Source organism: Eptatretus burgeri, chromosome 15, assembly GCF_056783735.1.
Source record: "Eptatretus burgeri isolate ZD-2024b chromosome 15, Ebu_testis_v1, whole genome shotgun sequence".
NCBI classification, from domain to species: domain Eukaryota; kingdom Metazoa; phylum Chordata; class Myxini; order Myxiniformes; family Myxinidae; genus Eptatretus; species Eptatretus burgeri.
The window spans coordinates 13,917,320-14,039,819 of NC_140975.1; the positions used below are offsets into that span (position 1 = coordinate 13,917,320).

Genomic DNA, 122,500 nt, shown 5'->3' on the forward strand with positions numbered 1-122,500 from the left:
ATTTATTCAATTAGACGAGTGGGACACCCATGGGAAACATACGGGCATACATTTGTATGACATTTGGACCACCCCACCCAGGAGTAAGACAGCTCAGGGGTACTGCACCAGGACAGCACATGGCTACAGTTTCTTAAAAGGAATACATTTAATGAAAATAAATGAATACTTATAATGGACAAAAATTCCAAAGGTAATGAAAATAATAATAAAGTAAATAAATCCTACAGTCGAGACGCATCTCACACAGACTCAAATACAGACACAGGGAACACAAAATGAAAAGAAAAACCTTCCCATTTAACTATTCCTGAACTTAGCTTGGCCCAGAGCTGATCCTTATGGAAATGTAATTGAGGTGCTTCTCTCGTATCAGGACAAACACACGCCAGGCAATCCTGCACATCAAGGCTCAAAACCCCAGTGTAACGGCTTTGTGTGCTCCGATCGTCCTCACCGACCCGACCAAGAGCAAAAAGCCAGCGTCTTCCTTCACCACACGAGCCAAATAGCCTCAACACAAATTCAATGGCTGTGTCGTCCTCGGCATGCGCTCACCCTCCGCTCTCGCTTCTCAAAACCATGCACCTCCACTCTGATCATGGCTCTCCACAAAATACACAAGCCAACTCCTTTTTCCTCTTAAAATGTGCAACCTACCTTCCTTTGACTTTGATCATGTCGATATCTCTCCTCCGTCTCCGGAGGATATATATATATATATATATATATATATATATATATATATATATATATATATATATATATATATATATATATATATATATACAAATATATATATCCATCCACTGGGACCATACTCTGTGCAGAGCGTTGGTGCTGCCGAAGCAGTCTCCTTGGCTATTGGGTACAATCCTGGATGGGTCGCCACTCCGACACAGGATACCAGCATGCTGGCACTCATTTTGCCGACCTCGGAAGGATGACAGGCAGAGTCAACCCCACCTGGTATTAATTCAACAGCCGAGTGGGATTTGAACTCAGGATACTCGGATGCTAAGCCCACCACCCTAACCATTAAGCCAACACCAGGCATAAATATATGTGTATATATATATATATATATATATATATATATATATATATATATATATATATATATATATATATATATATATATATATATATATATACAAATATATATATATATATATATATATATATATATATATATATATATATATATATATATATATATATAATACAAATATACAAAATATATATATATATATATATATTTGTATATATATATATATATATATATATATATATATATATATATATATATATATATATATATATATATATATATATATATATATATATATATATATATATATATATATATATATATATATATATATATATATATATATATATATATATATATATATATATATATATATATATATATATATACAAATATATATATATATATATATATATTTTTGTATATTTGTATTATATATATATATATATATATATATATATATATATATATATATATATATATATATATATATATTTGTATATTTGTATTATATATATATATATATATATATATATATATATATATATATATATATATATATATATATATATAATTTCTGTTAACGTCTGTGTGTGTAATTTCTCGTAGCTCCTCCAAAACTGCCAGACAGATTGTCGCCACCTTCGGCATGTGGGTGCTCTGTGGTCTAATGAACACAATGGGGTATGTGAGATCGTGGCACACGGACAGGTTTGGGAATTTTGGGCGATTTTCTAATTTTTATATTCGTTTGCATGGCGACGTGTGACTTCACCGCTAAGAGGCGTAATTCCGTCATGACATCATCGGTCATTCGCTGATGTCATTAGGTCTGTTGGCGACAGACGGTCACCGCCGATAGGCGTAATGCCACTCCTAGAAAACAGCGTCTGCAATGTAAAACCCTCTTCTGCACATGCTGGCTACCTCAGAAGGTGAATTTGACACAAAAAATGTAACAAGAAACATTGTATTTAAAGTAAAGATTTATTTAATGAAATATTATTTCTGTTAACGTCTGCGTGTAATTTGCCATTTCTCCTCCGAAACCGCCGGAAGGAATGTGCTCATTTTCCACATACTGGGGTTTCTTAATGTGACGAAGACGATACACTAAATTTCCAAGCTGGAATTGGATGACAACGTGGCTTCAACAAGATTTTCAACCCATCGACGGCCGCATTTATTCCCGTTCGGTCACCATCGATGAACTGCTGTCCGGTAAGTGCTGCCATCGATCCAAAAATATGAACTCGAGTAAGGGAGTACTCATTGCATCAAACACTGCACATAAACACAACTGATAATATATAGTATAGCTCAGAACATCAGCAATGCTTGTCATGTTTTAAAAATCAGCATGGAAGGAGGGGAACGATGAGCGCCAGAGCTCTGCGAACATAATGCACCCCGATTGGTTCTTTTCCGTACTGAACACGCCCTCTTAGACTGTCAATTTGTGTCTGAAATCCAACGTACATTTTAAAAACACCCGAAAATAAGTTGCAATAGGCCTACGTCTAGATAACATCAGGGGCTATAATCTGAAGGTAGGCGGAACCAGGGAACGGGTATGAGGTCATCCCTTCATTGCCTGTATTCTCTTATTTTCTTTGTTCTTCGAAAGCGCGGTGTCCGACAATAGATTCTGTACCTTGAATGTGTGCGTGTTAACTGTTCAAATTAAAGAGGTGTTCGATTGTCGGATGCACCCAAACAACTGCCGTTCATTACATTAATTGTCAATATCAACTGCCATCGTTACCTGTGTTGTGTCTTGCGTGTGTGGTCTTCAAATTAAAGCGTCCAAGCGGTGTTCGATCGTCGGATGTGCGCCAAAAAGTGCCGTTCATTGAAATTGCCATCTGAATCTCGGTCACCCTCCACTGCTCCTGTTCAGTCTAGGGATAGGCCTACATCATGTTAAACTTGCCTGATCAGATGCCAACCTTCCAGTCACACTGCAGAGGATGCAATTTCCAGTCAGACTCACATACTCGATGACCATAAACAAATCCCAGGGCCAAACATTTGACAAACTCGGAATATTCCTCCCAGCCCCCGTATTCTCCCATGGCCAACTATATGTTACATTTTCGCATGCAAGAGGTTACTCCTATATATCTATCAAAGTGGACAATAATTCCTCACAAGGACTATTCAGCAACAAGACACTCACCCAAAATGTCATCTACAGGGAGGTCCTTTAGAAAACTAAGGACAGGTAGCCATAGTGCATCACATCTCTCATGACTCCCTCCCCAGCTTCCTGTAACATCAACTATTACGCCTCATCCACCTTTTGCCACCCATTCCACTCCGTGCGGAGCATGGGTATATGTATATATATATATATATATATATATATATATATATATATATATATATATATATATATATATATATATATATATATATATATATATATATATATATATATATATATATATATACATATATATATATATGCCTGGTCTTGGCTTTATGGTTAGGGTGGTGGGCTTGGGATCCAAGGGTCCTGAGTTCAAATCCCACTCTGCTGTTGAATTAATACCAGGTGTGGTTACCTTGGCCTGTCATCCTTCTGAGGTCAGCAAAATGAGTGCTGTCCAGAATTGTTCCCAATAGCCAAGGAGACTGCTTTGGCAGCACCAAAGCTCTGCACAGAGTATGGCGCAATCTCCTCTCCTATATAGATGGATATATATATATATATATATACATATATATATATATATATATATATATATATATATATATATATTTTTTTTTTTTTTTTACTGTATATATATATATATATATATATATATATATTTTTTTTACTGTATATATATATATATATATATATATATATATATATATATATATATATATATATATATATATATATATATATATATATATATATATCTACATATAGAATGGGAAAGTCAAAACCTGGTGAAGAGTAGAAAATTGTTTTCATTTTTTGTATTACAATGACTGACTGAACTGTGCGTGAACTGAGGATGAGATGTGTGTTTAAGAAGTGTGACTCAGTTATGAGTGCCTCATTGAAGATGTGGTAAGTTGGAATCGTTGTCTGACCCTGAACCTGTTCTGTCGACTGAGTTTTCCAACGACAATGACTTATTTACATTGTTGTATAAATGGCTCCTCGGAGTTAATGATGATCGATATAGTGGCAGTTATCTCATATATTATGTGCAGGATATCTCAAAAAGTTGTGAATGGATTCGGACGAAACTTAGTGGACAGGTTGGGTGTCTGATGCAGATGAAGTGATTCAATTTTGGTGCAGATCCAAATCCCGATTCAGATTCAAGAATTTTTTTTATTTCTATAGTGATCCTTCACCATTGAGAAATGCGCCAAAAATGATATATAGCATGATATTTTTTTGAATTTATTGGACCCGATATTTTCCACTGGATCAGGCAATGAGCTGCCAGACAGATTGTCGCCACTTTCAGCATGCGGGTGCTCTGTGGTCTAATGAACAGCATGGGCTATGTGAGATTGCGCCTCATGGACAGGTTTGGGAAAACAGGAATCTCCTGTTGCATGGCGGTGGTGTGCACTCTAACAAGTGCCCTTATAGTTAAATATACGTTGCTTTGCCCTTCTTTGAATTCTCCTGCCATTTTCCCATTTGAATTCTCCAACCGCTATTCCTCCCTCCATTTCCCGCTCAATTGCTGTATGTGCAATAAAGTGAATGAAAGTTTTTATATCATGTCTGGTCTGAGATAGCGCTTCTGAGAATAGTATCTCAAGTAACCAATTGACCCATTAGTTAATAGCAGTGTGAAGCATCGTGTTGGTTCGCTCGGCCAATTCGTAGCTGCAACACAGTCACAGGTACGGTTCCCCATCTGTATCGTTCATTTCAAAGGTATAGTAAAGCGACCCTGGGCACGAAGATCCGGCCAGAGGTGAGGGTTGCAGATGGCGTCCGTGGTCTTTTCATATACTTCTTGGGTTCGGAGTTATCTGACCCACGACTGTCACAGTTCTGATGCATGGAATTTGGATCACATAGGGCGTCTGTAACAATATATTTTGCAGTTTGAATGAAAGTAATTAAATCATGAAAATAATCTTTAATAATCACATGTCGCTGTCTCAAAGTTTCCTTCAAAGAGGAAACAATTTAGTTGGGGAGCTTCGTGTGACTGAGTCAATGAAGATGAACACTGTGACAACTCAGTCACCTCAACATCCCCCATTTGATTCCCTTCAGGGTCAGTCTTACTGAGGTCATAGATATCGGTCTCAGCAGTCACCATTTTGATTCCAGGTATCTCCGAAGATTTCCTGGAATGTTCTCCTATGAAATTAACATTACCCTGGCTATGCTCAACAGGAGTTGAACCCTCAGTTTCACACTCTTGTGGAGTGTTACTCACTCCCTCAATTGAAGAACCAGTAACATGATTTTGATATCAGCAAAGGAGCAATAAGGAAGTCTGAGTTAATTCCATTCTGCTCAGTCTCGGTAGCAAGCGACGGTGGCAGCTCATTTATGGTTCGAATATCATCTTTTGCATCACCAACCTACTTCGCCTATCAGATTAATGAACGGTGTCACACCATAACCTTTGAGATGTACTTTTTCATGAATAAAGCCTGAATCATTATCTTTGGTATCAATACAACTAATGGAAACCTTAGAGAAACATTATTGAGGTATATTTTCAACCGTGTTGGCTTTATCAAACACTATTTTCTTAAGAGTGATGTTGGAAATACCAGCTTCAAGTGATCTTCAATTCTTTGTTACAATAGGATACTTTGTTACACTTTTCTCAGTGAATGAAACGGTCGAATTATTGAGGGTTATCTTATTACGCGCCATAAGAACTGGGGTATTATCCTTTTTGTGAATAGAAACTGGGGTCTTCTCCATATTTGTGTTGCATGAGGGGACAGTTGAGTTGTTGGTCGTTGTTTCATTTTGTAGAATAGGAACTGGGGTATTATCCTTTTTACAATCCATATCAACGTGACTCGTTTCACTTCACTTTGAACACGATGCTTCAAGACAAAATATTTTTACATGTCCAAAGGCTCCACAAAGAAAACACCTACATTTGATACTCGCGATCATGGTCAAAGTAACTGTGAACAAAATGTTTAAACCCACGTCCTCTCCTTCATCAGGAAGAAGAACCACTTGTACTTGACTTCGATAACTCATAAGATGTTTTACGTGCTCATCTCGACACCTGGAGGAATCAATGAAATCTTTGAAGCAACTGTTTATCATGCAACAGACATCAGTTTATCATGCATTGTTTACAAAAGGAGACACATTTGAAATTACTATTTCACTAGGAGAAGGCAACATCAAAAAGCCATTACTTGTATGCTTGGTGTTGGCTTTATGGTTATAGTGGTGGGCTTGGGATCCTAGGGTCCTGAGTTCAAATCCTGCTGGGCTGTTGAATCAATACCAGGTGGGTTTGACTCAGTCTGCCATCCTTTTGAGGTTGGCAAAATTAGTATCAGCTTGCTGGGATGATTGTGCCATTTTAGTGTCCTTTGTGGGAGTGGTGACCTGTCCAGGATTGTGCCCAATAGCCCAGGAGACTGTTTTGGCAACAACAATGCTCTGTATAGAGTATGGTCTTGATGGATGGATGGATGGATCGACTTTCTGTGGTTAACCTGCACTTCCAAAATTGTGAAATGATTTTTAATTTGACACTAAAACAACAACTTTTTGATTAATACACGTTCACAACCTTATCTTCCCCATGGATTATGCAATGTCTTCGGTAAGGATTCCTTCAGGTGCAACGCACATGGATGTGTGCTTCCATGTTAGATAATTATCAAACTCCTCATAACAAGAGCATGTATTCACCATGTCAGCAATTAACCACTCTTTGTGGCCAAACCAGACAAAAATTGGTGAAAACTAAATGAATTCAACTAAATTATAAACAAGCCGGTCGGCGACGAGGGATTCGCTCGGATCGAAGCGCTGGATACGATGCTTTTCATTCTGACCGATCCACCGACGAAGATTCATTGCCAAGACGTATTGGTTCACATACAATTGTTCCTCCACCTGGCAAGGTTTTTCCTCTTGCGTATTTTGCCAACTGGCACTCCTCATAAAAAATAACGGTAAATAGACACCCTATTTTTGAAGGACTACCATTTGAAAAATAATCGGTTTGCTGGTTTGTGCTGTGGAGACTCGTGTTGCACACACACACACACACACACACACACACACACACACACACACACACACACACACACACACACACACACACACACACACACACACACACACACACACACACACACACACACACACACACAGAAAACCCGATAAACTTCTCTCAATGCTCTTGTTTGGCCACACCTCCTGAGCCCCACAATATTTTTCATAAGCAACGCCCACTTTCCATAAGCCAAGCCCACTTTCCTACGCCACTCCCACTTTCCTACGACACTCCCACTTTTCATCAACCACGTCCACTTTCTTTAAGCTCCGCCCACTTTCCTAAGCCCCTCATAAAAAATGACGGTAAATAGACACCCGATTTTTGAAGGACTACCATTTGAAAAATAAAACGTCAATCAAAAATCGGCTTGAGTAAAATTTTCTAAATATCTCGAAGTGTTTAATTCCGAAGTCTCGTTTCTCGACATTCAAAACTGAAGGAAAAGTATTGAAAATACTGTACGCGGTTTTTCGGCCGCTGCACAGCAACGGGTGGTTGCTAGGCAACGAAATTCAAACACGCTCATTCCTAGACCATATGGCACCTGTTGGCAAAGTTTCATCGACATCGGTTCGCTGGTTCATGCTGTGGAGCCTCGCGTTGCAGACACACATACACACACAGACAGACGGAAAACCCGACAATAAGGGATATCAAGCATATATAGCGAATCCAATCCAATAAGCAAAAAAGTGGCTTTCGAAGCAGTTTCACCACACCCAATGGGCCATCTTCCCCTCTCACCCTCTCTCTCTCCCACATCTATCTCTCTCCCCCTCCAATCTATCTCTCTCCCCCTCCAATCTCTCTCTCTCTCTCTCTCTCTCTCTCTCTCTCTCTCTCTCTCTCTCTCTCTCTCTCTCTCTCTCTCTCTCTCTCTCTCTCTCTCTCTCTCTCTCTCTCTCTCTCTCTCTCTCTCTCTCTCTCTCTCTCTCTCTCTCTCTCTCTCTCTCTCTCTCTCTCTCTCTCTCTCTCTCTCTCTCTCTCTCTCTCTCTCTCTCTCTCTCTCTCTCTCTCTCTCTCTCTCTCTCTCTCGCTCTCGCTCTCACTCTCGCTCTCTCTCTCCCCTCCCTCCTCTCTCTCCCCCTCCACTCTCTCCTACTCTCTCCCTCCTACCCTCTCTCTCCCTCTCCCTCCCTCTCCCTCCTTCCATCTCCCTCCCTCTCCCTCCTTCCATCTCCCTCCCTCTCCCTCCCCCTCCCTCCCTCTCTTTCCCTCTTTCTCTCTTTCTTCCTCTCTTTCTCCCTCTCTTGAAGTCAGTTCAAGCAGAAGAGAAACAAAAATATAATTAGAAGACAAGGGCATGGTGAAAATGAAAGAGGGAGGGGGTGAAATGAGAGAGAAAACACAATGACAATTTAACACAACCGAGATCAGCCCCACACAGCCCCCATGACACCACACCCAGAATACGAACAACCATAAGGGGGCAGGAGAGATAGAGACAGAGACAGACAGAGACAGACAGAGAGAGAGGGAGGGGGAGAGAGGAGAGGAAACCCATTGGAACAAAAAGTGTATTACACTTTTTGAGGAACTGAGCACTGTGTTGAGGTAAGCCTGGATTTGGCTTCGTGGCTCGGGTGGCTGGCTTAGGATCCGAAGGTCCTGAGTTTGATGCTCCATTCATCTATCCTTCCATCGGGACCATACTCTGTGCAGATCGTTGGTGCTGCCTAAGCAGCCACCTTGGCTATTCGGCACAATCTTGGACAGGTTGCCACTCTAACACAGTATACCAGCATGCTGGCACTCATTTTGCCGACCTCAGAAGGATGACAGGAACAATCAACACCACCTGGTATTAATTCAACACTAAGTGGGATTTGAACTCAGGACCCGTGTATCTCAAACCCAGCACAATAACCATTAAGCCAACACCAGGCATAGTTTGAGCCTTGTTGGCTGCTGAATTAACACCAGGCGGGGTTGACTCAACCTGTCATCCTCCTGAGGTTGGTGAAATGAGTACCAGTGTAGTGGTAGAGGGGCCCAGTATCAGTGGCACGGCTGTGCTTCCAAGAAATGATAGCTACCGGGCAGCCAAGCTGCCATATGCAGGCACAGCTGTGCTTCCAAGAAATGATAGCTACTCGGCAGCCAAGTTGCTATAAGCAAAAACAAAAACAGAACTGTGTTTCGAGGAACCGTCAAGTTTGGGCATTAATTTGGTTGGTAATGCACCTTGCTGAAAGTTTGTTATATTCATCATGCAGCCAGCAATTGCAGGTACGAATGATAATTTAAACGAACCTTGTGCTTGTCCATTTTAAGTAATAATCTCATTGTGTGTGTCGTTAATTGTCATCACCTTATGCAGGTTTCAGAAGATTGAGCAAAGCCCTTGTAGATCCCAAAGTATCCACCTCAATGTGTTAGTGTGTGTGCATGCATGCAACTTGCTGTTATTGTCTGCTATCTCCACATGTGAGTGTGTTTTAGAGGAGGGACGGAGACCTACCCAGTCTCAAAGTATCCACCTCTGTAGAGGTGTGTGTGTGTGTGTTTTTTTTTCTCACATCTAATTCACCTGTAATCCATTGTTTAAGATTCCTGAACCTGCATGATGAATAACTGCCTCTACTTTTCCTCTTTTGCTTAGTTTCATTAACTTACGTGAGCATCCCACAAATTTCCTGAACTAAAGCCTCTTTCCTGGAATTCAATATCGTTTTTGGAAACGAAATTTTCCATATCATGTGCTGCCGACTTGCATCACATGACTTCAGCGTTGCTGACATCGTTGTACGTTTTCCATATCCGCGCATCCCATCTGTCTGTCATGTTAAACTCCTCTATCAATCAATCCTCTCCGACGTTTGGAACCTGTTTGCACACTAAAGAAAGATACTATGCGTATGTCTGCGTACCAGCACTCGTACCTCCCGACAAGTTTTCGACAACTTAAATGATGAACAACTTTTTTGTTGTGCAATTCAGAAGTTTGTCTCAAAAGATGTCAGTCATTTTTCAACAGAGATTAAGACGCATGTAATATCATCTCCATGCATTGGCATTTGAAGACATCAGTGTATTTTCATGGGAATAAAGGCAAACATTTGGAGACAATGGAGAAATCTACACAGTGTCAGGAATTCCAACCTGAGATGACAGCTTTATGAGGAAACCGACCCGAACGTGAAACAAAATGACCAAAGGATCTTGATAAAAGGGTAAAACTTATCAACAAGCTCAAGTATTCTTTTCAAGGAGACAACATATGACTTATAAAGAAATGGAAATTCATAATTCAGATTTAAAGGAAGGTTCAGATTCATCTCATGCAAGACATTACCTTCTTCCTTTATTCTTGTTTAAAAAAATAGGTGTTATCGACTTCTCCTCACTGCTAAAGGTTGATGACTTTGTCCAGTCCGAGCAGTGTCTCATAAGCTGTTAAGCTGGATTGTATGTAAATAGTCATGAGTTCAGTAATTATAAATAATTAATGAACTAATTAATAATTACACTAACAGATTTATCTATGCTCACATTAAGTCTATTCTACTCACACATTCTGACACCCCCGCCACCCCTTGACCCACATCTTTACACTTTCCCCTTTGCACCTCACTGCGTTTCACCGCACTGCACTGCATCTACTTCCTAAAATCACACAACATAGACACCCCCCAGTTTTCCTCCCTCTTTCCCTCACCTAAGCCACCTGGTTTGTGCTGGTCTGTTGGCTGCGCCAGGTATTCTTTAGGTTGCAATCACTTTGAACTGTCTCTATCTTTCTTGCTACTCTAATTTCATCAGGAATGAATCTGATTTTTCCAGTCCTCATGTAAGATAAGGTTGTAGAAGCGTAGTATTAATATAATTTCATCTCTGTGTTCTTTATTGTGCTTTTGTAAACACCTGCATTTATTTATTTATTTTTGCCTCATTTGTGTAAATAAACTTGTATAAATGTACCCAGATCACTGTGTCATCTACCCATTGGTCCAGCATAGTCAGCAGGTAGTTTAGCTGGAAAGTTCTGCCCCCACGTGATTTGCTCTTGATTAGCCAGTGTGTACTTGGCAACTCCGCTTGGCTGCACCTGATACAGTAAGTTCCATGCAAGTACGCATCAAGGGCACGAGACCCCCCTTGGTGTGGCCATCCACAGGTAAGGTACCCACGAAGTAGTGAAACCCTGCCAGGATTGGCAGTACCAATCAGCATTCGTGGTTTATTAACACCTCACCAGAGCGTGGAGTTATCCATGCTTGGTGGCCTCAGGACCAGGTGCTCGGGAGGAATTTGAGCGCTTCCCCTCATGGCAAAACTCGAACCCCAGATCCGTAACAATATATCAAACAACAGAGAACACAAAATGTCAGTCTATGCTTTTCACAGCTCAAACCAACATGATGGAACTCTGAACATGAGGTCGATGGATGCTATTTTTTTTTTTTTTTTACAGATGTATCTATGTTGAAGTGATGGGAGAATAATGAAAGCAGATCACACAAAAAGGTTAAACAAAGTGGTATCGTCTAAAAATAAAATTGCACAACATTTTCAGTGGGCAAGGCACCACACTACACTACAGGGCCCAACACAGGTGGGTGGGGCCTGAACTGTTGATCGATGTGTTCAGAGTGACAGTGCAAGTACTGTTGCCGTGTTTCGCCATGGATTTGAAACGAACAACCAAGCAGCTTGTAGAGTGCTCGCCAAGTGGCTTAAGCACTGAAGCAAGCACTCCAACAAAACGGTTGATAAGGAACGGCTGGCTTGGCAAGCCATTAGCGATCAGTTATATCAAACTTCACTTGGAGATGCCCGGAATGTCAAACAATGTCTGAATTGGACAAATCAATACGTCTTTCGCGGTCGGAACTGCTGCTGAGGTCAATTACGCAGTTTAAATTTTGGAATTATGCTCAGGATAAGAGATTCTACAGGTCATGGCATGTGTGGAAATGAAATATAGCCATGAACACTGGCGTCTCCAGGCGTTTATAAGCATTTCTAGGTATCTATTAATTTGTAGGTATGAAGATGAGGCATTTGATGATATGAGTGAGGAAAGTGGAAAAATATTTTTGAGCTGATGCAGTTGCTTTATCGTTAAGAAAGTGTTGCGGCCTGTTACAAGTCAAGGCATTGTTGAGCAGGCCAAAACAAGTGGCAAATTAAGACTCCAGCGAGCGAGAGTGGGCTGAGAAAGAGGCTGACAAATGATGAAGTCTTGATATGATAAAGGGTAATTAAATATGGGTGTTAATTATCTTCAAAGGAGGTGTTTTAATTAACCCAAACACCCAATTTTCATCCATGCACTTCCTTGGAGTTCCATTAGTATGCATACAATGTTTGGGGCCACGAGGTATCATGGTTTTGGAGTTATGGAGGAGACGCACTGACTGACCTACACACTGTCATTTATTAGTATCGAAGATAGATACCATTTACTGAAGAAGATAAATCTCACGAGAATGTTTTTGAATAAAGTAATAATATGCACATATGCAGAAGTAAGCAATTGACCACAAACGTTTAAGGAAACTCTAAAATGCGTGTTTTGCACTCTTTGGTGCATTGTAATTATTTTCCACACTAGTTTAGTAACTTCCTCATATAATTCACAGGGCTGGCATGAGAGCTTCGAGGTTGCGTGCACTCACCTTTGAGCTGTCTAGCCTTGGCTTATAATCTCGACCCACCTGTAAGTTGTCACCCCGGTGTTTCGCAGCATTCTATATTGCAGAGTTTAGGCTGGTAGACCAGTCCATAAAAATTTTTAAACTTACATATGCTGTCCAAAGCAGTTTATTTGTTGGTGAAAGAGCACTGGTTATCAATACAATACATTAACTGGAGGGGCACTCAGTCGAGTGCATACCTCCACCAGGTAATGCCTGATCCACGAGAGCATATCATGCCCAATCCATTTTTGAAAAATGCTATACAGAACTATATCGTTTTTGGCCCTATCTCTCAATGGTGAAGAATCACTTTAAGAATTAAATAATTCTCGCATCCAGATCGGGATTCGGATCTTCACCAAAATCTAATCAATTCGTCCTTGTCACACACCCAACCTGTCCACCAAGTTTCTTCCGAATCCGTCCACAACTTTTTGAGATATCGTGCGATATATCATTTTTAGATCTCTCAATGGTGAAGAATCACTTTAAAATTCTCGGAGCTCGATCCGGATCCGGATCTTCACCAAAATCGAATCAGTTCGTCTCCTTGTCTCACACCGAACCTGTCCACAAAATTTCAATCCGGATCCGTCCACAACTTTTTGAGATATCCTGTACACAAACAAACAGACAAAGAAACAGAAATAAAGGGGTGAAAACATAACCTCCAACACCTTCGGTGGTGAAGGTGAATATCTGAACACCTGCCTCTTAATAACGGGCTGTGGGTAGACCAACAGATCTCTATTCACAAAATGGTGGTATATTTGTTAACCATTCTTCCTCCCACTCCCCAATACGGTACATGCAGTGCAAGCATCATCAAAATAACAGCTTTCTGTCCACTATAGCACCACAACTCCATCAGTAGGCTAAATTACTTATCGACGTTTTAGTCCACGAAGTTCGTTATTGTGCAAAGTATCCGACATACAGAATCTATTATTGGAGCCTTGTTAAAGGAAGAACAAGAAATATAACATTAATAGTGATCATTATCCTATTCCCTCCTGCAGTGCATTTGCAAGTGTGTGTGTGTGTGTGTGTGTGTGTGTGTGTGTGTGTGTGTGTGTGTGTGTGTGTGTGTGTGTGTGTCCACCTTCGTTTTGGTGAAGGATCTTGATGCATGGGCCAAGTTGTGAAGATGTGTTGTTCTCAGAGCTTTATTCCAAGGGCCCTTTTTAGGATCATCACTGAGCCCCGGACAACCTTCAACTCTCCAGCTGTAGTTCGTTTGTGGTAATGTTCCCAGGGATGGTTTGTAGGATCTTTGTTTTTTTTGTTGTTTTTTTTACGTTGAAGGCTCCAGTCGTGGACTATGAGTCCTCATTGAGGCCAGGCCTTAAATAAAATAATTGCATAGATAGAAAAGTGAAGAAAGAGAGAATAGTCTGAGACTTTTGAGGAAGGAAAACAATCTGCTTTTTTGAAAAGGGAAGGCCAGAGCTGTTTGGAAAGACATGAGAAGGTAAAGAGGTAGAGAGTTTGGCAGTGGATGAGAAGAAACAAACACACCATGAAGACCCCTCTTGAGTTCTATGTCCAGTCATAGTGGTTCGTTTTCTGAGTTCACACTCAATTGGATCATCAGGTCATATGTCAGCATTACTTCCTTGTTTTCAATGATTGGTTTAGGTTCATGTTTCCATGATTTTTCGAGAATTGTCTCATCTTCAGTTGTCGTACCCTTCCTCCTGCCCACGGTACACCCATGGTATAATCTTGTGGTGAGGCAGTTATCCTGAAACAACTTGCCTTCACCTCATGGAAGGCTAATTCGAACGAAGGCAATCTCAGTTCCTTCCACCAAGCTCGGAACAAGTGTGCGTCTTCCCTCAGGAGAACCAGAAAACATCTTTCTAATCTCAAGTCTGACCTCTGACCTAAAACTTTTAAAAACCACAGTTTGCCATGGATGCTCGCTTTCCATCAACCATTCTTTTTTTCCAACTTCAGTGCCAACTCACTCCCCTCACCCCTCACTCTCACTCTCAAAGCAACCATCCCACTCTTCTCCCTCCAAGCCTCCCTCTCACCTCTCTCAAAAATTCCCTCCTCACCTTTCTCCCACCTTTCATCCCCCTCACTCTTCCTTCTCAAAGTTGCCCCCTCTCTCATCCACCAACCTGCCTCCTTCCACTGCCCTCTCACCTCCATCTCTTCACTTCACCTCCTCAAATCCTCAACTGCCTTCTTCCTTGTCTCTTGTCCCCCCCTCTCCCCCAGCACCACAGAGCCTTTTCTCCTCCTCATTCGGCCCCCTCCCCTCGTTATTCTGCAATACCCCACACTCCTTCAGCAACCCTCCCTACCTGCCCCCCTCGTCCCTTGTCCTACCCTCCCCCTCCCCCTGCACCTCCTGCACCCAAAGCCTCCTCCCCTTCCTCTTCATTAAAAGTGTGGACCTCAAATATCCGGGGCCTTCACTCAAACCTTTCAGATCTTTCCATACAGGTTGCCACTGACAAACCAGACATTATCTGCCTAACAGAAACTTTCCTCTCCCAAGACGTGTCTGACTCCCAAGAATCTCTCCCTGGCTACTCCCTCTTACGGTATGACAGACCTGAGCCTCGTCCTGGTGGAGGTGTTGCTCTCTTCATCAAAGACTCTATTCCTCACTCTCCATGCACTGCTCTCACTCCCCCACACCCCCAGGAATACCTCTGGCTTCGGCTTCCCCTCCACTCCCACCTCATGTTTATATGTGTACTGTACCGTCCACCGAACAGTGATGACTCCATCTACACCTCACTATCCGAAAACATGGACCATCTTCTATCTTCTCATCCAAACTCTCTCTTCCTCTTATGTGGTGACTTCAATTGTCATCACGCCAGTTGGCTAGGTGTGGGTACCTCTCTCACCTACCATGGCACCTCAGCAAAAGCTTTCTGCGACTCATTGGGACTGACTCAATCGGTCAACTTCCCGACCCGGATCTCAACCAATGGTACTCCATCTCTTCTGGATCTGGTTTTGACAAATTTCCCTGACAATATCTGCTGCTCTTCCTTCGCTCCAATTGGTTCTTCTGACCACGTCCTTGTCAAAGTGGACATCTCTCTGGCTGTTATCAGAGAACCACCTCACCACCGTCGAGTCTGGCATTTCACTCAAGCTGACTGGCAGGGTCTACGAGCAGCCATCAAACTTACAGACTGGTCTCCTATCACTACTTTCTCAAACATCAACTCATCCTGGGAATTCTTTCAAAGAAACTTGCTCTCCCTCATGCACAGATTTATCCCCTCTCGTGTTCAGTTGTCTTACCCTTCCTCCCGCCCTTGGTTTACTGAAGCTTGTGGCGAGGCAGTTGTCCTGAAACAACTTGCCTTTGCCTCATGGAAAGCAAACCCAACTGAGGGCAATCTCAGTTCTTTTCAAATCAAATCTGTTTCTGGTGTATGTTCCCCCTCCATCCCCTCCCTTACCTCAAATGGCCGCACTGCTGATTCCACACGTGATAAAGCTGAATGTCTAAACTCGGTGTTTGCAGCTAAATCTTGTGTCCTAAACCCATCACTATCTCTACCCACTTTACCCAGTCGCACCCAACTGTCCCTGGACTATGTATCCTTTTTCTCCTGACAAGGTGGAGAGCTTGCTTTCAAACCTTGAGTCAAATTCTGCAACCGGTCCAGACGGCATCAGCCCACGTGTCCTCAAAGCCTGCTCTTCTGCTCTTGCTCACCCTCTCTCTGTTCTATTCACCCTCTCATTTGCCCAAGGTCATCTGCCATCTGCTTGGAAATCTGCTAACATCACTGCCCTGCATAAAAAAGGTGCAAAAACAGATCCCTATAACTACAGACCAATCAGCCTTCTCCCAATCATCAGCAAGGTGATGGAATCCATCATCGCTTCAGATATGAAATCCTTCCTCTTCTCCAATGGCTTGATTTCCAATCATCAATTTGGTTTCAGACCAGGTCACTCTACCCTGGATATGCTGCTTCTGCTCTCCCATCAATGGATGGAGGTCCTCAATGCCAGACAGGAAATCCGAGCCGTATCCCTGGACATATCACGTGCTTTTGACACAGTCTGGCACCCTGCCCTACTCACCAAACTCTCTTCCCATGGTATTCAAGGCCATCTCCACTCATGGCTCGCAGACTTCCTCTCCTGTCGCAGTCAACGTGTGGTCCTAAATGGAGTTCTTTCATCCCCTCTTCCTGTGCAGGCTGGAGTTCCTCAAGGTAGCGTTCTGGGCCGTGTTCTTTTTCTGGTTTTTATCAATGATCTCTTGGACTCTCTGGAAAATCCTCTATTTCTCTTTGCCGACGACTCCACCCTCTGCCGTACCATCTGTCATCCCTCAGACCGGCAAGCAGCAGCTTCTTCGCTCACTGCAGATCTGGATAAAATCACAAACTGGTCCAACACGTGGAACATGTCTTTCAATCCAGACAAATCTCACACTCTCACTATGTCTCTTCGAAAGGACTGTTTACAAAACCCCCCCATCCACTTTCTCAACAATCCTCTGGAAGAAGTCTTTTCTTTCAAGCTTCTAGGTCTCACTATCTGCCATGACCTTTCCTGGGAAAGTCACATTTCCAACCTCGTCTCAAAAGCCAGTCGCCGACTGGGAATCCTCCGTCGTGCTAAGTCCTTCCTCGGCCCTCTTGAGCTCCTGACCACTTACAAAGCTTTTGTCTGTAGCCTGATGGAATACTGCTCTCCCCTCTGGGCTGGTGCTCCTGCCTCCCACCTTTCTCGGCTTAACGCTGTCGAAACCAGGGCATTTAAGATCATCGGCATCTCCCGCAATGAAGCTGAGTCTTTGGGCCTCTCACTCAATCATCGCAGGTTGGTCGGTGGTCTTTCTGTCTTCTACCGACTCCTCTCCAGCCTTGCCCCCCCTGCTCTCTCTGCGATTTGTCCCCACCACATTTCCACAGGGCGCTCAAGGTCCGTCAACAAGCCCCTTCTGGTAAAACTACCAAAATCACGAATCACTGCTCATCTTCACTCTTTCATTCCTCTTTTTTCCCGCCTTTGGAATAAACTTCCTCACTCTATTCTTTCCCATTCTTCCCTCCAGGCTTTCAAAACAGCTGTTCACCACCACCTCTTATCTTCCCCCATCCAAATCCTCGATCTTTTCTACCCCCGATAATCCACCCAAGCCCACTTCCTTCATTTCTCCTGCTTTCCTTCCTGAAAGTCCCTGAAATGTCCATCTTCTCTTAGCCAAGTTCCCCGTCCCATCCCCATCCCTCTCCCTTCCACAGTTCACCTAATGTGTCTGTTCCCCACTGTTTTGTCCCTTCCACTCCCGCCCCTCTTGTCTCATGCCTCCTTGCTGTGAGTTGTGTGTTTGCTCTCATACGAGCCTCGACCAAGGTATACAAAAAAAAAAAAGTCTGAACTTTCAAACCTCTCTCCCTCCTCCAATTCCTGGTGGAGTCTAATCAAATCTGCTTCTGGTGTATGTTCCCCCTCCATCCCCTCCCTTACTTCAAATGGCCATACAGCTAACACTGCATGTAAAAAGGCTGAATGCCTAAACTCTGTGTTTGCTTCTAAGTTTGTGTCCCAAACGCATCGCTTTCTGTACCCACCTTAGCTCGTCGTACCCAGCTCTTTCTGGACTCTGTGTCCTTTTCTCCTGACAAGGTGGAGAGCTTGCTGTCAAACCTCGAATCAGATTCTGCAACCGGTCCAGACGGCATCAGCCCACGTGTCCTAAAAACCTGCTCTACTGATCTTGCTCACCCTCTCTCTCTGTTCTATTCACCCTCTCATTTGCTCAAGGTCATCTGCCATCTGCTTTGAAATCAGAAAACATTACCGCTCTGCATAAAAAGGGCCAAAAACAGATCCCTGCAACGACAGACCAATCAGCCTTCTCCCAATCATCAGCAAGGTTAGAGAATCAATCATCGCTTCAGATATTAAACCCTTCCTCTTCTCCCTGGCTTGATTTCTGATCATCAATTTGGATGAGGGGCAATGCGGGTACCTCCTCCAACACCTTCCTATCCCTCATCCCCCCTTCTTCTTCAAACCCCACCCCTCCCTCTGGACTCCCACCTCATCGCTTACCCATCCTCCCCCCACCCTCTATCCTTCCTCCCCCCACACTCTCCCCTTCCTCCCCCCACCCTCTCCCCTTTCTCCTCCCACCGTTTCCCGTCTCACCCTTTTCCCTCTGTCATCCCTCCCCTGCCTCCTCCCTTCCACCCACCCCTTTCCCTCCCTCATCCCACCAATCCCCTGCCTCTTCCCACCCCATCTCTCCTTCCAGACACACACCTCTTCCCCACAACAGGTAAGATATTAGATAACACAGGACCCACCTTCTGGGTAGGTCGATTTTGCACATTACTTGTTGCAAAAAGTATAGTCTTTGTTTTGCAAGAAGACTATACATTTTTCTGGTATATGCTTAAAATATTTCAGATGGTCAAAACTCGAAAGGATAGACTCACACACAACTCTCACACACTCTTCAATCCAACTCTTCCCTCCAGGTCTTCAAAACAGATGTTCACCACCATCTCTTATCTACCCCCATCCAAAGCCATGATTTTTTATATCCCCGTTAATCCACCCCAAACCCACCTCCTACAAATTCCATGTTTTCATTCTTGAAAGTCCCTGTAGTGTCCATCTTGTTTACCCCATGTACCGCGCCCGATCCCTCTCTCTCCCACACATCTCCTAATGTCTCTGTTCACCAGTGTTTTTTCCTTCCCTCTCCTGCCCCTCTTATCTCCTGCTCCCCTTGTTGTATGTTCTGTGTGTTTGCTCTCATGTGAGCCTCGACAGTGTATACAAAAAAATACTGGGATATTGAGATTTTTGCAGATGTGTCAGTGGATTACTCTTCATACCTTGTTGTGCCTTTTTGTGGACAGCGGTTATGACATGAGATTTTTTTTACATCCCGATAGGAGGTTGGTCATGCTTTTTGTTTCCACCTTGCAAAATCTACACTTGTCCGATTGGTTCAGTCCTGCCATTTTTTAAAGCCATACTTGCATTGTCCTTGGTCTTTGGCATTTATAATGATTCCTTCTCCGTGCCAATTGCGCTGACATCTTCTTAGCCATTCCATTGATTCATATTTGTCTATCCCCTATCTGTCCAACTCTTTATTATGTATTTCCCTGTTCTTTTGTCTTTCTCCAAGTTGTCACTATTTCTGTTGATATTTTGTCTTGTATTTTTATTTTGTCTTTTTTGCAATCATTGGGGATGTATTTTTTTATTTGGTAATTGTTTTGCGCAATTTTAATTTTTGACATATTTTGTGGCCCTCTTCTACTCCAAGGTATTTATATGGTTCATTGTCTAGCTCCTGTATTGTTGTATTATGGTCGATTTTTACGTTGTCCATTTTTGTTTGTCTCCCTTGCACGAATGTGCACTTGGCACATTTATCTCGACCAAATTCCATTTGGATGTCATCGGAGTTCTGTTTCATTAATTTCAGTTGTTCTGTCAATTTTTTGGCATTTGGTACAAAGAGTTTTAAATCATCCATGTAAAGTCGATATGTCACCTTTCTTGTTTCTTTGGATGTTCTTTTATTGGTTGTTAGGGGTGTATCCGTGTCCTTGCTCATTAATGAGGTTACTAAGTGAATCTAGGGCCAGGCAAATCAGGAGGGGGGGAAGGCTGTCTCCTTGGAAGACCCTGCATCATATCTTCACTCCTAGTATTTCGATCTTTCCTTCCGAGTGCTGCAGGATTAGTATTCCACAGATCCATGGCTTTCTCAATCAGCTTGATTATTTGGGGATTTATCTTGTACATTTGCATGCACTTTATCATCCATAAATGTGCGACACTATCAAAAGCTTTTTTTTTTATTGTCTATCCAGGTTGTGGACAATTTGGTGCTTCTCGTATTGCAGTTTTGGAGTATCATCTTGTTTTGTAGCAAGTGGTCTATTGTTCCGTAACAATCTTTCTTGCATTACTTCTGTTCTGCCTCTCGGCTTCCTTGTTGTGTTAGGTGGTGGTACATTGTTTCTGTGATGATTCCTGTTAATACTTCGTATGTTGTTGGTAGACAGGTTATTGGCTGGTATTTGTGAGGTAGTTGGCTTTCTTCAGATTTGGGATGAGGAAGGTGGTATGTTCTGTGAGCCATTCATGCATTTCTTGATCCCCTTGGAAAAGTTCAATGAATGCTCGAGCATAGTGAACGTGGAGAGAATCAAATTGCTTTGAACAGAAGTGCAGAATCCTCTCTGGGCTAGGTCTTTTGAACTTTGCCATCTTTGCAAGTTGTTGTCTTGTCTTTTCTCCAAAGATTATTGCTGGGCGAATTTCCTCGAGATGTTGCTTCTTCTCTTCCAGGTTTCGGATCCACTCCGCCTCCTCATTGTATTCTTTTCAATCTTAATAGATTATTTTCCAGAATTGTTCAAGTACATCTTCTTCAGGAGGGGATGATACAATCTGATTCCATTTCCCTAGTTCTTCGTAGAATCTTTTTGTGTTGTTGTCAAACATCTGACCTTGTTTTCTCCTGCTGTTAGCCATGTCAAAGGTTTTTTTTTCTTTTTTTTCCTTGTTATCATTTATATTTTGAGTTTTTCAGCAAACTTTACCTCTCGGTCTTTGTCTTCAAATATATATATATATATATATATATATATATATATATATATATATATATATATATATATATATATATATATATATATATATATATTTTGGATTCTCCTCTTTAGTTTTGGGCCTTGATTTCCTCTTTGGAATTTGTGAATCTGTCCTGTCTCTTTTTTGAACATCTCATTCCATCTCTCTCGTCTTTGCTTCCATGGTGGTACTTGGTTTTTATTTGTGGAATCTGTTCTGTTCTTATGGAGTTTTGTTGTTACATTTCCCTGAATGAGTAGTGCTGCTGCAAAATTCACGATGTTTATTTCTTTCAGGGAGGCTGAAGAAAACATTTGTTTGTTCTGTGTGATTGGTGTTTTGTTTATTATTACGTCGTCAAATTAATCGTTGACCTTCAGTTGGTGTCATTCTCACCTCCTGTATCTTATTAACCAGCTCCTCTTCCAGATTACGTTATCCCTCATCATTCTCCTCCTTATCCTCTCCCCGACCCCTCTGTTCCCCTTCGTCATTCTGCCCATTATAATTTGTCCTTTCTTCATCTGTTTCTGCTCTAGCCGTGAATCGGTTTCCTTCACCACCCATCGCCAAGCTTCACAAGTGTGTGTGTGTGTGTGTGTGTGTGTGTGTGTGTGTGTGTGTGTGTGTGTGTGTGTGTGTGTGTGTGTGTGTGTGTGTGTGTGTGTGTGTGTGTGTGTGTGTGTGTGTGTGTGATTGTTCAGGCCGGAAATGTTTTACCATCTGATCTTTTGTCATAAAATCTCAACAAATTTTTATTATGAAAATATGGAGAAAATAATTAAAAATTTGATCAAAATGTGAAAGGACAAAGTTATTGTGACTTTAAAATAGCCATTATTATCCCACAAGCAGTGTGCCAAACATGAGACACTTCGTTTTTAGCTCACCTTAAACGTAATTCCGGGGAACTTATGGGATGGTGCATCGTTCGTCCATCAGTCCGTCTTTCCAGAAACACTTGCAACTAACTTCTTCTCCGAAACTGTTATGATTAGGACCAAACTTGCCTAAAATGATACGCATTACGTTGCAACTCGTTTTTTCACGGCATTAAAAAAGAATCAGGGTCTCAGGGGTCTACCGGGGGTCAAAGTGGGTCCAGGTTTGACCCCACAAAATAGGTCTTTGCCACTTCCTCAGAAAATACACACAATTTCAATGAAACGTGACCACAACCTTCATCGCCCGTGTTGTGTCAAAGTTTGTTCATGGCATGAAAAAATAAAAATCAGGCTTTTCCTCATCCACATCTACCAACGGTTGCCTGGTTATCTTCTCCAGCCGCTACCAAGTGAGCGCCCAGGGGTATTGCCCCTATTTTTAAAAATCGCTTCCTTGCTTCTTTGTTTACCATTAAGCTTCAGTGTGGCTGTCTCGTCCTTAACATTTTTACCAATTGAGCTTTTGTCATCAAATCTTCAACAAACCTTGATTATGAGAATACGGAGAACACATTAATAAAATGTACATTTTTTAAAACTTTCTTTTCATCAAGTTTAAGAAGCGGATGCAGACATAATTATGTGCAAGTTCATTCTTTAGCAGTGGAAAGAAAAAAAAAATCAGAACATTGTTCTTTTACAACTTTCAACAAAAGCAATGATCATAATCCACTTGTAGTCCTCCTCGATGAGCCTGCATAGGAAGTCAGAATGAGATGCATTTGCTGGTGTCGTTTCAAGAAACAAATTTTTATTCCTGAATCAACAATAATTCCACACTTTTAACGAAATGATACATCAATATACAAAATAGTTTCTCCAAACTGATTCATTTTACGAATTTTTTTTTTTAATTTTCTATTGAATAATCAACTCCTTAAACCTTATATATTTTTTTTTATTTCAAATTGTTCATGCATGTTTCTCTCTGGGTTGGCTGGAGGGTCTCGACTCTGGAGGTATGTGCACTGGCTTTTGAGCTGTTTCCTCTGTGTTCGAATCTTGGCCCAGCTTTAAACTTCCACCCTGGCATTTCCCATGCAGGGCGAGCCATAAACACATATACCATTTCTCAGATGCATGTTAAGCCAGAGGACCTGTCTGCTAGCAGTTTTGGTTGGTTTGCATTAAGCATCCAATGGTGTCTTTCATGAAGAGTAGGTGAGTTATCACCGATACCCTGATGAAATGACAAATTCCTGCCCAAATCAAATTTGATCGCACGTCAGGACCGACCTGCCTGTTCATGAAAGACTTCGACTGAAAATGTTCCCCAGCCGACCCCACAAGAAGATAGGAACAATTGTGACCATTGTTTTAGTAGTAGTAGTATTAGTAGTAGTAGTATTAGTAGTAGTAGTAGTAGTAGTAGCAGCAGCAGTAGTATCAGTAGTAGTTGTCTATAACTCCTTCACCTTCCTCACTTCCAATAATAATAATGTTTGATTTTATTCCAGCTAAGTGCAAACAATATTTTTAAAGGATATCAGGCTCGTTGTGGAGCTGACACACACACACACACACACACACACACACACACACACACACACACACACACACACACACACACACACACACACACACACACACACAATGCAAAACTGTTAGGTGTCACAAAGTCACTGAGCTTGGGGGAAGTGCAGCCACTTCCCGAGGTACTCTGGGTACCAGTGACGTTACAACAATGGCATTGCCTTTCTCAATGCATTCAGTGGTGCATTTCCTAAGGAGGAATTTCCTCCTCCCCATGGATACCAACCTATGGGGATTGTCCATACTCTGTCTTTATAAATGTTGAACGTCAAGCAAGGAAGCAGTACGTACTATTTTAAAAGTCTGAAATCATCAAGGTGAGATGCAAATCAGAAAGACACTTTCAAAGACAAAAATTGATGGAAAAGAAAATCCATGTTGCAGTCATGAACAAAGGAAACAGCTCAAACGCAACATTATTCGATGAAAAAAAAAAGAAGCATAAAACAAAATTAATCTGTTATGCGATTGCAATAAACAGTTGTTGAAATACAAACATTTCGAAGTGCTCGTTCATTGTGCAGGCACAAAAGCGAATACAGTATGTACATCTTCCCTTCAGCAAATTGACCATGTGTCAACAATAAAAGCCATCATGCAGTTTTGGGAAGAATCCCAAACCACAAAGATTTAAAATTAAAGCAAAGTTCCTGTTTGACATGTGCAAGTCCTTCCTCCTCCATGTTAATCGTGGGCCCAATCTGGAAGTGGAACAAATGTGAAGACAAAGTTGGATTAAGCCGTGTCTCAAAGCCCCAATTCCTCACCATGTTTTCCAGCTCCCAATCCATCTTCACCGTGCAACCCAGCTGCTCCACCGCCTACACAATACCAGGCTTCATGTCCCCCAAATACCTGCCAAGCCTTTCAGCCCCAACTCCGACCATAGATCCCAGCCACAAATTTCCATCACCACACCTTGCATTTTCCTATCCCCTCCAATTCCCTCCTCCTCAACACTCGACTCATCCTCACCATCACGCACGTAACTGAATGATGTAAGATTGTTACTGCAGTTCTTGCCACACAATTTCTGCTTTTCCTACATCAACAGGAAGCCTGCCAAGTTGATAGCTCGACATTTGACCACTGTGTTAAAATAAACTTCTCAAAATGGAATGGGAAAGTATTTCTGAATTTTCATTTCGTCCTTTTATACGAAAACAAAGAGAAGATGTAAGACTCTGTTGCATTTCAACTCAGACGTACCATAAAACGACTTAAGACATTACATTTGACAACATATATTTTTCAATTCCAAGCGATGGGCATCAATGGCATTTGCTCGCAATTGTTGCAAATCCTTAAATGCACTAAGAATGGTGGTAGTGAGCTGTCTCCTTGAACCACCACAATTCATGCGGTGATCGTGCTCCCACAATGTTGTTAGGAAGGAAGTTCCAATATTTTGATCCAGCGATGAAGCAACAGTGATACATGTCCAAGTCCGGATGGTGTGTCACTTTTAGAGGAACATGGAGGAGGTGATGTTTCCATGCACCTGCTGTCCTTGTCCTTTAAGATGATAGAGGCTGCAGGCTTGGTGGATTCTGACAAAGTAGCCTTGGTGAGGTGTTGCTGTGTTTCCTGTAAATAAAGGTTCCGTCAACATCCGTGGGAAGCAAAACAAATCTGATGAAGGGCACAGCTGAAACGCCAGCGACATTTTGTTTTTCATGAAGTTATCACACATTTGTAAACTTATGCTTGATATAACCGATCATCTTGTAGCCAGGGTATGTCATGGTTTAATGATTAAACTCATGACATGCGCTTGTTCCAGGATCCATGATGTACTCATGGGTGACATGGATGGATGCTGAGACTAATGGGTGAGGATCCAATCAAGTGGACTCCTTTTTTCCTAGATGTGGTCAAGCTCCTTTTAAGATGACAGGGTAGTACAGAGGTACATAGTCTGTGTTAGATTCCCGTCACGATACAAGATAAACACCTAAATATATTCAGGTACAAGTGATGTACGGTGAGGAAGAATTCAATGAATGAATAAACAATTGCGTTTTTGCCAGCAGGCGAACTTCTTGGTGGTAAATCTTGATTTTTGAATGAGGTGCTGTTGGTGCAGATACCTGGATGTTTAACGTTTAATCACAGCGTAGACGCAGTCATCTTGCATTGAGTGAGGAGTGTCAACGGATCTTGCTGAGATTGGGGCTGGAGAATAGTAGTTGAGTCGATCGCTTAAGACGGCATACGTCACCTCCTCCTCTTCATTCTGCAAGAAACCAAAAGCCTGTGAAAATGATTAAAGTGAACTAATGAACATATTGTGAACACTATATTCTGAGCGAATGAGTGAAGGAACTGCAGAGAACAGATGAATGAATTTGATTGAAATTCTCTCTGTTGAATGGCAAACAATCCGAGTGATGATTATGAAGAAAAAAGAAAGAAAGTAAATAAGTAGGAAAATCTGGAAAATTAAGGAACGAAGAATATTTAATAGGAGATGGAATAAATGTTTATTCCCGATGAATTACTGAATGTGTTAAAAAAAAATCGAATGAATGGATAAAATGATGGGATGGATAAAAAGAGCGAGTAAATGAAACTCACAGCATTCTGATCAGAAAGACAACCTGAAAGAAAACAGCAGTTAGTCTGAACCTGGTCACTTGAGCTGAACGTTGGTAATGCATGATTGAAAGCAAGCTTAACAATAATAATGCCGAATAAACAGTAACCACAGCATATAGCAATTATGATAATAGTTTTCATGATAATATAGAGATAAAGCAAAATTGACATCATTTTGATGATTTCCTTTCAACAGGATAGCTAATCCCAGGTATGACGATGTTACTTACATAGACCGTAAAAACAAAGTGCCAATGATTCAAAAATGAAGGCACGACCAACTATAAAGTAACAAACTGTTTATGAGTGACTGCTGGGCAGTGTGGTGTGTTCAGTGCTTGGTTGTGATTCGATAAGGAAAAATTGTTTATTATAATATGACTGTATGCCTGCTGTTGGCTTAATGGTTAGTGTTAGGCTTGGGATCTTAGGATCCTGAGTTCACATTCCACTCGAATGTTGAATTAATGCCAGGTGGGGTTGACTCTGCTTGTCATCCTTCCGAGGTCAGCAAAATAAGTGCCAGCATGCTGGTATCCTGTGTCAGTGCGGCGACCCGTCCGGCATTGTGCCCAATAGCCAAAGAGACTGCTTACGCAGCACCAACACTCTACACAGAATATCATCTCAATGGATGGATATATGACTGCGTCTTGTTTGTTGAGGGCTATCAGGATGGCCTCGAGCCGAGGTCGGCAACCTGCGGCCCGCGGGCCAAATGCGGCCCGCGAGCTCCTCCCGTGCGGCCCGCGGCACCTTGTCCGGATTTCCATTAGGTGCGGCCCGCGAAACATTTTTCTGAACCGACGGCAAGTTTAACATATGTGGACATATGATTCTTCCACATATATTCCACATATATTCTTTTCTCCACTCCCTTTGATGTGGATTCTGTGGATGTGGCTGACGACCATCAGCTGGAGCTCATTGAGCTCCAGTGCTCAGAGAGCCACCGCGCAAAGTTTGCTCTTTTGTCGCCAATGAAGTTCTGGCACTCGCTCTCAGCCTCCCGTGCTTTCCCGGCTCTTGTTAGGGAGGCCCTGCGCTTAGCTTCATTGTTCGGGTCCACATACTCTTGCGAGGAGCTGTTCAGGTGCATGAATCTGACGAAGAACAAGACGAGAGCACAGCTTACAGACGCTCATCTTCAAGACGTCCTCCTCCTGGCCTCCTGCTCCATCAAGCCGGACATTGACTCTCTGTCTGCATCAAAGAATCACTAGCCTTCACATTCATTGTTTCACATTGTGATTACTGCAAGTCTTAAGGTTCAATTTACAATTACATTTATTATCATTGATTTTAGGTGTGTTTGTTATTTTTTCGGGTTGGGAGGGGGGTGCGGCCCGCGAGGTGGCCCGAACGTGGCCCAGTGGCCCGCGGCCTGATTTAGGTTGCCGACGCCCGGCCTAGAGGTATACACACTCACCTCTGAACTGTCTATAGCTCGGGTTTGAATGCCGATCCAGCTATACGCTATCAGCCTGTTGTTTCCCAGGCAGGGTGATTCATCAATGTGTGTGCTGTCCCCTTAATGGATGCTAAACTTGATGTCCTGTCTGCAAGAATTAGTTGTTAGTCATTAAAGATCCCATGGTGTCCTTTGTGAAGAGAAGGTGAGCTATCACTGGTGCCCTGAACAAATTATAAATTCCTGCCATAACTACTACTGAGAAGGTAATGACAAACCACCCAGTGTAACCCGTGCCAAGAAACTGCTTCTGCAGCACCACCCCTCTGGTAACAGAGTATGTTACATCAGAATCAGAAATGTTTGTTGGGGTGAGATGTTCATTGTAAAACATTTGGTATGATCATGAAAGTTAAGGGAATTTCTAGCGACATCCAGATCTTCAACCATCTCATATTGGGGAGAAATTTTTAATGGCATTTGGATGTAGAACCAGCTCGTTATTTCGAGTAGTTTCTAAAGGGATAGGTTTTTGCGAATGTTCTTGGACAGAGTGAGGACATAGATTATAGAGCAGAGTGAGAGCATGGAGGAGAGGAGAGAATACCCATTTCCGTTTGTTTTGCTGTGCACAGTGCCATGCCGGTGTGTTCATGTTGCATTGTGTTTATCCTTGTTATAAACTCAGTTTTTGACTCCACTCAACTGCTATTTTGACATGAACCGATCAAGAAACCTTGGATTTTGTAACATCTGATATCACTGTGATGATCAAAAGGATGTTAGGTCACATTATATGCTTATTGCAGTCATGTAAAGCCTCCTCTACATTGTGAGGATAATTACACCTGGCCCATGATACCTGCACAGGATGAAGGTCATATGGTTATCTTAAAGTCAGGCCTGAATTGTGTCTGCTCAGCACATATTGGTGGTGGTTCCTTCAATTTTGAAAAGAAATCTTCCCAACCACAACCATTTTTTTTACATTCCAATGGTTATCTTAAAGTCAGGCCTGAATTGTGTCTGCTCAACACATATTGGTGGTGGTTCCTTCAATTTTGAAAAGAAATCTTCCCAACCACAACCATTTTTTTTACATTCCAATGGTTATCTTAAAGTCAGGCCTGAATTGTGTCTGCTCAACACATATTGGTGGTGGTTCCTTCAATTTTGAAAAGAAATCTTCCCAACCACAACCATTTTCTTTACATTCCAATGGTTATCTTAAAGTCAGGCCTGAATTGTGTCTGCTCAACACATATTGGTGGTGGTTCCTTCAATTTTGAAAAGAAATCTTCCCAACCACAACCATTTTTTTTTACATTCCCAGTATTCTTTTGTGACTCCAGAGAAAATTAACAAAAATAATTCAATTCACTTTGGGATAGGCGAAGAAAATTTTAAATACTTATCCACAATCGTTCTTGGGTTTAAGTTGAGGAAGTTTTGGTTTGTAAATGGAGGTTTATGGAATAAACTCACATCTCACACACAAGTCATGAAAAAGGGAACTACACATGTGCAACTTCCTGAAATATTTTCTTCTGGTTTGTCTACTTTACACAGTTATAGCAAATGTTAGAAATGGCTAAAACTAAGAAAATAGAAAAAATGTATATATGTGTGTGTGTGTGTATATATATATATATATATATATATATATATATATATATATATATATATATATATATATATATATATATATATATACATATATATATATATATATATATATATATATATATATATATATATATATATATATATATATGTTAGTTAAGCAATTGGTTCACTCTGTTTTTATGATCGAGGAATGCGTAATTTCAATTAAATTTTATATTTTGAACACTGAATAAGACAAATTGGAACATGAATCGGAACACGAACCTGCAGTTTAGCAGTAGTGGCTTTGAATTTGGCAAATTGCATGGAGTCTCATCCTGGGAGTGTATACGCACATGCGGTAAAGCTATTGCTCAGTCTGTCAGTCTGTCTGGCAGTCAGACAAAATGGAAAATCATTCCAAGCAGGAAACTTGCTATTTTTGGGACGTCAAAGTGTACCGTACATAAACAACAGACACGAAGAACTAATTTAACCAGTTATAAATAAGGTGGTGTAAAAGTAGGTGCATTCTTGGTGGAAAATTTTATTTTTTCTTTCGTTTGTTTTTTTACGACAAAAATCTTTTTTCCTTTTTTTTTTGGACAGCATGTAAAAACTTTTCTTTTATTTCAATTGAATTATTTATTTGAACACTGTAGAGCACCAACTGCCTTGTTTCACTTCCAAAAACGACTAGTTAAGTCGTACCTGGGCAAAATTATACTTCGTCTCTACCAATCAAATGTGACGTGTGCTCTGAGGGCAGAATAACAGCAAGATTCAGACAAAATGACGGTGCCTAGCATGAAAAGACAGCGCTAACTTCTTCCAAAAGATCTGTTTGTTTAGCGCAACTTTTTTTCAAAAACGTTCCAAAATCGTCAGTTTCTCCGAGAACAGTCAGCCGAAGTTCAGCACTAGATTGCTCCATTTGACCCAAAGGCTTTGCATTGTTGCCATCATGCCTGGTATTTAAAGTTCATGAACAAAGCTAATATAGATCATGCTCAGAAACACAAAGCAAATGTTTAAAATACTTTTCCAGGTGATTTTCACAAGAATGCACGGGATGTTGAACTCTCTGGTTAGTCTTGCCTGGAAGAAGTTTAAAGCCGATTGTAATGCGTGTGTGTGTGTGTGTGTGTGTGTGTGTGTGTGTGTGTGTGTGTGTGTGTGTGTGTGTGTGTGTGTGTGTGTGCGCGCGTGTGTACATCTATATATTTTCACTGATTTTTTTTTTCTCAGGAACGACTTGTCCAGTCGATACAAAACTTCAAACTTATAATCTGTCAGCAAATGTAGAGAAAACATGTCCTGTGGGACCTTTAGTGGTACAGACATGGGAGTGTTGTCAAATTTTGTTAGATCATGCAGATCACAAATTTCAATGGTGCCTAACTCACAGCCTTGGCAGAGCGGAGTTATTAAAATAACAAAATAGTGTTCAGTGATTCAGTCTGCATACATGTTTATTTAATTTTTTCACATAAAATACGGGTTGTATGGTATCAAATGAAAGGTAATGTTGCTACAAAAGAATAATATAATGTGTTAAATGGTTTATCTTTACTATTATCACTGAAATTATGTATTTTTTATTTGTATGTATTATTTAATTTTAATTCATGCCATATTCTTTCCTAATCCCTATTCATTTTCTTATTACAGGAGGCAAGTAAGGAACAGACAATGATTCAATATCTGTTAAATGTGATGTTACGCACATCTACAAAGAGAAAACGACCAAATGAAGAGTTGTGCTTCATTTGTCAATATCAGTCTTCTGAACCGCATGTTTTAAATCCAACTCACAATATTTACAACAAACTTGTCGATTACATTGTGAAACATGCAAGATGGAGAGAATAAAAGTGTATTTCAATAAGAGACCAATTTGATGGTGATACAAGTGTAGAAGCATTCAAGGAACGTAATGCTTCACGGCATGTACAGTATTATGCAACAAATTACTTCTGGACAAGCGTAAATACGAAAGAGTGGAGAGGAACTTTAATGAAGCGCAGCAGCAACAATCCGATGGAAAGCCTTCCACAAGCCAACAAATAATTCCTGACACACTTAGTTGCTGAAGATAAAGTTTGTGTACATCTAAACGCTGCTATGAATCCACCCAATGCACATGTAGTCGATGTCATGTAGCATGCAAATTGCTGGACTAAGAATGTCAGTCATGTGCTCAGAAAGGAAGATAGTAAAGGTAAAATAACAATGATGGGTCATCCAAATATAGTTTCTGAGGCGCAGATGACGTGGAATTTTAAAATGTGTCATCTGAAGCTTTCTCTGAAGGACAAGTCTTAAGCATGGATACCTAAGAAGAAAAGTACAAGTCCATAGGTTTTGCAAGTGGTGTCGATGAGTCAGCCCTTATGACACGGAAGCAACTGAAAATATTCATTGAAATACAACTATCAGATGAAGGCATTGAATTTACCAGTCCAAAATGCCTTAATGAACGACAAGGAAGTGTCAATGAAGTCCATAAGAGATGCTCTTCTGTCTGATGCAGAGTCGAACAATGATCACATGACAAAGTCTAACTGTGAGCTCACGTCCTTATTCTGAGCTGCAAAGATCCTTCAATGGATAATGCTGAAGTTTAAGCATTGGGTGTTTGAAGGCTCACTCTGCAAAGGTGAAAGTGAAGTGATGCCAAGTGAACTTCAAATGTTCTTCAAATGGTGCATTTAAGGGAAGACCCAAATATCAACAGATCGAAAGAAGGTAGATATAGATGTGAGAGTAAAAGTACTGTCATAAACATTGATGTCAGCATGTCTAACGCAGAGGCAAGTTCAGAATAAAGTGTCCTTAGATCTTCATCACAAACATCAGTTACCTCTTCAGGTCACAGTTTGATTAACTCTTCACAGTTTTACACACAGCAGCAGGCTTGTACAACTATTCCCTGGTTTAGGTTGTTCTGTTGAGTACAATCATGTCTTGAGAAAGGAAACACAGATTGCTTCTTGTGTTATGCACAGGATACAAGAGAATAATGGTATCTACATCCCTCCTGACATCATTCCAATTAGGTTCATAGTTTGCGTGGCTAATAATTTAAACTTTTCAGAAGACATGGTCGATGAGAAAATAATTCTACATGGGACTGTTATGACATATACAAAGTTTGCTAAGATGTAATCACACCAATGTCTGTGAATGCCTCAAATGATCGATCGTTGTGAACCTTATGTGACGGTCTAACTGCAATACTGCCATGTCACATTCCCACAAATTGGAATAGATATTGTCTAACTCTCCAGATCAGTCCAGTATCTGCACACATAAGTACATCGTTAGATGATACAGAGATTCCTGATTTGGCTTGGATGGTTATAAGAGAGGCTTACATCTCATCTACTGGAAAACTAGATGAGGACAATATTGATATCCCTGAAGCCACTGAGTCTGACAATTTATAATGGTTAGCTTCTACTTGGTCAGCTTGTAATTCACTTGAAACCTGAAGAGAAATCTATCACAAAGAGTTTGTGTTGCCCATGATTCAAGTATCGCCTACTGATAGGTCAACATAACTTACTTTCATGCAACAGTTTGAAAGGCTGAACACTGTAGTAGTTGTAGCAGGTACAGCAGGTGTAGTGACACTCGATATGGCTCTATGCAAATCATTAAGACATCCAGAGATGGCTCGAGGAGACTGTCAACAAAAATGGTTTCTATAACCTGGTGCACTGCACATCAACTATCATTGCTCAATTTCGAACTATTGGTTCTTTAGAGAGGGAAGTGGTATTCCAGAATTGTGGGTAGAATGTCACCTTTTGGGACCAGCAACAACGAGACAGATCCTTGAAGGGAAACATATTCAAAGAGCTATAGAAGCCCACCTCACAGCAGTGTCAGCACTTGAAGTCTATTTCAAGAGGTCTATTTCAACTTTAAGTCTTTAAGTCTATTTATCCGAGAGAAGTCTGGCCAGGACACTGCAAAAATATAACAGCATTCAAATAACCAGAGAGTTGGTGTAAAAGCCACCCAATAATGCTCACCTGTTTATACATTTATCGTTTTAAAAAGACTAGTATAATAATTAATATATTTTTATAAAGATTTGCAGTGAAATCTGATCCAAATAATTTTAAAGCAATATATGTATTTGTATATTGTAATCAGTAACAAGAGCGCAAGTGAGCACAATACACGCCCGAAGAAGAAGGTATATACAGAATTGTGCTACTACATGGAAAACAGCATCCTAGTTGCCATGGCAACCACTCTAGATGACAAACTATGTGACGACACCGTCTCTGCAGTCTGTACCTATGTACCAGATATGAAACGTGAAAGTTTAAAACTTTGGGAGTTAGAGTGCGGACAGGAACGGATGGAAAACAGCATCCTGGTTGCCATGGCAACCACTTTAGATGACGAACGTATGTCACGACACACCGTCTCCACAGTCTGTACCTATGTACCAAATATGAAACATGAAAGTTGAAAACTTTGGGAGTTAGAGTGCGGACAGGAACGGACGGACGGACGGACGGACACATAGACGACACATAATATGCCCCAATATATATATATATATATATATATATATATATATATATATATATATATATATATATATATATATATATATATGTATATATATATATATATATATATATATATATATATATATATATATATAATACCAAGCTTGCACACTAAAACTCGGCTCGCCGTCACACGATCCCTATGAAATTGCTGTGGCACTTAGCGGACATGCCGATAATGTTTGGGAAGTCTTGGCGTTCCATAGTACAACTTGCATTTTGCACAATGCGTATTTTTGTCATTCCCCGTGTACGGTCTGTCATCTGCTACCAGCTATGTTGTAATGCTATCCCGTGCATGTGCACGGGTATCACTCGTGTATATATGAATATATATATATATATATATATATATATATATATATATATATATATATATATATATATATATATATATATATATATATATATATATCGGGCATATAAAAATAGTGTGGTAGATAAAAACATGAGAAAGGAAAAAATAACTTGCACCAAAAACTTTAACATTTTCACGCTCATGCTCACGCTGACGCTCACGCCGGGGGTATCACTATAGCTCTCTGTTCTTAGAACAGGCGAGCTAAAAATTGCAATAAGCTCTGGCTGTGGGTAAAGTTGGTGACATCAAGAAAGCACATTTCATTCTGTTATCCGCACTGCAGGAACATAATATTTTGGAAGGTATGAAGCACTTTGCTAAACAAAGGGAAGAAAATGAACCTGTATTCAGTAGCACGCACCTTCAGTACATGGATATGGTAGAAACAGTGCTTTTATTTCCATGATCAGTTCGGGTATCAGATTGAGAGCTTAATCTGACAGCTCTTCAAGCCTTTATCAAGTACAATTTTGGCCTTCGATTGACAGAACTATGCTCATATGATTATTGATTCGTCTGTACTTATCAGAAGTAAACAATCTATAATCTTCAGATCCAATTATATGGCAGCAGTACATATAAAGGAAATGGGTAGTAAACAAGAGCAAGATTCTATTCTGCGTCCTTGATGCTGATGAATCTGGAAATAAGAGACTGAAGGTCCAAGCCAGACTTGTCGGGATAACTCTCAATGAGAAAGCGAGGGCATAGTTCTCCCTCACGGACCCAGAACTAACAAGAATAGCTTTCACACCAGAGAAAATGATGGGAACATCCACTTCAACCAAAGAAACACACCGTGACCCATCTTTGCCAGTATGCAGGCAAGCTTTAGGATAGGAATGTAAAGAAGTTGAAGGAAGCATTTAAATCAACAACCAACCCATTTCAATGCAAGTGCAGTGCAATGCACATTATCACGAAGCGTGTTTTCCCTCATGATGTATAAAGAGATACAGTACGTATTGACTCAAGGAAGCTGGCAAAGAACAACTATCTGTATTCATCAAAGAACGCATTATGACAAACAATGTAAAATTCTGGTCACCGATGAAAAAATTTAAACTGAAAACTTGTAACTCAGCATGCCGAAAGGTGAGAGTTAATTTGAAAGACAAAGATGATAGAGATGAAGGCAGACTTGTCACTATCTTCCAGACTCATGATAGCTTCGAGATCCAGACCAGATATAGATCTTCAGTAGAGCTTTAGCCAAATTAGTTCTCTGTACTACCAAGTTCACTATTTACCGAGGATGGGCACATGCATCACTGTTTGGCTTAAATTGATGGAAATCTTGGAAACACTTCTCAGCAAGATTCTCCTGGAGGAGAGTAATATGGACATTATAGTTTCATCAACTGCAACAGAATAGTCAGGTACCCCAGTTGAAGCAGCAGTTATACAGTAAATGGTATGGCAGAATTGCACTGCATCGTAAAACCTGCTTCTCTAAGAAAATATGCCTGGTGTTGGTTTAATGGTGAGGATGGTGGGCTTTGGATCCTTGAGTCCTGAGTTCAAATCCCGCTCATCTGTTGAATTAATATCAGGTGGGGTTAACTCGGCCTGTTATCCTTCCGAGTTCAGCAAAATGAGTACCAGCATGCTGGTACACTGTGTCGGAGTGGCGACCCGTCCAGGATTGTGCCCAATAGCCACGGAGACTGCTTAAGCAGCACCAACGCTCTGCACAGAGTATGGTCCCAATCCTCTCTCCTCTTTAAGAACATGTCAGGAATTTGGAGCATTTTCTGTAAATTGGTGGATGAAAAATTCAAGACTTATGACGAAGTTCACCTGGTATTTGACACTTACAAGACTGGGTCATTAAAAACTGCAATAAGAGAACATCAGCAGAAAAAAAAATCAGATCCAGTTCAGTATAAGATACTTCTTTCAACAAACATAAGCAACATTTCCACTGGATTCAGGACTTGTCATTGGACATGGTAGAAAGAGGTGCGATATGAGACTTCATCTCATTTACGACGCACTTGGACATTTGAAGGGTTCTGCGTTGTTGGGCTTCTTTGTCACATTTATTTATGTGTATTTCATGTTTTGAATCATTTTTTAGCTCACGTGGACTTTGGTCAGGTGAGCTTATGCAATCGAGCAGTGTCCGTAGGTGAGTGAGTGAGTGAGTGAGTGAGTGAGTCGGTCAGTCAGTAAACAATTCAGTCATTATCATTTGAACCAAACGCATGATTTTGCTGAAACTTGGCCACAAGCTTCATATCTGATGCATAAAGAAGGTGTATTGACCGCATTAAATATGTGGATAATCAGGTGGTCTACGGGGTTTTTTGCCACCCCCCCCCCTCCCCAAGAAAAGGTATTTTCTCTCTTCTTGAAAACTACACACACGATTTCGATGCAAATTCACCACAATCTTCATTACCCGTAATGTACCAAAGTGTATCGACGACATCAAAATCAGCACTCATTGGGGATCCAATATATAGTGTGGAGTTGAACCCCCGCACAATAGATATTTGCTCTCTTCTCCGAAACTACAAACACAATTTTGATGAAACTTGACCACAACCTTCAACAACAGTGACGTATCAAAATGTATCGACCAAATCAAAATCTGCACTCAGTCAGGGAGTTTACAGAGGCGTTTTGACCCCTCAAAATAGGTATTTGTTCTCTTCTCCGAACTACAAGTAAGATTTTAATGAAACTTTACCACAACGTTCATCACCATGTCTGCACCAAATATCGTTCATGGTATTTAAAAAAAAAACAGGCCCGAAGGGGGTCTATGGAGGTTGCCTGCCTTAAGAGTATTTGCTTTCTTCTCAGAAACGACACACGTTTCCAATGAAACTTGACTACCACCTTCTTCACCATGATGCATCAAAGTTTGTTCATGACATGAGAAAAGTCTGGGTCTTAGAGGGTGTAAGTGGGGGGGGGTTGCCTCCCAAAAATGTGTTTTCATTCTTCTTCGAAACTACACACACAATTTCAATGAAACTTCACCACAACCTTCATCACTCATGATGTACCAAAGCTTGTTGACACCATTAAAAAAGAGGTCTTAGGGGTTCTATATGGGCATTGCTCCCTAAAAAGGTATTTGCTTTCTTCTTATAAATGACACACACAATTCCAATAAAACTTCACCACAACTTTCATCATTCATGATGTACCAAAACTTGGTCATACTATTAAAAAAAATTGGAGTCAAAAGGGGTCTGTGGGGGGTTGCCACCCAAAATATGTATTTGCTTTCTTCTCCAAAACCATACACACAATTTTGATGAAACTTGAGCACAAACTTTATCACCCGTGATGTACCAAAGTTTGGTCACAGCATTAAAAAAAATTCCATAGATACTTACTTTTTCTCTGCTTCATATTTTGTGGGTCATCCATGCCTATCATTGGTTCCTTGGTTATCTTATCCTGTCACTACCTGGTGAGGGCCCAATGGTATTGCCCCAATGTTTAGCATTTTAAATTTGTTTGTACCAAAAAACATTTATCACGTAATATTATTCTTTGTAACAACATTACCTTTCATTTTATACCAAACAACCCACATTTGGTGTGAATAATATATAATAAGCATGTATGCAGACTGAATCACTGGATGCCATTTTGCTTTTTAATAACTCTGCTCTGCCAAGGATGCGAGTTATGCACCATCGAAATTCGTGATCTGATCGATCTATCGAAAATATTGACACCATTCCAAAGTTTGCACCACTGAGGGTTCCACAGGATTATATTTGCTGACAGACTATTATGAAGAACTCCCCTTGGAGAATATTTTATTGATATCTCTGACATCATAGGTCATGTGATATAGCAGCCATATTGGATGAAAGGAAAAAAAAATGGACATCTTTTTCTCCAAAACCGCTCAATGAAAATTTTTATACTTGGCAAATGACATCAACTCTACATGGAGTATATAGGGTGATAATGATCAATGGCGGATCCAGGGGCGGTTCACCGGGTGCACGTGAACCCCGCTTCACTCAGCCCTTACAATTATGTCACATGATCATCGTGCGAGATATCACTGGACAATCAGTAATCGCACGTCTTTTGCTTTCTCTTGGCATTTAATCCGAGCCACGATGCTTTTCTATGCTGGTTCTATACTAATCCCTGCGACTCAGTGTTGAGTTATGACTCCGAAGAGAAAGGCAACATTTTCAGGATCGTGCCCATCAGCAAAGTACAGTTCAATTCTGAACTATTTCACCATGTAATTCAAAGTTTCAGTGGCTACAACGTCCATTATTATAATTAATGATCTGATGATCTGCAATGGCGAGTTTAGGTTTCGTGCTCTGGGTAATTTCACTGTTCGATATTTTCATTGATTTGTATTGGAAACATTTTGTCTATTTACATTGCTGTTGTAAAGATCCATCGCAAAGATTCCAAAATCTTCATCTTTTCTTTAGAATCAGTGACAGGCCTGAGGCCTTTTCGTCAAGTTGCTAGATATTCCCAAATTTTCCTTTGGAGAAAGTAAATTTATGGTCGGACACTGCTAGCTCTGGAAAGATTAACCGGTTTTTCCTCGACGATTACATTGACTTGAATAAGGCTTGGTGGTACATTTTACAATATGAGAACATCTTAACCTGAAGTGAACCCCCCCCCATAAAAAAAATTCTGGATCTGCCCAGCATTATGATGTCATCCATGAAGTGGTATTCCAGCCATAATTGCTTGAATCAAAATCCTTATCCAAAAAATCTGAAACATATCTGATTTATGATTCTATGTGTGAATAATTAAATTTATGACATCATCGGTCATGTGGTCTAGTGGCCATATTGTATTGAAAATATAAACATAAAAATATTCTCCAGGACCACTTAACAGATCATTCCAAAACTTTATACAACTAGTCAATGGGAATAGAGTTAGAAAAATATCAACGTCATAGGTCTGGCAGCCATGTTGGATTTAAGCGAAAACCCTTCGAAAAAATATTCTCTCAAACCAATGAACCAATCATTCTGAAACTTTAAGTATATCATCGACTACCGATGGGGAATAAAGTTTGATAACGATGATGTTTTCGGTGATGTTGTATTATAGCCACATTGGATTGAAGCGAAAACCTGTAAAAAAACTTATTCTCTGAAACCACTGAATTGATGTATGTGAAACTTTGAATTACGATGTATAATCAAAGTGGGTTGTATCAAAGCAGGGTGGCTTTGGCCCCAGCTATAACTGCTCACAATTATAAGTTGTGCTTCTCTTTGTTTTTGGAATCAATAGGTCAATGGTCAAGGTCATCACAAAAGTAAAAAAAGACATTTGTAGCCAAACTTTTAAATAGATAATCAGAGAGACAGGTACCAAAATGTCCCTCATCAAATGATCTTTCAGAAGAGTGCTCTCAGAATGGATGCGTGGCATTTAGTTTCATATTCATCCTCAATGACACAATTAATGCACAAAAGCGGTCATTAAATATCCAAATAATCAATAAAGCTATGGATAATGACAATGTATGTGATATAATAGGGTGCATGGATGATGGGGGTGTCTGGGCCAGAATAGCAGTGACCCATAATAGTAGTATATTCAGTTAAGAATGATATTTTTGTTTAGAATGAGCATGTGTGGCAAGACTATGTGTTCTACGAATGCTATTTGTTCAGAAAGATTTACATGTGTAAATATAAACAGTTAATTCAAATACTTCACCTTCTTGAGGTTTCCATTTCTTCCTGTAGATATAGATTCCAATGATAAAAAGAAGAAATAGGCACAAGGAAGTTGACCATGCAACCACAGTTGTGATGGAAATCTTTCTTCCTGCTCCTTCATATAATATGTATTCCCGTGCCGTTCCGTGTATATTCATAACCAAGCAGCTGTAGTTTCCTGGTGGATCTTCTTCTGTTATGTTATAATCACCGATGATTTGTTGTAGTTTGTTTGGATAATTTTGGTCCACTGAGACCTCGACCATGAAGTCTCCCTTTGGGTTCCACAAGGTGATGTTTGGTGCCGGTTTGGCCTTGGTCTCACAGAAAAGCCTCCAGGAGTTGCTGGAATTCACAAACTCCTTCCATATGCGCAAGATCTTCGGAGCCACTGTGGGAGGATCAAGTATTGATATATTTTATGTATAAAATAATTATTTTGTACAAAAAGGTGTACTGCAGTACTTTATCAGCAAAAGTAGATCATCAAAATTGTGTTGTACTCATACAATAAAAGATTTCTTAAAATATCTCATCACATGATAGCTATGTTGATTATATAAATTTGCTGGAATATATTTAGACCGTCGCCTGAAATCTGTATCGTGCATTCGCATGACAACATTCTTGGGGCAACCTGATTTTTACAAGGTCATACGTTTTCAATGCGCTGAACAATATTCCACTTGTCCCCAGGCTCGAAAGTTGCACGTTAGCCCACAATCAGGGTTTAAATTTGCTGCTTTGGGCCTTAGTTCAGCTATCTGATGCCAGGCGGCCATTTCGGTACAACCTCGCCATCAGCTACATTTGGTGTGCAGCGAGCTATACATGTGCTCCATTCGGCGCCAGGTCCAAGATGGCTGCGCCCATAGAGAGGTGTTGCGTGTGTCACGTTTTGACGACAGAAAAGGGCAAAATAACTCCATGTTCGGCTGTTTCTTGGGCGAAATTCAGTGAGTGCACCAAACGATGGAGTGTTCTCTCCAGTAGCGAGTGCGATATTGCAGTTGAAAACGCTGCGGACATTTTGAATGACCCCTCTGATGAATTTGGCTGTCATCGTAACTGCTACAAACGGAAGGTAAACATTAGCATCAGGGAGCACAGCAGCATTTACGATGATTGTCGAGTGAATAAAGGTTCAAACTTTCAAAGTTGTTGTTTCAAAGTTGTTCAAAGAACAACCACCCTCAAGGAATCCTCATGTTCTACCAAAAGAATGCCTAATTTGTAAGACTGACAAATGGGTCAGACAGTCTAAAACTGGCACTCGGATAAAAGAAAAGCTGGCTACATGTGAATATGAATCAGGTAATAATCTCGTACTGGTGTTTATATTTTTTATATGCTGACTGTGAAATAGAGGATACATTTTGTGGCTTATCTGAATGAAAAATTCCGTAAAATTATATTCTGAAAAATAATTTGAAAAAGTGTATTTGTTCATTGTCTGCAATGCTGCACTGTAAATGTTGTCATTATTTCAGGAGGAAATATTTTGTGGGCAGAAGGGCTTCTGAATGATGATGAAATATTAGTCAACATTCAAGATCAAGATATGGTAGCAAGAGTGGCAAGATACCACAGGTCATGCTACAAGGATTACACCAAGGTTGGTCATCACATAGGTTCCTAGTTAATGATTTTGCTTCACATCAGGAGTACAGAGGCACTTAAATTTTTAAAATTTTGGGGAAACCCCACTTGTCAAAAGCATAATTTTCCCTGCCCCTACATTCATGTAGTTGTTGTAGGGATCTGCATGATATTTAATACCACATCATCTATTTTTTCAGGTGTTATACTCCGATGCAAGTACCAGCACTACACCCTCAGACACGACATTAGCTGTCCACAGAGACGTCTGCTGCAAGTATATGGAGGAAAAGATAATTGCTGAAGGCGAAGTGATGCGACTGACCAAACTACAGAGTATCCGAGTACGAATGCTCAAGGACAAAGACATTGGAGCATTTTCTCGGACATGATATTTAAAATGTAAATTGCTGCGGAATTACCCTGTACTCAAATGTTTCCGATCTTCTAAGCTCAATGTGAGTGGTATCATTTATTGTGAGGGTAAGGAAACCATGTTGCTCGATCAATGGGAGTCCAGTAGTGCTGCGTGACTGAAAGCGATAGTGCTGCGACTGTTCAGGTATCTGACGGTGAGGACGAGAGCGAGAGTCGGCCTGCGAGTCGACATTCAGTCGGGGCCCCTGATGGTAACGAATTGTACACACTTTACAGTGCAGCTATGGTTGTTAAAGGGTCACACTTCAGGATGTGTCCACAATAGATTGCCCTTGGCCTCTGACATCTGCTGATCTTACCGTCGATAGCGCGAGAAACTTCGTCCCTGTCGAACTGTATAATTTTGTATCCTGGTGCGTTGGTTTAGTGGTGGACGATCCGACGCTCGGCACTTTCGCGTCCACTGACCGTGAAAGCGAATCTAAACTTTTGGCCATTTGTCAAGACTAGTACGGGCCCGTAGGGGTGGGCCCGTAGGTGTGTGCCCCTAGGTGAGTGCCAGTATGTGCAGCCCTCTCTCTCCCCCTCTCTCTCGCCCCCCTCTCTCGCCCCTCTCTCGCCCCCATCTCTCTGCCCCCTCTATCCCCCCGAGTCTCGCCCTTCCTCTCTCCCTCTTCTCTCTCACCCCCACTCTCATCCCCCCTCTCCCGTCCCCCCTCTCTCGCCCCCCACTCTCACCCCCTCTCTTGCCCCCTCTATCCCCCCTAGTCTCGCCCTTCCTCTCCCCCCTCCTCTCTCGCCCCCACTCTCATCCCCCCTCTCCCATCCCCCTCTCTCGCAGATATTGGTCGACAGATAAATGGCAGTTACTTGGGAACTGCTCGTCCGATTAATATCAAACCTCAAAAAGGCACATCCGCGGGTCCCCAGCAATATTCCTGGCAAGTTTCAATCAGATCAGACCGTCAATCGTGCAAATAAAATAAAAATAATAAATAAAGAAATAAATAAATAAACATTAATTGTGACGTCATTCGTGAGTCATAGCACCGTGTCTTGTCATTGATCGACAGATAAATGGCCGTAACTTGGGAACCGTTTGTCCGATTGATATCAAACCTTGAAAAGGCACATCAGCGGGTCCCCGGCAATATTCCTGGCAAGTTTCAATCCGATCGGACCGGTGATCGTCCGGTTATTAATAATTTGGGAAAAAAATTGGCATGTAAGGTGAGAAGGTGGAACGACACCTTCAGCTGCCATATATACACCTTTTCAACACTGAAAAAGCAGTAAAATGGCTGTAACTTGGGAACTGCTCGTCCGATTGATATCAAACCTCGAAAAGGCACATCTGCGGGGACGCTGCAATATTCCTGGCAAGTTTCAATCAGATCGTACCGGCGGTCATCGAGTAACGGCGGTCGCAGACAGACAGACAGACACACAGACACACACACACACACACACACACACACACACACACACACACACACACACACACACACACACACACACACACACACAGATTGCTGGAATTATAGATAGATATTGTCTACTTGGCTTTGCGGAGTAAAAAACTCACTCCCAAAGCACCCGCATTAGGTATGTCTATCCGCCATTTGACTGGTTCGGCGTGTTTGTTATCCCTAGTCAATAGATTGGGTCACTGTGCCTCAGCGGATATGGTTATCGCCTTGGAGACGAGTCTCGCTGAATTGCAGTTGTCTTCACAGCTAGTACCCAAAGGTTTCGCTGAATCTGTACCTACCATTGGTGTGTGGGACAACATTGACTTCGGAGAGGAGACTCAGTCTGGGGCAGGCACAACTCATCACACAAACAGTATATTGGTCCAAGCTAAAGTCCGTGAATCTCCAGAGACGACACAAAGACAACCATTGAAAAAAAAGGTATTCGTTCATTGAACCCGCCCGTTAAGGAAATAGAGCAGTACTTTCTGAGGGAAGAAGGGAGGTCCCTCTCCCCCAGAATCAGTGCGAGACTGTGCGAATGATCCTGAAATGTCACAGACATTTCGTACCACTCTACAGTTGGAGATGGCGTATGGCATGTGTAAAATATCATCCGTTTCTCTGTCGTCGATTCCGAGTTGGAGCACGTTTCACTGTTTGCTGAACAGGCAGAAGAAATTTGACAAATCAGCTATGCACTATCTGCCTGTTATTGAGCATCCACCAACCGAACTCTCCACGGTTAAAGAAATCTTGAACAGGAGCTCCGATCTTTGTGATCGTTTGAAGCTTGACTGCATGGTGTTGGTTTTCGATCAAGCCATTTACAGGAAAGTTCAACAAATACGATGGACGGATGATGATCTTTTCCGGCATTTTGTCGTTCGTCTGGGAGACTTTCACACAACTATGTCCTTTCTGTCTGTGATTGGAAAACGCTTTGTGGACAGTGTCCTCAAAGACGTCTTTATCCAATCTTGGATCGTCGCAGAGGGATCTCTCACTGGAGTTATGAATGGATACCAGTACAACCGTAGCATTCAGGCTCATTAAAATAGCGTTGCATGCCCTTATGCGACTTCGGTTCGAGGCGTTCCTGGCTACTTTGAATGATGACGATGAAACAGCCACTCCCAAGGTCATCGGTGATATAAATGATTCGTTCCCTAGTTCTGACTTCATTGTTCTGACCAATGGTTCAGAATTCAGCGGTCTGCTTACGACCTATAACGACTTCGTTTTGAGAATGAGACGCACACATCCAACCTTTGACCTGTGGTCAACATACATCGATATGGTACAGACACTTCTTTGTTCCTTCGAGCGACCTGGGAATCGAACTGGGAGTTGCACTTTGCGGCGTTACGCGAAATTCTACCTTGGTACTTCGCGTATTACCACCCGAATTATGCAAGATATGGAACAGCGTACTACATTGAGATGTGTGCTCTGCCATACATGCATCCTACTGTCAGGACAGCCATCTCGATTCCAGGCCAATAGACTGTACAATGCACGGGCGGTGAGTTCACATCGATAGCCTGTGACCAGGCCATTGAGCAAACCGTAAATAGGGACACAAAGACGCCCGGCGGACTGAGCGACTGACTGAATTGTGGCGCAACTCAGAGATGGATCTTTAGTCAACATGAGAGGGCTGCCATAGTTCACAAGTGTGAATGTATGACAGCGGCAACAAGAACCGACGGTGATTCTTCAGGGAAACTCTGCAAGGCACAACTTCAAGCAGATGAAAATACAGTCCAGGATGTCATTTCACTGCTTCGCTCAATGCATAATCCTTTTGACAATTCTCATTTCGAACTTTTTAACATCAGTTCCGGCATAGTAGCCACTCCAGAAGCCAGATCTGACATGAAAAGTACAAAAGAAGTTGGCAAAAAGGTCTGCAAGACTTTATCGCCCGACGGTTGATGGAACGGTCTGAACAGTTTTTCGCGCCGCTGAAGGCGAATAAACTCAGAACGTTTTCAATGCCTATGAAGACCAAGTCTAAATCGGGATCTGAAATTTCATGGAGAAATGATCGGAAGTTCATGGCTCGAATGTTGATTATAACCCAGAACAAAGGTCTCGTATGGTACTGAGTACGGTACTGAGTCATTCATTATCTCGTGTCTCTCTGCCTCTGTCCTCAGATGACGCGTCCTTATCGAAAACGAACAAGGCAGATTTACTCGACGCTTTAGAGTCCACTGCACCCGATTGTTTAGTAGAGAAGCTCCCTGAAGGTGCACTTATCATTGATTTCATGGGACTTATCCATTCCATGAAGAATTTTTATGATACGTTTGGTTCCTTAGCCAACGGTGTCCTCAACAGAGTGTTAGAACTTCCCCATCGTTTCAAAAGTTCTCGTGTTGATCTTGTGGCAGACACGTACCAAACAATCAGCATCAAGAATTACGAGAGGCGACGGCGTGGATCTGGCGGTGGACAGATCGTGAAGATATTTGACAAGAATCAACGACTGCCTGTTCAGAGGCCCAAATATCTGCGCATTTCTGAAAACAAGGTTAGCCTTGTCGAATTCCTGTGCACCCACTGGTCAGACTTGACGAACGCCAAACCTGCAAACATTTGCATGTACCTCGCTCATGAAAATTCGTGCCACCTTTTGCAGTTCAAGGAACCATTCGCGATCCGTGTAGTTGACGAACTAGAGTGCGACCATGAGGAGGCTAATACGAGGCTCTTGCTACATGCTCGACACGCATCAAGAGACAACCACAATGTGATCATCCAAAGCCAAGATACTGACGTAGCAATGATTGCTCTATCCCTGAAAGAAAGCATACCTTGCAATTTGTACTTTAATACGGGCGTCAGGAACAAAAAACGCATAATAGACCTCCAAAAAATCCAGTCATCTCTGGGGGACTCGGCGAAGGCGTTAATCGGTCTCCACGTATATACTGATTGTGATAGTACCAGCGCATTTCATAGTCGTAGCAAGAAAAGAGCACTGGATTTGATGAAAAACTCTGCAACATTCATCCCTACATTTACTGAACTCGGGAAGGACTTTACCCCATCCAGTAGTTTAGTGCAGGGTTTGGAAACCTTTGCATGTGCTTTGTACAGTCATGTAACACTGCGTGATCTGAAGGAAGCGTGGTATACCTCATTCTGCATCAGTTCCTCTTTGGAAAGACGGCTTCCTCCAACGAAAGATGCTCATTATCAGCTCGTACTGCGGTATGATTATCAGGCGAGCATCCACAGGAGATCACTGGAGAGACGCGTTACAGCTCCTTCGCCTGAAGGTCATTGATGGGTTGTCAAGGACGATGACTTGCACGTAAAGTGGATGGACCAGAGCCCTGCCCCCGATGCCAAATTGGATGTTGTCCACTGCAAATGTGCGAAGTCTAAATGCAACAATGTCCGCTGCTCCTGCAATAAGGCAGGACTGTCATGCACAGACTTATATGGCTGCAAAAACTACATGAACCGTTCTGAAACTTCTCGTGAAGCACAAATAGAAACGGATGAACCCGAGGAGGATCACTGGACAGCAGTGTGATACCCTATGCTCTCTGTCTCATTTTCCTGGCCCCGACTAAGTTACGTTTCATATTAGTAATCATACTTACTGCGTCTTCCCTCTGGATCTGACCAGACCCAGCAATTCAACCTTAATGATATAATACATACTGTAAAGAAGACTTTAGAAAGCCGTTTCAGTGTGAATGCGGCTGATCTGGTAATCATTCGCTGTCGAGCAAGGTCATTTGGCTCTACGATTATAGGGTTGGTATGGTGCCTCTTCAAGGACTACATTAGCTAAGTAGACATTTGAACATTAGTTTCACACATGTATTTGCAGTTGACACCTCTATTATTAGGCACTAACAAAGTCATTTATAGTTTCGGACAATAAAAACCCGATGTAATATTTTTCCACCATATTACTCTGTTGCGTTTGTAAGGTCATGGTCCACAAGGGCTGTTTCATCTCTAAGAGCTCGTACACTTTTAACGTGCAACTTACATGCCAGGGGACAAGCAGCTTCTCATTCAGCGCCCCCGAATCCTTCAGAAATTGACGAAACAAAGATGCCCCCAGAATGCTGTCACGGAAATCACATTCTCGGCCCCGTACGGATTTCAGGCAATGGTCTAAATATCTTATTCTTCCTCTTTCGGCTTGCTCCCGTTAGGGGTCGCCACAGCGGATCAACCGTCTCCATTTCGCTGTATCCTCCACATCTTCCATTGACACTCCAACCACCCGCATGTCCGCCCTCACCGCATCCATGAACCTCTTCTTTGGCCTTCCTCTTCTCTCCTGCCTGGCGGCTCCAACTTCAACATCCTTCTCCCTATATACTCCGTTTCCCTCCTGTGCACATGTCCAAGCCATCTCAATCTCACCTCTCTCACTTTGTCTCCAAACCGTCCTACCTGCGCTGTCCCTCTAATATACTCATTTCTTATCCTATCCATCCTCGTCACTCCCAACGAGAATCGCAGCATCTTTAACATCTTTAACTCGCAGCATCCTCCAGCTCCGCTTCCTGTCTTATTGTTAGTACCACCGCCTCCAAACCATACAACATAGCTGGTCTCACTACCGTCTTATATACTTTCCCCTTCACTCTTGCAGCTCCCTTCTGTCACAAATCACTCCTGCAACTCTTCTCCACCCACTCCATCCTGCCTGCACTCTCTTTTTCACTTCTCTCCCACACTCTCCGTTACTTTGGACAGTTGATCCCAAGTATTTAAACCCATCCACCTTCCCCACCTCAACTCCTTGCAACCACACCATACCACCACCCTCCCTCTCATTTATGCACATGTACTCCGTCTTACTCCTACTGACTATCATTCCCCTTCTCTCCAGTGCGTACCTCCACCTCTCAAGGTTCGCTTCAGCCTTCTCGCTACTCTCCCTACAGATCATGATGTCATCCGCGAACATCATAGTCCATGGAGACTCCAGTCTGATCTCGTCCGTCAACCTGTCCATCACCATTGCAAACAGGAAAGGGCTCAGAGTCGATCCTTGGTGCAATCCCACTTTAACCTTAAACCGGTCCGTCATTCCTACCGCACACCTCACCGCTGTCACACAGTCCTCATACATATCCTGCACGATCCTCTCACACTTCTCCACCACTCCCGACTTCCTCATACAATGCCACAACTCCTCTCTTGGCACCCTATCATCAGCTTTCTCTAAATCCACAAACACACAATGTAACTCTTTCTGGCCTTCCCTATACTTCTCCATCAACATTCTCAAAGCAAACATCGCATCAGTGGTGCTCTTTCCTGGCATAAACTCATATTGCTGCTCACAGATCGTCACCTCTCCTCTCAACCCAGCTTCCACGACTCTTTCCCACAACTTCATGGTGTGGCTTAACAACTTTATCCCTCTGTAATTTCCATAGCTCTGCACATCACCCTTATTCTTGAAAATCGGAACCAGTACACTTAATCTCCACTCCTCCGGCATCCTCTCACTTTCCAAGACTTTATTAAACAATCTGGTTAACAACCCCACTGCCATCTCTCCTAAGCACTTCCATGCCTCCACTGGTATACCATCTGGGCCAACCGCCTTTCCACTTTTCATCTTCTTCATAGCAGTCCTCACTTCATCCTTACTGATCCACCCAACTTCCAGATTCACTATCTCCACCTCTTCCAACCTTCTCTCTCTCTCATTTTCTTCATTCATCAGCTCCTCAAATACTCCATCCACCTTCTCAACACACTCTCCTCGCTCGTCAGCACATTCCCATTTGCGTCCTTTATCACCCTAACCTGCAGCACATCCTTCCCAGCTCGGTCCCTCTGTCTTGTCAATCGGTATAAATCCTTTTCCCCTTCTTTTGTATCCAACTTCTCATACAGCTCGTCATATGCCTTTTCCTTGGCCTTTGCCACCTCTCTTTTTGCCTTTCGACGCCACTCCTTGTACTCCTGCCGACTTTCTTCATCTCTCTGACTATCCCACTTCTTTTTTGCCAACCCCTTCTTCCTTATACTTTCCTGTACTTCCTAATTCCACCAAGTCTCCTTATCTTCCTTCCTCTGTCCAGATGTCACACCAAGTACCTTCCTAGCTATCTCCCTCACAACTTCTGCTGTCGTTGCCCAATCATCCCACCCATCTTTACCACCATCCAACGCCTGTCTCACCTCCTCCCTAAATTTCACACAACAATCTTCCTCCTTCAGCTTCCACCATCTGGTCCTTGGTTCAGCCCTCACTCTCTTCCTCAACCTCACCTCTAAAGTCATACTACAGACCACCAATCGATGCTGTCGAGCTACACTCTCCCCTGCCACAACCTTACAGTCACTAATCTCTTTCAGGTTGCATCTCCTACTTAAGATGTCATCCACCTGTGTGCACTTTCCTCCACTCTTGTATGTCACCCTGTGTTCCTCCTTCTTCTTGAAATACGTATTTACCACTGCCATTTCCATTCTTTTTGCAAACTCTACCACCATTTGCCCTTCCACATTTCTCTTGTTGAGACCGTACCTCCCCATCACCTCCTCATCCTCTTTATTCCCTTCCCCAACATGTCCATTGAAATCTGCTCCAACCACCACTCTTTCATCCTTGGATACACTCTCCACCACTTCATCTAACTCACTCCAGAAATCTTCTTTATACTCCACCTCACACCCCATATGTGGGGCATATGCACTGATGACATTCATCATCACCCCTTCAATTTCCAACTTCACACTCATCACTCGGTCAGACACTCTCCTTACCTCCAATACCCTCTTGCCATAATCGTCCTTCAGGATGACCCCGACACCATTTCTCCTCCCATCCACACCATGGTAGAACAGTTTGAAACCACCTCCAATGCTCCTAGCCTTACTCCCCATCCACTTGGTCTCTTGTACACTCAGTATGTCCACCTTTCTTCTTTCCATCATATCAGCCAACTCTCGCCCTTTGCCAGTCATCGTCCCAACATTCAGAGTTCCAACTCTCACCTGCACACTTCTACCCTTCCCCCTCTCCCACTGCCTCCGGACTCTCCTTCTCCTCCTTCGCCCAGCAGTAGCACAACTTCCACTGGTACCCTGCTGACCACCGGTACACAACCCGGGCCTCGACCGATCCGGTATGGAAATTCGTTTTGTTGTCCGCATAATGATTTGGCATAGGTTTTTACGCCGGATGCCCTTCCTGACGCAACCCGGGTCTCCTCTTACGACACACAGGGATATGGTACACCTATTCTAACCGGGGCATACACCGGGCCCAGTACAACTGGTGCTCATTTCGCTGAGTCTGATGGCAGGCTGAGTCAACCCCCTGGTGTTTTCGACTTGGTTTTATATATACATATATATATATATATATATATATATATATATATATATATATATATATATATATATATATATATATATATATACATATACATATACATATATTAATTCAGTGTCCCAACGGGGCTTGAACTCAGGACCTTTTGTGTCCCAAGCCACTGCATAACCACTGCGCCAACACCAGGCTTAGGCAACGGCAACGGTCTAAATATATATTACAAATTTTATATTCACAAAAAAAATGTTCTAGTTTCGACATCAACTCTTCAAAAGAGATGAAGTTGAATAGAACTGAGATCCACAGGGTGAATGGAAGGGTGAGAAAAAACAAAACAAGAAGAATGAGGAACAAGGAGACTGACGAGACAATGAAAAACCACAAGACCTCCTCCGGTGCCTTACAGAAGGGGATGTCGAAGATCACGTTCCCCGTGGTGGTTCCGTCCTTGTTTTTCACCAAGCAGGTGTAGTTTCCTTCTGGATCATCTTCTGTACGGTTTAAAAAACTCACATATCGTATCTTGTTTTGATTCATTGCAACCACTGTGGCCTCTCCCTCATTAATGAGGTGTCCCTGTGGGTTCAACCACGTGATATTTGGACTCGGCTTGGCCTTGGCCTGACAAACCAGGCCCCAAGAGGTGGATGAGTTCAAGTCTGACTGGATCCTTAGGATCTTCGGACGTACTGTGTGACCAAATAAATATATATTATAATGCACCACAGAATATCATCGACAATCTTACTTCACAGTACAGTTAAGTACACTCAAACACCACAAAATAAACAAAACAATATTTGTCAAAATTCCTCATCAGATGACAATTAGCACGTCTGTATTAAAATTACAAACTTGATCCAATGTAAAATAGAAATATTTATCCATCATAATAAACGTCTTGTAGGTTAGACATCAACTCTGCAAAAGAGACAAAGTTGAATATAAATGAGATCCACAGGGTGAACTGAAGGGTTTGTACAAACAAAACAAGAAGAACAAGAAGAATGAGGCATTAGCAGACCAACGAGACAATCACAAACCGCGAGACCTCCTCCGGTGCCTTACAGAAGGGGATGTCGAAGATCACGTTCCCCGTGGTGGTTCCGTCCTTGTTTTTCACCAAGCAGGTGTAGTTTCCTTCTGGATCATCTTCTGTACGGTTTAAAAAACTCACATATCGTATCTTGTTTTGATCCATTGCAACCACTGTGGCCTCTCCCTCATTAATGAGGTGTCCCTGTGGGTTAAACCACATGATATTTGGACTCGGCTTGGCCTTTGCCTGACAAACCAGACCCCAAGAGGAGTTAAGGTCTGACTGCATCCGCAGAATCTTCGGATGTACTGTGGGACCAAATGAATATATTTAATACAAATTTTAATACACTGGAATACCATCAACAATCTCACTTCACTGTGCAGTGCACTCATATACCACAAACTAAGCAAAACAATATTTATCAAAATTCCTCATCAGATGATAATTAGCACATCTGTATAAAAATTATAAACTTGATCTAATATAAAATATGAAAGTATATCCATCACAACAAAAAGTGTTTTCGTTTTGACCTCAACTCTTCAAAAGAGACGAACTTGAATATAAATGAGATCCACAGGTTGAACAGAGGGGTTTGCACAAACAAAACAATAAGAATGAGGCGTGAGGTGACCCACAAGACAATCAAACCACAAGACCTCCTCCGGTGCCTTACTGGAGGGGATGTTGAAGGTGACGTTCCCCGTGACATTTCCGTACTTGTTTTTCACCAAGCAGGTGTAGTTTCCTTCTGGATCATCTTCTGTGAGGTTCAAAAAACTCACAGTTTGTATATTGGCTTGATGAGTTATTGTACCCACTGTGATCTTGCTTCCAACAACGTGGACCCCAAGTGGGTTCAACCACTTGATAATTGGGCTCGGCTTGGCCTCGGCCTTACAAACCAGTCTCAAAGGATCCAAATCTAAATTTATCTTCAGGATTTTCGGACGCACTGTGGAACCACAGAAACACATCAATTCAACGTTCTACATTGTGTTACATCAAACACTGTGGGAAAGTTTATGATTTGGTGAATTAACCCTTTAATAGTGTTATTGTTGATTGAAATCTGAAACATATTCGTGTAAACGTGCGGATCCACATCGTAAACTACCGAGGATATTCCGGATTATTCTGTTTGGTTACAACTTGAGATTAACTGCAGTGAACTGGTTAAAATTTACATTTTTATCCTCACACGTTTATAATTTAATGAACAACTCATGTTGTTGTGGTTGTGAAATATAGTAAAATCAAGGAACTCCTTTGATTCATTCAAGTAGTGAGTAAGTACATGGGAAATTAAAAGAGGTGTTTACACGAGGTACCTGCACTGTAACAACTTGATCCAGGTGTTGAGGGATTAAAATGAGGAAGAAAGATGGAGATTCCATTATATAACACACCTGTTATGGTTAAAACTTGCTTGAAGGGTTTCCTTTACGAAACAAGATGTTTCATGTCGTGTAACGAGGTAAATAGAGTGGTTCAATCATTGTGAGATTATAAATACTTTATAAACGAGTAGGGCACCCGACAGAGCGCACCCCCCCCCTCCCGCCACATAATGCCTGATCCATGTTAACATATCTGGCCCAATACATTTTTAAAATATCATGCTATACACTACTATATCGTTTTTGACATGCCTGGTGTTGGCTTAATGGTTAGGGTGGTGAGCTTGTTCTGAGGATCCTGAGTTGAAATCCCACTTGGTTGTTGAATTAATACCAAGAGGGGTTGACCCTGCCTGTCATCCTTCTGAGGTTTGCAAAATGAGTGCCAGCATGCTGGTATCCTGTGTTGGAGTGGCAACCTGTCCAAGATTGTGTGCAATAGCCAGGGAGACTGCTGAGGCAGCACCAATGCTCTGCATAGAGTATGGTCTCCAAAGGGATGGATGGATGGATTGTTTTTGGCCCGATCTCTCAATGGTGAAGAATCACTTGAAAAAATTATTGAATCTGCAAACTATTATCATCAAAATTGAATAAATTTGTCCTTATCAAACACAAAACATGTCCACCAAGATTCATCCAAATCTGTCCACTACTTTTTGAGATATGATGCTATATATCGGTTTCGCCTGATCACACAATGATAATGAATCACTTTAAAAATTCCAGTCGTCGGATCCGGATTCGGATCCGGATATTCACCAAAATCTAATCAGTTCGTCCTGGTTACACACCCAACATGTCCAGCAAATTTCATCCGATCCGTTGACAACTTTTTGAGATATCCTGCAAACATAGACAAACAAACAAACGAACAAACAGAGAGGGGTGAAAACATAACCTTCTTCACTTGTAGTAGCAGAGGTAATAACACATTCAACCTTCATTCTTGGTAGTTTGAATATTTAAATATAAAATACGTCAGGTCGTGGTGGAAAAGTGTTCAAGGCAACGAACTATCTGCAGGTCAGTGGGACAACATGCAGTATATAGACTGATACAAGCAAAGGGATGAAGAAATAAGAGGAGAACACAGAGAGAGAGATGGACATGGACATGGAGATGGAGATGGAGATGGAGATGGAGATGGAGATGGAGATGGAGATGGAGATGGAGATGGAGATGGAGATGGAGATGGAGATGGAGATGGAGATGGAGATGGAGATGGAGATGGAGATGGAGATGGAGGGAGAGAGAGAGAGAGAGAGAGAGAGAGAGAGAGAGAGAGAGAGAGAGAGAGAGAGAGAGAGAGAGAGAGAGAGAGAGAGAGAGAGAGAGAGAGAGAGAGAGAGAGAGGATGAAGCTCATGCGGCAGGTATTGTGATTCTGCCTCCTCGTTGGACATGCTGATTATGTTTAGAGTTTGGGATTTCACCACATAGAGGACAGATACAGGTGTTACTGTCCCAGACTGTCGAGTGCCTGAAATGCAGTATGTCACGAAACACAGCAGTGAAGATCAGGGTTGTGGTTAGTTGTGGTGTTTTGAGAAGATGGGCCTTCATTGATGTGTTGATCCTGACACATCTACTCTACTTGACATCGTTTATATGTTGCAAGATTCCAACCATTCTCGAGAGCTGGAGTAAATGGAATGGAATTCAAGCTGATGATCAGATTTCTGACCTTTTCATTGGAGTATTGACGATGTTATCTGTAATGATAAATACATGACATTTCATGTGATTGGACCTGAGTTTATCCTGGTATTTGATTTGAAAGAATCTTCTTTCAGACAATTTTTGGGATGGGTGTTCTTTGACCATCTTTGACCATGTATTTATTACATACACAAACATGGCGGAATTTTTCCCCAACCTTACCTTATTAAATAAACTCAAGTCCATTCCTTTTATTCCGTAATCTTCCTACACTCCGATTACCTCCTTTCTCTCTTCCTCTTATCAATAAAAATGTATTCATGCTGCGAAATGACCCCCAAAAATACATATTTCGCCTTCCCCCCAACAATAACGTGACTACCAAAGGTGAAGGACAGGTTGAACACAGCACACAGAGGATCAGTGACAGTAACACAGCAGGATGTGAGAAGATTGGCACTGAATTTGATTCCACGTGGGCAAGTCATATAAAACAAGAGTCAATACTGATGAGAACGACCTCTTCCTTCGCAGGTTATAGAAGTCAATGTCCAGTAGAAAGTTGGTACAGACAGTAAGTTAAGATAATTGGAGAATTGATGAGTTTGGTACACAAGTTTTGGAAGGAAACACCAAGTAAGGCTTTTTTTCATTTTCTCAAGCAAATTCAGCTTCAGTGAAGTCATTTGAGGGGAGACGGGGTCGAGAGGAAGAACCAACACCAAAATCTTCATATTTATTATTTAACTGTATACAGTCAATTTTGCAACAATTCAACATAAATATTAAATTATGTAAAATATGTGCCATTTATGTCTCGTGTTCAAAATTATTTATACACTATGAATATCAACATGCAATTGCTAATTCTGTTATTGTTATTGTTATTCTTTTTAATATCATCATTATTACTAATTACTCGAAGCATCAAAAATTACAAGAAAAAAACAAGAAAACATTTCGATGGTAATTTCAAGTTGATGTTCTTTACAATTACTCACCATCGACCTGAAGCTTTGGACGTTTTGTGTGACGTGTTTCAAATCCCTCCTCTCTTCCGTCGGAATTTGTCCATTGAAACCGACACACGTACGTCCGCTCATCCTCCATCCTCAGGTCTCTGATCTGCAACGACCCATCACCTGAACTGGGGTTCCTTACAGGTTCGATCCTCCCTTTGAAATCATAAGATGTATACTTCGAGGAACTGTTATAAACTAAATTTAGTTTTGGGTTTTCCTTTATCCATTTATCTTTGACGAACAACAGATGTAGATTACTGAAGGTGTTTTGTTTGCTATGATTAAACAGACAGGGAAGAACCACATCCTCGCCTCGAAAACCGATCAAATTCCTTTGTGCACAAAGTTCAATCTTGATTCCTGCAGGTTTAACCTCAATTGTACAGTTTTGCGTGTCCTTGGTTTGTGATCCTGTGGGAAATACAAACAACATCAGACCTTATATTGATATGCACCAAGTTGGTAATTCTGGAATATCAGTAAACAAGTAACACAATGGTATAAAATAGTTGAAACCCCAAAACTAAGTTTAAAAGTTTTTTTGTCTCATTGACGGAAATGTGTTAAAAACGTTCAGATATCGTGAAATAGTGAAAAATGTAAAAACAACAAGCAGGTGAGGATTTTGCCCAAAGACAAAGTTTCTGAAGATTCATCTCAAACAAAATCTCTCAATGATGACATATATATATATATATATATATATATATATATATATATATATATATATATATATATATATATATATATATATATATATATATATATATATACAATATACATAGTATGTATGTAATGTGGAGAGTATGTATGTATGTAATGTATGTATATATGTATACATAGTATGTATGTATGTAATGTAATATATATATATATATATATATATATATATATATATATATATATATATACAATATACATAGTATGTATGTAATGTGGAGAGGAGGTGAGTTGGCAGGATTAATAATTAATTGATAAGAGGAAGAGAGAGGGAAGAGGCAATCAGAGTGTGGGAAGATTGTGGATAAAAGGGAGTGGAGTTGAGTGTAATGACGTGTCCGGGTGAGGTTGGGGAAAAATTCTGCCATGTTTATGTACATAATAAACAGATGGTCAAGTTTTCCACTTTTCAATTCCTTGCAATAGTTGTGCACCCTTTGGATCGGTTTTGTGTGAAAAAGACAATGGTCTTCTGCAAAATCATATTAATGTTTGAAAAGGGGATGATGGTGTGGGGTCAAGGATGAGAATGAAAGTAACAAGTAGAGGAACATTTAACATACACCGCCACCATGTCAAAGAAATAACAAATCCTCCTGCACACGACATACCTGGGGCACCTTTGGCACCTGGTGATGCCGCTGTGCAGCACATGGAGATGGTAATGGGAGGGAGTGGTGTTCTACTGTGGTAGACGTGTACAAATGATACTTAGTTTATGTGTATAAATGTAGTTCTGAGTTAAATGTGTATAAATGATAATTACCGTGCAGCACCTGGTGATGCCGCTGTGCAGCACATGGAGATGGCAATGGGAGGGAGTGGTGTTCTACTGAGGTAGACGTGTACAAATGATACTTAGTTTATGTGTATAAATGTAGTTCTGAGATAATGTGTATAAATGATACTTACCGTGCAGCACATGGAGCCAGAATTTGGAAGGATCAGTGCGCACAAGTTGATTGATTAATCGTGTAATTAAGATAAATAATCATCATAAAATAATTAATTTCTTAATAAATTGGCTTATAGCATCCCTAAACCATCACTGCTTCAATCAAATCTATAACTTTTTGAAAATCAAGTAAGTAATCTGAAAAATTAAATAATTCACAGCTCAATTGATTGATCAGTAAAATTAAAAAAAAAACCGTTTATAGCCAATTCACTTGGTCGCTATTGTGTCCAAATATCAGCTTCCTTTCTCAAATGGTGCTTGAGATATTGCCGAGATGAGAAAGAAAATACATAAGTAATTAATAAATCGATAATAATCAAGTAATTAATGAAGGAATTGATTTAATAAAAATGTATTTTTTTGCCAAAGCACTTGTTCAATATTGTGTCCACATTTCAGCCTCTCAGCTTAAAGCTCTTCTTCTTCTTCTTCTTCATTCGGCTGCTCCCGTTAGGGGTCGCCACAGCAGATCATCCGTATGATCCGCATAGTGATTTGGCACATGTTTTACGCCGGATGCCCTTCCTGACGCAACCCTGGTCGCCTCTTACGACATAGGGATAGCCTCTCAGCTTAAAGCATGGCTGAGATATCGCCCGGACAAACAAACAAGAAAGATGTCGTGCATAGAACAATACTTGTGAAACAGAAAAAAACAAATTTGACCTTAAAAAGAATTGGTGGTTGAATTCAGTGACCTGATGTATAAATCGTGTTCAAATTTCTCATCAATCGGATGAAAATTGAGGACTTTAAACATTTGACAAAGTTGTTGACCTTTTGACCTCAAAATAATAGGCTTCTTACTTCTGATGCAATCTACCAGGTGGTGAAGTTTGGTGAAGATCATTTTAAAATTGTGACCTGTAGGCAATGAACAGACAGACAGACAGACAGACAGACAGACAGAATAACGCACACAACCAACCAATATCCTTGAAAAATGTTATATTTTCGCAAGTAACAAACAAACAAGAAAGCAAGAAAGAAAACAAGAAAACAAACGGAGTGAAAACCGAGTCCGCCATGTACAATAGAGGTGTTGTACAATAAATGACTTACTGGATGTCACAAATCCTGAGATCATGACCATCAGAGTGGGATAAATGAGAAAGATCATTGTCCGGAGGGAAAATCAGATCCTCGAGTTGGTGCTGATATGAGATTGGTATCTGAGGTCAGAGACTATGAACCAGCACCGAGTTCCAGATCCTGATATCAAACACTCCCGGTAACACCAAGTGTACTTGTGGATAATTCACTTCCCATCCGATGAGAACGTTCCACAATCTCCTCCTACAAGGGGGTGGATCCTGAACGATATCGATGAGATTTGAGACAAGAGAGTAAATGATGATAAAACTCTAATTATCCCTCATGGACACTCAATGTTAACTTGATTGGTTTCCCTCATAAAAAAAAATGTCGAACAACCAACCTCAGAAAAATGTCTGCAGTTTGCTCAAAAAAGAAATGGAGAAGGAAGAAATCGATTGTGTACAAATTGCGGAACTTGAACTGGGAACGTTTTAACACATTTGTTCCACTGATCATTCTGGTTATTTATATATAATTCAACTTTCAGGATCTTTCAATGAGTCGGTTTTGAAGTACTCGCTCAGCTTATTTAACCCACCCTCCATCTCCTCCCCACCTCCACGATCTGTAATTATAACTAATGGGGTCCACATCCGACACCCCACTGTTATCAAGACAACAAACCCAACGAACCTCGACCCCATTCCTGAAATCTCCACTTCACCTCCCTCCCCTTTACTAATATCCATGGAGTCGAAACGATCCTTGAAAAGTTTGGTCATGATCAATTAAAACTCCTTGGATAAGTGGGGGGGGGGAGGTAATTTTTAAGTTAAACCACTGGTGACATCCAGGTGAAACCTATTATACTTATTTTGCGAATTTTCAAACAAATAATTTGCTCCTGAAGAAATTTCTTGTTAATTTGGTAGAGGGTTTGAATACTTACAGTCTGCAATGGAGAATCATCAGATTTTCTTTGTTAATCGAACTTATTTCCATTTTATCTGTATTTGTTTTTAGCTTAATCACTTTGGAGTAGTTGTTGAGGACTAAATATGAAGATTGATATGAAAACATCATGAAATAACCTCAGGTGGAATCAAAATGTGAAAACTTTGGAGCTCGGTGAATACTTTTTCAGGGCACTGTACCTTTCTGTGATAGGGAGAGACACCTGGATGAGTGTGAAGGTCGGAGTGGGTGAGTGTGGAGGTCCAGGTGGGTGAGTGTGGAGGTCCGGGTGGGTGAGTGTGGAGGTCCGGGTAGGTGAGTGTGGAGGTGTGGGTGGGTGAGTGTGGAGGTCCGGGTAGTTGAGTGTGGAGGTTCGGGTGGGTGAGTGTGGAGGTCCGGGTGGGTGAGTGGGGAGGTGTGGGTGAGTGAGTGTGGAGGTCTGGGTGGGTGAGTGTGGAGGTCCGGGTGGATGAGTGTGAAGTTCCGGGTGGGTGAACGTGGAGGTCAGGGTTGGTGAGTGTGGAGGTCCGGGTGGGTGAGTGTTGAGGTCCGGGTGGGTGAGTGTGGAGGTCTGGGTTGGTGAGTGTTGAGGTCCGGGTGGGTGAGTGTTGAGGTCCGGGTGGGTGAGTGTGGAGGTCTGGGTTGGTGAGTGTGGATATCCGGGTGGGTGAGTGTGGAGGTCTGGGTGGGTGAGTGTGGAGGTCTGGGTTGGTGAGTGTTGAGGTCCGGGTGGGTGAGTGTTGAGGTCCGGGTGGGTGAGTGTGGAGGTCTGGGTTGGTGAGTGTGGATATCCGGGTGGGTGAGTGTGGAGGTCTGGGTGGGTGAGTGTGGAGGTCTGGGTTGGTGAGTGTTGAGGTCCGAGTGGGTGAGTGTGGAGGTCCGGGTGGGTGAGTGTTGAGGTCCGGGTGGGTGAGTGTGGAGGTCTGGGTTGGTGAGTGTTGAGGTCCGGGTGGGTGAGTGTGGAGGTCTGGGTGGGTGAGTGTTGAGGTCCGGGTAGGTGAGTGTGGAGGTCTGGGTTGGTGAGTGTGGATATCCGGGTGGGTGAGTGTGGAGGTCTGGGTGGGTGAGTGTGGAGGTCTGGGTTGGTGAGTGTTGAGGTCCGAGTGGATGAGTGTGGAGGTCCGGGTGGGTGAGTGTTGAGGTCCGGGTGGGTGTGTGTGGAGGTCTGGGTTGGTGAGTGTTGAGGTCCGGGTGGGTGAGTGTGGAGGTCCGGGTGGGTGAGTGTTGAGGTCCGGGTGGGTGAGTGTGGAGGTCTGGGTTGGTGAGTGTTGAGGTCCGGGTTGGTGAGTGTTGAGGTCCGGGTGTGTGAGTGTTGAGATCCGGGTGGGTGAGTGTGGAGGTCTGGGTTGGTGAGTGTTGAGGTCCGGGTGGGTGAGTGTGGATGTCCGGGTGGGTGAGTGTGGAGGTCTGGGTGGGTGAGTGTGGAGGTCTGGGTTGGCGAGTGTTGAGGTCCGGGTGGGTGAGTGTTGAGGTCCGGGTGGGTGAGTGTGGAGGTCTGGGTTGGTGAGTGTTGAGGTCCGAGTGGGTGAGTGCTGAGGTCCGCGTGGGTGAGTGTGGAGGTCTGGGTTGGTGAGTGTTGAGGTCCGAGTGGGTGAGTGTGGAGGTCGGGTGGGTGAGTGTGGAGGTCCGGGTGGCTGGGCGGGAGTGTTATTGTTGGGTAGATGATGTCATGTTTTGGAGGATGCGAGAAACAGAACGCAGGGAATCACGCCCTTGTGCCCAGGTGCTGATTTCCGTATTTGCTTTTTTCCTAAAATCTTGTTGTTAAATGTTTTCTTGAGTTTGAATGTTATTTTCTAAACGATGTTAACTTGTGCAATTATTGTAATTGTGACGTTGTCAAAAATATCTTGTGAAATGATTAAATATGTGTTTCTCTAAATTCATACTTGATTCCATTCTTTCTTCGTTGAGTACATCCTTGATAAATGGCAGAGTTTACATGAAGTAAATTTTCCTTGACAATTGTAAGTGTTGATTGCTCAGGAGCTCGATGTGATTGAACCACATGTGAGAAGGTCCTTTGGATCAACATGGCTGCACCACACAATTCCTTTGGGAGACACAATTGCACCTTTGGGACCAGGTTGAGACCCTGCTCGTGACGCAAACACCCTGGCTGAAGTCTACCTTTCGTGTTGATGACAATTAAACCTCCCCCGACAGGAGAGGAGAAGCCATATACCTTCTCCTCTCCTGTTGGGGGAGGTTTAATTATCACAGAGTTTTTTTTGACCCCCAGGAGTACTAAACCACCATTTAGTATTTCGTTTTCCTGCATTTCCAATTTGCGAGCTGCATCTCGGAGCCGGCTGGGAATTTATGAATGAAATTTCGTCTCACCAATGTGAACAAAATTTATGTGGGAATGACTTAGTTTTTTGATGTTGACCTAATTTTAAAGTCATGCCCTTATGATGGACTTTTTAACATTTTTCACCATACTCGAATACACTTTTTCAAATTGGAAAAAAAATTTGCCCTCTGTAGATAGCTGAGAGCAAGTCGCATTTAGGATTAATTTACATCATACCCCTCAATGTTAAAGGTGTGCCTAGTGTTGGCCTAATGGTTAGGTTGGTGGGCTTGGGATCCTTGAGTACAGAGTTCAAATCCCACTTGGCTGTTGAATTAATACCAGGTGTGGTTGACTCAACCTGTCATCCTTTTGGGGTCAACAAAATGAGTACCAGCTTGCTGGGATGATTGAGCCATTTAGGTCTTCCTGTCTTGTAACCAACTGTAACTATAATGGTGTTTTGTTTGATCTCTTCAGTTATGAATAAAGAAAGTTTATTTGGAAAAATTGTTTCTCCATAATTCGTAATTCATCCAAAAGTGGCATTTATGCCATTGTACTCGAGGGAATATTATCCAACAACAGTTCTGCATTCATGGAGAGGTCAAAGATAGGGTGCCGAAATGGAGATAACCAAGGAAAGGCAGAAGGTGGGGTTACCCCAACTTAATCTCATTATAAAAGTGGTAAATGAGGTATTTCATCTGGATTTTTAAACAGGAGGTGAAACTTCATGAAGTGCATGTTGGTGAACCTTTTCATTGAGTAACTTCAGCACATCAAACATGTACTAACTATTGTGAAGGTGAAACTTCCTCATTCATGAAAGGGATGTGGTGTTTATTTGTTGTACAGTACTCTGTTCATTTTGTTCCATTGTCGATGGTGAACTTCCCTTTTATTTTTGGTTCTCTCTTCTTTTATTCCATTTCCAGTAAGACATTGCCAAATAACCAGGAGTTGCCATGCTATACTGGTGGTTATTGTCAGGTCAGGCCAGATCAGATCTGTGACTTGCTCTAGGTATCATGTAAAGCTGTACTAGCCTGTTCCATGGTCGGGTTGTCGGTGACAAAACCATCTCCCCCACCAGGTTTTCTGATGAGGAGGGTGTTTGGTTATGGACACCCAGCAGGATTAAAAACAAAACCTCTCAAAGGGCGAAGGAGCTCCTCATGAGCCAACGGCCATCCATATCTCGTGCCCAATTGTGTTTGCGGATGTCCTCCTGCAGTTGGGTTACTTCGTATTAGGAAGTTCGTGGCGGGATTTGCACTCCGGCCACCGTAAAACTCTTCATTCCACAAAACATTCTCAAAGCACAAAATAAACCTGAAAACCCACTCCGTGGGAGTACCTCCGATGCAGCTTCTCTTTGCAGGGCAGCTCACCGGATGACGGGATTGGGGCAAAGCCTCTGGGACCCCCAATCTTTGATGATAGGAGGTTAACCACGGGGTAACATTCCCGGGTCAGATTGCAGGAGAGTGTCTCTCCGTTTGGACAAATTCAAATTCATTGAAAATTAACCATGGTATAACCTTGATCCCCTTTCAAACAGGACAACGTATACACGATTTGCTCAGTGTTCCAATCCTGTCTCGAACGACACTTTTGTTAAAGTTGGTTTTAAACCAGATGATTGGATTTGGGCTAAGCCTTAGAGACCCCCGTTTTTGATGATATGAGAAAAAGTATGGGGTAACCTTCCTGGGTTGGGTTGCAGTGGTGGTTGTCAGCGTGGTGTTGAGGTGTCATCCAATTTGTGGAAACACAGGCTGCGGTTAACCGGTTGAAATGGGGTGAAGCTTCTGGGATCTGTGGCATCCATGCTGAACTTCTCAAGTCTGGTGGAATTGCTGCACTCGAGTCGTTGCATGCAGTTCTGTACTCTGTTTGGAGCACAGTCATCATCCCAACTGACTGGAAGAGGGACCTTGTTTTCCCTCTTTGGAAAGGGAAGGGTGATTGCCAGGACTGCAAAAACTACTGAGGGGTGACTGCTGTCAGTGTCAGGCAAGAATTTTGCTTGGATAATCCTTGATAGGGTTCGCCACCATCTGCTTTCGGACCAATGACGAGAGCAGTCAGGCTGGACACCAAAGAAGTCAATGATTGACAGTATCTTTGCTCTTTGGGTACTCGCCAAAAGCAGATGAGAGTTTCAGCAGGGGATGCTTGCAGCCCATGTTGATCTCCACAAAGCATTTGATTCAGTGAATTGTGATGCCCTCTGGTGGATTCTTAGTCTTCGTGGAGTGCCACCGAAACTGATCAATCTGATGTCTAAACTATACTCTGGTACTGAGAGTGCTGTGAGATGTGGTGGTTCCATCTCCGACTTATTTCCAGATGTTATTGGAGTTCATCAGGGGTGTGTACTGGCCCCCACACTTTTCAGTGCTTGTATGGACTGGATTCTGAGGAGGATGTTGGAGAGATCAAGCTGGGGTGCATCATTTGGGAATGTCAAGTTCTCTGACCTTGATTTCACATATGATGCAGTAACATTTGGGGAGACTGTAGCTATCCTTTTGGGGGCCCTCGAGGTGATGAATGAGGCGTCAGAGCCACTGGGATTACAGGTTTTCTTCGAGATAACTAAGATCCAGGATTTCAATGACATCTTGGATGCTGCTATCTTCTCTGGACCTGTCTGTGGTGAGGATGTTGTGGTCTTACCCGAACCCAGAATCAAGTTCATTGAAATCTCCTGCCTTTATATTTCCTATATCTTTGAGGTTTCATCTCATTTCACTTGACTTCTGCAACTTTCTGTGTTTTGGATGTTTTCTTGTTTTTTTTCTTCTTTATTTTTGTTTTTTGTTTTGCTTTATCCTTATCTTTATTCAACCTTCCCTTAGCCCCTTACCTTGAGTGGCTTTATCATACATGGGAAGTGACCCGGATTTTACGGATTTGACCTCTTTTGTTTCTGAAAACCCGCAGACCCGTGTTGGTGTGGTCAAACCCCATATTTTATGGAAAGTCTGATCAATTTTAAAATGTATTGTTTTACTTCCATTCCAATCACAAGGATTGACGTACACACTGATAGACCTGTGGCGACCTGCCGTGGAATTGCAAGTTATCGCTCTCGTCATCTTGTGTCAATTGGCTGTGTGACGTCATGGGCTTTCTCACACTGAAGGCCACATCAACGTCCTCCAGGATTCCTCACGCAACACATCACTTCCAATCACATCGGCCATATTGCCGTCACCACGAATCAATCGAACTTGTGCTTTCCAATTTGCTCTTGCATTTCTTGGTGATATTTATCATTACTTTGGAGATTTGATTCGATTCGGATTGTTTTCTTCCATATATAAGGTGTCCACAAATTACAAAATTCAAATCGTAATAAAAAATTATCTAATAGGACACAAAACACCAATTTAGAACAAGGACCAACGGAGTTACAGGTTTGAGTACAGTGCAGTATCCCATCATATTCCATTGGCTGGAGGGCAGTATCCCATTTCATCGATGTTTATTACCGTTTCAATTTGGAATGGTAATTGGTGCCATGAGATATCGTTTACGTTGTTTCGTATGCAGCCTGTGTCTCCTGGTTGCATCATTTTTCTGGAAGCGCGGTTGTGCCGCTGATGCAGTGCCCCTGTTACCAGTAAGCTTGTACTCATTTTTCCGACCTCAGAAGGATGACAGGCTGAGATTACCCACCTTGTGTTAGTTCAACAGAACAATAGGGGCTCAAACTCAAGACACTAATGTCTTAAGACAGCCACCTTAACCTTAAAGCCAACACCAAGCTTGTGTCGTTGATGAGAAAGGCAGACGGGGAGCCAACATTTTACCTTCAGTTTACATTAGTTCAGCACGTATACTTGTCCTGCCTCACAGTAATGCCGAAGAGGAAAGTATCGTCTCACAAGTTCCCAAGAACAAGATCGATTGTCGAGGGTGCTTGTCAAATGAAGTCATCTGCAAAACCAACTCCTTCTGTAAAACCCCCAACCACCTCCTCTTCCCCTCACCCTGGGTCATAAGTTGGATCCTTCGAGAGATCTCATCGGAAAGGCCAAGAAAGCCTGTTGTGAATACAATGCCGAGCACGGTCACATGAAGTGACTCGTCCGTCATGTCGTGGCCATGTCAGTTTCGTTGATCTCCGCTCGTTTGGTGCTTCACGATCGTTGCGACGAGTCCAGACTTAGACTGGGATGTTAAGTGAACATTTGAAATGAGTTATGAACAGCTACAAGACCACCTCGTCAATAAACAACTATCTCAGTATTCTGGTGTATTTTGTGTCACTGACAACATCTCAAACAATGTTTTAACCACGTTTGGTAAAAACAAATTTAAAAAATAAAAACCAGCTTTCGAATCCCACCAACACGTTATTTGTCACCTCCAACTTGCCATGGAGGCCTTATGACTTGTTTAGGGTGATTTCCACATTTAAAAAGTCACGAAGATATTCACTTACCTTGGCAGTGATATTCATGTCTCCGCATTTTTTGAGCCAGCGGTCAATAGACGTCTTGGTCCGGCCTGGGGAGTCATGGATTCACTGGATCATGGGGTATGGTGCCGAAAGCCTGAGTCTTCAGGTCCTTGGTGCTTCCAGTCTTGCTCTACGGATGTGACACTTGGACTCTGACCAGGGATCCGAGATGGATACTTAATTCCTTTGGTACCAGGTCTCTTTGGAGAATCCTTGGCTCTCGCTGGTCGGACTATGTGCCCAACGAGCAGTTGCTGAGAGAGACTCAAATGAGATTTGTTACCTGCATAGTCCGTAAGCGTTACCTGCGGCTGTATGGACATGTGGCTCATTTTCCTGACGCAGATCCTGCTCACCAAATTCTCTCAGTGAGGGTTTCAGCAAGGACTCTCCACGTGCTTTGTGGATGCAGCAGGTTGATCAGCATCTCAAGGAGATGGGGATGGGCCAGACATCTGCCTGGGGGATGGCCAGACGGAGGCCCCTGGAGCACCGGCGGAAAGAGGACGCAGCGACGCGCTGCTCCGGTGCATGCTCCCATACCTGACCTGACCTGACATGCAATCACCCAACCATTCCTAATGAAGCCACTTACTGCTCTTTTCAGTCAGTACCCATGTACCCCTCTATCCACAATGTTTCTCGGTATTCATATAATTACACTTTAAACTAAATTCTATTTATGATACTCCTTCCTTCCCAGCGAATGTACTCCATGCATAAAGTCCTCTCTGAGTAAAGAATCCTGACCTTATTACCATCTTAATTATTCTCTTATTGACTAAGGCTATGGCCACTGATCCTTTCACTGTGTGTTCTGCTGAAAAACTCTTCTGTCTATTCTATTTTGTCTATACAATACTCTTTATTATATATTAATTAAACATCTCTATCAAATGGCCTCCAAAGCCAGTCACTGACTGGACATCCTCCATCGTGCAAAGTCCTTACTTGGGACACCTGAACTCTTTGGCTGAAGTTACATTTGCTCTACGGCTAGGATATGGCGGTCGTACCCCCCCTTGAATTGACAGAAAGGAGCGGCGGCCGCAGAGTTTCTGAGGTGGCCTCAGGGCGACCCTATGCCGTATGGCTATCTTTTACAGGCCGTAGGGGTCGCCGTGGAATTAAAGCATGGAGTTATAACTTTTTTCAATTTCTAGGTTGGCCGTAGAATTCGACAAGCCGTAGCCATGACGTAGATGTGTTCCACGTCGACCGTACGTAGGGCGTACGGTGGTCTTGCATTATTCTTGCGGCTGCCGTAGGCTCTTATCAATGAAAAATGAATTTTGCCAATCCCCAAAAAATTACGGCGGCTGCACTATTTCCACGGTCTCCGTAGGGTAGTCCTAAGGCGTCCCTGTGTTCAACGTATGGTGGCCTTGTGGTCTGTGTGACTACCTGCGGGCAACGCAGGGTCGACGCACGGTTCCCCTACACACGCCGTGCATCCTACCTACGGCCTCCGTTGCAGTCTGCGTCGACCGTGCGTTGACCGTGCACTACCGCTAGAGATCGGAGTATAGGTGTTTGCCTATATTCCGAACTGGTATATTCAGTAATGTATATATTATAGTTATAGTATATTCAGTTATACATCTATGTTAATATTTTGGCACGCCCCTTTTTTTGTTCCACCATCAGATTTTTGTTACTGCATGAAATGAAACAAGTTTTGACATATTAGATAGTAATGATATTATTGTCTTCCTTAAGAGGCTCCTCAAAATTCGTTTTGATGATTATCTATATTAATATTTCGGCACACCCCTTTTTTGTTCCACCATCAGATTTTTGTTAGTGCATGAAATGAAATTATATTAATATTTCAGCAAGCCCCTTTTTTTGTTCCACCATCAGATTTTTGTTACTGCATGAAATGAAACAAGTTTTGACATATTAGATAGTAATGATATTATTGTCTTCCTTAAGAGGCTCCTCAAAATTCGTTTTGATGATTATCTATATTAATATTTCGGCACACCCCTTTTTTGTTCCAACATCAGATTTTTGTTACTGCATGAAAGGAAATTTATATTAATATTTTGGCACGCCCCTTTTTTTGTTCCACCATCAGATTTTTGTTCCTGCATGAAATGAAACAAGCTTTGACATATGTAGTAATGATATTATTGTCTTCCTTAAGAGGCCCCTCAAAATTCGTTTTGATGATTATGGTAGTTAAACAGTTCATGTTCATCCGACTTTTTATTATTCCTACTGCACTTCATTAGAACATAGATTGTGGATGGATGCGCAGATCCCAGGAGAACTATAGCTTTACAGAACAATTCATATTATCGATGGATAAAAATGATATTTAATTTTTATTATAATAAATTATTTATTTAAAATATCTTCAAATTTTGTGAGTTTTTAGTTTCTTGTGAAATATTAGGTCATCGGGTCTCCTCATAGTGGCGTACAGGCTGAAGTCGTACTTCTGTTTACTACCATAGAAAATCACAGAACCATCCGATCGACATGCTGTTAACAGTTTCAGAATCAGCTAAATTCTACAACATATGAATACGGAGACGAAACTGATCCGGCCAGCTAAAATCTACAAGATATAAATATATAGACGAAACTGATCCGGCCTTTTGGATCACTTTAAAGCAGGGTGCCCTGCAATTTTAAGGCGCTCTATGGATCCTCCGGAACTCACTAAACTACATGGTAATGTCATCGAAGTGGAGCTACTGTGGGACAGTCGAAGGGGAAAACCTGAATGATAATCAATGGATAAAAATGATATAATATATTGTTTAAAATAAATTCATGCTATCTGTCTTTTACCATATGTTGCCAGTGACGCCTGTCGAAGACGGGCACCTTTACTCTTAATGGTATATTCCGAACTGGTATATTTTTATTTCAGTAAAAAAGAACTGGTATATACACCCACTCGTTAGGCCGAAGTCACATTTGCTCTACAGCGAGGATACGGAGGCCATACGCCCTCTGAATTGACAGAAACGTGCGGCAGCCGCAGTGTTTCTGAGGTGGCCTCAGGGTGGCCCTACGTCATATGGCTATATTTTACAGGCCATAGGGTCGCCGTGGAATTATAGCGCGGAGTTATAACTTTTTTCATTTCTACATTCGCCGTAGCAATTCGACAAGCCGAAACAAAAGAACTGGTAAAAAAAGAAAAAAAAAAAGAACCCACTCGTTACCGTCCGCCTGACCGCACGTTTGCCTTAGGGCCCCCCTGCAGGCCCCCTACGGTCACCTTGCGGGCACCTTGCATCTGCCTTGAAAATTATATGGCCGCCGCAGGAACACCCTAAGATCACCGTGGAACATCAAATCAAAGACCGTACGGCAACCCCACGTTTTCGGTCTCCACAATTTCTAAATACCCCGTGTGGCTCCCCGAAAAATAAAAACATATGTGACTGCTACATTGTGTGACCGTGGAAATACTGCGGCCGCCCTATAATTGCTAGTGGCCGTAGACTTTGTAGACCCTACGGCCGCCGAGCCAAATGTGACTTAGGCTTTATCCACCAACAAGTCCTCAATCTGCAGATTCATGGAGTACTGCTCTCTCCTCATGTATGGCACACTTGCCATACACCGTAAGCAGTGTGACGGTATGGAATCCAAAGCCTTCAAAATCCTGCTATGAAGCACAGTGCATGACCTACCACTTCACTTTTGAAGACAGGCCAGTGATCTCTTTGTGTTCTGCCATCTACTTTCTGGTCTTTCACCCTCTGCTCTTTCCATGTTCTGTCCCCCTCCCATAGGTTTCTCCAGGATGCATGGGTCCACCATCAACCCACTTCTGGTGAAACTCTCAAAATCCAGAATCACAGCTCACCTTCACTAACTCATTCCTCATTTTTCTCACCTGGAACCAACTTCCACATTCTCTTCAAACTCATTCTTCCCTCCAAGTCTTCAAAACAGGTGTTTACCACCATCTCAACTCATCCCCAATCCAAAACCATGTTTTTTTTTATACCACTGTTTAACCCCACCATCCACCTCCGAGCCCACCTTCCAAATTTCCAGTTTTTCCTTCATGAGATTTTGCTTCTCTCCATCCTACGTGTACTCCCCTACCTTTCATTCCTCCCAACAGCCATTACTCCCTCCACCACTCAAGGTGAATGGAGGTTATGTATTCACTCCTGTTTGTTACTTGCAAAACTTAAGATTCGCAAACATATGGTTGGTCTGGTCTGTTATTGCATGGAAAAATTTTTTCACGATGTTTGTCTGTCGCATTTGCCTGTTTGTTACTTGGCGAAACTTTTTGCCATGTATGTTTTCTGTCTTTGTCTGTCTGTCTGTCTGTCACACGATTTTTGGGCACAGTTTTTAAGCAATCGTTCTGAAATTATTTGTGTATGTATTTGACCGGCCAAGAACAGCAATGCTCAAGTTTGGCGATGATCTGAATACAGATCCGGATCTGAGAATTCAAGTGATTCTTCACCATTGAGAAATCGGGCTAAAAACGATATATAGCACAATATCTGAAAAGATTATGGATGGATTCAGACGAAACTTAGTGGACAGGTTGGGAATGCCACGTGGAAGAAATGATTCAATTTTGATGAAGATCCGAATCCGGATCCACATCTGAGAACTTTTTAAATGATTTTTCGCAATTAAGAAATGGGTCTAAAAACGATATTGCATGATATCTAAAAAGTTGTGGATGGATTCAAATGAAACTTGGTGGACATGGGTGTGTGACGAGGCCGAATTGATTGTATCTTGGCGAAGATCCGAATCTTTATCCGGATTTGAGAATTTTTAAAGTGATTCTTCACCATTGAGAGATCGGGCCAAAAATGATATATCACTCAATATCTCAAAAGGTTATGTATGGATTCGGACGAAACTTGGGGACATGTTGGGTGTGTGACAAGGACAACTCTTTTCAATTTTGGTGAGGATCCGAATCCGGATCCAGAAACGACAATGATTTAATTTTTAAGTGATTCTTCACCATTGAGAGATGGGGCTAAAAACGATATTGCATGATATCTGAAAAAGTTGTGACGGATTCGGCTGAAACTTGGTGGACTTGTTGCGTGTGTGATAAGGACTAAAGGTTTCGATTTTGATGAAAATCTGAATCTGGATTCGAGAATTTTTCAAGTGATTCTTCACCATTGAGAAATAGGGCCTAAACTATATATAGCACAAAATCTCTAAAGATTATGGATGGATTCCGCAGAAAGTTTGTGGACAGTTTCCGAGTATGACAAGAACGAATTGATTAAATTGTGGTGATGATTCGAAACGGATCCGGATGAGAATTTTTTGAGTGATTTTTCACCACTGAGATGGAGCCAAAAACCTTGTATCGCATGAGATCTTAAAAAGTTCTGGACGAGTTATGACAAAGCGAGGTGGAAGAGTTAGTTAAGTGACAAGAACATGCCAATTCGATTTTGGTAAAGGTTTTGGTAAATTTTGGTAAATTTTGGTAAAGGTTGCTTGTATGGACTGGATTCTAGGGAGGATGTCGGAGAGATCAAGTTGCGGTGCGTCATTTGGGAATGTCAAGATCTCGGACCTTGACTTTGCAGATGATGCAGTCATCTTTGCGGAGACTTTAGACATCCTCTTGGGGGCCCTCGAGGTGCTGAATGAGGAGTCGGAGCTGTTGGGATTATGGGTTTCTTGGGTCAAAACTAAGATCCAGGCTTTCGGTGACATCTTGGATGCTGCTGTCCTGTCTGTGTCTGTTTGTGGTGAGGATGTTGAGGTCGTGGAGAGATTCACTTACCTTGGCAGTGATATTCATGTCTCTGCTGGCTGCGAGTCAGAGGTCAATAGACGTCTGGGTCGGGCCTGGGGAGTCATGGATTCACTGGATCATGGGGTGTGGCACTGCCGGTACCTGTGCGGGAGGACGAAAGTCCGAGTCTTCAGGTCCTTGGTACTTCCAGTCTTGCTCTATGGGTGCGAGACTTGGACTCTGACCAAGGATCTGAGACGGAGACTTAATTCCTTTGGTACCAGGTCTCTTCGGAGAATCCTTGGCTATCGCTGGTCGGATTTTGTGTCCAACGAGCGGTTGCTGAGAGAGACTCAGATGAGATTTGTTACCTGCATAGTCCGTGAGCGTCAGTTGCGGCTGTATGGACATGTGGCTCGTTTTCCTGACTCTGATCCTGCTCACCAGATTCTCTCAGCGAGGGAGTCTCATGAGTGGAGGAGGCCAGTGGGTCGACCACGTGCCTCATGGTTGCAACAGGTTGACCATCATCTCAAGGAGATGGGGATGGGCCTGGCATCTGCCTGGCGGATGGCCAGACGGAGGCCCCTGGAGTACCGGCGGAAAGTGGACGCAGCGACGCGCTGTTCTGGCACATGCTCCCATACCTGACCTGAAAGGTCCAGATTCAGATCCGACCTATCAGTTCCATACAAATTGTAAACGATTCAGCCTGGCAGAGGTATGTGCTCTGCCGAGTGTCGTTCCGTTTCGCCAAGTGTCACTCTATGAGTGATTTTTCATCTGTCTGTTTGTCTGTTTGTCTGATTGTCACACGATTTTTGGTCTCAGCTTTCAAGCAATCGTTCTGAATTTTTTTTGTGCATGTAGTTGACTGGCCAAGGACAGGAACACTTCATTTTGGTGATGATCCGAATCCAGGTCCGGATCTGAGAATTTGTGATTCTTCATCATTGGAAGATATGGTCAAAAATGCTATATAGCACAATATTTCAAAAGGTAATGGATGGATTCGTAATAAACTTGGTGAACAGATTGGGTGTGTGACAAGGACAAATTGCTTCAATTTTGTTGAAGATTCAAATCCGGATCCAGATAACAGAATTTTTTTTGTGATTCTTCACCATTGAGAGATTGGGCCAAAAATGATATATATCACAATATATCAAAAGGTTATGGGCGGATTCGGAGAAAACTTGGTGTGTAACAAGGACGAACTGATTAAATTTTGGTGAAGATCCGGATCTGGATACGATAATTATTTAATTGTTAACTGATTCTTCACCATTGAGAGATGGGTCTAAAAACGATATTGCATGATATCTTAAAAGGTTGTGGATGCATTCGGATGAAACTTGGTGGACATGGGTGTGTGACGAGGACTAATTGATCTTATTTTGGTAAAGATCAGAATCTGGATCCAGATTTGAGAATTTTAAAATTGATTCTTCACCATTGAGCGATTGAGCCAAAAAGGATATATATATATATATATATATATATATATATATATATATATATATATATATATATATATATATATATATATATATCTTCTTCTTCTTCTTCTTCTTCTTCTTCTTCTTTCGGCTGCTCCCGTTTGGGGTCGCCACAGCGGATCATCCGTATGATCCACATAGTGATTTGGCACATGTTTTACATCGGATGCCCTTCCTGACGCAACCCTGGTCGCCTCTTACGACACACAGGGATATATATATATATATATATATATATATATATATATATATATATATATATATATATATATATATATTTATATATATATATATATATATTTATATATTAGGGTGGTCCAAAAAAGTCGAAAAATAGAATGTTGCTCCACAAGCTTAAAATTATTCTAATGTGATCCAATAACGTGCATAAATTTGCTTAGCTTCATCGGAGGTGATTTAGAGGTCGCTCCATATGACGACTTTTAGTCTCATGACTTGAATGCATTAGGGTATGGTCAGGTACGACTACGGCTACTTCTGGATCTCCAAAGTGGAAATGGAGTGCATTTTCGAACTCTATGGGGTCGATTTACTCTAAGAAATGACTGCACTGACATTGAATTCCCCACCATTTCGAAAATATGACCGAAAACAAGATTTATCATAACTGGAGTTGAGTAACTAATCCTACTCATTTTGATATTTTCTGGTCTATAATTAATTTGTTGTCCGTCTAAACATTTCTTAGAGTAAATCGACCCCAATGAATTCGAATATGCAGTCCATTTCACCGAGGAAGTTCAGAAGTGGACGGATTCGCATCTCACCATACTCTAATTTAAAATAATAACTAAGTAAATAACTAACATATTTTTTCGTGAATCATTGAATCTGAAACACTGGATGCTGGGCCGGCTAGAAATAAGTTCAGGCGGGAGTGGAGACAGCAAAAGAGGCGGAGATGATAGTGGTATTTGGTAAATGAGACGAAATATTCTAATAGTTTGTAATTCTATTGATTGAAAAATTAGGGTATGGTGAGATGCGAATCCGTACACTTCTGAACTTCCTAGGTGAAAACGGACTGCATATTCGAACTCAGTGGGGTCGATTTACTCTAAGAAATGTTTAGACGGACAACAAATTAATTATAGATTAGAAAATATCGAAATGAGTAGGATTACTTACTCAACTCCAGGAATGATAAATCTTGTTTTCGGTCATATTTTGAAATGGTAGTGAATTCAATGTCGGTGCAGTTATCCTTGACTTCTGAAACAATCTACATCGTCAAATACCACTCGTGAACCATCGTCGTCTTTAGACATGTCATTAGTACATTTCATCTTCCAGTTCACTGCAATACGTTGTCGTCCACTATTATGGTATATATTTGGCGAAAGAAGGGGGATGTGGTGTTTTCTATAGAGTTGACGCTTGGGGGTGACAGTGCACAGAGAGGGCCTGGTCGGAGAGAAGAGGCAGGGAGGAGTGTGGGAAGGCTGCATCGAATGTGCCTTCGAGATTTTGAACGAATAAAACCTGTTGGTCACTTGATTCCTTCACTCTAGGAATAAGTATGACACAAAGTTCAGATGGGAACTCCAACAGGTTATCCAAAGTGTAGCTCCAGCACCTCACAAATCTTTTTCTTGTTGTTTTGACATTTTGGATTTTTAAATCTCTTTGACATGCATCCATTTGTTGTTGTTGTTGTTGTTGTTGTTGTTGTTTGTTTTCAATTTTGGAGGTTATTTTAGTGAAGCCGTGTTCTTATTGCGGTATGATGTAATCACCTGTTGAGATGTATAGTTAATGATATATTCAGATTCTGAAACATTTTATAAAATCTCTCCTTTTATTTTTAATTCTCTTTTCAAAAACACCACTCAGAACATCCTTTATATTTATCAGTTTAGTATTTATTACAATTTATAAACGTTCAGAAAAGTAGGAAGTAAGATAAATGCCAGAAGGTATTGCAAATCATTCAATCATCAGAATATGTAAACATGATTATAATATTTTGTTTCATTCATAGCATGTTATAATTGAAGCAAAACATACTTAGAGATAATATTCATGAGGAAATAGCTTTTTGGGATTAATAGTGCTTCTTATCGTGCAATTATTTTGTCACTAAATGTAATAGTGAAAGAGTGACGTAATTAGTTAATGATATGAGAAAGGTGTCGCATATGTAAAAGGTAAACATCGTCTCCCTCTCCCAGTGTTATGTTTAAAATTTACATCCCTTTTGACCCCATTTTTAATATCCTAACCTTTGGAAATCTGCCTTGATGTTCTTTTAAAACGTCTGTCAGTCTGCTGTGTTGTAATGTTGTAGATATAGCACAAGATTAATGTTGATCTTGTAGTAATTGTGATCTTATAGTAAGATGGTGATGGGGAACGAGATTGGTGGAAATGTAGCCAAGTTATGGCATGAGTAAATGTCTGGCAATGGAATACCATATCTTTGTTGAAGCGACCGGGAACGTGTCAAAGATGTATTGGGAGCTAATAATTGTGATTCCCTTCCCGTTCCGAATGTTAACTTCTGCTTTGGCGGATTTTTGCACGTGTTCGTTGGATGTACAGCTATCTCTTCCACTTCATTAAATCCAAACTTTCCGAACCAGAATATTCGTGCTTTTTGTTATCTTCATCCCTGTGTTGCCGATTGTGTTTCCATCCAACTTTCCGAGTTAAACTGTACATTGTTGTACTGTATTTGTCGAATTCATTTTCGTGTTGTTCAAAGTGGACTACTCAGATAGCAGCTGTGAAAGTTCTGTTCTTTGTCTCAGAATTCCTCGTTTTATCTCTATTCTCAAATATTATGCTTTCTTCTTCTCATCTTTGTTCTCTTTCCACTCATTGCTTCAAAAAAAAACTTTTTCCGCTCCACAATGATCTCATTCCATGTGAATTTCCTTATGCCTTAATTTCCTGTTTTCAATTATTTTTTCTACCTTTTCTCAATATCTCCAAACTTAATCTTCTTTGAATATTTAAACCCTTCTAACATCTTCCTTTGAAACCACTTCAAAACATTTTAAAATGCATAACTTTCCTTACTTATCCATGAGGAGGACTCGATGTGTAGGTCTTTGTCACTGGGTTTAAATCCTGCCCGTCAGCTCAGCGTTTAGTCCACCAACTATCCACCAACAACTACAGCACCACTTTTCTCCATGACTTCAATAAAAATACTTACCTCCCATCTCATGATCTTTATATACGTTTGTCTAATTTGAGAATTTGGAATCAGAATCCCCCCACTTCATGTCCCCTCTCTTCACATGCCCCCTCACCCCACAACCCCAAAGCTTCATGTCCTTCCTTTCTGCACCCCTCCTCACACCTCTCTCTCTCAAAGCTCACCTTAACCCCACCCACTCAAATCTTCCAATCACTCCACCCTTCAAGCTGCCCTCACAAACATTATCCTCCAATCCCATTCTGCACCGTCCCATCACCTCCTCCCCTGTCCCTCATTGTGTTGTCTCTGAGGTCACTGCTTCAACCTGACAAATCTCTCAATCCAGGCCACCACTGATATACTGGACATCAACAGAATCTTTTCCTCAAACAGCATGTTCTTGAGTCCTTCGTGACTCTCCCAAGCTTGGTGATGGCTTCATGATTAAGGTGGCTGGCTTAAGATCTTGTACGGTCTCGAGATTGAGCCCCTGTCTTCCAGTTGAATTAACACCAGGTGGGTTGACTCAGCCAGTCATCCTGTTTGAGGTCAGCCAAATGAGTACCATCTTATTGGAAACAGGGGCAATGATTCAGCGGCACAACCACATTTCCAGATAATGATGTAACCAGCAGCCAGAAGCCGCACATGAAACAACAACAGTGTCTCTCCCTGGCTGTTGCCTCCTTTGTTTTGATCGGCCTGAACTCCCCACCCCAGCGGCAGTGTTGCACTTTACATCAATAATCAATTAAAAAATGAGAACCTTTGGCCGAGGTGATATCAATTGTCACCATGCGAATTGGCTGGGTGTTGGTACCTTTCTCACCAGCCATGACACTTCAGCAAATCACTTCTGTGACTCCATGGGACTGATTCAGTCTGTGAACTATCTGACCCAGATTTCTCCCAATGGAAATTCCTCCCTTCTGGATTTGGTGATGACAATCTTACCTACAAACGTCTCCTGCTCTTCATCTGCTCAAATCTTTTCTGCTCAACTTTTCATATCCGAAAGCAAATCTCCAAATCCAACATCTCGCGACAGTACCGCCATATTGTGACATTACTTTTAAAACTGCATCTCATGGCCCTGGCTTCAAATCAAATTATTTGGATCATTGAACCACTACCTGCTGAGAACAGCTTCCCATTTGTGTCCTGAGAAAGATCAAAATAAGATTCAAGTACAACCCATTCATGATTCATTGGTATTGAAATTGCAACTAAAGGCAAATGTCCTGGGGCAGGTTAATAAAGTTCCAAATCGGTGAACTCTGATTGTAACATCAGGCATGATTACCACTATATCATTCATATTTTCACAGATCGATAGTAAATAACCACATTATATTTTGAGCAAATACCAATAGTTCAGTATATTTCTTGGGGTTTAAATGCTTGCTCAATGCTCATGGGGGATCCCACATTTTCCAGGTTGACTTTTCCCACCTGGTTTCACAAGTGTCAGAAAAGGTAGTTTCATACTCCCAAACAACACTCAGTGGAATTCCGTTAGATCATGCACTCCGATTCCAATAGGCTGATGGTGTGATTCTGAACATGACCAAGTCTTCCTGAAGACTAGAAATAGTTCAGACTGATTCACACTCAACCTCAAGTGGTTAGAGCAATGATCACATGACTTATAAATTATAAGTGTTGGCAAAAGCGACAAAGAGAAGAAAAAATGAAAATAAATCCAGGGAAAAGGGAGAGAAAATCTGGACATTGTGCCAGAAGGGCAGGTTGAGTAAATGAAAATTGAGAGAAACATGTGGATGAGGGGGAGATCTAAATCACAATTGTCTCATACACCTGGGAATCGGAGACCTTGGAAGTCTTTGCCAGCATCATGTAAGTCTTATCGTTGCTCTGGTCCTGTTGCATGGATACAAGAGTTTTGAAAATTGATTATTTTAAGATCAAAAATGATAAAATGATTAAAAAGGTTTCAGTTTTAAAAAATGATAAAAACGATCTGTGTCAAACCATTAATGTGTAATATTTGGATACACATGTCAATGGAATATCTTTTATGAGACATAATGAACAGGAATTAGGGAAATGAGTTTCTACCTCCATCACCAGACATTTCAAAATTAAAGAGAAAAAGAATGGAAGAAAGAAATGGAGAGAGAAAATGAGGGTGTGGAAAAAGGGGTTGGCAGGACAAAAGACCCAGAGAAGAAAAAGAAAAGGGATAATACGGATCTCTTTTGTCCTATCAACCTCCTTTGTCATCGGTACCCTCATTATCTCTCCACCTTCTTATGTTTCATTCTTTTTCCAATTTAATTTTCTTTGTCAAAATCTCCCCCCTCCCATTCCACCCTTGCCCACCTCCCACTCCTTCACCACTTTCTACATCTGTACTCTATATCTAAAATATAATTTGAAGTTTTTGTTTGTTTGTTCGCACGCGCTAATCTCCTGAATGGTGAAAGATAGGAGGAAACCTATGAACCCAAAAATGTCAGGACGTGTCCTGGGAAGGTTATAGGCTAGGTGGCGAGGCCCCTCGGCCAGGAGGGTGGGGTGTTTCCCCCTCACCAACCCCCTTCAGCGATGACTGCCGTGACCCAAGAGGGAACTGATAATGGGCTCGCGTCAGAGCGATGAACAAAAGATTAAATTCATTCAAAAAGAACTCGGGTAACACCGGATGCATTCACCGAGTGTGTGTGTATTCATATATATATATATATATATATATATATATATATATATATATATATATATATATATATATATATATATATATATATATATATATATATATATATATATATATAGTTATGGTTGTGGAAATTCACAGTACACCATTCAGGTTTCCCAGAGATCAGTTATGTCGGTAAGTGTGTGTTCCAGGTTATATTTCCCCACCAAGGTATAACGGGCTGTGAATCTTGAGGTAGTGTTATTCTTTTCTATCTTTATTTTAAACACTCATCTCCTCACCACCTTCTCCAAAACGCCAACAAACACCACTACAACCATGCCACCTCCACCAACACAACGATATCTCAACAACCACGCCATCCCCACCACAGCGCCAACCACACTGCAACAACGACATATCAACAACCTCGTCAATCTCCACAACACAGCGACCCTCCTCTACAAACAAAAGCAACGGTTAACAATAACCAAATACTCCGAAGAGAGAACAACTCGACAACTCCCGCCCCAAATATTCTGGAACAGGTAAACAGAATTGACGGTTACTAAACGTATGAAAACCCAAGAACTCTCCTGGAATTTTCCCCCGCATACCGAGAAGGGAGGGGTGAACGCCCCGGGCGATAAAGGGCTGCGTTCGAATGCCGAAAAGAGAGTGGGCAGTTGGCGAGCTGATGAGAGAGTCTCTCTCGTTGGTCTCCTTGGCGAATCGGTGTGAAGAGCGCCAGAGTTGAGTGTTGGAGTCCGGAGTGAGTGGAGTTGGTGGAGTCGCGTCGGAGGATACCAACTGAGTTCGAGTGGAGTTCGGGCTCAGTACGAGAGTCGAGTTCGGAGGTGGACAGTCCAGTCGAGTTTGGAGGTGGAGCTCAAGGGCAGTGAAGTCGGGCAGAGACACCGATGGTCACTAAACCAGGGCCCAGCGAGTCACCACGAGGGTGCCAGGTAAACTGCACGGCCTCACGGAGCTCCTTCAGTCTCCCAAGCTCCGAGGAACATTAAAGGCCTACGGGCTCAGTTCTCCCTTTTCTTTTCTGGGGTTTTTGTATGGAAGTCTGTGGCGCCTTGTCCTTTAAGTAGAATTGTAATAAGTGCATGTACATACTGAGGAAACAATGGCTGTAGGTCTTTTTGCTCGTGTCTTGTCCCCATCCCCCCCCCATTGCTTCATTGACTGCATGCATATAAAATAAATACCCCCATTGTTTGAATGTTAACCTGCTCGTTGTGTCCTTTTCTGCCATTAAACTGCCATGATGCGTTCGGAAAAAATAGCTGTTTTTTTAACACCGATAAGATAATTGGGTCCAATGGGGCTTGGCGATAATAAACCGTTCAGCAATCGCAAACGGAGAGAGCTGCTTAAAGTGGCTCGTTTCCGAGCAGGTCCCATTGAGGTACAACCTCTCGTTAGTCTGTCCACGTGAAAAATTAGGTAAATCGACAATTTGGTGATCGACCCTGTAGCGTGCAGAACATTGACAAGGTTGTGGTGTGGTTAAAAACACACCCGGAGCTGGATTTCGGCGTTGATCCGAAAGCTGCGACTGGATTATCACGTATGGTGGGTGCGCGCGGCCGCAATCAGGATAAAAGCGGTCGTCCTCATGCCGGAGTGGCGAGAATGCACAACAATATATATATATATATATATATATATATATATATATATATATATATATATATATATATATATAGATATATATATATATATATATATATATATATATAGATATATATATATATATATATATATATATATATATATATATATATATATATATATATATATATATATATATATATATATATGTATATATATATATATATATGTATATATATATATATATATTTATATATATATATATTTATATATATATATATATATTTATATATATATATATATTTATATATATATATATATATATATATATATATATATATATATATATATATATATATATAGTTATATCCAAATATATATATATATATATATATATATATATATATATATATATATATATATATATATATATATATATATATATATATATATATATATATATATATATATATATATATAGATATATATATATATATATATATATATATATATATATATATATATATATATATATATATATATACATATAATTCCTGTTAACGTCTGCATATAATTTGAAGTATCTCCTCCAAAACTGCCAGACGGATTGTCGCCACTTTCGGAATGTGGGTGCTCTGTGGTCTAATGAACAACATGGGCTATGTGAGATCTCGCCACACGGAGGGGTTTGGGAATTTTTGGCGATTTTCTAATTTTTACATTCGTTTGCATGGCGACGTGTGACGTCACCACTGAGAGGCGTAATTCCGTCAGGAGATCATCGGTCATTCGCTGACGTCATTACGTGTGTCGTTGACAAACTGTCACCGCCGAGAGGTGTAATGCCACTCCGAGAAAACAGTGTCTGCAATGTAAAACCCTCTTCTGCGCATGCTCACTACCTCAGAAGGTGAATATGACACAAAAAATGTTACAAGAAACATTGTATATAAAGTAAAGATTTTTTTTTAATATTACTGCTCCTGTTCAGTCTCGGGCTTGGCCTATATCATGTTAAACTTGCCCCATCAGACGCCAACCTTCCAGTCACACTGCAAAGGATGCAATTTCCAGTCAGACTCGCATACTCGATGAACATAAACAAATCCCAGGGCCAAACATTTGACAAATTAGGAATATACCTCCCAGCCCCCATGTTCTCCCATGGCCAACTATATGTTACATTTTCACGTGCAAGGGGTTACTCCTATATATCTATCAAAGTGGACAATAATTCCTCACAAGGACTATTCAGCAACAAGACACTCACCCAAAATGCCATCTACAGGGAGGTCCTTTAGAAAACTAAGGACAGGTAGCCATAGTGCATCACATCCCCAATGACACCCTCCCCAGCTTCCCATAACATCAACTATTACGCCTCATCCACCTTTTGCCACCCATTCATCTCCGTGCAGAGCATGGGTATATGCAAGTATATATATATATATATATATATATATATATATATATATATATATATATATATATATATATATATATATATATATATATATATATATATATATATATATATATATATAGTGTTGCAAATTCGCGCCCGCCGGCGTGCGAACGGCCACGTAACTCGAATTGCTGCACATCGCCCACTGGACGGACAATTCTGTCGTGACCCTCTCAGACTAACGCCGTGAGCTAGTTATGGGTGGGCCTCTCGGCCTCACCACGATAGTGCCAATCGGCCCCCCGCGTGGGATAGGGTTGTTCGCCAAACTCGACCTACCTAAGTACCCACGCGGAGGGTAGACCGGGCGATCGCACCTCGCCGCAGGTCGACTCCGGACATGGGCTGCTAAAGCGATCCGTTCCATACTATCGGGATAACCGAGCGGTGTTTTTGTCGCCCTCGACAGTTCCGATTAATTATCGGGCATATTAAGCCCACTACCAACCCTTTACGTGAAGCAAGATGGAGATTCAATTAAAGAAAAGACGAAGCAAAACGGGAAAACAGTTCAACATGATGCACATTTATTTCATGGCACACGGAGAGCACACATATACAATTAAACAGAATGCACATAAAGCATTTGCAACAAAAGAAACACAACAATGCAGATCTACAACCGACAACGCGTACACACGGCAATACTTAAACAGTTTTACTTCACCAGACTGGCGCCACACACACACGTTTACACAGAAACAAAAGAAAAGGGCCACCCTCAAAGACAATGGGGCAGAAGGGGCCTGTGGGCCAATATTTGCGCGGGACCTGAAAGAGCGGTCAGGTCCGCGAGACCGGGTGGATCCTACCCGTGTCTTTGTGATGAGCCGCAAATGTGGCAGCGCGGTGGTGCCCCGACTTCGTGCTTCTTCGCGGGTTTCTTTGGCACTGCTTGGAGTGGGGTGGGAACGGGGCCCCCTTTTCGCACTATCTCCGCGCGGGGGGAAAAAAGGGGGGGGGAATTGTTGATGTTCTGGGGAAAGAGGATAGCTGGCTTGCTTGGGTCCCGTGACGAGCGATTCCACCGCGACCTCATCGCCGACCGCCATCTTCCTTGCCTGGGACCCGAGCTCCTCGGTCGCTTCCCCAATTCTCCTCAGCCGACTGCAGCAAACCACCTGTACGGCCTCGCCTCCCGACTCCACTCCGCGCTCCAACCCGACTCTGCCCAAAACACTCTCCGCTCTTCTGAGGCCGACTCTGCCCAAACCGACTTTGCCGAGACTGACTCTGCCGAGACCGACTCTGCCGAGACCGACTCGACCCAAACCGACTCGACCAAAACCGACTCGACCAAAACTGACTCGACTTTCTGCCACTCTCCGCTCTTCTAAAACCGCCTCGACCCAGATTCGTCCCGCACTCGGCACTTTATAGGCGGCAGGAGAACCCATATGCAAATTTCTGGATCAGAACGAGCTTGGGGGTGGAGCCACGCTCGCCCATTGGACGGAGAAAAAGGGGCGTGAGTTTCCCCTGATCCTAGAATTTGCATACCTCGATTCTGCACTGACGCATCTGGAGGCGGGGCCAAACCGCACCGCGCTTGCTGATTGGACGGATCAGAAGTGGGCATGCAGCATTCCTGATCCGAATTCTCCTCGGAAAGGCCGCATTTTGCACTCGCGGCTCGGTGCGTATCTTGTTCGAGTTATTTACTTGTCCTTACCATTTCGGCAAAATGAGTGACAGCATGCTGCTAGACTGTGGCAGAGTGGTGACCCGTCCAGGATTGTGCCCAATAGCCAAGGAGATTGCTTAGGCAGCACAAAGTATGGTTCAAATGGATATATATATATATATATATATATATATATATATATATATATATATATATATATATATATATATATATATATATATATATATATATATACACATATAAACATAAACATATATATATATATATATATATATATATATATATATATATATATATATATATATATATACACATATAAACATATATATATATATATATATATATATATATATATATATATATATCTACAGGGATATATATATATATATCTACAGGGATATATATATATCTACAGGATATATATATATCTACAGGATATATATATATATATATATATATATATATATATATATATATATATATATATATATATATATATATATATATATATATATATATATATATATATATATATATATATATATATATATATATATATATATATATATATATATATATATATATAGCCTGGTGTTGGCGCAGTGGTTAGGGCAGCAGCTTGGGATCCAAAAAGGTCCTGAGTTCAAGCCCCGTTGGACCACTGAATTAATACACCAGGGGTTGACTCAGCCTCTCATCCTTCCGAGGTCGGCAAAATGAGTACCAGTGTACTGGGCCAGTGTATACCCCGGTTAAAATAGGTGTACCATATCCCTGTGTCGTAAGAGGCAACCAGGGTTGCGTCAGGAAGGGCATCCGGCGTAAAACATGTGCCAAATCACTATGCGGATCATACGGATGATCTGCTGTGGCGACCCCTAACAGGAGCAGCCGAAAGAAGAAGATATATATATATATATATATATATATGTATATATATATATATATACATATAAACATATATATATATATATATATATATATATATATATATATGTATATAAATATATATATATATATATATATATATATATATATATATATATATATATATATATATATATATATATATATATGTATATAAATATACAAATATATATATGTATATAAATATACAAATATATATATATATATATATATATATATATATATATATATATATATATATATATATATATATATATATATATATATATATATATATATATATATATATGTTACACCAAATGTAAAACATGTTAAAATGCAAGTATTGATGAAAAACAGAACAATTTGATGCCCGGAGGGTGATCACACTTACTCGACAGTTTAAATTCACCTTCAGATATATTCCCAGAAAAGTGCAATAATTGAACTTTGTGATAAGGTGCAATGTGGAGGTGTAAATGCAGGAGATTATATCACCAACAAAATAGATTTGCAGAATGATTGAACGTCAGGCCTGGCGAGCCGGTTCGTGAAGACTCGGGCCAGGCTTCCCTTGGCCGAAGCCACAAGAAATGTTGGATAATGGTTGCCATTAGAGAAGATGTGATGAATGAAAATTAAGGAGTGAAAGAATGTTTGATTGATTTTTCGTGTTCACATGTCATGAAGCATTAAATGGGTCTCACCTGCTCTTGGATATTGCTTGTCCTTCTACGACCTGCTCTTCCTGCACGATAATCAGTTCAATAAATTAACAATTTGATAAATAACAAGAAAGGACAGCACCAACAACAAGAATCACAACGGCGTGTGTTGTCAAGTAATCCACTGTGAGACTCGATTGTGGGAATATCATAAGCCCCAGGTCGGGCACAGAAAACAGGTTTGAAGGACATTTTATAAAAAAAATATTTATTGAAGAAGAATCTGTCAGGATGGTCCATCATACCCAAATCGAGGGACTGCTGAAGAAGAAGAAACATAGTTACTGCAATATCATCTTTCATGTGGCTTTGTTTCCAGGCCAGACATAAAAAAATTAAAACAATCTCTGTTTCTTCTTCTTCAGCTGTCCCTCGATTAGACTATAACCTGTCAGATCGGTGATTCCATCATAAATCCCCCATTACTCGGATGCAGGTCAAGCTATTTTGTGGTCTGTTTGCTAACATCTCGAACAGGAATGTCACCAAGCCTTGTTCGGGAATATGAATCGCACAACATATTTGGTAAAGAGTGGTTGAGTTATCACTAGCTACCGAAGGAAATTTCATATTCCTGTCCTGAATAGCATTCAGAAGGCAAAAGCAAACCACACAGTGTAATCCTTGCCATGCTCGAGACTGTCTTTTGGAAAACACTGAACCAGTCTTCATGAGGAGCAACAGAGAGAGAACAATTGTGAACAATGTCTATCCACAGAATCAAATGAGAGAAAGAGACATGGAGTGAAAATATCTCCATAAGAGTGAAGAGTTGATCGAAAGGTAACAATACTCAACTTGGTGCCATGGAAACCGAGGTCTGTAAGATCATTGGAACCTCCCATGATGAAACGGAATCGAGGGGCCTATCACTTTTCATTGTAACAGGTCTGTAGTCTTTGTCTTATAACACCTCGGTTCTGTACTTGCACCCTCTGTTCTTCAGTCCTTTGTCCCCACACGTTTGTTCATGGTGCTTGTGTTCTATCAGCAACCCTCTTCTGGTGAATCTCCAAAAATGCATAATCACTGCTCATCTCTTATTGTTTTTTGTTCCAATTTCCCCCCTGTGGAACCAACTTCTACATTGTCTTCAATCTCTTCCTTCCTTCCAGATCTTAAAGACAGGTGTCTACCACCACATCAGATCAGCTCCTCTAACCTCACCCCACCCAAAACCATGATTTTCTTTACCCACCATGTGCATTAGAAACACTGATGCTGAAACAGAAACTGTCATACTTGTTGAGGGAAGTCAGGAGAAATCAACCATGCTGGGTGTGCTTGAGTGAGGAAGAGGAAGAGGATGGGGTAAAGGCTGTAAACAGGCTGTCTCTGCAAGAGCTTCTGGAGGGAGATCCAGTGCAGGACAGGGATATTTAGAGAAATGTTAACGTGAATTTCACCAGAAGTCGGACTCGACTTGACGGAATTCGATAACGATATAACCCCCTCAAACCTGCTGTCAGTGTGTTTCATCCCTTTCTTCTCGCTGTTCCTTTTGTCCTTTTATGTCCCAATTCTTTCTATGTTCTAGCTCCTCCATTTGCCTCGACATTGAAAAAAATGAAAGACATGAAAAAAAAGATGATCTTTTGGGAAATCAACAAACAGGACACCCGATCAGTAAACGGGTATAATAAACACATGTAAATAAAAACATTCAATTCAAATCTTTCACCTTCTTGGAGTTTCCATTTCTTCCTGTAGATATAGATTCCATTGGTAAAAATAAGAAAAAATAAACACAGGGAAGTTGAGCATACAACCACAGTCGTGATGATTTGTGGATTGATTCTTCTTGCTCCTTCATATAATATGTATTTCCGTGCCGTACCGTGTATGTTCATAACCAGGCAGCTGTAGTTTCCTGCTGCATCTTCTTCTGTTATGTTATAATCACCGATGATTTGTTCTAGTTTGTTTGGATAATTTTGGTCCACTGAGACCTCGACCAAGAAGTCTCCCTTTGGGTTCCACAAGGTGATGTTTGGTGCCGGTTTGGCCTTGGCCTCACAGAAAAGCTTCCAGGAGTAGCTGGAGTACACAAACTCCTTCCATATGCGCAAGATCTTTGGAGCCACTGTGGGAGGATCAAGTATTGATATATTTTATGTATAAAATAATTATTTTGTTCAAAAAGGTGCACTGCCGTACTTTATCAGCAAAAGTAAATCATCAAAATTGTTTTGTACTCATACAATACAAGGTTTCTTAAAATATCGCACTACATGATAGGGTTGCGAACCGGGTATCAGCTGCGAGCTTGACCGCTAGGTGGAGCAGTAGGGTCGACTCTACCGAACACCCGGAGTCGAGATCGTACCTTTCAGAAAACTCCGAGGGTACGGGTCCCTTACCGGTCCGTGAATCGTCAATAATTCCACCACGTGGTACAGGGTTATTTGCCAATCTTCAAAATACCTAGCGATCCACGTGGTGAGTTACCGAGTATTCACACCCTCGACGGCCTTCGTACGAGTCAAGCCGTTAGCGTGCCTGACCCGTGCGCAACCCGAGCGGATGGTTGCCGAAGTCCTGTCGGTCCAAATGTACATTTATAGTGGCAACACCCTTTATAATTCACCAACACACGCCATGATTCGCCAGTGGAAGAAACACAGCAACGAACCGATCCATTTAACAAATGTATTTATTTATAATGGGGGATAGGGGGGAGCATGCAAGAGGAAGAGTTATCTGACTATAGAGCTGCACATATGCACAGCAAAGAGCACTTATACAATTCCTACTTACAGACGGGCCCACCGACAGACACACACACACACACCCAGAAGGACATGGACCTGTCCACCTCGTGTGATTCAGCTGACACGGGTGAACCAGTCCAGCATCGAGATGCGATCATAGAATCCAGAGCTCCCTTCAGTGCTCATACCGGCAACCAAAAACTCTCCTAGGTATCCCAAACTGTCCAGAAGGCAGGAGGTTTCTCTGCCACTTCGCTAAGTCTTTGAGTTGAATGTCAAAGCGAGGGCTGATAACTCCACACTCGTTCAACCTGCCCGTCAGATTGACCACAACTTTGCCTGTTGGATGGTCATCAACAATCTCAAAAACTCTCGTTCACTGACAAAGAGATGGCGCACAACCGACTTGCAGTTCTTGTGGAGGAAGGATCACTCCTTGTCTGATCGTGCCGCAACCTTATTCACTCTCGCCGGGGGGAGGGGGGGGGGACGCCGTCTCCTTCTCCGCTCTCCCTCACTGGACGGTTTTGGTGCACAGAAGCGCTTGTCGCCCTGTCATTGGCCAAAAGAGGTGCCAAGGCCGTTGATTATACCGGGGGGGGGGGGGTGACGGGGCATCTTGATTCCCCGCCCCGAGTAGAGGCTTTGCTTCTCTTGGAGCCCACTCTGTGCCCTTTGACCGACTTACGGCCACCTCGTCCGCGCCCCCCAGATTGGGCGAGAGAGATGTCAGGTCTTCGTGAACTCCGCCCATGTACGTGCTAACACGCACGCACGTAGACAATGGCATCGGTGTGAGGAAGCGAGGTGAAGGAGTGTTGTTGTAGTTATTGTTGATGTTTTTTTTATTTTTATTTTTTGTATTCCTTGGTCGAGGCTCGTATGAGAGCCAACACACAACTTACAGCAAGGAGGCATGAGACAAGAGGGGCGGGAGTGGAAGGGACAAAACAGTGGGGAACAGACACATTAGGTGAACTGTGGAAGGGAGAGGGATGGGGATGGGACGGGGAACATGGCGAAGAGAAGATGGACATTACAGGGACTTTCAGGAAGGAAAGCAGGGGAATTGAAAGAAGTGGGCTTGGGTGGATTATCGGGGGTAGAAAAGATCGAGGATTTGGATGGGGGAAGATAAAAGGTGGTGGTGAACAGCTGTTTTGAAAGCCTGGAGGGAAGAATGGGAAAGAATAGAGTGAGGAAGTTTATTCCAAAGGCGGGAAAAAAGAGGAATGAAAGAGTGAAGATGAGCAGTGATTCGTGATTTTGGTAGTTTTACCAGAAGGGGGTTGTTGGCGGACCTTGAGCGCCCTGTGGAAATGTGGTGGGGACAAATCGCAGAGAGAGCAGGGGGGGCAAGGCTGGAGAGGAGTCGGTAGAAGACAAAAAGACCACCGACCAACCTGCGGTGATTGAGTGAGAGGCCCAAAAACTCAGCTTCATTGCTGGAGATGCCGATGATCTTAAATGCCCTGGTTTTGACAGCGTGAAGCCGAGAAAGGTGGGAGGCAGGAGCACCAGCCCAGAGGGGAGAGCAGTACTCCATCAGGCTATGGACAAAAGCTTTGTAAGTGGTCAGGAGCTCAAGAGGGCCGAGGAAGGACTTTGCACGACGGAGGATTCCCAGTCGGCGACTGGCTTTTGAGGCGAGGTTGGAAATGTGACTTTCCCAGGAATGGTCATGGCAGATAGTGAGACCCAGAAGCTTGAAAGAAAAGACTTCTTTCAGAGGATTGTTCAGAAAGTGGATGGGGGGGTTTTCTTAATGGTCCTTTCGAAGAGACATAGTGAGAGTGTGAGATTTGTCTGGATTGAAAGACATGTTCCACGTGTTGGACCAGTTTGTGATTGTATCCAGATCTGCAGTGAGCGAAGAAGCTGCTGCTTGCCGGTCTGAGGGATGACAGATGGTACGGCAGAGGGTGGAGTCGTCGGCAAAGAGAAATAGAGGATTTTCCAGAGAGTCCGAGAGATCATTGATGAAAACCAGAAAAAGAACAGGGCCCAGAACGCTACCTTGAGGAACGCCAGCCTGCACAGGAAGAGGGGATGAAAGAACTCCATTTACGTCCACACGTGACTGCGACAGGAGAGGAAGTCTGCGAGCCATGAGTGGAGATGGCCTTGAATACCATGGGAAGAGAGTTTGGTGAGTCGTGCAGGGTGCCAGACTGTGTCAAAAGCACGTGATATGTCCAGGGATACGGCTCGGATTTCCTGTCTGGCATTGAGGACCTCCATCCATTGATGGGAGAGCAGAAGCAGCATATCCAGGGTAGAGTGACCTTGTCTGAAAACAAATTGATGAGTGGAAATCAAGCCATTGGAGAAGAGGAAGGATTTCATGTCTGAAGCGATGATGGATTCCATGACCTTGCTGATGATTGGGAGAAGGCTGATTGGTCTGTAGTTACAGGGATCTGTTTTTGCACCTTTTTATGCAGGGCAGTGATGTTAGCAGATTTCCAAGCAGATGTCAGATGACCTTGGGCAAATGAGAGGGTGAATAGAACAGAGAGAGGGTGAGCAAGAGCAGAAGAGCAGGCTTTGAGGACATGTGGGCTGATGCCGTCTGGACCGGTTGCAGAATCTGACTCGAGGTTTGAAAGCAAGCTCGCCACCTTGTCAGGAGAAAAGGATACAGAGTCCAGGGACAGTTGGGTGCGGCTGGGTAAAGGGGATAGAGATAGTGATGGGTTTAGGACACAAGATTTAGCTGCAAACACCGAGTTTAGACATTCAGCTTTATCACGTGTGGAATCAGCAGTGCGGCCATTTGAGGTAAGGGAGGGGATGGAGGGGGAACATACACCAGAAACAGATTTGATTAAACGCCACCAGGATTTTGAGGAGGGAGAGAGGTTTGAGAGTTCAGACTTGAGATGAGAAAGATGTTGTTTTCTGGCTCTCCTGAGGGTAGATACACACTTGTTCCGAGCTTTGTGGAAAGAACTGAGATTGTCCTCAGTTGGGTTTGCTCTCCATGAGGCAAAGGCAAGTTGTTTCAGGACAACTGCCTCGCCACAAGCTTCAGTAAACCAAGGGCGGGAGGAAGGGTAGGACAACTGAACATGAGAGGGGATAAATCTGTGCATGAGGGAGATGTAAAAATAAAACAAAACCCTGACTATCAAAATAACTCCGCAGCTCATGAACATTTAATTACCCATTAAACAAGGAACGGGACTCTTACTAGAAACACATATTACCGACATTACTGTTCTATAGGACCTGTATGTTGAGTGCTCATGGCTTCCAGATTCGCAACAAGACCTATTTTGATTATATAAATTTGCTGGAATATAATCTGCAAATGTTATATATTCACAATAAACGTGTTCTAGTTTTGACCTGAACTCTTCAAAATAGAAGAAGTTAAATAGAACTGAGATTTACAGGGTGAATGGAAGGGTGGGATCAAACAAAGCAAGAAGAATGAGGCACATAACAAGGAGACTGAAGAGAAAATGAAAAACCACAAGACCTCCTCCAGTGCCTTACAGAAGGGGATGTCGAAGATCACGTTCCCCGTGGTGGTTCCATCCTTGTTTTTCACCAAGCAGGTGTAGTTTCCTTCTGGATCATCTTCTGTACGGTTTAAAAAACTCACATATCGTATCTTGTTTTGATCCATTGCAACCACTGTGGCCTCTCCCTCATTAATGAGGTGTCCCTGTGGGTTCAACCACGTGATATTTGGACTCGGTTTGGCCTTGGCCTGACAAAGCAGGCCCCAAGAGGTGGATGAATTGAAGTCTGACTGGATCCTTAGGATCTTCGGATGTACTGTGTGACCAAATAAATATATATTATAATGCACCAGAGAATATCATCGACAATCTTACTTCACAGTACAGTACACTCAAACACCACAAAATAAACAAAACAATACTTACCAAAATTCTTCATCAGATGATAATTAGCACGTCTGTTTTAAAATTACAAACTTGATCCAATATAAAATAGAAATGTTTATCCATCACAATGAACGTCTTGAACGTTCGACATCAACTATGCAAAAGAGACAAATTTGAATATAAATGAGATCCACAGGGTGAACGAAAGGGTTTGTACAAACAAAACAAGAAGAACAAGAAGAATTAGGGATGAGCAGACCGACGAGACAATCAAACCACAAGACCTCCTCCGGTGCCTTACTGGAGGGGATGTTGAAGATCACGTTCCCCGTGACATTTCCGTACTTGTTTTTCACCAAGCAGGTGTAGTTTCCTTCTGGATCATCTTCTGTGAGGTTCAAAAAACTTACATTTTGTATATTGTCTTGATGAGTTGTTGTACCCACTGTGATCTTGCTTCCAACAACGCGGAACCCAAGTGGGTTCAACCACATGATAATTGGGCTCGGCTTGGCCTCGGCCTTACAAACCAGTCTCCAAGGATCCAAATCTAAATTTATCTTCAGGATTTTCGGACGCACTGTGGAACCACAGAAACACATCAATTCAAGGTACTACATTGTGTTTCATCAAACACTGTGGGAAAGTTTATGATTTGGTGAATTAACCCTTTAATAGTGTTATTGTTGATTAAAATCTGAAACATATTCGTGTAAACGTGTGGAACCACATCGTAAACTACCGAGGATGTTCCCGATTATTCTGTTTGGTTACAACTTGAGATTAACTGCAGTGAACTTGTTAAAATTTACATTTTTATCCTCACACGTTTATAATTTTTATGAACAACTCATGTTGTTGTGGTTGTGAAATGTATTAAAAAGTAAGGAACTCCTTTAATGGATTAAAGTGGTGAGTAAGTACATGGGAATTTACAAGAGCAGTTTACACGAGTTACCTGCACTGTAACAACTTGATTCAGGTGTGAAAGGATTAAAATGAGGAAGAACGATGTAGATTCCATTATATAACACACCTCTTATGGTTAAAACTTGCTTGAAGGGTTTCTTATACGAAACAAGATGTTTCATGTCGTGTAACGAGGTAAATAAGAGTGATTCACTCATTGTGAGATTATAAACACTTTATAAACGAGTAGGGCACCCGATAAAACGCACCCCCCGCCACATAATGCCTGATCCATGAGAACATGTCGGGCTCAATAAATTTTTTAAATATCATGCTATACACTACTATATCGTATTTGACATGCCTGGTGTTGGCTTAATGGTTAGGGTGGTGAGCTTGTTCTGAGGATCCTGAGTTCAAATCCCACTTGGCTGTTGAATTAATACCAAGTGGGGTTGACTCTGCCTGTCATCCTTCTGAGGTTTGCAAAATGAGTGCCAGCATGCTGGTATCCTGTGTTGGAGTGGCAACCTGTCCAAGATTGTGTGCAATATCCAGGGAGACTGCTGAGGCAGCACCAACGCTCAGCACGGAGTATGATCTCCCAAGGGATGGATGGATGGATTGCTTTTGGCCCAATCTCTCAATGGTGAAGAATCACTTGAAAAATTATTGAATCCGCATACGTATTATCATCAAAATTAAATCAATTCGTCCTTATCAAATACAAAACATGTCCACCAAGATTCATCTGATTCGTCTACTACTTTTGAGATATCCTGCACACAAACAGACAAACAAACAAACAAACAGAGCGGGGTGAAAACATAACCTTATTCACCTGTATTAGCAGAGGTAATAACACATTCAACCTTCATTCTTGGTAGTTTGAATATTTAAATATAAAATATGTCAGGTCTTAGTGGCAAAGTGTTCAAGGCAACGAACTATCTGCAGTTCAGTGGGACAACATACAGTATATAGACTGTTATAAGCAAAGGGATGAAGGAATAAGAGGAGAACAGAGAGAGAGGGAGATGGACATGGACATGGACATGGACATGGAGATGGACATGGACATGGACATGGACATGGACATGGACATGGAGATGGAGTTAGAGATGGAGATGGAGATGGAGATGGAGATGGAGAGGGAGAGGGAGAGGGAGAGGATGAAGCTCATGCGGCAGGTATTGCGATTTTTCCTCCTCGTTGGACATGCTGATTATGTTTAGAGTTTGGGATTTCACCACATAGAGGACAGATACAGGTGTTACTGTCCCAGACTGTCGAGTGCCTGAAATTCAGTATGTCACGAAACACAGCAGTGAAGATCAGGGTTGTGGTTAGTTGTGGTGTTTTGAGAAGATGGGCCTTCATTGATGTGTTGATCCTGACACATCTACTCTACTTGACATGGTTTATATGTTGTGAGATTCCAACCATTCTCGAGAGATGGAGTAAATGGAATGGAATTCAAGCTGATGATCAGATTTCTGACCTTTTCATTGGAGTATAGACGATGTTATCTGTAATGATAAATACATGATATTTCATGTGATTGGACCTGAGTTTATCCTGGTATTTGATTTGAAAGAATCTTCTTTCAGACAATTTTTGGGATGGGTGTGGTTTGACCATCATTGACCATGTATTTATTACATACACAAACATGGCGGAATTTTTCCCCCAACCTTAACTTATTAAATAAACTCAAGTCCATTCCATTTTTTCCGCAATCCTCTTGCACTCCGATTACCTCCTTTCTCTCTTCCTCTTATCAATAAAAATGTATTCATGCTGCGAAATGACCCCCAAAAATACATATCTCGCCTTCCCCCCAACAATCATGCGACTACCAAAGGTGAAGGACAGGTTGAACACAGCACACAAAGGATCAGTGACAGTAACACAGCAGGATGTGAGAAGATTGGCACTGAATTTGATTCCACGTGGGCAAGTCATATAAAACAAGAGTCAATACTGATGAGAACGACCTCTTCCTTCGCAGGTTATAGAAGTCAATGTCCAGTAGAAAGTTGGTACAGATGGTAAGTTAAGAGAAATGGAGAATTGATGAATTTGGTACACAAGTTTTGGAAGGAAACACCAAGTAAGGCTTTTTTCATTTTCTCAAGCAAATTCAGCTTCAGTGAAGTCATTTGAGGGGAGATGGGGTCGAGAGGAAGAACCAACACCAAAATCTTCATATTTATTATTTCACTGTATACAGTCAATTTTGCAACAATTCAACATAAATATTAAATTATATAAAATATGTGCCATTTATGTCTCGTGTTCAGAATTATTTATACACTATGAATATCAACATGCAATTGCTAATTATGTTATTGTTATTCTTATTCCTTTTGATATTATCATTATGACTAATTACTTCGAGAGCATCAAAAATTACAAGAAAAAAACAAGAAAACATTTCGATGGTAATTTCAAGTTGATGTTCTTTACAATTACTCACCATCGACCTGAAGCTTTGGACGTTTTGCGTGACGTGATTCAAATCCCTCCTCTCTTCCGTCGGAATTTGTCCATTGAAACCGACACACGTACGTCCGCTCATCCTCCATCCTCAGGTCTCTGATCTGCAACGACCCATCACCTGAACTGGGGTTCCCTACAGGTTCGATCCTCCCTTTGAAATCATAAGATGTATACTTCGAGGAACTGTTATAAACTAAATTTAGTTTTGGGTTTTCCTTTATCAATTTATCTTTGACGAACAACAGATGTAGATTACTGAGGGTGTTTTGTTTGCTACATTCAAACAGACAGGGAAGAACCACATCCTCGCCTCGAAAACCGATCACATTCCTTTGTGCACAAAGTTCAATCTTGATTCCTGCAGGTTTAACCTCAATTGTACAGTTATACGTGTCCTTGGTTTGTGATCCTGTGGGAAATACAAACAACATCAGACCTTATATTGATAATCACCAAGTTGGTAATTCTGGAATATCAGTAAACAAGTAACACAATGGTATAAAATAGTTAAAACCCAAAAACTAAGTTTAAAAGTTTAATGTCTCATTGACGGAAATGTGTTCAAAACGTTCAGATATCATGAAATAGTGAAAAATGTAAAGACAACAAGCAGGTGAGGATTTTGCCCAAAGACAAAGTTTCTGAAGATTCATCTCAAACAAAATCTCTCAATGATGACATATATATATATATATATATATATATATATATATATATATATATATATATATATATATATATATATATATATATATAGATATATATATATATATATATATATATATATATATATATATATATATATATATATTTATATATATATATATATATATATATATATATATATATATATATATATATATATATATATATAATATACATAGTATGAATGTAATGTGGAGAGGAGGTGAGTTGGCAGGATTAATGGTTATTCAGAGTGTGGGAAGACTACGGATAAAAGGGAGTGAAGTTGAGTGTAATGAGGTGTCCATGTAAGGTAGGGAAAAATTCTGCCATGTTTATGTACATAATAACTAGATGGACAAGTTTTCCACTTTTCAATCTCTTCCAATAGTTGTGCACACTATGGATCGGTTTTGTGTGAAAAAGACAATTGTGTTCTACAAAATCATATTAACGTTTAAAATGGGGAAGATGGCATGGGGTCCTGGATGATAATAAAAGTAACAAGTAGAGGAACATTCAACGTACACAGCCACCATGTCAAATAAATAAATAACAAATCCTCCTGCACACAACATTGCCGGGGCACCTTTAGCACCTGGCGATGCCGCTGTACAGCACATGGAGATGCTAATGGGAGCGAGTGGTGTACTACTGAGGTAAATGTGTAAAAATGATAATTAGTTTATGTGTATAAATGTACGACTGAGGTAAATGTGTCCAAATGATACTTACTTTATGTGTATTAATGTACTACTGAGATAAATGTGTCCAAATGATACTTAGTTTATGTGTATCAATGTACTACTGAGATAAATGTGTAAAAATGATACTTAGTTTATGTGTATAATGTACTACTGAGGTAAGTGTGTAAAAATGATACTTAGTTTATGTGTATTAATGTACTACTGAGGTAAATGTGTAAAAATGATACTTAGTTTATGTGTATAAATGTACTACTGGGATAAAAGTGTCCAATTGATACTTAGTTTATGTGTATAAATGTACTACTGAGATAAATGTGTAAAAATGATATTTATTTTATGTGTATTAATGTACTACTGAGATAAATGTGTCCAAATGATACTTAGTTTATGTGTATAAATGTACTACTGAGATAAATGTGTAAAAATGATACTTAGTTTATGTGTATTAATGTACTACTGAGATAAATGTGTCCAAATGATACTTAGTTTATGTGTATTAATTTACTACTGAGGTAAATGTGTAAAAATGATACTTAGTTTATGTGTATAAATGTACTACTGGGATAAAAGTGTCCAATTGATACTTAGTTTATGTGTATAAATGTACTACTGAGATAAATGTGTAAAAATGATATTTATTTTATGTGTATTAATGTACTACTGAGATAAATGTGTCCAAATGATACTTAGTTTATGTGTATAAATGTACTACTGAGATAAATGTGTAAAAATGATACTTAGTTTATGTGTATTAATGTACTACTGAGATAAATGTGTCCAAATGATACTTAGTTTATGTGTATTAATGTACTACTGAGGTAAATGTGTTCAAATGATACTTAGTTTATGTATATAAATGTACTACTGAGATAAATGTGTAAAAATGATACTTAGTTTATGTGTATTAATGTACTACTGAGATAAATGTGTCCAATTGATACTTAGTTTATGTGTATAAATGTACTACTGAGATAAATGTGTAAAAATGATATTTATTTTATGTGTATTAATGTACTACTGAGATAAATGTGTCCAAATGATACTTAGTTTATGTGTATAAATGTTCTACTGAGATAAATGTGTAAAAATGATACTTAGTTTATGTGTATTAATGTACTACTGAGATAAATGTGTCCAAATGATACTTAGTTTATGTGTATTAATGTACTACTGAGGTAAATGTGTTCAAATGATACTTAGTTTATGTGTATAAATGTACTACTGAGATAAATGTGTAAAAATGATACTTAGTTGATGTGTATTAATGTACTACTGAGATAAATGTGTCCAATTGATCCTTGGTTTATGTGTATAAATGTACTACTGAAGTAAATGTGTCCAAATGATAATTAGTTTATGTGTATAAATGTACTACTGAGGTAAATGTGTCCAAATGATAATTAGTTTATGTGTATAAATGTACTTCTGAGATAAATGTGTCCAAATGATAATTAGTTTATGTGTATAAATGTACTTCTGAGGTAAATGTGTCCAATTGATAATTAGTTTATGTGTATAAATGTACTACTGAGGTAAATGTGTCCAAATGATAATTAGTTTATGTGTATAAATGTACTACTGAGGTAAATGTGTCCAAATGATACTTAGTTTATGTGTATTAATGTAGTACTGAGGTAAATGTGTCCAAATGATACTTAGTTTATGTGTATTAATGTACTACTGAGATAAATGTGTAAAAATGATACTTAGTTTATGTGTATAAATGTACTACTGAGATAAATGTGTATAAATGTACTACTGAGATAAATGTGTTCAAATGATACTTAGGTTATGTGTATTAATGTACTACTGAGGTAAATGTGTCCAAATGATACTTAGTTTATGTGTATAAATGTACTTCTGAGATAGATATGTAAAAATGATACTTTGTTTATGTGTATCAATGTACTACTGAGATAAATGTGTAAAAATGATACTTAGTTTATGTGTATAAATGTACCTACTGAGATAAATGTGTCCAAATGATCCTTTGTTTATGTGTATAAATGTACTACTGAGGTAAATGTGTCCAAATGATACTTAGTTTATGTGTATAAATGTACTTCTGAGATAAATGTGTAAAAATGATACTTAGTTTATGTGTATAAATGTACTACTGAGATAAATGTGTCCAAATGATAATAATTAGTTTATGTGTATTAATGTACTACTGAGGTAAATGTGTTCAAATGATACTTAGTTTATGTGTATAATGTACTACTGAGGTAAATGTGTCTAAATGATACTTAGTTTATGTGTATAAATGTACTACTGGGATAAAAGTGTCCAATTGATACTTAGTTTATGTGTATAAATGTACTACTGAGATAAATGTGTAAAAATGATACTTATTTTATGTGTATTAATGTACTACTGAGATAAATGTGTCCAAATGATACTTAGTTTATGTGTATAAATGTACTACTGAGATAAATGTGTCCAAATGATAATTAGTTTATGTGTATTAATGTACTACTGAGGTAAATGTGTAAAAATGATACTTAGTTTATGTGTATAAATGTACTACTGAGGTAAATGTGTCTAAATGATACTTAGTTTATGTGTATAAATGTACTACTGAGGTAAATGTGTCCAATTGATACCTCGTTTATGTGTATAAATGTACTACTGAGATAAATGTGTCCAAATGATACTTAGTTTATGTGTATAAATGTACTTCTGAGGTAAATGTGTCCAATTGATACTTAGTTTATGTGTATAAATGTACTTCTGAGATAAATGTGTCCAAATGATAATTAGTTTATGTGTATAAATATACTTCTGAGATAAATGTGTGCAATTGATAATTAGTTTATGTGTATAAATGTACTACTGAGATAATTGTGTCCAAATGATAATTCGTTTATGTGTATAAATCTACTTCTGAGATAAATGTGTCCAATTGATACTTAATTTATGTGTATAAATGTACTTCTGAGGTAAATGTGTCCAATTGATAATTAGTTTATGTGTATAAATGTATAACTGAGATAAATGTGTCCAAATGATAATTAGTTTATGTGTATAAATGTACTTCTGAGATAAATGTGTCCAAATGATACCTAGTTTATGTGTATAAATGTACTTCTGAGCTAAATGTGTCCAATTGATACTTAGTTTATGTGTATAAATGTACTTCTGAGATAAATGTATGCAAATGATACTTAGCTTATGTGTGTAAATGTACTTCTGAGGTAAATGTGTCCAATTGATACTTAGTTTATGTGTATAAATGTACTTCTGAGATAAATGTGTCCAATTGATAATTAGTTTATGTGTATAAATGTACTTCTGAGATAAATGCGTCCAAATGATACTTCGTTTATGTGTATCAATGTACTACTGAGATAAATGTGTCCAAATGATCCCTAGTTTATGTGTATAAATGTACTTTTGAGATAAATGTGTCCAATTGATACTTAGTTTATGTGTATAAATGTACTTCTGAGATAAATGTGTCCAAATGATACCTAGTTTATGTGTATAAATGTACTTCTGAGATAAATGTGTCCAAATGATACCTAGTTTATGTGTATAAATGTACTTCTGAGATGAATGTGTCCAATTGATACTTAGTTTATGTGTGTAAATGTACTTCTGAGATAAATGTGTCCAATTGATACTTAGTTTATGTGTATAAATGTACTACTGAGGTAAATGTGTCCAAATTATACTTAGTTTATGTGTATAAATGTACTACTGAGATAAATGTTTCCAATTGATACTTAGTTTATGTGTATAAATGTACTACTGAGATAAATGTGTCCAATTGATACTTAGTTTATGTGTATAAATGTACTACTGAGATAAATGTGTCCAAATGATACTTAGTTTATGTCTATAAATGTACTTCTGAGATAAATGTGTCCAAATGATAATTAGTTTATGTGTATAAATGTACTACTGAGATAAATGTGTCCAAATGATAATTAGTTTATGTGTATAAACGTACTTCTGAGATAAATGTGTCCAATTGATACTTAGTTTACGTGTATAAATGTACTTCTGAGATAAATGTGTCCAATTGATATTTAGTTTATGTGTATAAATGTACTACTAAGATAATTGTGTCCAATTGATACTTAGTTTATGTGTATGAATGTACTACTGAGATAAATTTGTCCAATTGATACTTAGTTTATGTGTTTAAATGTACTTCTGAGGTAAATGTGTTCAAATGATACTTAGTTTATGTGTATAAATGTACTACTGAGGTAAATGTGTTCAAATGATAGTTCATTTGTGTGTACAAATGTACTTCTGAGATGAACATATCTAAATAATGCTTAGTTTATGTGTACAAATGCACATCTGAGGTAAATATGTTCGAATTATACTTAGTTTATGTCTACAAATGTACTTCAGAGGTCAATGTGTGTGAAAGGTACATGCAGCACATGGAGACAGAATGATGAGGGAGTGGTGTACAATAGTTGATAGATTAATTGCGTTACTAAGATAAATAAATAATAATCATAAAATATTTAATTTCTAAATAAATTGGCTAATGGCATACCTAATCCATCACCGTTTCATCCAAATCTGTAACTTTTTGAAAATTAAATAATTAATCGAAAAATTAAATAATTAATAGCTCAATTGTTTAATCAAAAAATAAAAATACCCTTTATAGCAAAATCACTTGGTCACCATCATGTCCAAGTAATCAGCTTCCTATCTCAAAAGATGCCTGAGATATTGCTCAGATGAGAAAGAAAATAAATAAGCAATTAATAAATCAACAGTAATAAAGTAATTAATCAATGAATTAATTAAAGAAAAAAAAACACTTTTTTGTTAAGGCAATTGTTCACTATTGTGCCCACATTTCAGATATTCAGAGATATCGCCCGGACAAACAAACATTCAAAAAAACAAGAAAGATGTCGTGCATAGAATAATACTTGTGAGATACAAAAAACTAATTTGACCTTAAAAATAATTGGTGGTTGAATTAAATAAAAGAATATGTAACTCCTCTTCAAATTTCAAGTCAATTGAATGAAAATTGACAATTTTAGAAATTTAGCCGATGTTGTCCTTTTGGCCGATGTTGACCTCAAGAATAATTGGCGAGTTAAAATCAGTGACCAGAAATATAAATTCTGTTCAAATTTCAAATCAATTGGATGAAAATTGAGGATTTTAGAAATACAACCATAGTTGTTGACCTTTGGCCGATATTGACCTTTTGGCTGATGTTGACCTTTTAGTCGATAGTGACCTCAAAAGTAATTGACTTGTTTTATTCAGTGACCTGAAATATAAACCCTCTTCAAATTTCAAGTCAATCGGATGAAAATTGAGGTTTTTAGAATTTTTTATATATTTCTTTTTATATACGTTGTGGAAGCACGTATGAGAGATAACACGCAATGCACAGCAAGGGGGGTATGAGACAAGAGGGGCGGGAGAGGTAAGGAAAAACAGTGGGGAACAGAGATATTAGGAGATCTGTGGAAGGGAGAGGGATGGGCGGGGAACATGGGGTATAAAAGATGGACATTACAGGACTTTCAGGAAGGAAAGCAGGGAATTTGAAGGAGATGGGTTTGGGGTGGATTAACGTGGGTAGAAAATATCGAAGTTTTGGATGGGGGAAGATAAGAGGTGGTGGTGAACAGCTGTTTTTGAAGGCCTAGAGGGAAGAATAGGATTGAAGAGAGTGTGGGAGTTTATTTCAAAGGTGGGGAAAAAGAGGAATAAAAGAGTGAAGCTGAGTGGTGATTCGTGATTTTGGTAGTTTTCCCAGAAGCGGGTTGTTGGCGGACCATGAGAGCCCTGTGTAAATATGGGGGGGGGGCCATATCACAGACAGAGCAGGGGATGAGACCCACCACATATAAACATGAGGAGGGAGTGGAGGGAAAGCCGCAGCCAGAGGTATTCCTGGAGGTGTGGGGGAGTGAGGACAGTGCATGGAGAGTGAGGAATAGAGTCTTTAATGAAGAGATCAACTCCTCAACCAGGACGAGGCTCAGGTCTGTCACACCAGAGGAGGGAGTAATCAGGTAGATATAGTAAGGAGTCAGAGACTTCTTGAGGGAGGAAAGTTTCTGTTTGACAGATTATGTCTGGTTTGGCAGTGGCAACCTGCATGGAAAGATCTGTCAGGTTTTAGTGAAGGCCCTGGATATTTGAGGTCTACACTGTTAATGAAGAGGGAGGGAAGGAGGCGTTGGGTGCAGGGGATGGAAGGGGAGGGGGAGGGAAGGACAAGGGAGGAGGGAGGTAAGGAGAGTTGTTGAAAGAGTGTGGGGGATTGCATAGAACTAAGGGAGGGGGCCGGAATAGGAGGAGAAAGGGTTCTGTGGTTCTGGGTTGAGGTACAGTGGGGAGTAATGAGAGGGGGAGAGTGATGAGATGGATGAGAGAGGCCAGGGGAAGGTGGCAGCTTTGTGGATGTGAGAGGGGGGCTTTGAGAAAGGTGAGTGAGGGGGGGTGAATGGATGGAGAAGGGTAAGTCGGGAGAGTTGATGGAGAAAGGTGAGGGGGGAGTTTTTGAGAAAGGTGAGAGGGAAGCTTGGAGGGGGAAAGAGTGTGATGGTTGCTTTGAGAGGGAGGGGTGAGAGGGGTGAATTGGTACCGAAGTTGGAAAAAAATAACTATTGATGGAGAACGAACATTCATAGCAAACTGGGTTTTTTTATTTTTAGTTCAGAAATGCGACTAAATACCACCTTAGTTGTTGAACTTGGGCCTATCTTGACCTTTTATTCTCTGTTCTTCTCAAAAATAATTAGCTGTTTGAATTCAGTGACCCAAAATATAAATATTCTTCAAATTTCAAGTCAATCGAATGAAAATTGACAATTTTAGAAACATGTCGACCTTTTTGTCCCATGTTGACTTCAAAAATAATAGGCCTCAAACTTATGGTGAACTCCACCAGGTGGTGAAGATTTGTGAAGACCTGTTTAAAATTGTGACCTTTAAGCGGTTGACAAACAAACAAACAAAGAAACAGACAGAATAACGCACACAACCAACATGGCAAACCAACCAACATTCTTTGATGGCAAATAAACGTTTGCACAAAAGGGTTTTTGGAGGAAAGTAAGAAATGTAACAAATCACTTACTGGTTAGCACAGACCCCGAGATCATCATCAGCAGAGTGGGATAAATGAGAAAGATCATTGTCGGGAGGGAAAATCAGATCCTCGAGTTGGTGCTGATATGATATTAGAACCTGAGGTCAGAGACTATGAACCAGCACCGAGTTCCAGATCCTGATATCAAACACTCCCGGTAACACCAAGAGTACTTGTGGATATTTCACTTCCCATCAAATCAGAACGTTCCACAATCTCCTCCCACAAGGGGCTGGATCCTCAACGATATCGATGAGATTTGAGACAAGAGAGTAAATGATAATAAAACTGCAATTATCCCTCATGGACACTCAATGTTAACTTGAATGATTTCCCTCATTAAAAAAAAATGTCGAACAACCAACCTCAGAAACATGTCTGCAGTTTGCTCAAACAAGAAATGGAGAAGGAAGAATTCCATGGTGTACAAATTGCGAAACTTGTACTGGGAACGTTTTAACAAATTTGTTCAACTGATCCTCGTATATTTATCCATGGGTATTCCGGTTATTTATTAATAATTCAAATTTCAGGATCTTTCAATGAGTCGATATTAAAGTACTCGCTCAGATTATTTCACCCACCCTCTCCCTCTCCCCCAACCCCCCTCCTCCACGATCAGTAATTAAAACTAATCCGACACCCCACTGTTATCACGATAACAAACAAACCCAACGTACTTCTACCCCATAAACATCCACTTCACCTCTCTCCCTGTTTATAATGCCCTTGAAGCCTAAACTATCCTTGACAAGTTTGATCATGATCAATTAAAATGATTAAATAGATAACTCTTCTCCCCTGTTAGAAATCTCTCTCCCCCTTAAATACCAAATTCTATTAAAGCTAATAAATTCATTTTTTTCATCAATAACCTCCCGTGGGGCCCCATTTTTGTTATCCACATGTTGTACGACTGCGGTACATCGGGCTGATGTGAATAGCTGGACCTTGATGTGGAAACCCCCTCGATCATTCCCCCTTCCCACACTCTTCCACACCACCCCACTCCCCCATAAAATTACTACCCCCATATTTTACCCCGAATTTAGTTGTCCCCCCATTTTGTCCTGCCATATTGTCCCCCCATTACCTGTGCGACATTTAGTTGCAATCAATCCCATAAGCTGTTACAAATATCTCCCCTTCGCCCTCATTCCAAAAACCCTCCCACAATGGCCCCTCCACATGACACTCCCGATGGGACCCCCTTTATGTTTGCTAAGGTTGGTGGTCCTACAATGTTCTATTCTCAAGATACACAGGACAAGATATAAGGGAACAGACAGACAGACAAACAGAAAAATGGAGTGTGACTATAAGGGAAACTTTGCATTTATGTCAGCTTGGTCTGATGTGGTTCGCAAACACAACACATGTCGACCAATTAAATCCACTTCACTAATTAACTCGATATCTGTGATCACAAAGTGATCTCCAAGGGTGAGCTTCTCACAACTTATCCTTCGCCCACAATCCAATGATGGCCACATATATATTTTGGACCACCATAGGACCTTGAACTTCAACATTTAGGGATAACGTGTAAATCAGGAAAATGTGTCCCAATCTATAATCGATCCATAAAACTAAACCTCATGAAAATGGGAGGAGATAAAAACTGTTTTATTAATTTTGTCACAATCTGAAACAAATAGTTCAAGGACACAGATCAAATATCAGGTACACAAACAGCTTCAGTGCAGGTACATTATTATGATGAAGAACATCTTGGAAGGCAAAGAGTTCTACAATTCTGTGTTGTTAAAATTGAGCAATGGCAAAAAACACATTGATTTTTTCAGACTGGCATTTGGCATTGACCTTTAACCCGGAGGGGTATTATATAAATAAAGTCTAAATGCGACTTGCTCTCGGCTATCTATAGAGGGCAATTTTTTTCTGATTGGCCAAACTGTATCGGAATTATGGTGGAAAATGTTAAAAGTATATAATTAGGTCATGACCTTAAAATTTAGGTCAATGTCAAAAAAATGAAGTCATCCTCGCATAATTTTTATTCACATTCGTGATGCAAAATTTAATTCAGAAAGTTCCAGCCAGCTCCGAGATGCAGCTCGGAAATTGGGAATGCAGGAAAAAGGACTAGTACTCCTGGGGGTCGAAAAAAACACTGTGGTGTCATTAAAAATGGGGGCGCTAATTGCAGAAGCAAACACTATAACAGGCATAAGCTTTCCCCAATCCTATTGGGTGAAAGCATCACGCGCAGGGTCGCAATATGGTCCCAAAGGGGCTATTTTGTCTCCCGGAGGAATTGTGTAGTACAGCCGTGATTATCCAAATTACCTTCTCACATGTGGTTCAATCACATCGAGCAGCTGAGCAATGAAAAAAAAAATCAATCGTCAAGGAAAATTTACTTAATGTAAGCTCAGCCATTTATCAAGGATGTACTCGCAGAAGGAAAGATGGAATCATGCATGAATTTAGAGAAATAAATATTTCATGACATCACAAGTTATTTTGATAACTTCACAATTAGAATAAATCGATACAGGGTGTTATAAATCATCCAGTCAAATTAAAAGAGTAAAAGTTTCCATCAGCTTTACCGACAATTAAGTCTAACTTTTTTCAATGGTAAACTTACTTTTCACAATCTGAATGATTGCACAAGTTAACATCCGTTATAAATAAACATTGAAACTGAAGAAAACAGTTAACCACAAGCTTTTAGAATATATATATATATATATATATATATATATATATATATATATATATATATATATATATATATATATATATATATATATATATATATATATAATCAAAAATCAACACCTGGGCACAAAGTCGTAATTCCCAGTGCTCTGCTTACAGCACCCTCCAAAACATGACATCATCGACCACACAATGACCATCCCGCATCATTCCACATGCCCTCAGAACTCCACACTTATCCAGGTGTCTCTTGCCATCACAGAAAGGTACAGTGGCCTGCAAAAGTATTCACTATCACCCCCACCCAACCCCCCAACTCCAAAGTTTTCACATTTTGATGCCACCTGAGCATTTTTCATGATGCTTTCAAATTTAATATATTTATATATATATATATATATATATATATATATATATATATATATATATATATATATATATATATACATATACATATACATAGAAACTTCACAAACTACTCCAAAGTGATAAAGCTAAAAAACACTGATAAAATACGAAAAACTTTGATGAACAGAGAAAATCTGATGATTCTCAGTTGTAAAAGTATTCAAACCCTTTGGCTAATAAACCGTAAATCACTTCAGGAGCAAATTATTTTTTGAAATGTTACAAAATAAGTTCAGTATGCTTCACCTGTATGTAATCGGTGGTTTTACGTAATTAAAAACTTGCGCATAATTTAGTAATTAATCTCCCCCACTTTTCTAAGGAGTTTCAAGATACAACTCACTTTGTCAGCCAATGAAGCAAACATGAAGATCAAGGAGCTTTCCAAAGAAGTCTGACATAAAGTGGTGGAGAAGCACCGTTCAGGAGAGGGTTATAAGAAGATTTCAAAGTCACCAATTATCCCTTTGAATATGGTGAAATCCAGCATTAACAAGTGGAAGAAGTATCAGACCACCCAGACATGACCCAAATCAATTCACCCATGCAAACTCAGCAACCATGCAAGTAGTAACTGGTTCGGGATGTCACTATAAATCCAACGATGACTTTGAAAGATTTGGGAGGCTCTTTGTCCGAAAATGGGGGTCAGTGTTCATCAATCAACAATATCCTGTTACTTTCACAAAGCTGGCCTTTCTGCACAGGTGGTAAGAAAGAAGCCGTTGCTGAAAAAGACGAATCAAAAAGCTTGTAAGGAGTTTGCAAAAAAGCATCTTAATGGTATTGCAGGCTTGTGGAGTTTTGAAATCAAATGAGAAATAATTGAACTTTTAAATCTAAATTCAAAGTATTATGTCTGGCACAAGCCTAACACTGTACATCACCAAGTCAACACCATCCCTACTGTCAAGCACGATGGAGGCAGCATCATGTTGTGGAGCTGCTTTTCATCAACAGGGACTGGCAAACTTGTCAGAATAGAAAGGACAATGGATGGTACAAATACAGGGGAATCCTTGAAGAAAACCTGCTTGGCGTTGGTGTTGGCCTCATGGTGAGGTTGGTGGGCTTGGAATCCTTGAGTCCTGAGTTCAAATCCCACTTGGCTGTTGAATTAATACCAGGTGTGGTTGACTCAGCCTGTCATCCTTTTGGGATCAGCAAAAGGAGTACCAGCTTGCTGGGATGATTGAGCCATTCAGCTATTCCTGTCTTGTAACCAACTTTAACTCTAATGGTGTTTTGTTTGATCCCTTCAGTTATGAATAAAAAAGTTCATTTGGAAAAATTGTTTCTCCATAATTCGTAATTCATCCAAATGTGGCATTTATGCCACTGTACTCGAGGGAATATTATCCAACAACAGTTTTGCATTCATGGAGAGGCCAAAGATAGGGTGCTGAAATGGAGATAACCAAGGAAAGGCAGAAGGTGGGGTTACCCCAACTTAATCTCATTATAAAAGTGGTAAATGAGACATTTAGTCTGGATTTTTAAACAGGAGGTAAAACTTCATGAAGTGCATGTTGGTGAACGTTTTCATTGAGTATCTTCAGCATATCTAACATATAGTAACTATGGTGAAGATGTACCTTCCTCATTCATGAAAGGGATGTGGTGTTTATTTGTTGTACAGTACTCTGTTCATTTTGTTCCATTGTCGATGGTGAACTTCCCTTTTATTTTTGCTTCTCTCTTCTTTTATTCCATTTCCAGTAAGACATTGCCAAATAACCAGGAGTTGCAATGCTATACTAGTGGTTAACTGCACAGGCTGGGGTTAAGTGGAATGCAAATGATAATATATATTACTAGCAAATACAACCTGTCGCTTCACTGATGGGGACAATAATAACGGGGGGGGGAGGAGGTGGAGAGAGGGAGGAGAGAGAGGAAGCAGGTGGAGGGTGAGAGGGGGGGCAGAGGCAGAGTGGATGAAGAATGGTGAGCTAGGGGGAGGTGGGGAAAGCGACACCTCACCAAACATTTCAATTTACTGTGGGAGGGAGGTGTGCGTGTGTGTGTGAGAGAGAGAGAGAAAGAGAGAGAGAGTGAGAGAGAGAGAGAGAGAGAGAGAGAGAGAGAGAGAGAGAGAGAGAGAGAGAGAGAGAGAGAGAGAGAGAGAGAGAGAGAGAGACAGGCAGAGAGAGCGACAGTGGTGTGTGAGGAGAGTGGTGCGTTTTAATAAGAGGGAAAGCGAGGAGGGGACAGAGTGAGAGTGAAGGGTTGTGGGGGGGGGGAGGAAAAAAATACCAGATAGGTGAGGGGTGGAGGTGGGGTTAGCAAAGAAAATGATGATAAGTGACGCTTCATGACCCAACACAGAAAAAAATGTCAGAACAGCTGTACACCCAACAACACAACAGAGTTTGTAAAGTAATCAGCTGGCACATTTGCAAAAACTTTGAAATTCCAGTTCCAGAAAAATTGTGCGAAAATGGACCAAAAGCAATCAGTGAAAACATTGAAGTACCGCTCACATACAACCTTATGATCCCATCGGGCATGAACATTGAAAACAAAGCATCAAAATAACATATCACACTTCATGCAAAAAAAAAAATAGAAAGCATTGCTAATTGAGGTTTTAATACCAGTGATTTTAGACTATCGATGCAGAAATAAAGAAATGACCAAATACCAAGACCTCAAACATGAAGTGAAACGATCCTCGAAGCTGAAGAATGTCAAAGTTGTACCAGTGATGATGAAGAACCTCATGTGAATGATGAAGAAGAACCTCACAGAGATATTAAAAACCATCCCTGGGAGTATCACTGCAAACGAACTCCAGATGGAAGCCGTCCCGGGCTCAGTAACGATCCTAAAGAGAGTCCTCGTCGCTAAACTTTGAAGACAGAAAACTTCACATCTTGGTCCATTAATGGTGACCCCTTACTGAAATGAAGGTGGACATTTTGAGTCCACACTGGGAGGACTCCATTCCACATTCTGAAACCTCATATATAGATTCCAATCAATGACACACTCTCACACACACACACACACACACACACACACACACACACACACACACACACACACACACACACACACACACACACACACACAGACACACACACACGCACACATGCACACTCTTTTATTAGTTTAGATGAAGGAAATTTAAAGTTCAAGAGAACGAGAGGAATCTAAGGTAAATAAAAATAAGATGTAGGTGGAAAGAGATATCAAAACAAAATAATTTAATCAAGTGTACAATTAATTATTATTGGTCACTTTTTCATGAAGAAGGGTAGATAATGGTGATCAGGGCTCTTCAATCTTCTTCTTCTTCTTCTTCTTCTTCTTTCGGCTGCTCCCGTTAGGGGTCGCCACAGCGGATCATCCGTATGATCCGCACAGTGATTTGGCACATGTTTTACGCCGGATGCCCTTCCTGACGCAACCCTGGTCGCCTCTTACGACACAGGGATATGGTACACCTATTTTAACCGGGGTATACACCGGCCCAGTATACTGGTACTCATTTCGCCGACCTCAGAAGGATGACAGGCTGAGTCAACCCCCTGGTGTATTAATTCAGTGGCCCAACGGGGCTTGAACTCAGGACCTTTTGGATTCTAAGCCGTTGCCCTAACCACTGCGCCAACACACCAGGTCTCTCCTGGCGACAATGAAGAGAATTAAAGTGTTAAACTACATTTGACACAAACAGAGAATATACCGTTTGGACAAATTCCAATTCTTATGAAATTAACCATGATATAACCTTGATCCACTTACAAACAGGACAACATCTATAAGATGTGCTCAGTGTTCGAATCCTGTCTAGACTGACTGCACTTTTGTTAAAATTGGTTCAGAACCCGAGCCAGCTGAGATTACATGAGAAATAGCAGAACTTGTGTTATCACCTCAAACATTCTACAAAACTCTTTCCTTGCTCCATTGTTCACAAGGGAATAAATCTCCAAAATCTCTCTGGGTTTGAGACAACGGCAGGTTCTCTCAGGGGACTCCACCAATTTTCTCAAAGTTAAGTTTCCGTTCGTTATATGTCACGTTTTAACTTTATTTTGTCACCCTCCTGTTTACTGTGTGTTCCTAGTTCGATTTTGTTTCAAAAATCGTACTATTTTGTGAGTTTTTGTCGACCTTGTCTTATCGGATTCCGTGAAGCCTACCTGTCCTTTCCATCTCGGTAGGTGTACGAACTTTTTAATTGTATTCTCTCCCTTCGACCATCAATTCCTATTTTCCCATCACCCCCATGTATCCCTCCCAACTATACCCTCTCTTTCTTGTCTTAAATTTAAAAAAAAAAAAAACATCAACCTTTCTCCCTCCATATCCATGAGAACCGATCCGTCTTCTTCTTATTCGTATTCTACTTCTTCGTATTATCCTTCTTCTTTTTCTTCTGCTCCTTCCTCCTCCAATTCCTCCTCTTTCTCCTCCTCCTGGCTCACCATCTTCCTTCTATTTGAGCTGACCCACTCTGACCATTACCTTCATGATTTTTTCTGACAACCTTCCATTCCCTAATCTTACCCAATCTTCAAAAATCCATTACAAATTTTTTTTTCCTCGTACCCTTTATAACTATACACCTCCTGAAACCACGTGTCTCACTCTCATCTTCCTTATACTTTCCATCGATCCATCAGCTTCACTCTGCGTTTACTGATCCACATTCAACATACACCTCCATGATTTTACTTCAACCTTTCCTTTTACGAATCTTACACAATCCTTATTAAAACAAGCACAAATGAGCTAAGATCCTCGTCCTCTTAATGATGACGTAATAAAAACGAATATGACGTCATTGTGATGTTCAGGTTTGCGATAAATTATCTGTGCTAATGCCCGGCTTGATTCCCACAAACAAAATTCAAACAGCTTGCCTAGTTTCGGAGATAATGGTAAAGGCGATTTCCATTAGCGGCGATATTATGACGTCAACTTTTTTTCTAGGAAGAATTTTCAAAATCGGAGATGGTTACTGCCTGCGCCTGGGCTTTCTGCATATACATGACAAGTTTCACGAAGATCCGATGAAAACTCTGGGTTGTGAAACAAAAAATGTCAATAAATAGGAATGACGTCATAAAAATTGATATGACGTCATAGTGATGCATATGTCCGTTAATTCATCTCTGCTAATGCCCTGTTCAATTCCTGCAAACAGAATTCAAAAAGCTTGCCTAGTTTCGGAGATAATTTTTAGGCGATTTTCATTAGCGGAGATATTTTGACGTCATAACATAATTTTCTAGGAGGAATTATCAAAATCGGAGATGGTTCCTATCTGCGCAGGGTATTTTTACATATATATGCCAAGTTTCAGGAAGTTTCGATGAAAACTGTAGGTTATGAAACAAAAAAGTCCACAAGAAGAACAACGTGAGTAAGACTTAGAGATCCTCGATGAGGATCTAAAAAAAATAAAAATATAAATTTGCTTTAAGTAACCACGTGCTTCTGCTGGATCTGCTTCTACCCTCTGCGTTTGCGAATCCAAATTCACCATTCACCTCACATTTTTTTCTTCAACCTTTCCTTTCCCTAATCTTATGCATTCTTTCAGCAATCTTTATCAAAATAATGATTATAATAATAATAATAATAATAATAATAATGATAATAATATTAATAAAAAACGGTTTCTTAAAATGCTTCATCTTTCTCTTTCACACGTGTGGTTCTCATTACTGTCATAATTCACTACTCTTTATCTACCTCGACAGACTGCTCTCAATTTCATCTTTCCCTCAAACTTTATCGAAAAAAAAAACCAACTGTTACAGTGTTTCTTCTCTCTATTCTCTTAATTCGCCTTCATTGCATCCCTCAAGAAATGTCATTAATCGCATTTCTGAACTAAAAAATTTAAAAACCATTTTTTAAAAACCAAAACCAAAAGTCATCAATAATTTCGTGAAACTAGCAATAAGAAAAGTATCACATTTCCTCTCTCCTTCACAATATCTCATCATTCCTCTTTATCCACCTGTGATTTCCTCTTTTCCTCTTTGAACAAATTAATTTATAGCAGTTTATCATAGCCCTGTCTTATTTTAAGTACCTATATAATATATAAATGATTTTGAAGCAAGTGTGTAGATTAAAATATCATGAGTCAGACGATGATTTCCGGTCAGGGTACAGTGGAGATGATTCTGATCATGATGTGAATTCCAACACCAGAATTCATGTTCCATCTTCTCATGAGAACCTTCTGTGTCGAACTTTTCCTCTGAAACCTTTTCTGAATTTTACAGAATATTTCTAATTAACTCACCTGAATATCCCAAACTCATGGGTTTCCCCTTCATGTGTGTGAAGGTTTATCTGTTGGAGATTATGTTTTTTCATCTTTCTTTGTCATTACCTCCACTACCGAAGGTGAAGGAGGTTATGTTTTCACAACTTTGTCTGTTTGTCTGTCTGTTTGTCTGTTTCTCAGTGTACAGGATATCTCAAAAAGTTGTAGACGGATCCGGATGAAATTATGTGGACATAACAGGTTCGGTGTGTGACAAGGACGAACTGATTAGATTTTGGTGAAGATCCGGATCCGGATCCGACTATTGGAATTTTTAAAGTGATTCTTCACCATTGAGAGATCGGGCCAAAAACGATATATAGCACGATATCTCAAAAAGTTGTGGACAGATTCGGACGAAACTTGGTGGACATGTTGGGTGTGTAAGGAAGAATTGATTCGATTTTGATGAAGGTCTGAATTCGAATCTGGATATGAGAATTATTTAATTTTTAAAGTGATTCTTCACCATTGAGAGATCGGGCCAAAACGATATAGTATTGTATAGCATGATATTTTAAAAAGGTATTTGGCCAGATATGTTCCCGTGGATCAATATTACATGGCAGAGGTATGCGCTCCACCAAGTGCCCTTCTCGTTTTGTGTTGTTATGATATTTTATAAATCCCTTTGAAATGGATCCAAACCTGTGTGCTGTTGTGGGTTTGAAATGATTTTCCAGTGGTGAAACCTCTCTCGTTCTTGTTGTGGTATGATGTGCAATAAGAGAGTGTGAACTTATTGCTCACTTGTTCATGAGTAATGTTAACGAGTTGTGTAAAATACTACCTTTTACCTTTAATCCCGTTTAATAAAATCTTTCCTTTTACCGATAATTTCCCTTTCAAAAACATCAACAAGTGGAACATCCTTTATGCCAATCTGTTCAATCTTTATTCATAATTTTCTAAACATTCAGAAAAGATGAATGGAAGAGCAATGTCCGAAGGTATCGTATACCACTCAATCAATGTAATAAGTAAATATGATTTTGATTTATTATTTCATTCAGAGTTTGTTAGAATTTTCAAGAATCACTCGTAATCAGATTTCAATATTGTAAAAACCTTTCAATGTTTTCAAAAGATAGATCATTATCGTACTAATTATATTATTGGATGCAAATTTATTGTGGTTATTATTATTATAGGGGAAAGAGAATTAGATGGAGGGATGGTGGTTGAGACTGAAATGACTCATGCCGACCCACAGACATTATTTGTTAACAAATAAAGACCCCAATTATTCCCACATTATTATGAGCTTGGTAAAGCGGTACATTTTGGCTAAATCTTTCACGAAACGGTCGGCCAGGCTTGACATTCAACTGAAGGTTATTTGGTGAGGAATTTGTAATTTGTTCAGGCTGCTAGCGGTGACTTACCTACTCAACTTGCTTTTGACACTGTGGGTTAAGTTAGCTTTTCGCAAAGACGAGGAACAACGTCGCACAACAAAGTGAGGATCTCAATCCCAAATCGAGAAGGATCAAAGGCAAACTGAAGCACATTCCATTAAAAAGTCATGATGATTGGAATTTGAACTGAAGTCCAATGAGGGTGGGGCAGGAGAAGGCAATTTTAATTTGGAGAACTATGATTGCAACATTGGGGAGGACTCTGACATGCTGTTTTTGTAGATTGCTAGCAAGTTAGCCATATTTCATTTTGAGGAAATAAGTCATTCAGTTTGTTTTCCATAGACTCACCATGTGGGTTTATGGGATGGGGAAGAAGGGGAGACAAGGGTGGGAGGGAGGGGAGGGGTATTGTTACTTTTTTCAGGGTGGCTTCCACATCTGGTCCAATGACATCTTCAAAAAAAGTGGTCTCTTACTCTCTAAGAGTCTAAGTGACAATGGCTTTCAGTCACGATATGATGATGATCTAAATGTGCATGGATCTAATTAAAATTACTAAATTATTTTCATTTTTATTTTGATGTACAGTGTCAGTGATACCGAAGTACTAGTTTCTTGGCAAGAGTTATACCTTGTAGTTTGCCATTGCCTTCCCAGCTGTGTTTGTCCATTCTCTCTTCTTCATAAATACTGAGCAGCCATCAAGGGAGCAGCAAATAACATTTTAAAACTCTTTGGTATGACTCGGACGGGGTTAGAACCATCATCCTCCCAGACTGAGCAGATTACGCTACCCAGTCTGGTTATTAAATGATAGATTTTAATTAAATGGGGATACTTTGATATTTGCATTATCGATGTACCATTTTCTATTTCATGGAGAATTATTAGGCAGGGAAGGTAATGGAAAATTGTGAGAGGGTCATGTGGAGGAGAGGGGAGGGGGGGATGTTGGAATCTAAAGCTGCATATTCTCATACAGATCACCCTCATAGATGTTGGAGGTATTTGCCTGTGCCGTGTTACTCTTGTCATTGCTTGAGTCCTGTTACACACAAACACAAGTTTTCAAAAAGGATTATTTTTCTATTAACATGTCCATTCACATCTTTTACTTGGGTACATCATCAGTATATTCTTTGAGACCTGGTGAGGAGTAAATGGGGAAATCAATTTATATGTCCCTCGACACTCCTTTTAAAGAAAACAAATTGAGAAAAAGAATGAAATGCGGGAAGGTCGGGAAAAAATGAGGAGAATAGGGGGGGTGGGAAAGGTAAGGAGGCCTTTCAGGAAAACAAAATTCAGAGAGGAAAAGGAAAGGGACAAAATGAAGCTCCTTTCTTTTTCTCAATTTGTCCTTCTCTCTATATTCTCCCCCTTCCCACTTCCTTTGCATATGTACTATGTAAATGAATGTCATTTTCTAATTGTAAAAACAAACACATTGTGATTATATACTGTAGTGATGGGACAATCGACTGCCAGTTTAACTTCATCTTTACTTATCTTCCAAAGGAAGTGGCATGTATTGAACTAAGTGATAAGGGGCAGGTGGAGTTGCAAAAGATGACATGAAACCCAAAATAAGTTTGATGAATGAAAAGAAAGGAATGAAAGAATGCAGGAATGAATCATCGTGTTTACTTGTAATGAAACATAAACTGGAACTCACTTGACCACGAATATTCCTTGTCGCTGTGAGGTCTCCTCTGTCTGCCAGATAAACAACGAGGTCATCAAAAATAAGAACATCAGTAAGAATAAATACAACAAAAACGAGAAGAAGAACTACAACTGCTTTTGTTGACTATTAATCTGGTGTGAAACTGCTTTATGGAAAGACCCGAAGGCCCAGCTGTCAACAGAAAACAGGTTTCACTGATGTTTACAAGAAAGTATATGGTGAAGAAGACCCCTCGAGATGGAACAGAGGGTTGCACCCTTACCTTTCTTTTGTCAAGCTTGGATTTGATTCTCGACACAAAATTAAACTGTAAGATTGCTGCAGCACAGACGGGGTCGATGTTAAGCTGGGGACTAATGTTAACATGATTGGATCGATGTTAAGCTGGAGGTCGATGTTATTCTTTTTCTTGTTGTCTTGTTGCATGAGTGTGATCTGTGTTGCCCAGTGGGTTAGGTTTTGTGTTTTATTTCTCCAAGTATACAAGTTTGCATATCTCCATTTTCCTCTTTGTGTCTTGTGACTCGATTGGTATGTTCTGTTTATTCTACCCTCTTGCTGAACCTCTTCCCTGTACTTTGCTTTTCAAATATACTCTTTAAAAGGTAAGAAAACGTGTTTCACCTATCTGCTTTATGTGTGTTTTTGCCGTCGATTTTGACTCATTTGGGCGACTTTGTGGAAACGTAAACTCGAGTAATACTAAATGCAGTGCCATAAAAGACCATTTGGACCATCCCTCGGGATGAAAGGTCCCGGCTCTGGGGAATCATGTATCAATGGGTACTCTGATGCGTTAATATGAAAAAAATTCAATGTTTCGTTTTTATAAAGTTTCTTCAACTGTTTTGTTGGAGTGCTTGCTTGATTTCTTATGCCACTTGGTGAGTGCTCTACCAGCTTCCATGGTGATACTGCAGCTTGGTTCTCTGTGGGAACCTTCCCTGAGTTAGGACCTTCCAAAATAAATTAGAGGATTAGAATGAGTAAAGCAATGGAACAAGTGAACTATGAGTTCAAGAGAGAATTGAAAAATGTTTTCATTGGTTACAAAGCAATCAATCCTTACACTATGGCAGGATGGCCGAGAGGTATGCACACTTGCTTAAAACTGGCTAGCCTGGGTTTGAATCTCAATCCAGCTATACACTTTCATCCCGGTGTTTCACAGGCAGGGTGATGAGTGTGTGAGTGTGTGAGTGTGTGTGTGTGTGTGTGTGTGTGAGTGTGTGTGAGTGTGTGCATGTGTGTGTGTGTGTGTGTGAGTGTGTGCATGTGTGTGTGTGTGTGTGTGTGTGAGTGTGTGCATGTGTGTGTGTGAGTGTGTGCCTGTGTGTGCGTGTGTGTGTGTGTGTGTGTGTGTGTGTGTGTGTGTGTGTGTGTGTGTGTGTGTGTGTGTGTGTGTGTGTGCATGTGTGAGTGTGAGTGCGTGTGTGTGCATGTGTGAGTGTATGTGTGAGTGTGTGCATGTGTGTGTGTGTGTGTGTGAGTGTGTGCATGTGCATGTGTGTGTGTGTGTGTGAGTGTGTGCATGTGTGTGTGTGAGTGTGTGCATGTGTGTGCGTGTGTGTGCGTGTGTGTGTGTGTGTGTGTGTGTGTGTGTGTGTGTGTGTGTGTGTGTGTGTGTGTGCCATATCTTGGATGTATGTTAAACTGGACATCACGTCTGCCAGAATTTATCTGTCCGCTCTCCATCCTCCCCTCTTCACCCTCTGCGATCAGCTCCTCCTAAATCTCCTCTCCCCATTTCTCTCTCTCCCTCCTCCAATCCCCCTTGATGCCCCTCCCTCCTTCTCTTCTCCCCCTCTCTCCCTCTCCCACCCTCCCCTCTCTTAATATTCCCTTCAGTGAAGCGATGGATTGTATTTGCTAGTAAACAATAATATAATATTATTTATACAATACAAGACGTTTCACCATCCATTTACAAATGAAAAATCGAAATTCAAAGCTTTCACCTTGGTGTTTGCATTTCTTTGTGTAAAGAAAGAATCCAATGGGAAGAAGAAAAAGAAGAAGAAGAACCAAGCACAGGGAAGTTGACCATACAACAATGGTCCAGTCAAAATTTGGTGATTTTTCCTCGAACTCGAAGTACACGTGTCCTTGAGCCGCCCCATGCTTGTTCTGCACCAGGCATCTGTACGACCCCTCTAACGGTTTGTCTGTGATGTTCAAATTACTGTTGATCTTTTGTGGTTTGTTCGGATCAGTTTGATCAAATAACATTTGGCTTGCATTCAGAAGGAGTCCCTGAGGGTTCCACCAGGTGATGTTTGGTTCCGGCTTTGCCTCGGCCTCACAGAACAGATTCCAGGAATTACTGGAGTTCACGAACTCTCTCTCGATTCTCAGGATCTTCGGATGCACTGTGGGATCATATGATTATGTGTACACTACACTCCATTATGCAAAAACATTCCATTATTATTTTAATTCATTGATATGGAAAGGTTTATCCCAAATAGTTGTTTGTGCAATTATAATTGCAAATCTGTATTTCTGTCATCACAATCCAACATCAACAAGTGTGAATATAAATCCCATATCCATATATGTTTAATCTCAATTCAAAATCGTTAAATGTACAATAATCCTAAACCTAATGAATTAGGTGTCCAATAATCTCAATTCGAAATTGTTACGTATGCATGTCCTTTCCTTGAATATGCAGCACATGGCTGCTGCTTGCATCATTTGCTGGGGAAGATGGCTGTGCCACTGATGCAGTGCCCCCTGCAGGTTACAGCAGGAATTTGTAATTTGTGTATTGTGCTGGAGGCAGCTCGCCCAACTCGTCACGATCGATATCGTGGGGTCTTTAATGCCCAGAAAGTAATGCCGGAAGATGGGATGCCTAATTTAATGCCCGTTGGAGGGACGGCACACACATTGTGACGAATCACCCTTTCTATTAAACACTGGGATGACAGTTTATAGGTGGGTCGAGATACGAACCCCGGCGAGATGGCTTAGAGGAGAGGGTGCATACCACGAGGCCATCATCCTTCCAACCCATCATGCAGGTGAAATCCAAATATATTCCTGTGAAATTGATTGAACGAAAATTAAAATTAATTCCATGAAATGATTTCTGGGAAACTTTGGAACTGAAACTGAAGACAAAGAACAATTATTAATATGAAATCAGAAATTTTGGGTTCATGTGATAATTGGTGAATGTTTCGAACATTTCCGTCAATCATGAGATTATCTCACCATATTATAAAGGACGTGCATAAAATGTGAGAAAACTCAATTTTGTGACTGCATTTCTGGTACCAACTATGAATTGTGGATTTGACATATTTTCGAGAATACTGTGCCTAATCCAGAAAAAAAAAATACATGATTAAGGTAAGTTCGCTGGCTGCAACGACGTCACAGATGACGTCACAAAACCGAAGAACAATGCCGCACACCAAAGAGAGAATCCGTGTCTTGACGTACTTGGTGAGATATCACAAGTGGCAATCTTCATGCCAACTGGGTTGGACATAGTCGTGCTGGACAGAGAAGGGTTCCATCGATTTTTTTATTGAGATGAATTATATTATTTGTGATGAATTAAAATTTGAGGCGAGTCATTCTGGTAAAATGTCTACCAATATCGTGGATGTGATTGTTTCCTGTGATCTCTCTTTCGGTTACCTCCCGGCTTTGTGACATGTTAATAGTATATAATAAATATCTACCTGGAAATTAGATTTTGTTTTTTTTTAATTCCTCCTGCATGTTCGACATCGGTGAGATCTGGTTATTCAATTTATTTTTATGATAAGCTCCACCATGATAATTTATAACTTAATATCACCGTTCAGGCTCCTCTTGATTTGATTGTCCCATGAGATGTTTGTTCCACCTTTAGTTTTTGTTTTTATTCACTGATATTCGCACCCATTATGATTTCATAGATTTCCTTTTTGTTTTGTTTTTATTTTATTTCCTACAAGAGCGAAGCTCATGGAAATTATCAAATCCCTTTTATATTCCTTTGGTTTATGAATATAAAAGAGATTTGGATCCCAACTGTTGTTGCTGCTTGGGCTCTCATTAAAAAAGAAAACATTTTATTTGGAATTATTCGCTAATCAAAACGAAGATCAACTTATGATTAAAAAAGATAAAATAATAATTAGGAAATCCTCATTGTGATTATAATATGAAATGTACTTAAACTTACCATCAACCTGAAGCTTTGCATATTTCCCCTCCCTGACTGAGAATCCATCTTTATCTCCATTTGATTTTCTCCACTCGAACCGACACCGAAACGTCCCCCGATCCTCCATCGTCAGGTTTCTGATCCTCAACAACCCATCAGCTTCACTTGGGTTCCCTACAGGTTCGATCCTCCCTTTGAAATCATCAGATGTATAGTTTGAGGCGCTGTTATAAACTAAATTTTCATATGATGACTTGATTTCGAACAGCAACAAATGTAGATCGCTGATGGTGTCTCGTCTGCTGTGATAAAACGGACAAGGAAGAATCACATCCTCATCCCGTACACCGATAAGCTCAAGTTCTGCACAAAGTTCAAATCTCATTCTATCTTTTTCCTCGATTGTGCAGTTTTTTGTGTCCAGGTTTTGTGATTCTGTGGGAAATACAATATACAGCATATCAATTACATTCATCAACACAAACTTTATTTATTGTTTATTTTGCCTCATGAATAAAAAAAAAACTAAGATGAAGTTATAAAACGGCTCCAAACAAAAAAAAAGTTTAGAAATTTGATTTGTGATTGAAGAAAATGTATCCAAAATGTCGGAAATCCTTCGCAAAATACTGAAAACGAAAGAATAGGCAGAAGGTGGGGATTAATTTTTTTCTGAGGACAAAGGCTCAGAAGTATGATTTTGAAAACTCTCTTATTGAACTATTTTTTATTAATAGCAGGGACTACCCAGCACCACCCTGGGAGGGGGGAGAGAGGGAATCCAGCACTGCCTGGGTGGGTGAGCTTTTCCTTATGGTGATTTTGGGACATGTTGGACATTGAAAAGCAATGTAGTTATTGGCTTCATGGTGGTTACCTTCTGCCTGCTGGCCTGTGGCAGACTTACCTGACTCCACATCCAAATATACACTTTATCGTGGTCTTTTGTGACCTCAAAACGGACGTCAAGGTCAATGTGTGGTCGGTTAAAACCTTGCCCAGATTATGAAATACCAACACCCTAACGTTGGGACCTCGAGGTGCTATGGTTTGGCCATGAAAGAGTAACGTACAAATGCACAAACAATCACACAAGCACTTGAAAATACTTCGAAGATTTCAACATTTTCAATGCACAACATGTGCCGAACCCCGATGTAGTTTTTTTTTTCCATGAAACGCTGGGTACCCCACCCAAGCTGGATCACCCTATCAAGATCGGGTTATTTATACTTTAGTAAACCATCAAGAAAATTGATGTTTAAAACTGTAACTAAAATTTAGCTGAGAGTGCACCATGGCAATAATGGGACAAGTGGCCTAATTTTATTGTTTGAGATCAGTTTCTTGATTTTTTTTAGACATGCACACACACATACACAAAGTGAGGGTGCTGG

General features: G+C 40.8%; 3 protein-coding genes across 3 annotated transcripts in view; all 3 read right to left on the reverse strand.

Moving 5' to 3' along the window:
* Nucleotides 1-23,217: 23,217 nt before the first annotated feature.
* On the reverse strand, nt 23,218-59,224 carry LOC147011566 (putative oxidoreductase PXDNL). The gene is made up of 9 exons (XM_085857040.1): nt 58,936-59,224; nt 56,175-56,606; nt 52,789-53,067; nt 52,139-52,417; nt 51,475-51,759; nt 40,281-40,673; nt 26,597-26,619; nt 26,110-26,255; nt 23,218-25,606 (listed from the first exon to the last, which is right to left on the reverse strand). Exons 1-8 carry the CDS (start codon nt 58,991-58,993, stop codon nt 26,118-26,120), a joined length of 1,887 nt encoding a protein of 628 aa, XP_085713166.1. The 5' UTR covers nt 58,994-59,224; the 3' UTR covers nt 23,218-25,606; nt 26,110-26,117.
* Nucleotides 59,225-75,664: 16,440 nt separating this feature from the next.
* On the reverse strand, nt 75,665-104,661 carry LOC147011567 (neuronal growth regulator 1-like). Its single transcript, XM_085857042.1, has 7 exons — nt 104,488-104,661; nt 95,993-96,424; nt 92,906-93,184; nt 92,249-92,533; nt 87,718-88,119; nt 86,019-86,059; nt 75,665-78,894 (listed from the first exon to the last, which is right to left on the reverse strand). The coding sequence occupies exons 1-7, from the start codon at nt 104,543-104,545 to the stop codon at nt 78,808-78,810; spliced, it is 1,584 nt and encodes a 527-aa protein (XP_085713168.1). The 5' UTR covers nt 104,546-104,661; the 3' UTR covers nt 75,665-78,807.
* A 10,104-nt stretch (nt 104,662-114,765) lies between these two features.
* The window catches only part of LOC147011568 (uncharacterized), a 78,660-nt gene continuing 70,925 nt past the window's right edge, over nt 114,766-122,500 (reverse strand). Inside the window, exons 9-12 of the mRNA XM_085856350.1 lie at nt 121,122-121,538; nt 118,897-119,307; nt 116,927-116,967; nt 114,766-116,296 (exon numbers count right to left, since the gene is read on the reverse strand). Coding sequence (XP_085712476.1) covers nt 116,210-116,296; nt 116,927-116,967; nt 118,897-119,307; nt 121,122-121,538 — 956 coding nt within the window. The 3' untranslated portion in view covers nt 114,766-116,209. The remainder of the gene's footprint in view (nt 116,297-116,926; nt 116,968-118,896; nt 119,308-121,121; nt 121,539-122,500) is intronic.

Bases quoted from the DNA above. Each gene is read 5' to 3' on its own strand.
- LOC147011567 (XM_085857042.1), bottom strand. From the start codon at position 104,545: ATGATCTTTCTCATTTATCCCACTCTGCTGATGATGATCTCGGGGTCT. The intron at 88,120-92,248 runs GTAAGGCACTGG...ATCCTCCCACAG, and splicing joins GATCTTCGACATCCCCTTCT to TGGCTCCAAAGATCTTGCGC. The intron at 78,895-86,018 runs GTGAGACCCATT...TCCATGCAACAG, and splicing joins CAAGCAATATCCAAGAGCAG to GACCAGAGCAACGATAAGAC.
- LOC147011566 (XM_085857040.1), bottom strand. From the start codon at position 58,993: ATGATCTTTCTCATTTATCCCACTCTGATGGTCATGATCTCAGGATTT. The intron at 52,418-52,788 runs GTAAGGCACCGG...TTGGTCCCACAG, and splicing joins CACCTTCAACATCCCCTCCA to TACATCCGAAGATTCTGCGG. The intron at 26,256-26,596 runs GTGAGTTTCATT...GGTTTCTTGCAG, and splicing joins GTCTTTCTGATCAGAATGCT to AATGAAGAGGAGGAGGTGAC.